We start from the raw sequence: 143,724 nt of genomic DNA on the forward strand, positions 1-143,724 counted from the left end.
TAACTTTATGGCCCCTGGTAGGGTGTAAAGTCCTCATGTCAGAGCCAGGGACCTGAGATATAGGAAGCACAACGAACAGATAGAGACACTAGCTAACATCCACCCCACACATCTCTACCTTCAGTCCTCTGTGCATACATTGGAAGATTTTAAAAGGTTGTTTTTGGGGTTGTTTTTAGGTCATACCCTGTCTGTAGTGTAGTGTCGTTTTTTTGAGTCATTACATTTTTCGGGAATTTTTTAACCTATTTGGCCCTGTAGTTCTGTATTTTCTGTGTATTTTGGGAATCCATTCCGTCTCGTGTGTTGTGAAAGGTTTCGACCATGTCGACCGCTGTGGAGGCAACCGGATTCTTCATGTGTATCGCCAGCTGGCTGATCACTGGTACGGCTCTCGCCAACGACTACTGGAAGGTGTCCTCCGTCTCTGGCAGCGTCATCATCTCCACCCGACAGTATGAGAACCTGTGGCACTCCTGTGCCGAAGACAGCTCTGGAATCGCTGAGTGCCGCGACTTTGAGTCCCTGCTCGGCCTGCCCGGTAAGAACCAGTAGTCTAACCGTTCTAACCGTCACCACCAACTCAGACACTTCAACCAGGGAGAAAATGCTTTGAAACGGAGTGTAATGGGGAGGTACAACCTGAACTGGTCAAATGACACTAATTCTCGTTGTCAATTGCAAAATGTTTTTAAATGTTTTTCTTTTGGTGTGCTTTACTGAACAAGACCCAGCATTGCCGTGGTCTTCCCTGTGGCTCAGTTGGTAGAGCATGGTAATTGCAATGCCAGCATGGTGTGTGCAACGCCAGGGTTGTGGGTAATACATAATAATAATAATAATTTAAAAAATGCATGAAATGAAATGTATGCATTCACTACTGTAAGTCGCTCTGGATAAGAGCGTCTGCTAAATGACTAAAAATGTAAAAATGTAAAAATTGCCAGTCTTAGAGTGACTGGCATCTTTGGTGGGGAGAGGTCAGGGCACACCTGTGCCTATATCTGATATGGTTAAATGAAGATAATGTAACTATTAACAATAATTATGTCCAATTACTTTCTACCATGGCAAGAAGATAAATGTATCTTTACATTGTTTGCTGTGAGCTTTCATGAAAAAGGCTAATATGAACATGCTTTCCCACTGCTTTCCCGGCCTAAATGTAACTTCAAATGTAGGCGCTTTTAATATTACAACTTTAAAATAATGTTAACTCTTTATGAAAGTTTCAGATAAGGTGCAGTTTACAGGGTCAGCCATAGTAGTACAGCACCCCTGGTCCAAATTAGGGTTAACTGCCTTGCTCAAAGGCACATCGACAGATGTTGTCGTGTCGGGTGTTCGAACCAGCGACTTTTCCGTTACTGGCCCAAAGCTTTAACCGCTAGGTCACATTTGAACTCTCTTCTAGAGTTGAATCTCTATTTTTCTTCTTCTATCTTTCTCTCCTTCCTAAGGCCAGTGATGTGTGTCATAATGGTGGACATTTTGTGCTCCTATGACAAGGAAATGGAGGGAAGCTACTGCACCTTGGCCAGTGTCAAAGTAGCAGTTCTAAACATAGGCATAAATTAATCTTGGTTATTAGGTCTTTGGCTTTGATAGCAGTTATCTGCAATCTAAAGGGTGATTTGTAGATTGATACAGTATGGTACAGTATATTGTTGAATCGCAAAAATATCAACTAGCTAATAACAACCTTATGAGTAACTGCTGAAAATTGGTCAGATTAAATTCAGTTTAGAAATGTGATGGGCTGGGATTTAAAATACATGTTATTACAATACCACTATGGACATATCCTGGGATGTTTTGTTAAGTTTCACCTTTAGCATAAGTATGCTATTTTTTCATGTTCAGAATACAGTTCCTTGCCATTTATAAAGGACATGTTCTCTGCATTGCGTCTATTTCTTGGGACATTTTATAGTACTCCTTTGAAAATGTCTACCATTGTCTTAGTCTAGTCCACCAACAAACCAGTAATTATGTATGTATATGTATACAGTTTCCAAATTAAGCTGACAAATTACTCTCCAAATGAATGTTGTGTAGCTGATGTGTAGCTGTGTTTTAACATGCAACTCTTCCTCTCGTCTCTCTCTTCCCTTCCTTCCCCTCCCCTCAGGCCATGTACAGGCGAGCCGTGCCCTGATGATCATCAGTCTGCTCTTAGGGCTGGTGTCTATGATCGTGTCTCTGCTGGGGCTAAAGTGCATTAAGATTGGCAGTGCCACGGAGCAGACAAAGGCCAAGATTGCCGTCACTGGTGGAGGCATCTTTATCCTCGCTGGTGAGTTCAGATTTACTACCTATTGTTGTAAAGTTGCAGAAACTTTCCTATGGTTCCTGTTTTTCTGAAAAACGTATTACGTTTGGAAAAGTTAACAGAATTTCATATCCCTAACTGTTCTGATATACGTTACCCAGCATCAGAGTAAGAGGTGTCCTGTCAGATATATTTTTCTTGTTTTGTCATTGAGTCCCTTTTTCACGTCTTTATTTTGTGCACCGTGGTTCACTTCTCTCTCATGTTGCTATCATCCCATTTTTTTCCTTCCCCTTTACCGCTTGTTTCTTCATTCTGTTTCGTATCAGCTTTCCCTGTTCTCTCTTCCATTTTCCTTTTTCTGTCGACCTTCCTCTTTCTTTCTTTCCTTCCCTAACGTCACATGTCTCTTCTGCTCTTCATCTCTCTCATAGAAAGTGTCTTTCTCTTCTACAGGTCTCTGCGAGCTGATCTGCTGTTCTTGGTACGCCACCCGAGTTGTACAGGACTTTAACAACCCATTCTTTGGTGGGGTGAAGTAAGTGGAAAGACCAAGCAAACATTTTTTTTTTCAGCAACCACAAAAGTAAATTAAATTCATACACATAGAAGATGTGAAACACCCGATGATGCGCATAATAATACATAACTACATACTGTATAAATATTATTTTGTTCCTTACTGATTTTTGTTGTGTGCAGGTTTGAGTTGGGCACTGGTCTCTTCCTGGGCTGGGGCGCAGCCTGTCTGTCCATGCTGGGAGGATCTCTTCTCTGCTGTGCCTGCAAGAGGGCAAAAAGTGAAACGCCTAAAGCGTAGGTCTTTCATTCGACTTCCTTCGCCTCTCATCAGTACCTTCACATACCCTGTAGTTCAGTGTTTTTAAACTCCACTTCTTGATTACCCCCCCCATGTTACAAATGTTTTGTTCTAGACCCACTCAAGCATACCTCATTCAACACAAATGTGGGGTACATGAGGACTGGAGTTGAGAAACACTACTGTAACCTACCTCACTGTCACATGTTCTTTTTTGTCTTCTACTTCTGTGTCTCACTTGTTTCATGTGTTTTGTCTGCCTCCCTTGTTTTTCCTTAAGCTTCACTTTGAATTTTGTTTATTCCACTTGTTTTGTCTCATTTACATTTTGTGCCTGCCACCTTTTGCTTTTTCACCTGTTGTTTAGTTTGTCTGCCCCTCTCTGACCTTCTGTTCTGTCTTTGATGTAATCCAGAGGGTACTATGCATCAAGTCAGCCTAAAACAATCTACGCACCTGCTGCCAGGTCTGAGCCGGACTCCACCAAAGCCTACGTTTAAGACGTCCCTCCCCTACCACCTCACCTCCCCTCTCCCACTTTTCAACCACCCCAACACCATTGTTGACGCTCACATTTAAGAGCACATATTTTACTGTTGTTACCCATGTTTTTGTTTTTCTCTTTCACCATGAATTTTGCTAATTGTTTTGAAGGATTTTGAGGTTGATGCAAAAAACCTGCAATAATTTGGAGTTGAACTATTGGTAATGGGATCTGTTTGTGTGGAATTGCTATCCTCTGAATAAACATTCATTTGATATACGTTTTGGTGTTTGTCATCATTTCATGCAACTGAACTGCCTTACTAAAATGTGTTAATGCCTAAAGCCCACTTCAGATACATAAGATGAGACACACTGCAGCGGTCTTAAAGGGAAACTTCCCCACCAGACATCCATTTGGGGTGTTTTTCCAGTCTCACCACGTAGTAGTAGTGATCTTAATAACAGTAGTGATGTTAATAATAATCACCCCATTTCAAGGCTTCCTTGTCTAGCTAAGATTCTTGAATCCTTGGTAAATGTACAACTTTGCTCTTTTTTTATCTGAGAAATGTATTTTGAATGTAAACCAATCAGGGTTTAGGCCTGGGCATAGTACTATTACAGCAACCACATTAGTTGTTAATGATCTTGTCAATGCTTTAGATACTCAAATGACATGTCCTGCTTTGTTTGTGGACCTGTCGAAAGCTTTTGATACTGTTGATCATGCTATTTCATTGAATAAGGCCTGAGCTCTGATGCCTGTTCATGGTTTCATTTACATTTTAGTCATTTAGCAGATGCTCTTATCCAGAGCAACTTACAGTAATGAATGCATACATTTCATAGATGTTTTATTTTTTTTCCGTACTGGCCCCCCGTGGGAATCGAACCCACAACCCTGGCGTTGCAAAAACCATGCTCTACCAACTGAGCCACACGGGACCACGATTATCTTAGTGACAGAACTCAGGCCAGAACTCAGGCCATCGTGATTGATGGGGTTAAGAAGCTAAAATTAAAAGTTGGCTTTTTCTACAGAAACAGATCGTGTCTTTCTCTAAGCAGATTATTCAATCAACCTTTTTATCTGTTCTTGACTATGGTGATATTATTTCTCAAAGTGCAGCTGCTACTACTCTTAAACCTTTGGATGCCATCTACCATAGTGCCCTTAATTTTGTTATAGGTGACAGTTTTGATACTGCGTCCTGTATCAAAAGGTTGGCTGGACATTGCTAGTGGCTAAGATATGGTTGTCCTTATTCAATAGAGCCATTGGACATTTCAATGATGTTCCTATCTGCCAGGCCATTGCATGTTATCTAGGTTGACTCATTTTCCCTGGCTTTGTAAAGACTACATCCTGACCGGAGACCTACTTCCTTGTTTCACCCTAGAAGGCAGGCTTTTCAAAATGGGGTGGTACTAGTTTACAGGTTAATGGGAGCTTTGTTACCGTGCACTGTTTATCTGAGATTGCTAAATAATCACAATGGCTGCTTCTGAGGATTCCTCTTTCCATTTTAGTTTATGCCTGCAATGTAAGAGACAGAAGAATGCGCGATGGAGAGGGGAGCAGTTGCTTCACGAGGTATCTCTACCTGAAAATACATGATCTAAATGACTGATAGTTAGTATTTAGCAGTCATAAAAGTATGCCTTATTTACTTTGAAGAACTACTAAAATAGGGATTTTGTCAGTCATAGCCAGCAACTCTATAGAAAGGAGGCGATTATCTGTAATTATATAAAGTAATCAAAGAAAACAAATGTAATATACACAATAACTGAAATGTTTTATTAAAGTAAATTATTGTGAATAGATGATGGTTAATAAGTGATCAGCAGTCATGGGCAGTCACTACCATCATGGGACTTTTATTAATTGTTTTATTCTGTGTTGTTACAGCATTCAACACACATAATGCGTAGAGCATTTAATGTAAAAGATAATAATAATTGAAACCTAAATTGAAAACCTTGATATATTTTTTGAATAACCGTAACGAAACCGAACCGACCTCAAAAAGCACTAACTGCTCAGCACTACTAGCAATATAAGCTCTTTTTACACGAGGCAGTGTTGTTCAGTACAGTACAATTTCATGATCGATTTGGCCGTAACGGGGCTTGCTAGTACCACTTCAAGCTAGCTAGTCATGTTTGCTATACCTAAAATGTACTGTAGTCTAACGGAATAGCTAGCCTCAGTACATCTCATTAGGAGCAAAACTGGAGAAATGTTTTAATGACGATGACAAAGAATAAAGGAATAACTTTGGCTTTATGACTATCCCTGTGTGTTATAGCTAGTGTCCCAGTTTTGGGACTGGTGCTGCAGATAATAGTTCCTGTAGCACAGGATAAATGATGAAACAGGAGAACGTTGCTTCTCTTTCAAAGGTTCTCTCAATTATGAGAACACACAGGTGCACGATCGCATATAGTCCCAGTGCGAAGCTAACACGTCTCACTGCCCCCTACTGGCCAACAGTAGTATAAATGCATCGCAATGGCGAGACCTTGGAGGACTGACATTTCAGTAAAAGCATTCTTCCCCAATACAAAGAACAATACATAAACACAAATGTGACCATACATTATGTGTACGTCACACTAGCTAGCTATGTCTGTGAGATGTCTCATATTCTACATCATGCTGATACAGTAGGAATACAGACAGTACACAGTGATTGCCCATGAATGTCTAATAGTTTTTTTGTCTTTCTCTCACAGACAATACAACTTGGATACAAAGAAGTTGATGACTCAAGAGATGTGAAAGGTCCCATAACCGCAATAAAAATGACTCCGCACACCTCACTGCACCACCCAAAACCACCAAATATCAGTATTCCCTTTGCAGAACTGTAGTATTTATTATAGTCGTTAGTAGTATATTTTTCCGCTACTGTATATATGTCATACATTGCCGTAACTGTTCCTGCATACTGCTGTGTAAACTCACCTGTCTCCAGAGCAAATAATTTGTCTTGAATACAAGCCATGTCTACTTCTTTGCTATATCAACAGACTAATCAACTGTTTTATTGAAACAAGTTTACTTGCCAGCAAATGAAAGTTTAAGTGATACCATGCAACATTTGTTTTATCAGTAAGATTGTAGCTAGTTTATCCAAATACATTTAGTGAATATCCCAATAAATTGATCCAGATGTTGAAGTCAACTCTTCATTGGTTTCTGATGCAGCTGGAATCATTTAGTCACTTGTCAGTACACATAAAAAATAGATTATATAAAACACCATTATACATATGTACAAGAGTTTGCAATATCTATACCACAATGCAGTTGTGAGCATACTAGGCATTCTATATTGTACTACAACATACAGTAAGTCTAGTTGTGTTAGTTGTTTGTTCAAAGCAGGTTTCAGAATGGTTCAGCTGGTGAACCTTGTCTTATGTTGGTTAAGGGCAGCTGGTTAAGAAGACTTTGGCGCAATGGTGATGTTGGCAAGGATTTTAGGTTTCGGGAGCTGTGACTCTGGCTCCTTGTAGGCAACCATCTGGTCCTTTCTGCACTCCACAGCTAGGTGGACAAGCCTCTTGCTGAAGTGGTGGGTTCTGGGCTCGTACACTTTTTCACCACCAACTGCTTCGAGCTCTTGAAGAAGATTTGTTTGTACCGCAAGTCTCCTCGAAAGACATTAAGACTGATCATTAGGATGTGTAACCATACAAAAAACATGTCAATCTGTAAACAGAAAATGGTACAGTAGACTGGTATTTGTTTCGTTGCACTCAGAGTCAATAATGGGGCATTGAGATGAGCTGTTAGCAAAGGTGTGTAAAGTTTGAGGGGGGCTTGACTTGTTGACAGTCTAGTTGTGTATTGTTGTGTATGAGCACCTACAGTTGTGCTGTTGAGTAGAAAAGCACTGCCAACAGTAGAGTAAATAGGCTAGAAGACTATACTAATTGCCACTCTCTCCCATGCCAAAGAACTGACTGCAAGGGACTGAAAGTTTGAGGAGCACTTGGCTTGTAGACAGTTTAGTGTATTGGTGATTTTGTTATCTAAATAGGATATTGTGCTTTCATAAATACCTTTGGCTGTCCTGGATTGTTTCCGAGTCAGAAGATGTTGAGCTTGAGCTTATTCTTGGCTGAAGGCTTTCATCCAATGGGTCTACAGGCTCTGTACTACTGAAGCTGGTGTTAAGGTCATCATAGGCAGCAGGGTTAGTCTGTAGGAAACACAGTTGTCAGTAATTAGCTAACATTTTACTACCTTGTCCTCATCAACACACAATCAAACAAGGTACTATATCCACCCATCCCCCTCATGTCAATAAATCATGCCTACTAACCTTCACACACAATACCCACCCCCAACAGACATCAATCCATCACCCACACCATTCCCTTCTTACTAATACCTAATTTTCTCAAATTTAGACGTTTGTCTTGCATGAACAATCAACTAAGCCACCACAATACAGAGAAAACTACAGTAGACAATGTAGCCTACTTGTAAACACACCAACTATGACAACAAGACAGACTATTTTATTGCCTAGCTCCAGTATATGTATTTGCTCGTCGTGGAAAGATTTAGCAAGGTGAATTAAACTAGTTCCTGGTGCTGAGCTTGATGTTGATGCCGCTGCAGATGTTGATGGGATCGGACTCTAAATAGAACACAGTCACGTTAGCTTCTGCGGTAGTTAGTTAGTCAGAGAACAATGCGCTGACATTCTGTTTTAGCCAAGCAGCTAGCTAGCTATTTTTCTGCACGTAGCGAGCCTAGCTTGAAGATATTTCTCTGACAAGTCACAGTGTGCCCTGTTTCTGGTGCATGTATTTTATGATACTCATTTGCTATAAGACCTTGCTACAAATGACAACTTTGTTTCAAAGTATCATCATGTCATTGTAAAGAGGCACCGTTACCATGGAAATAGTCTCAATGGCACGTCTCCTCTTGATCTGAATTCCCCGTCTTTAATCAGTTGTTATATAACACAACATTATAAAACTAGCTCGTTTTTTCTCCTCTCATCTCATGTTGTATCTGAACTGGGTTTTAGACCGAAGTAACTAAAATACTAACATCTAAACCAGACAGCAGTTGCTACATCCAATTTTTGACTTATAAATGAATGATATGTACCCATTGATTTTGTAAGGTTCTGTATTTATTTTCTTAGTCAACCTTGTGTTCTGTGTCGTTGTGTTCTTGAATGTAGCCTTGTTTCTATGTGTTCTTGAACGTAGCCCTGTCTTTCATTTTTGTTCATTGGTTTCACCTGTGTTAGTTACTCACCTGGTCTCATCGGCTCCTTATTTAGTTCAGTTCATTCTGTTTGTGCCTTTGTGAGGTATTGTTCGTTTTGACTCTACTAAGCCTTTTTCCTAGCTCATTTGTGAGAACCTGTTATAGCCTTCAGTCCTAGTTTTGATTCAACTGCCTGTTTGCCCACCTGTGACCACGATTCCTGCCTTCTGCAAAGGCAAAATTAACACCTGCCGCGCTCTGCGCGTAAATCTACACCTTTTTCTCCCTGAGTATTCATTAGATTGTTGAAGAACATCATTTATAAATGGCTCATGAGCTTAGTTCAACTGTCGTAGACCCCATCATAACCCTAAATATAAACTTGTTTTAATCCAATCTTTGTCAACAAACTAAATGCAAACAAAAACTATAGAGTTTTAACTGTGTTTTGAGGCTATCATTTTGATATCATGGATGGTCAGTCTTTGCATCCATAGCTCTGTCAATGAGTTTGAGTGGTTACATTTCTCCAGCCCCGCTTTGTTATCAGATTTAGAGAGACCGTTTAAGTGTGAGCTGATCCTCTCTGGGACTGTATGCATTAGTATGCATTATGTGCAAAAGATCTTGCTTCTTTAGAGGCATTAAGGTGGAGTAGTGTGTTTCTGTGTGTGTGTCATTTGTATGTGTGCTTCTGATTATGCAAGTGAAAGTGTGACAAGGGGGGCCATCTTGGCATGTGTGTCTAGGTGTAGCTGTGTGAATGTAATCCCCAGTGTAATAACAATGATTATTTTCCCCTGCAGGCACTAATCCCCTTTGCCTCCCCGTAGAACTTAGCCCTCACTCTACAGACAGAGAGAACACAGGATTACAGCTTTCTTTCTGTGTGTCTGTCTGTCTGATTCTGTGTCATCTCAGACCTGATGAAGGGTTGAAATGTTGTCAGTGAAGCACACAGGAATATGTTGCCGTGTACAAAGCCTCTTTTTACATTCTCACAATTTAGCTTTCACATTGATTGAGTCAAAATATCCTTGTTTGAATCGACAAGGCCCATTAAACAACCCAGAGGTTAATGCCGCTGACCTGGTGTACCTAAGCCAGAGTTGTCAGGGGTTTGAATCCAACCCACTGCCCTTTTACTCAAACTTCTCCTACCTTTCCTCTTGTCTCCACCATTCAATAAAAAAGAGGACTGCCCCATTTTTTACAGGAATAGCTCAGGATTTTGGAAATGAGGCCCTTTATCTACTTCCCAAGAGTCAGATTTACTCGTGGATACCATTTATATGTATCTGCATCCTTTAAAAAGCAACAACAACCCTCACCCACATATGCAAGACATTTTGCTGAGTAACAACACAACTGTTTCTACTAACCAAAGCCTTGATTGAAGACTACGATGAGATGATTAGTAGAATCAGTCATGCTGGGTTGTACATCATTGGGATAAGGGGAGGGTGTGAGGCTTTTTATCTGCAGAACGTGAGGAAGAGGGGTAGCGCGTGACTCCTGGCTAATACTGGAGAGTGTGTGTCCTCGTGTCAGAGGGACCTCTCACACTATCTGTGTGTGTGTGTGTGTGTGTGTGTGTGTGTGTGTGTGTGTGTGTGTGTGTGTGTGTCTCTCTCTCTCTCTCTCTCTCTCTCTCTCTCTCTCTCTCTCTCTCTCTCTCTCTCTAATCCCACCCTGTGCTGAGCAAAGGGGAACCAATCCCAATCCGCTCAACTAGGTACAGTGGGCCCAGAAAGTCTGTGTATGTGTGCGTGCACATACGTGTGTGCGTGAACATATCTGTGTGTGTGTCTGTATGTCTAAGTGTCATTGTGAGGCAGAGAGACTCACCTGATTGGTCAGGGAATACATTGACGGATACAGGGTACAAATACAAGTCCCTCCACCACTGTTCTCCTCCGATTGTCTCCTGCTCTAGCAACACAGGTCTGTTTGTGTGTGTGTGTGTGTGTGTGTGTGTGTGTGTGTGTGTGTGTGTGTGTGTGTGTGTGTTCGTGCATTTTAAGTGTGTATGCAGTCACACTGGGCTACTGTAAATGAAACAGTTTGTTACAATGATGGATAGCAGTTAGGCAGGGAGGGGAACGATGGGAAACAATCGTATTGGATGCTTGGCATTGCTGAGATGTCATATGTCAATTTAATGTTGATTTGGGGTTTGTGTCAGGAGGAGTTTGTATGTCATTGTCAGATACCATGTTCAAAATGCACGCAGTGTTGTATTTATTAGGATATTCTTTACTTAACTGTAAATACTGGGTGGTTGTTCAAATTAATAATGGCATTAGTAAAGAAAGCATTGGGGATTTGTCTAATCAATTATTTATCTCCCTCCCTTCTCTCTCTCCCTCTCTCTCTGTAAACCCATAGATCTCATACTCATAGATTTTCCAGTTTGCCACCATGAGTCCCAAGAACGTAATCTTCAAGAAGATGGCCAAGGACAAGTCGGTGAGTGAGTGTGTGTGTGTGTGTGTGTGTGTTCGTATGTGCGTGTGTTTGCAGGTATGCGTGCGCATGTGTGTTTGTGTGTGTGTGCTAAGCATTATTGTTAGAGTGGCATAATGCAATAATAACAAAATATGACTATTCTTGATATTTCACACATGGACTTGTAGTCGACAAGGAAACCTAACAATAGTTCTGCTCACTTAGCACTTACATATCCCTCAGTAGTCTCTTTCCATAGTTGCTTGTGTCAAGAGGCTGTGGAAAGAGACTATTCACTTAGATATTTCATGACTGTGTTGTCGTTGGCAAAGTGATGGCGTTAACAGGTGACACGGATGAAGCCATGCGTATGACAGATTACATTGAGATTAGATTAATGTATTACTCCTCTGAGGTGTGTGTGTGTGTGTGTGTGTGTGTGTGTGTTAAAGGATACGCAACACATTTTCCACAATGATAAACTGCTTGCAAGTGGGTTTGGAATGCTGTGAAAGTGTTTACATGTGTTTGAATGTTTATGTGTTGTGTGCATGCATGCGCTAATGTGTTGACATAATTCCTAGTGAAGGCCTCAGGTATGATTTTATGTTTTGTACTTGATCAGGTTGGAGTATACATGGCGAAGAGGGACTTTGTGGATCGTGTGGACTCTGTCGACCCAGTGGGTAAGCTCAGCTCATACTCCCTTTGTCAATTAAAACAACCCGGCCGTGAACCAATCAGCAACTCAACAAGTCAAAACCAATCATTACACAGCAAACACGTAACACACTAAGGGCGTTGCACATCAAACAATCTAACACACAATTGATAAAAATTCTGCCAGATCTAGCTGAATCTACATAACAGATGACCTAGGATGTCGAATTTTCTCAAAGGCCACTTTTGAGGTCAGAAAACATCTGACAAACTTAGATATTGTAATGTCCCTTTAATTGAAACCCCTCATTCAAATGGCTTACTGGATTCACAGTATTGCTTTAGATAAGAGCCTTAGCAATAAACATTTACATCAATGTAATTAATTCTTCAGAGCCTTTGGACAGGAATCAATCAAACGCAGATAAACTACCTGCAGATAAACAACCAATGTGATCTCCACAAACCTCTGAGTAATGGCCTTTAGAAGTCCATTGCTGTGCACCCGTTGCTAATCTGCATTGGTTTGAATCCTGGCCGCCATCTTGTCTAATTCTGTCAATTCTAACCTATGCTGTTCTTCACTCACAATAGATGGTGTCATACTGGTTGACCCTGAGGTCCTCAAAGGAAAAAAAGGTCTGCATCTCACCAAATGTGTGCGTGTGTGTGCATGTGCACATGGGCAAGTGTATGTGCTTGTGTGTGTGGAACAGCGTTGGGCTACATTTTAATTGAAGGCAGTCAATTCAGCAAGTGATTTGAGTTAAAAAATAATATAAAATGGAACAACTTTTGAAATAAATAGCTTTTACTTGAACTCGTATTGAGAAGCCATTGAAAATAGCAGTACTTAATGTAATCATATATCTTTGACGCCCCCTAGCGTTCGTCCAGCTGTCCTGCACGTTCCGGTACGGTCGTGACGATATGGACGTGATGGGAATTGCCTTCCGTAGGGAGATCTACATGGCCATCCGTCAGGTGTATCCACCCATGCAGGACAGGGAGCAGTCCACACACACCAAGATGCAGGGAAAACTGCTGCGCAAACTGGGAGACAATGCCTTCCCTTTCTTTTTCGAGGTGAGGGTCAAGGACCTCAAGAGATACCAACATTTTATTGTACATGCACATTGCAAATTAAAAACACATATACATGTCAAGGAAAACACAAAACTCACATAGGCCTACTCGCCTCATTATGCACACACACACACACACACACACACACACACACACACACACACACACACACACACACACACACACCTCTCGTTCATCTTAATGACATTTTTCTGTGTGTGTGTGTTTCAGTTCCCTGATAACCTGCCTTGTTCAGTGGGTTTGCAGCCTGGCCCTAAAGATTCTGGGAAGGTAAACATCGTGAACCTTGACCTGGTTGTTTCTTACATTGCTTCATTTTATTATGTGATATTTGTTCATTATATTTTAAATGCATATACTGTATTTTGTATTCTGAGAATTTTTACATTGTGACGATTGATGTATACAGTTCATATAATCTAAAATGTAAGAAAAATGTATCTCTGATTGTGAGCATGCTCTGTGGTTGTCTTGGTAGCAATGTGTCGTGGAGTTTGAGGTCAAAGCCTTCAGTGCGGAGAGCCAGGAGGCCAAAGTCCGCAAACGGTCAGTGGAGTTTTCTCTGTCCCAAATAACCCCCATTCCTAACCCCAAATCTCCACCATCGGCCCTGGAGAGCTGCTTTGACAGAAATAGCTGGTTGTGGCTCTATATCACAACAAACTTTGATGGATGGTGTCACGAAACCAATAACTAGCCTACCAATGTTGTTGCACGTGCTTTGTTTAGGGGTCCTAGGCCTAGTTACATTAAAATGCAAATCAATTTATAACATTTTTGACATGCGTTTTTCTGGATTTTTTTGTTGTTATTCTGTCTCTCACTGTTCAAATAAACCTACCATTAAGATTATAGACTGATCATTTCTTTGTCGGTGGGCAAACGTACAAAATCAGCAGGGGATGAAATACTTTTTTCCCTCACTGTACATGGTCTGTAACTTTAATGAATGTGTGCATTTTTTGTGAGAAATGTGCCCAGGGAGACAGCCATCTTCCTTTAGGCAAAGGGCCAGCTCCTTCTTGATCTCTTGGTCGGTCAGTCCAAACTGATTATTATTTGTTCTGTTGGTGACAAAACATAAATATGTAGAAAAGGAAAAATACAAAAGGCATGCCAAACTAAAGACTCAAAAACAAACAAAAGGCCTCATGGACACCAAACTAAACCAGCAGTCTCACAGCTTTTCCAGCTGGGTCAGTGACAATCACATAATTGGCAGCACCTGTCTCATTATCAACCAGGCTCAGCACCTGGACACGGTTCCCTTGGGGAATGGAGTGTGGAATTGGTAGTGAGCTGTAGTGTGCTGTCTAAACTAGCTCACATATTCCATAACAATGGTTCTTTCTCATCCATTCCCTCCCTTCCTCTCCCCCTCTCCCTTCCCCCTTCTCTCCTTCCTCTATAGGAGTACAGTGCATCTGATGATCCGGAAGCTGCAGTATGCCCCGGAGAATAGCGGGACGGCCCCCTCTGTGAAAACCACCCGTGAGTTTGTCATGTCCGACAAGCCCCTGCACCTGGAGGCGAGTCTTGACAAGGAGGTGGGTAGGATACCATTAGAGTTAACAACACATCACTGGCCTTAGATTTTATGCATTTGCTCATAAATAATTAGTGAAGCATCTACAGTGCATTCGGAAAGTATTCAGACCCCTTCCCTTTTTACACATTTTCTTACATTACAGCCTTGTTCTAAAATGGATTAAATTGTTTTTCCGCACACACCTGTCTATATAAGGTCCCACAGTTAACAGTGCATGTCAGAACAAAAACCAAGCCATGAGGTCGAAGGAATTGTCCGTAGAGCTCTGAGACAGGATTGTGTCGAGGGACAGATCTGGGGAAGGGTACCAAAACATTTATGCAGCTTTGAAGGTCCCCAAGAACACAGTGGCATCCATCATTCTTAAATGGAAGAAGTTTGGTACCACCAAGACTCTTCTAAGAGCTGGCCGCCCGGCCAAACTGAGCAATCGGGGAGAAGGGCGTTGGTCAGGGAGGTGACCAAGAACCCGATGGTCACTCTGACAGCGCTCCAGATTTCTTCTGTGGAGATGGGAGACCCTTCCAGAAGGACAATCAGGCCTTTATGGTAGAGTGACCGGAAGTAAGCCACTCCTCAGTGAAAGGCACATGACAGCCCGCTTGGAGTTTACCAAAAGGCACCAAAGGACTCTCAGACAACGAGAAACAAGATTCTCTGGTCTGATAAAACCAAGATTGAATTATTTTGCCTGAATGCCAAGCATCACATCTGGAAGACACCTGGCACCATCCCTACGGTGAAGCATGGTGGTGGCAGCATCATGCTGTGGGGATGTTTTTCAGCAGCAGGGACTGGGAGACTAGTCAGGATTGAGGGAATGATGAGTGGCGCAAAGTACAGAGAGATCCTTGTTGAAAACTGACTCCAGAGCGCTCAGAATCTCAGACTGGGGCAGAGGTTTACCTTCCAACAGGACAATGACCCTAAGCACACAGCCAAGACAATGCAGGAGAATGTCCTTGAGTGACCCAGCTAGAGCCTGGACTTGAACCCGATAGAACATCTCTGGAGAGACCTGAAAATAGCTGTGCAGCGATGCTCCCCATCCAACCTGACAGAGCTTGAGAGGATCTGCAGAGAAGAATGAGAGAAACTCCCCAAATACAGGAGTTACAAGCTTGTAGCTTCAAACCCAAGAACACTCAAGGCTGTAATCGCTGCCAAAGGTGCTTCAACAAAGTACTGAGTAAAGGGTCTGAACACTTATGTAAATGTGATATTGCATGTTTTTATTTGTAAAAGATTTACACAAATTTCTAAAAAACTGTTTTTGCTTTGTCATTATGGGCTATTGTGTGTGGACTGATAATGGAAAATAACGATTTAATACATTTTAGAATAAGGCTGTAACGTAACAAAATGTGGAAAAAGTCAAGGGGTCTGAATACTTTTCGAATGCACTATATATAGTGTTTGTTGAAAGTGGGACCAGTGGTCATATGTATTAAGAGTAGGATTTATTATATAGGATCAGGTCCCCCCTGTCATGTTATCTTATTCACTGTGATTTAAAATGAAAAACTGATCCTAGATCAGCACTCCTACTCTGAGACGCTTGATACACACGACCCCAGCTTTTACATGTGCTGGGGCTTGTTCAATGGAGTCCAACATGTCAAGCATTGCTTGTATAAATGTTATTTATAGACCTTGGACAAAGCCTGGGATTTTTTCAGAGAGTTCCATATGGTCATATGGCCACAACAAAACATTGGCTGCCACAAGGAGCCCTCCTCTCTGACATTATTTCCTTCCCTTGCAGATCTACTACCATGGAGAGCCCATTAATGTGTGTGTCGACGTCACAAACAGCTCCAACAAGAATGTGAAGAACATCATTGTCTCTGGTAAGGAAAGACCAACACGTGTGGCAAACTTTCAACACTGACACATATGCGAATGCACAAGATCTATATTATATCAAAACTGTAACAAGCAGTACCCCGCAATTTGCAAAGCACCAGATGTAAGAACATATCATATTACCCTTATTATATTGCTAAATGATTTGTGAAGTATCTATGTAGGCATTATAAAGACTTTATCGGTCCTGTGCAGCTCAGTTGGTAGAGCATGGCACTTGCAGCGCTAGGGTTATGTGTTTGATTCCCCACGCGGTACCAGTACGAAAAAACTTGAAAATGTAAGCACTCAGTACTGTAAGTCTGGATAAGAATGTCTGATAAAATGTAAACGTAAAAATGTTATGAAGCCTGACTCGTGCCCTATAAGTTAGTCTTCAACGTGACTGGAGATGTCCTACTCATTCTATCTCTATATTTTATTTCCCAGTGGACCAGGTGGCCACTGTGGTCTTGTATTCCAATGACAGCTACGTGAGGGCGGTGGCCTTAGAGGAATCTGGGTAAGCATCCAGCCTTTGAGTGAATACATGTTTAAACTGCACTAAACCTCAATGGAAATTATATTTGAATAATTGGAATCAGCTATGCAGTGTGACTGCAATACATACAACCTGGAAAGCACTCCAAAATGTCTAACTCGGACTTTCCCATTGGTCTAGGGATGCTGTTGCTGCTGGTACAAGCCTGAAGAAAGTGTACACCCTCACTCCGCTATTGATCTGCAACCGGGAGAGGCGGGGCATAGCTGTTGATGGCAAGTTGAAGCATGAAGACACTAATCTGGCATCGTCTAGCATGTGAGTATCCCGTCAGTCATCGCCAGCTAGTAAAATAAGTGGTGATGCTGGAGGACAATCTGTGTCGTGTTCATTAGGACACTCCGTAGCAAAACATTTGGAAAACGAGAAACGCTTCTACCTCCCCTTTACCTTTTCGCAACATTTTCATTATTTTGTGCCGACTGAACACGACTATGGAACATTCAGATATATTGTGTAGAACAGACATCCCAGCAAACCAAAATTAGTTCTGTGAAAGTTCCCAGAACACTCGTTAGGTCGTGTCAAATGTTCTCAAAACACAAAAAATGCTGATGATTATACACTGAACAAAAATATAAACGCAACATGTAAAGTGTTGGTCCCATGTTTCATGAGCTTAAATAAAAGATCCCAGAATTGTACCATATGCACAAAAAGCTTATTTCTCTCAAATTTTAGAAATATTTGTTTACATCCCTTTTAGTGAGTATTTCTCCTTTGCCAAGATAAACCATCCACTTGACAGGTGTGGCAAATCAAGAAGCTGATTAAACAGCATGATCATCACACAAGTGCAGCTTGTGGACAATATAAGGCTACTCTAAAATGTGCAGTTTTTGCACACAACACAATGCCACAGAATTCTCATGTTTTGAGGGAGGGTGCAATCGAATAAGCCCCCACTTTCTGATTGAATTAACCCCCACTTCCCTCTATTCTGCTAGCAAACGTGCAATCTTTGGACAATAAAATCTACGAGTTACTGGGAAGATGAAACTACCAATGGGACATTAAAAACTGTAACATCTTATGCTTCACGGAGTCGTGGCTGAACGACGACAAAATCAACATACAGCTGGCTGGTTATACGCTGTACTGGCAGGATAGAACAGCGGTGTCTGGTAAGACAAGGGGTGGCAGGTCTATGTATTTTTGTAAACAGCTGGTGCACGATATCTAAGGAAGTCTCGAGCTATTCCTTGCCTGAGGTAGAGTATCTCATGATAAGCTGTAGACCACATTACCTACCGAGAGAGTTTTCATCTGTATTCTTTGTAGCTGTTTACATACCACCACAGTCAGAGGCTGGCACTAAGACAGCATTGAATGAGCTGTATTCCGCCATAAGCAAACAAGAAAACGCTCACCCAGTGGTGGCGCTCCTAGTAGCCGAGAACTTTAATGCAGGGAAACTTAAATCTCTTTTATCAAATTTCTATCAGCATGTTAAATGTGCAACCAGAGGAAAAATAACTCTGGACCACCTATACTCCACACACAGAGACGCATACAAAGCTCTCCCTCGCCCTCCATTTGGAAAATCTGACCATAAATCTATCCTCCTGATTCCTGCTTACAAGCAAAAATTAAAGCAGGAAGCACCAGTGACTAGATCAATAAAAAAGTGGTCAGATGAAGCAGATGCTAAGTTACAGGACTGTTTTGCTAGCACAGAGTGGAATATGTTCCAGGATTCCTCCGATGGCATTGAGGAGTACACCACATCAGTCATTGGCTTCATCAATAAGTGCATTGATGACGTCGTCCCCACAGTGACTGTACGTACATACCCCAACCAGAAGCCATGGATTACAGGCAGCATCCGCACTGAGCTAAAGGCTAGAGCTGCCGCTTTGAAGGAGAGGGATTCTATAAGCTTATAAGAAATCCCGCTATGCCCTCCGACGAACCATCAAACAGGAAAAGCGTCAATACAGGGCTAAGATCGAATCGTACCACACCGGCTCTGACTCTCGTCGGATGTGGAGGGGCTTGCAAACCATTACAGACTACGAAGGGAAACACAGCCGAGAGCTGCCCAGTGACACGAGCCTTCCAGACGAGCTAAACTACTTCTTTGCTTGCTTCGAGGCAAATAACACTGAAACATGCACGAGAGCACCAGCTGTTCCGTGTGTGATCACGCTCTCCGCAACCTTTAAACAGGTCAACATTTACAAGGCCGCAGGGCCAGATGGATTACCAGGATGTGTACTGTGAGCATGCGCTGACCAACTGGAAAGTGTCTTCACTGACATTTTCAACCTCTCCCTGTCTGAGTCTGTAATAACAACATCTTTTAATCAGACCACCATAGTCCCTGTGCCCAAGAACACTAAGGTAACCTGCTTAAATGACTACCGACCCGTAGCACTCACATCTGTAGCCATGAAGTGACTTGAAAGGCTGGTCATGGCTCACATCTACACCATCATCCCAGAAACCCTAGACCCACTCCAATTTGCATACCACCCCAACAGATCCACAGATGATGCAATCTCCTTTGCACTCCACAGTGCCCTTTCCCACCTGGACAAAAGGAACACCTATGTGAGAATACTATTCATTGACTACAGCTCAGCGTTCAACACCACAGTGCCCTCAAAGCTCATCAATAAGCTAAGGTCCCTGGGACTAAACACCTCCCTCTGCAACTGGATCCTGGATTCCTGACGGGCCGCCCCCAGATGGTAAGGGTAGGTATCAACATATCCGCCACGCTGATCCTCAACACAGGGGCCCCTCAGGGGTGCATGCTCAGTCCTCTCCTGTACTCCCTGTTCACTCATGACTGCACGACCAGGCACGACTCCAACACCATCATTACATTTGCCGATGACACAACAGTGGTAGGCCTGATCACCGACAACAACGAGAAAGCCTATAGGGAGGAGGTCAGAGACCTGGCCGTGTGGTGCCAGGATAACAACCTCTCCCTCAACGTGATCAAGACAAAGGAGATGATTGTGGACTACAGGAAAAAGATGACCGAGCACGTTCCCATTCTCATCGACGGGGCTGCAGTGGAGCAGGTTGAGAGCTTCAAGTTCCTTGATGTCCACATCACCAACAAACTAACATGGTCCAAGCACACCAAGACAGTCGTGAAAAGGGCATGACAAAACCTATTCCCCCTCAGGAGACAGAAAAGATTTGGCATGGGTCCTCAGATCCTCAAAAGGTTCTACAGCTGCAACATTGAGAGAATGCTGACTGGTTGCATCACTGCCTGGTACGGCGATTGCTCGGCCTCTGACCGCAAGACACTACAGAGAGTAGTGTGAACGGCCCAGTACATTACTGGGGCCAAGCTTCCTGGATTTCTATACCAGGCGGTGTCAAAAGAAGGTCCTAAAAATTGTCAAAGACTCCAGCCACCCTAGTCATAGACTGTTCTCTATGCTACCGCACAGCAAGCGGTACCGGAGCGCCAAGTCTACGTCCAAGAGGCTTCTAAACAGCTTCTACCCCCAAGCCATAAGACTCCTGAACATCTAGTCAAATGGCTACCCAGACTATTTGTAGTGCCTCCCCCCCTCAGCCCCTCTCACCCCCTCTTTACACCACTGCTACTCTCTGTTGTCATCTATGCATAGTCACTTTAATAACTACCTACATGTACATTCTACCTCAAAAAAACATTGCCCCCGCACATTGACTCTGAAATTGGTACCCCCCTGTATACAGTGGCTTGCGAAAGTATTCACCCCCCTTCGCATTTTTCCTATTTTGTTGCCTTACAACCTGGAATTAAAATAGATTTTTGGGGGTTTGCATCATTTGATTTACACAACATTCCTACCACTTTGAAGATGCTAAATATTTTTGATTTTGAAACAAACAAGAAATAAGACAAAAAAACAGAAAACTTGAGCGTGCATAACTTTTCACCCCACCAAAGTCAATACTTTGTAGAGCCACCTTTTGCAGCAATTACAGCTGCAAGTCTCGGTGTATGTCTCTATAAGCTTGGCACATCTAGCCACTGGGATTTTTGCCCATTCTTCAAGGGAAAACTGCTCCAGCTCCTTCAAGTTGGATGGGTTCTGCTGGTGTACAGCAATCTTTTTCGTCATACCATAGATTCTCAATTGGATTGAGGTCTGGGCTTTGACTAGGCCATTCCAAGACATTTAAATGTTTCCCCTTAAACCACTCAAGTGTTGCTTTAGCAGTATGCTTAGGGTCATTGTCCTGCTGGAAGGTAAACCTCCGTCCCAGTCTCAAATCTCTGGAAGACAGAAACAGGTTTCCCTCAAGAATGACCCTGTATTTAGCGCCACCCATCATTCCTTCAATACTGACCAGCTTCTGATATATATATATATATATATATATATATGTTTCATTCAGGTTTCATTCAGGTGAGTTTTTGTGTTTTGGGAACATATAAACAGTATATTTTGTGATGTCCCCATAATGTTCTCACCAGACTGTTCCCACAACCTAATGAAACATTCTGGGAACCTTTTAAAGAACAGAAAAAATGTGTTCTGGGAACATTCATGCAACATCAGGCAAATGTTTTATAAAAACATTCTACACTGAAAAAATAAATATATAAAAGCAGCATGAAACAATTTCAAAGATTTTAGTGAGTTTTTTTAAAATGGAAAACATTCTTTGAATGTTTATGGGACGTTATCATCCTAATGTTAGATAAAACCCTAACGAGAACTGAATGGGAATCTTATGGAATGTTCCCGGTTTGCTGGGATTTATCTCTAAACCAATAATCATGTAAGCTCTACTCTTGTCATTTCTATCTGCAACATTCATGGCGTTGCTTCCTGAACACAAATGTTATCCCTTATTGAAACATATTAAAGTGTGTCATTATTAGGATACTACAAAGGCAACACTATAGGGCGATACAAGTAGCCTTTTATACTGGTGATACTTTCTTCATTTCCATTCCTGTCACCTCGATCTCTCTCTCTCTCTCTCTCTCTCTCTCTCTCTCTCTCTCTCTCTCTCTCTCTCTCTCTCCTCTCTCTCTCTCTCTCTCTCTCTCTCTCTCTCCTCTCTCTCTCCTCTCCCCTCTCTCTCCTCTCTCTCTCTCTCTCTCTCTATCCTGCCCTACAGTGTTAAAGAAGGTGTGCTGAAGGAGGTTCTAGGAATCCTGGTGTCATACAGAGTCATGGTTAAGCTCATCATCGGCGGGTCAGTCCACTGTGTGTGTGCGTGTGCGGCGCGTGTGCGTTTGTGTTTGTTATTGGTTATGTTCTTTATTTTGTGTGTTTAATACGTTTTTTTTTCTCTTTTATGCTTTCGTAGAATAATGGGATCTAGGTATGATGGCTTTATCTTATTCAGCATTGCATTTCTAAGGGTGTGTGTGTGCAGTTGCGCGTGTTTGTGTGAGTGTTTGTTATGGTTGCTTATATTATATGTGCGGTTAATCTGTATCCTATTTGTTTTACTTCAGTGAGGTGGGAGTAGAGCTGCCACTCACACTGATGCACCCAAAACCTGACCTAGGTACAAATATTTTTATTTCAAGATGTGGGCATAAGTGCATGTGTTTGTTGCATTTTTCTGAAACTTTCAAGGCTTCACTCCATAGTCCAAAAGTAACTAACCCATGAAATCTAATCACTCGTGTTGTTATCTTTTGCCTTCTGAAGTGAGGGAAAGGTAAAATTGGATTATCTTTCCTCCATGTCTTGCTTAGAAGTCATATGTGATTACATGATTGATCAACTGCGATTATGATTGCAAGTACAGTTAATCCGTGGAGGGTGTCATATTCTGAACATGCACCTGGACACATTTTATCTCTCTATCTGTCTTTCTCTTGTTTCTCTCTGACCATGCCTCTGTGTCTTCCTCCTCTTATCTTTCTGTCTTTCATTTCTTTCTGTCTGTATTTCTGCTTATTTCCAATCACTGTTTGTCTGTCTTTCTGGCTGCCTACCTGACTCTGTGTGTGTGTGTGTGTGTGTGTGTCTGTGTCTGTGTCTGTGTGTCTGTGTCTGTGTCTGTCTGTCTAAACACCTGTCTGTCTGTCTGTCTGTCTGTCTGTCTGTCTGTCTGTCTGTCTGTCTGTCTGTCTGTCTGTCTGTCTGTCTGTCTGTCTGTCTGTCTGTCTGTCTGTCTGTCTGTCTGTCTGTCTGTCTGTCTGTCTGTCTGTCTGTCTGTCTGTCTGTCTGTCTTGCCACCTCTCTGGCTTTACATCTGTCCTGTTGTCCATCCACACATTTCTTGGGAGCAGCGAGCTGGAAGAGGAGATGGTGTTTGAGGAGTTCAAGCGCTCCCACCTGAAGGGGATGGCCGACGATGAAGAGGAGGGCAACGTGTCTACAGGAGACGCCGCTTCCTGAGCAGGGCCCCTCGTCACTGGCCAGGCAGCCTCGGTCACAGCACCCCTTGTGGTTGCCTCCAGTACTCCATGCAATGAGGATGGAAAACGGGGATAGTATTGAGTAAAAAGTATAACGATAGCAGTCAAAACAATTGTGGTTAGGTGTTTGAGTCACCCTTAGAGGTTTAGAACATTGCTGGTGGATGATTTATAGTTTATTCACAAAGCTTAGGGGGTCTGTATTTCAGCCTCACCATCAGTAGACTCTTTCAGCTTTGTAATCTGCAGGATTTCACTCACTGTCTTATGGTCACTGTGAGCACAGGGTAATGTAACATCCATCCCTGTCTTATAAAGAGTTTGGCAGCCATGTTGTGAGGTGAATGGCGGCCATTTTGAGTCATGTAAAAGATGTTCTGTTACATTGACTATTATTAGCGTTATCTAGTAGATAAATGTGTAGTGCACTAGATAACTGGGCATATATTTGTGCTTGCAGTGAAGACCAACTGTCTTGTACTTGTGTTATGGTATTAAAAGCTAGAGATGTTCTCACAAAAGTTATAGTATTACATTTTCATAGCATCCTTTCATACATGGAAGATACTTTGTCAACGCAGGCTTTACTCAAGCCTATAACAGTAACAGTGGGGGTTGGATTAAAATCTACCTGGGAGGCACACTCTTAGAAAAAAGGTGCTATCTAGAAACATATAGGGTTCTTCAGCTGTCCCCATAGGAGAACCCTTTGAATAAACCTTTTGGGTTCCATGTAGAACTCTTTCTACAGATGGTTTTACATGGAACCCAAAAGGGTTATACCTAGAACCCCAAAAAGATTTGACCTGGAACCAAAAAGGGTTCTCCTATGGGGACAGCTAAATAACCCTTTTGGAACACTTTTTTGTAAGAGTGTAGGGCTGCCTCACAGGTGTTGTTAAGGGCAGATTTGTCCCTTGTGCTTCAACAAGTCACACACAAATAAGTATGAACGACACAAAGACGGATGCATGGTCAAACCAATCAAAAACAGACAAAGACCAAGAGTTTACATTTTATTTAGGCGAGGATGAGCAATTTACAGAACAAAACACAAGCAACAACCGTAAAATCTATGTACTACAAAACAACATACTGTATCTACCTGTATCACAATGCATCATCAATCACTTTAGATACTATTAAGGAGTATACATCTGTTCCAAAAACCACCTGTACCAAATTCCATAATAGCCCAATGTCTCCTAAATTGCAAGGAGCCTTTTTCACAAAACTAATTATTTTGCCATTCAGGGACATGCAGTTCATTCTGAGGTTCATATACCATCAATACCCTTCTGCTTTCACTGAGTCGCAATTCACCCAAATATAATGTAAGTCAAATATAGTATAAGGTTACTTCACAATTCAGTCACTCAATATCCGAACTTAAACAACTAAGATGGATGATCATTTTGACTGCATGAATACATTTTTCTTAATTCGTCCACAAGATTTAATTAATGAACAGAGACGGTATGGGTGTAGAGGAGGAGCTGCAACAGGATACTTGTGCTAGCTGTTTTCAAAGTAAAAGCTGTGTGACTATCTGACGTTACCTGACCATCACTCCAGCTAGCTAGCTGTCGCCAGGTTAGTTATAAATAAGGGCCACCAACAAGTAATGTTAGTTAGCTAGCTAGCTGACTTCCTTCAATACTTGGTGGCTTTACTGACAGACAACAGGGAGATTATATTTAAAGCCACAAATCAAATCAAATTTATTTATATAGCCCTTCGTACATCAGCTGATATCTCAAAGTGCTGTACAGAAACCCAGCCTAAAACCCCAAACAGCAAGCAATGCATGTGAAAGAAGCACGGTGGCTAGGAAAAACTCCCTAGGAAAAACTCCCTAGAAAGGCCAAAAACCTAGGAAGAAACCTAGAGAGGAACCAGGCTATGAGGGGTGGCCAGTCCTCTTCTGGCTGTGCCGGGTGGATATTATAACAGAACATGGTCAAGATGTTAAAATGTTCATAAATGACCAGCATGGTCAAATAATAATAATCATAGTAGTTGTCGAGGGTGCAACAAGCACGTCCGGTGAACAGGTCAGGGTTCCATAGCCGTAGGCAGAACAGTTGAAACTGGAGCAGCAGCACGGCCAGGTGGACTGGGGACAGCAAGGAGTCATCATGCCAGGTAGTCCTGAGGCATGGTCCTAGGGCTCAGGTCCTCCGAGAGAAAGAAAGAAAGAGAGAATTAGAGAGAGCATATTTAAATTCACACAGGACACCGGATAAGACAAGAGAAATACTCCAGATGTAACAGACTGACCCTAGCCCCCCGACACATAAACTACTGCAGCACAAATACTGGAGGCTGAGACAGGAGGGATCAGAAGACACTGTGGCCCCATCCGATGATACCCCCGGACAGGGCCAAACAGGCAGGATATAACCCCACCCACTTTGCCAAAGCACAGCCCCCACACCACTAGAGGGATGTCTCCAACCACCAACTTACCGTCCTAAGACAAGGCCGAGTATAGCCCACAAAGATCTCCGCCACGGCACAACCCAAGGGGGGGGGGGGGCGCCAACCCAGACAGGAAGACCACGTCAGTGACTCAACCCACTCAAGTGACGCACCCCTCCCATGGACGGCATGGAAGAACACCAGTAAGCCAGTGACTCAGCCCCTGTAATAGGGTTAGAGGCAGAGAATCCCAGTGGAGAGAGGGGAACCGGCAAGGCAGAGACAGCAAGGGCGGTTCGTTGCTCCAGCCTTTCCGTTCACCTTCACACTCCTGGGCCAGACAATACTTAATCATAGGACCTACTGAAGAGATAAGTCTTCAGTAAAGACTTAAAGGTTGAGACTGAGTCTGCGTCTCTCACATGGGTAGGCAGACCATTCCATAAAAATGGAGCTCTATAGAAGAAAGCCCTACCTCCAGCCGTTTGCTTAGAAATTCTAGGGACAATTAGGAGGCCTGCGTCTTGTGACCGTAGCGTACGTGTAGGTATGTACGGCAGGACCAAATCGGAAAGATAGGTAGGAGCAAGCCCATGTAATGCTTTGTAGGTTAGCAGTAAAACCTTGAAATCAGCCCTTGCCTTAACAGGAAGCCAGTGTAGGGAGGCTAGCACTGGAGTAATATGATCAAATTTTTTGGTTCTAGTCAGGATTCTAGCAGCCGTATTTAGCACTAACTGAAGTTTATTTAGTGCTTTATCCGGGTAGCTGGAAAGTAGAGCATTGCAGTAGTCCAGCCTAGAAGTAACAAAAGCATGGATTAATTTTTCTGCATCATTTTTGGACAGAAAGTTTCTGATTTTTGCAATGTTACGTAGATGGAAAAAAGCTGTCCTTGAAACAGTCTTGATATGTTCTTCAAAAGAGAGATCAGGGTCCAGAGTAACGCCGAGGACCTTCACAGTTTTATTTGAGACGACTGTACAACCATCCAGATTAATTGTCAGATTCAACAGAAGATCTCTTTGTTTCTTGGGACCTAGAACAAGCATCTCTGTTTTGTCTGAGTTTAAAAGTAGAACGTTTGCAGCCATCCACTTCTTTATGTCTGAAACACAGGCTTCTAGCGAGGGCAATTTTGGGGCTTCACCATGTTTCATTGAAATGTACAGCTGTGTGTCGTCCGCAAAGCATCGAGCTAAAGGCTAAAGCTAGCTAGCTATCATACCAAACAGATGTGTGTGTGCTTGCGTGTGTCCGTCTGTACACTGTACAAGGATTGTTAAAGACTATCCAGCCCCAGCATACACAGATTGGCACACCATGTTTTGACCATTACACTGCAATCAGGTGAGTATTAATTAATTATCAACAATTGTCTATATGCTGTAGGTAGCTAGCTATAGGTAGTCCTTTCCCCCACTTAATAATGCCAGAGATGAAAGGAATTAAGATGGATCGTTCAATTGTTCAACCATTCAATTATTCTCAATGGTAATTACTGAGTATAGATGAGTATATCTTTAGATAAATAGGTGGGAATACTGAGTATGCCTGCGTATAGCCACCACTACACCTGCACAACTGGGTGAGATTGAAGCTGGCAGTGTTAACAGTGACACTACACATATAAGCAGGCACAGCACTTCTGCCATTGTCACGTCCTGATCAGTAAAGGGGTATTTTGTTATTGTAGTTTGCTCAGGACGTGGCAGGGGGTGTTTAATTAGAGTGTCTCGGGGTTTGTTGGTCTATGTGCTTATGTAAGAGGGGTGTTTGTTCAGAGTGTTCCGGGGTTTTTGGTCTATGTTCTATGTTAGTGTATTTCTATGTTCAGTCTAGTCTTTCTATTTCTATGTTTAGGGTTTGTTGATTGACCTTCAATTGGAGGCAGCTGTTCCTCGTTGCCTCTGATTGAAGGTCCTATGTATAGGGGTGTTTGTGCTATGGGGGTTGGTGGGTAGTTTTTTCCGATTTTGTGTCTGTGCACCTGACAGGACTGTTTAGTGTTGTTCGTTGTTTTGTATACGTGATTTTTTTCCCCCTTCTTTTGATTTAATAAAGAAGATGAGTATACACGTTCCCGCTGCACATTTGTCTAATCCTTACGACGCCCGTTACAGAACTACCCACCCCCAACGGACCAAGCAGCGGCGTAAGAAGCTGGAGAGGAGCTATCGGGAGTCGTGGACCTGGGAGGAGATCCTAGCCGGAGAGGGACCATGGAGGAAGGCTGGAGAGGACCGGGAGTGTTTTGTTGGAACACGGTTGGCATGAAAGTAGCACACGGGTAGTTTGGCTGGGCCAGGGTTGAGCCCTAAGCCAACTCCCCATGCTTACCATAGGCAGAGCGGTACTGGTCAGGCCCCATGCTATGGGGTGATGCGCACGGCGTCGAGGCCAAGCATCCACAGGCCGCTATGCTCGGTGCCAGCGTCCCGCATTTGCCGGGGGGAAGCGGGCACCCAGCCAGTAAGGGTGGTGCCAGTCCTGCGCTCGAGACCGCCAGTGTGCCTTCACGGCCCAGTGTATCATGTTCCCGCTCCCCGCACTAGCCCTGAGGTGCGTGTCTCCAGTCTGGCGTCTCCAAACCCAGCACCATGCACCAGGCCTCCAGTGCGTCAGCCCAGTCCAGGATGTCCTGTTCCCGCTCCTCGCACTAGCCTTGGGGTGCGTGTCTCCAGTCTGGTACCTCCACTACCAGCCCAACGCACCAGGCCTCCAGTGTGTCAGCCCAGTCCAGCTCGTCCTGCTCCTCGCACTAGCCCTGTGGTGCGTGTCCCTAGTCTGGCACTTCCTAAGCCAGCTCCACGCATCAGGTCTTCAGTGCGCAATCCCCGTCCAGAGCTTCCGGCAACAGTGCCTCGTTCCAGAGTGTCCGGCGACAGTGCCTCGTTCCAGAGTGTCCGGCGACAGTGCCTCGTTCCAGAGTGTCCGGCGACAGTGCCTCGTTCCAGAGTGTCCGGCGACAGTGCCTCGTTCCAGAGTGTCCGGCGACAGTGCCTCGTTCCAGAGTGTCCGGCGACAGTGCCTCGTTCCAGAGTGTCCGGCGACAGTGCCTCATTCCAGAGTGTCCGGCGACAGTGCCTCATTCCAGAGTGTCCGGCGACAGTGCCCCGTAGAGAGACGGCCCACAGTTTGGAGCCGAGAGAGACGGCCCACAGTCCGGAATCGGCGCAGCCAGAGTTGCCCTACAGTCCGGAATCGGCGCAGCCAGAGTTGCCCTACAGTCCGGAATCGGCGCAGCCAGAGTTGCCCTACAGTCCGGAATCGGCGCAGCCAGAGTTGCCGTACAGTCCGGAATCGGCGCAGCCAGAGTTGCCCTACAGTCCGGAATCGGCGCAGCCAGAGTCACCCTTCAGCCCGAGGTCTCCAGCGACGCGCATCAGCCCGAGGTCTCCAGCGACGCGCATCAGCCCGAGGTCTCCAGCGATGCGCCATAGCCCAGAGACTTCGGGAGGGGTAAAGTTTAATGAGTATTTAGCGGGGGTAGACAGGGTAGGTTGGGGAGTAAGGCCGGAGCCTGAGCCACCTCCGTAGTAGGGGGTTGGGGGAGGGGGGTGTAGCACAAGAACCGTCGGTGACGGTGGCCACCCTCCCTCCCTTCCCTCCCTTTAGTTTGGGATTATTTAAAAAAAAATGTTTTGTGTGTTTTGTTTAAGGTGCATCCGGGGTCTGCACCTTTGGGGGGGGGGGGGGGGGGGGGGTACTGTCACGTCCTGATCAGTAAAGGGGTATTTTATTATTGTAGTTTGGAACCCTGACCTGTTTAATAAAGAAGATGAGTATACACGTTCCCGCTGCGCCTTGGTCTAATCCTTACGACGCCCGTTACAGCCATTCCCTGCCTTGCATGGTATGACTTTGTATATACTAGAGATCTCAAACTACACTCTGGACCTTGAAGCCAGTTCCACTGCCTTTTTTAATTTTGCCCTCTAATGAGTAACTGATTTATAACTGGGAATCCAGGAGGGTACAATTAATTATCAGGTAGAACAGAAAAGCAACAAGCCCCGGACCTCGTATGGTAAGAGTTGAATACCCCTGTACTAGAGTATAATTACATATTTCCCTCTATTTTTCTAGAGAAGGACCCGGACAGTATGCAATGTATTTGACTTTGTGTGTAGAATATTATTTCTCCATAGAGAAGCTGGATGCAGAATTACAGTACCTTACAATCCCTCACATCCTACACATGTTCAGTAGAGAAGAACATCAACAGACATGGAGCTGTTGCAGCAGCTAGACCTCATCCTACAGGTAACACACACACACAGGAATCGATGAGCACACAAGCAAACACATGGTCATAATTTCCAGATAGAAAGGCTTAAAGTCTGCACCGAGAATCTTATGAGATTTATTTGTGTGTGGTGTGAGGTAAGGAGGTGTGTGTACGTAAGGGGGCAGAGTTTTTCCCAATGTGCTTGGTTAGAGGGTATGTATCTGAAGGCTCTGACCTGTGTGTATGTAGTAAGTGAAAAGGCAGACTGTGTTGTACCCTGTGTCCTCTCTGAAGGGGTTAATGTGAAGGCGCTAGCCTGCTGCTTCTGATGCTGCTCCCTCTGAGGAAGAGCATCCCGAAAAACATGACCTTGATCTCCTTTTACCAGGACACTCACATCTCAACCTCCACATACCTGTCAAAAGTTTGGACACACCTACTCATTCAAGGGTTTTTCTTTATTTCAACAATTTTCTACATTGTAGTATAATAGTGAAGACATAACTATGAAATAACACATATGGAATCATGTAGTAATCAAAGTGCTAAACAAATCAAAATATATGTTATATTTGAGATTCTTCCAAGTAGACACCATTTGCCTTGATGACAGGTTTGCACACTCTCAGCATTCTCTCAACCAGCTTCATTAGGTAGTCACCTGGAATGCATTTCAATTAACAGGTGTGCCTTGGTTAAAAGCTAATTTGACTAATTTCTTTCCTTCTTAATGTGTTTGAGACAATCAGTTGTGTTGTTACAAGGTAGGGTTCGTATAGAGAAGATAGCTCTATTTGGTAAAATACCAAGTCCATATTATGGCAAGAACAGCTCAAATAAGCAAAGAGAAACGACAGTCCATTACTTTAAGACATGAAGGTAAGTCAATCTGGAACATTTACAAAACGATGAAAGTTTGTTCAAGTCCAGTCGCAAAAACCATCAAGCCCTATGACGAAACTGGCTCTCATGAGGACCGTCACAGGAAAGGAAGACCGAGTTACCTCTGCTGCAGAGGATAAGTTCATTAGAGTTACCAGCCTCCGAAATTGCAGCCCAAATAAATACTTCACAGAGTTCAAGTAACAGACACATCTCAACATCAACTGTTCAGAGGAGACTGTGTGAATCAGGAATTGCTGCAAAGAAACCACTACTAAAGGACACCAATAAGAAGAAGTGACTTGCTTGGGCCAAGAAACACAAGCAATGGACATGAGAACGGTGGAAATCTGTCACACCCTGATCTGTTTCACCTGTCTTTGTGATTGTCTCCACCCCCCTCCAGCTGTTGCCCATCTTCCCCATTATCCCCTGTGCATTACCGCCTGTATATTTAGACCTCTGTTTGTCTGTTGCCAGTTTGTCTTGTTTGTTCAAGCCTACCAGCGTTTTGTGTCTCAGCTCCTGCCTTTTCCAGTTTGTCTTTTCTCGCCCTCCTGGTTTTGACCCTTGCCTGTCCTGACTCCGAGCCCGCCTGCCTGACCGCCGACCTGTACCTTTGCCCCCCTCTGGATTACCTCTGCCTGACCCTGCCTGCCGTCCGGTACTGTTACTGACCCTGTTGGGATATTAAACTATTGTTAATTTGACGTGTTCTGCATCTGGGTCTAACCTTCATAACTGATAGAAATCTATCCTTTGGTCTGATGAGCCCAAATTGTAGATTTTTGGTTCCAACTGCCGTGTCTTTGTGAGATGCAGAGTAGGTGAACGGATGATCTCCACATGTGTGGTTCCTACTGTGAAGAATGGAGGTGTGAGGGTGCTTTGCTGGTGACACTGTCTGTGATTTATTTATAATTCAAGGCACACTTAACCAGCATAGCTACCACAGCATTCTGCAGAGATACACCATCCCATCTGGTTTGGCCTTAGTGGGACTATCATTTGTTTTTCAACAGGACAATAACCCAGCACACCTCCAGGCTCTGTAAGGTCTATTTGACCAAGAAGGAGAGTGATGGAGTGCTGCATCAGATGACCTGGCCTCCACAATCACCTGACCTCAACCCAATTGAGATGGTTTGGGATGAGTTGGACCGCAGAGTGAAGAAAAAGCAGCCAACAAGAGCTCAGCATATGTGGGAACTCTTTCAAGACTGTTGGAAAAGCATTCCAGGTGAAGCTGGTTGAGAGATTGCCAAGAGTGTGCAAAGCTGTCAAGGCAAAGGGTGGCTAGAGAAGTGGTGGGTGTGAGAAGTGTTTTCACTGTTCTATGAAGTTGATGTGCATTCTCAGTTGTTTGATTTGATCTCGTTCCCAGACACTTCTGCCCACATGCAAAGAGTCTGGTAGGCTAACGCCTCAAACTGTGGTCAGAGGGAGCTGGGGTGCAGATGGCAGACAGCAGGTGTTTGGGGTGGAGAGGACGGTGGACTCAGTGGACGACATCTCAGCCATTTACCTTATGGGTAAATTGACATCACTTATACAATCAATCAAGCAAATTTCAATGGCTTTTTTTCCCCCACCAGCAGATGTCAGTGCTTTTATAGTAACCCGGCCTACACCAGGGGAACACGGGACATACAGAGCACCACTGTTCCTGCCTCTTTCTCCCTGTGTGATGACATATCCTGTTTAGGCACCTGGCCAGCTGAGTGCAGGTAGGCTCTCCCGTCAACATGGGGATCCTGCTGCTCCCGCCCCAAAAACACATGGGTACACACGCACTATTAGGAATGCTAGCCTATTTAAATGTTTGTGTTGTGTGTCAGAGTTAAGACATAATAACATGGTGTTTGAGAAGAGGTGTCTGGTGTGGGAGGAAGACATGGAGATGCACTCCAAGTTTCTGGACAAAGGTGACATATTAGTCTTTCCTTACACCCTACCATTACCCCCCACTCTCCCCTTCCACTTAACACCTATGTTTCCAACATCACGTGATGTGTGTGTTACAGGAAGAGTTGAAGGCGGCGCATGCCTTGTACCTGCAGCAGCACCTGGAGCTCCTTGCCATGATGGCCAACTTCTTGCAGTTCCTTTCCCCACAAACTGAGCAATGTTTTGCCCTTCGACTTCTCCCCCTTCGCCTCCCACTGACCTCCAGGTGGCACATTCAACATCTCTCCTTGTCAACACACTGGCTGCGTCTCAGTAGTCTGTTAGCTTCCTCTCACAGGCACTTTAGTGAGGACAATACTCTTGTCATTATTATGTACAGAGGCCCCCATCAAATATTAATGCTTTAATGGAAGTTTTATATTTTAATTGTGTGATAGTTTTTTACAGTTATTGTTTGACTGAGCTTCACTGAAAACAATTCCAATGAACTCTGTTGATATCGCAAGAGTTGGTTAAGTCTTGTATATTTTCCATGGTTGACTTGTTAAGAACTTTATTCTCAAGTGTGGTAATTTTAGTAACTGCTACTTTGCTTTGAAAGACTAAAGTTACTAATGCTATTGTTTGGATAACTTTACTGCCCTTATTTCCTAGGGAAATTATCATGTATACTCCCAACACTAATTCATTACAAAACGGACAGCTGGCGAAGATGTACAATGATTCATAAATGTACAGAACCTGCTGCATTTACTAACAAGTCAATGTTTTTATTGTAACATATTTAACAAACAAGTTCACGTCAAACAAGTTCACGTCAAGAAAAAATATAATGAGTTCCAACATTTGACACCCTTGAAAAAGGTGAAAAGCTTCAAGTTCCTCTGTGTACATATGAAATGGTACGCCCACACAGTGTAGTGAAGGTGCAACAGCGCCTCTTCAACCTATAGAGGCTGAAGAAATTCGGCTTGGCTGCTAAGACCCTCACAAACTTTTACAGATGCGCCATTGAGAGCATCCTGTCGGGATATGTATCACTGCGTGGTACAGCAACTGCACCATCTGCAACCGCAGGGCTTGCCAGAGGGTGGTGCTGTCTGCCCAATGCATCACTGGGGGCACACTGCCTGCCCTCCAGGACATTTAAAGCACCTGCTGTCACAGGAAAGCCAAGAAGTTCATCAAGGACCTCAGCCACCTGAGCCATGGCCTGTTAACCCCGCTACTATCCAGAAGGGGAGATCAGTACAGGTGCATCAAAGCTGGGACCGAGAGACTGAAAAACAGCTTCTATCTCAAGGCCATCACAGTTAAATAGTCACCACTAGCTGGCCTCTGCCCAGAACAGTACCCTGCCCTGAACTTTAGTCGCTGTAACTAGCTGGCTACCACCCAGTTACTCAACCCTGCACCTTAGAGGTTGCTGCCCCTAAGTACATAGTCAAAGAACACTGGTCACTTTAGTATTGTTTACATACTGTTTGACCCACATGTATATACTGTATTCTAGTTATGTCCTATCCTATTTAACTATTGCTGTACATATACCATTCTATCCTACATATTCTACAGATATACTACATATTGTATCCATAAACTGTCCATAATATCTATACATCCCATCACATACAGTGCCTTCGGAAAGTATTCAGACCCCTTGACTTTTTCCACAATTTATGTTACAGCCTTATTCTAAAATGTATTAAATAAAACAAATTATTCAGCAATCAACACACAAAACCCCATAATGACAAAACAAATACTATATTTACATACAAGTATTCAGCCCCTTTGCTATTAGACTTGAAATCCAGCTCAGGTGCATCCTGTTTCCATTGATTATCGTTTCTCCAACTTGATTGGAGTCCACCTGTGGTAAATTCAATTGATTGGACATGATTTGGAAAGGCACACACCTTTCCAAATATAAGGTCCCATAGTTGACAGTGAATGTCAGAGCAAAAACCAACCCATGAGGTTGAAGGAATTGTCTGTAGAGCGCCAAGACAGGATTATGTTGAGGCACGATCTGGGGAAGGGTACCAAAACCTTTCTGCAACATTGAAGGTCCACAAGAACACAGTAGCCTCCATCATTCTTAATTAAATGGAAGAAGTTTGGAATCACCAACTCTTCCTAGAGCAATAAAGGGAGAATGAGCAAACGGGGGAGAAGGGAATTGGTCAGGGAGATGACTTAGTACCCGATGGTCACTCTGACAGAGCTCTAGAGTTCCTCCTGTCTCAGCCTCCAGTATTTATGCTGCAGTAGTTTATGTGTCGGGGGCTAGGGTCAGTCTGTTATATCTGGAGTATTTCTCCTGTCTTATCTGGTATCCTGTGTGAATTTAAGTATGCTCTCTCTAATTCTCTAATTCTCTCTTTCTTTCTTTCTCTTTCTCGGAGGACCTGAGCCCTAGGACCATGCCTCGGGACTACCTGGCATGATGACTCCTTGTTGTCCCCAGTCCACCTGGCCGTGCTGCTGCTCCAGTTTCAACTGTTCTGCCTGTGGCTATGGAACCCTGACCTGTTCACTGTGATTACTATTATTTGACTATGCTGGTCATTTATGAACATTTGAACATCTTGGCCATGTTCTGTTATCTTCACCCAGCACAGCCAGAAGAGGACTGGCCACCCCTCATAGCCTGGTTCCTTCTAGGTTTCTTCCTAGGTTTTGGCCTTTCTAGGGAGTTTTTCCTAGCCACTGTGCTTCCACACCTGCATTGCTTGCTGTTTGGGGTTTTAGACTGGGTTTCTGTACAGCACTTTGATATATCAGCTGATGTAAGAAGGGCTATATACATAGATTTGATTTGATTTTATGGGAGAACCTTCCAGAAGGACAACCATCTCTGCAGCATTCCACAAATCAGGTCTTTATGGTATCGTGGCCAGAAGGAAGTCACTCCTCAGTAAAAGGCACATAACAGCCCGCTTGGAGTGTGCCAAAAGTCACCTAAAGGCCTTCAGACAATGAGAAACAAGACTCTCTGGTCTGATGAAACCAAGATTTAACTCTTTGGCCTGAATGCGAAACGTCATGTCTGAAGGAAACCTGGCATCATCCCTACGGTGAAGGATGGTGGCAGCATCATGCTGTGGGGATGTTTTTCAGCGGCAGGGACTGGGAGACCAGTCAGGATCGTGGGAAAGATGAACGGAGCAAAGTGCAGAGAGATTCTTGACGAAAACCTGCTCCAGAGCGCTGAGGACCTCAGACTGGGGCGAAGGTTCACCTTCCAACAGCACAACGACCCTAAGCACACAGCCAAGACAGCACCAGAGCGGCTTCGGGACAAGTCTTAATGTCCTTGAGAGACCTGACTATAGCTGTACAGCAATGCCCCCCATCCAACCTGACAGAGCTTGAGAGGATCAGAGAAGAATAAGAGAAACTCCCCAAATACAGGTGTGCCAAGCTTGTACCGTCATACCCAAGAAGACTCAAGGCTGTAATCGCTGTCAAAAGTGCTTCTGCAAAGTACTGAGTAAAGGGTCTGAATACTTATGTAAATGTGATATTTCATTTTTTATTTTAAATTCGTTTTTAAGAATTTTTGTTTTAATTTCTAAAAACCTGTTTTTGCTTTGCCATTATGTGATATTGTGTGCAGATTGATGAGGAAAAAAACAATTTAATACATTTTTGAATAAGGCTGTAAGTTAACAAAATCTGGAAAAAGTCAAGGGGTCTGAATACTTTCCGAATGCACTGTACAAAGCCATACCATATAAGGCAAGAAATAGCATAAGTGTTGTGCCAGCCTATATGTGTAGTGTCACTGTCAACACTGCCAGCTTCAATCTCACCCAGTGGTGCAGGTGTATTGGTGGCCATACGCTGGCATACTCAGTATTCCCACCTATTTTTCCTCTACAGATATACTCACCTATACTCAGTAATTACCATTGAGAATAATTGAATGGTTGAACAATTGAACGATCCATCTTAATTCCTTTCATCTCTGCCATTATTAGGTGGAGGGAAAGGACTACCTATAGCTAGCTACCTACAGCATATAGACAATTGTTGATAATTAATTAATTAATACTCACCTCATGACAGAGAGAGGGTGATGCTCAAAACTTGGTATGTCAAGCCTTGTTAGCTGGGGCTGGATTGTCTTGAACGAGTCGTGTACAGTCTACAGACACACACACACAATTGTTTGGTATGATAGCTCACTAGCTTTAGCCTTTAGCTCGATGCTTTGTGGCTTTAAATATAATCTCCCTGTTGTCTGTCAGTAAAGCCACCAAGCATTGAAGGAAGTCAGCTAGCTAGCTAACATTACTTGTTGGTGGCCCTTATTTATAACTAACCTGGCGACAGCTAGCTAGCTGGAGTGATGGTCAGGTAACGTCAGATAGTCACACAGCTTTTACTTTGAAAACAGCTAGCACAAGTATCCTGTTGCAGCTCCTCCTCTACACCCATACCGTCTCTGTTCATTAATTAAATCTTGTGGACGACATAAAATGTATTCATACAGTCTGATTTTTTTTTTTACAATAGCTCTAATGTTGAATCCCAAAAATATAGCTCTTATTATCAGACCGCTAATATTGTAAACATGTGAGTAGCGACATGAAGTTGGATTTTTGTATCAAAAAGCAGATAAGTTATAACTAGCTAACTGAGATTTTGTACTCGTATATGGAGCTTATGTGTGAATGTGGTCACAAAGGTCACAAACCTCCAGGAATAAAATGTCCTAAATCTGCACTATGCAAGAATAAGTGATTTTGCTAAACAATACAATCATGAGCACACTCTCACTCATTAAGATAAACAAATCAGTCAAACAAATAGGTTGTTTTGTAGGAAAATTTATTCATTAATGTTATAGAAAACTACCCAGAGCTAACAGGCCATTGGAAATGGCTTTTGATTTAGAGAAGGTGCTCTGTTGGTGTTAACTTCGAGAACTTTGTTAATGTATGTGTGCGTGGATTGTGTGTCTTCAAATGATGTGTGTAACCTGTGTGTGTAACCTGTGTCTGTGTAAGTGACTCTCACTGACTAAGGCGATGGGGTGTTGGATGGCCCCTCTATCTACCCCCAACTATAGTTCCCCTCATCACCACCTGGTGCGCCTGCTGGAGGAAAGTCTCGGAACAAGGGCAAGTCGCAGGAGTCGGGGTAGAGCAGGAAGCCAGAAAAGGTGCTTTTGCTCTCGTAGTCAGCATACATGCCATTGGTGATGTTATCCTTCACCTGCAGCCACACCCGGTCGCCCATGACCAGGTGGAGCACCACCTGGTTGCTAGCGGTGCCCAGTTGGGCTGGCTCCGTGGTCTTCACGATAGGGTTGAAATTATGGAACAGACCCACCTTCAGCACCTTGCTGAACACCATCAGGTGGTAGCTGAAGACATAGGTGCCGTTCACTGGTGCCCTGTAGATGCCCATGATGGGGTCGAAATGAAACTGCTGGTTTGTGATGACTTGGGTGAACGGCACTGGCTTATCCGGTGGCGGGTACATTGTGCCGAGCGCGGCGGTGAATGAGGACTGGATGGCTGGAGAGCATGGCCCGGGAATGCCCATCATACCAAGGTCACCTTGGTCTCCCTTTTTACCGTTGAGACCCATGGCACCCTTTGGGCCCAACTCACCCCGCTCTCCCTTGGGCCCAGGGATCCCTTGTTGACCGTCTGCCCCGTCTGCTCCATCTGTGCAGTTGCACTCGCCCTTCGCCCCCAGTTCACCTTTCTCACCATTCGTCCCGGGGACCCCAGGGGAACCCATGTCCCCTGTTTCGCCCTTGCTCCCTGTAGTCCCTGGAGGGCCTGCTACTCCAGGGAGACCCCTGGCTCCAGCCGGTCCGGGTATCCCTGGTTGTCCTGCACGGCCCTGAACACTTTCACAGGACGCAGGACAGGTCCCTACCTCTCCCTGGGGCCCCATCTCTCCCTGTGCACCCTCCAGACCCTGGTCCCCTTTGTCCCCTGAAACACACAAAAATGCACACCACACACACACACACACACACACATAGATGAGATCTAAAGTTCCAAAGTTGGATGATGGAGAGATGAGTTTATGTTCTGCATCTGTTGTTTGACTGACCTTTGAAGCCGCGGGCCCCCTTGGTGCCGGTGAAACCCACTAGCCCACGTTCGCCCTTCTCATTTTCATCACCCTTCTGACCTGTAACAAAGAGGTAGAAAGTAAGAGAAAGAGAGAACAAAGTTTCAAATCATTTTCTGCAAGCTTGTATTATCGTCATTGCTCAGACATGGAACAGTCCACAGCTTTTTTGCTTTTTTTGAGTCTTAAAAGAATTGACAAGTATCACTTACCCTTCAGTCCTTGGCGGCCCACGAACCCAGGCCGACCTCTGAACCCTGTGAGTCCTCTTCTCCCAGGACTTCCTGGAATACCTTTGTGGGTTAAGAACAATGACGTAAACAATATGTAGCTAGCTAATATACTGTATTTAATATATTATATCTATGCTTGAGAGTGGCAGAGAGAGAACAAAGAATGAGGCAAAGACTGTGGATGCAGCTAGTTATATAATTTGTTTAGTAAGTTTAGATGGTGTGTAGACCTAAAATACTGTCAGAGCAAAAGAGAAGGTCCACACTTCTAATTAGGGTGAAAAAACAACATGTTTTTGATCCATTTCAGATAAACCATTTTAAGAGTGTTCATCTCTTTTTCTACTTCTAATGGAACTACCTGGTAAAATAAAGGTGAAATAAAAATTTAAACTATTCTATGCCTTTCTACATACCTGGCAGGCCCCTGTCTCCTCTGTCTCCTTTGGGTCCCACGCTGGCCTTGCAGCGGGAGCAGACACAGAACCAGGGCACCTGGTCCATGGGGGGCGGTACTGGCACCTCCAGTAGTGTCTGGCAGTACGACATGTACGGCTCCGACCCGGCCTCAACTACCAGCAGTTCCCCAGTTTGCCAGTTCCCAGTCATGTTCATGTGAGTGCTTGGTGGCATGGGGAAGCCAGGATTGGGGTAGTCGGAGGGGGGCATTGGACCGTTGCGGGCATTCATGTTCTGGTTGTTGGTGGGCATAGGGTAGTCAGATCGTATTGGGTACATGTGGAGGTCCGTAGGGGGGATGGGGCTGTCGTCGGAGCCTGTCGGAGCCTGAGGGGGCATCTCGTTGTATCCCCCTGTGGGTGAAGTATGCATCGCAGAGGAGATGGTGGTGCATAGGAGCAGTCCCAGCAGACTGCTAGTCTTCTAGACAGAGAGAGAGAGAGAGAGAGAGACAGAAAAAGAGACAGACATACACAAACAGATCCAGAGAGACAAAAAGAGAGAGACAGATAGAGAACAAGATAGAGTGAGAGATATGTTCAGTTGTTTTCATGATTTCTGCATAATATGATAATCATTCAAGAGAACTACTTAATCAATTTAATTTCTTCAGACAATGACCCAAAATGTATTTTTGCTGCAAAATGGGAAGAAAAATACAGTGGTATCCCATCGGGCACAAACTGGTTAAATCAACATTGTTTCAACGTAATTTGTGACATGGCATCTACGTCGAAAATACATTGGATTTGAAAAAAGTCCTTAACGTAAACAGTTTTTTTGAGGGTGAAACTTCAACTACCAATGTTCAACATAGACAAACCTTGTATAAAATATGTTGAACTTGTACCTTTGAAACAATGTCAGATCTTCAACGTTATATCCGTTATCAGAAAAAAAACAATAGGCTGGGCAGCACCTCCTACTGGAAAGCTGATCTATCTTGAGCTATCCATTTGGTCTCCCATCCAGGATTTTAACCAATCCCAGCTTTGATATTTGTCACTGACTACTACAAATGTTGCATCATGAGAATGAATACTGAGAGATCTCAAAATAGTTAAAGAATAGGACTAAATCAAATTAAACTTTATTTTAAAGTGCATTTAAAGTTTGATTTGATTTTGTCCTGTATTCTTGAACTTCTTTAAGATCTTCTTGAAGATTCTTGAAGATTTTTGATTGAGCTGGAGACATCGTCATGACTCTCGCTCCTGGGTGAGGATCAAAGATACCCCCCCTCCCACCAGAGAGAAAGGGGGGGAAGTTGGGCCGGTTTTATGACTTAACGCCTGTCGTTAACTTTCTCTATTTGGCTTTTCAGTATTGAGAATGGAATGTCTGAGTGTTACAGAAGAGAGACTCTGCTAAAAACCTTATCAATTGATTGGACATTGGAACATTAGTTTTGGAATTCAAATGTTTGGAATGGTCGGTGGGGATCCAAACAATAATCATGTCATATCATTAAGTATTTTGTGATATCATTTAGGGTGAGAATTGTTTTTCGGGCAAAACTTGTGCCAGTCAGTAGCCACGCCCACATATCAATTATTAATTTGTAGACAAACTGGATATTGAATTGTGTTTGGTTGTCAATGCAGCCAAATATCAACATTTGAAGGAGATGTATCTTCTACTTGGAAATGTCCATCTGTGCCACAGACTTAGTCTGGCTTTAATTCCAGTTTGTCTACAAATTCATAATTTATATGTTGGATTCATGTCTCTTTCTCAGCGAAAAATCTAATTCAGTACTCTTCTTTCATTTAGATTTTTGGTTGAGATGGAGACATGTATCCAACATATTAATTATTAATTTGTAGACAAACTGGAATTAAAACCAGACTACGTCAGGGGCACAAAAGATACATCGCCTTCAAATGTTGATATTAGGTTGTGTTGACAACAATTCAAAATCACTTTTGCAATATAGTAAATAGCGTTAAGACTATCTTACAAACTAATGTGCCAGTATTTATTCAACCTTAAAATGAGTAACACACCCATGGCCACATTTTAAGATTACTATAAATGTCTTCTTATGTAATCATAGAATGCGTGCATGTTCAGCATAGCATGCATTGGTCGCAGGTCTGTGGAAATCTTCACAATTGCTATAATAATCTATGCAGAATCTTGAACAGCATTGATGTAATCTCAACTGCAATCCAGGTCATTTGGTTGTGCTATTAAATGAAGCATGGTGATAACACATTAAGTTGTTGTAAATCTATCTGACATTGTATTCCCATTTTAACTTTGTTGTTTTAAATGGTTGAAACCGCAATGACAACACATTTCGATGACAAATCAGACATGGTTTTTCCATAGAAATTTGGTTGTGCTTTATGATGGTTGAAAGCATAGTGGTAAAACAGAATTCAACAAACTTCTGGCTGTCTTTTGTGTGAATAAAGCTTGAAATCTCATCGATCAACATCTCAACCAAATATTACCCAAATTTCCATGCTGAGATTATGTGGTGTGCCCAGTGGGATGTTTTCAGTTAACCTATACCATACTTAATTTTGTTTATCGCAAAGTTATAATAGTGATTAGTGACTAATGTACTTATTTCCTGAGAATTATCCACCAATCCCTTACCAATCACTGCACACTCACGTCTAACCAATTTATTAAAGTTCACCATGAAGACTATCATCTTCTACAGATAATGCAATAAAACAAATTTGCTTCTTACTATAGGACCATGCAATCCCTACCAACCAATAACACATCAATCACCAAAACACTTATCAACACAGCAATTGTACTACTCATCCATAAAACGGATCACTCATTCACGACTCACCATTGGTCAATACTCATACAAGAACAGCCCAAACGATCAACGGTCCTAACCAACAGCCTTGACTCACTGGTAATAGTCTTTTGAAGTTTTCCATTTTTCAAAAGCCTGTTACCAGTGAGTGCTCCGTGCGGGTTTTCAACCACCACAGATATCCTATTCACACTACCTTGCCGTTTCAAACCAAACTGTGCTGACTCTTTCATTTTTACATGGTCCTTTTCAGCAAAGTTCCAGCAACTATGGTGGATGTATACAACTAGGCCAACTCAGTACAGCTTGGTTTGGCTCAGCTCAGTTCTGCTCAGTAGTGTGAAAAGCCCCAAAGAACCCACTCACAATTTAAAGAGTTGCACTCACCATTCCTTTGGAGTCTTGTGTCATCATGTGCAGGATGAGAGATGTTGGTGGAATGATGAGCAGGACAGAAGCATTGATCAATATATAGGCCTTGCCCAAAACAACACTTCTTTCAATCCACCTCGCACCCTCTAGACCTGCAGACAAAGGTTAGGAGGGAGGAATGGAGGGCGGGAGTAGGAAGAGATACTTCATTGTGCTGTGGACAGAGTAACTAGGGCTTCTACCTGTAAGACGAACTCATTAGCGATCAACAGCATGGTCCACAGAATTCTAATCAAAATAATAGATGGGTAAAAAAGTGAGAGGCGTCACCCGTGTTGCTACAGTATATTCCACCCTATTCCTTGTCCCATGACTCCCTCCACCTTGCTATCTCTACCCTTTTCCTCTCACCTCTCACTTCTTTCCCTTAATGTCACTTTTCAGTCTTCCTCTCTCTCTTCTCTCTCTCCTTTTCTATCACCTCTACTTTCTTCCCCCTTTTCACTCTCTCCATCTCCCTTTCAATCTCATTCTCTGCCTCTCTCTCTCCCCTCTACGAGGTTTCAAAGAAGGTGTTGATGGAGAGATAAGGAGCTCAGACAGAAAGCAGATCTATTTCAGACAGCTGGGTTTGTTGTAACCAGCACTCCAGAGACACAAGGGGCTCCACTGGCCTACTTCAGCTCATGTCTGTTTCTGGACTGGACTGCTGTAGGCCCCTAACAGGAAATGTCAGGACCCCCCAATATAGACCTGGGCCCATATTCATAAAGCATCTCAGAGTAGAATAACTAATCTAGGATCTGTTTAGCCTTTTAGATCATAATGAATCAGATTGGATGGACAGGGGGTGACCCTATCCGAGATCAGCACTCATACTTTGAGATGCTTTATGAATACAGGCTCTGATAAATCACATTGGAGCGATTGCAGTGTGTGGAGTCTCTTGTATAATATTTATTTAATATCCAGGACTTGCTCAAAGACATTGGTATGTCTGTAATATTTTCAAATATCCCCCAATATAATAAAATATTGTATTGACACACTTTGCGTTTTATTGAGGAAATATATGTTGAAGTCTTGTTTAAAGTAAGGGAAGGGTGACATGGTCTTGTCTTTGGGTTTTTCAGAGAAAAGGAAACTTTTGTAGAAATATGACCCAAAGGCAAATTAATTAAGGGCAATAGTTCAGAGAATTTGTGTGACAATTATTTATAAAATGTCTATATGGATTAATAATGTTATGTTCATCAGTAATGTTAATTCCATCATATAAGCATAATAAAAGATGCACTATGCAGAAATTGCTCCACTCTTTTCCTGGTTGCTAAAATCCTAATAGTTCACCTCATTTCAGTTTATGTGACAAAACAAGCAAGTACTGTATAGTGTAGAGAACCATTTTACCATCTAAACCGCAGTGAAATATATTTTCAATAACTAAAAATATTGTATTTTCAGCTGTTTGAAGCTTGTGTACAAAACCGAAAGTAAAAGATGCAAAAACGAACACGCATAGAACAGATCTACCGCTTGAACAGATCTACCGACTTGCTTTCAATGAGAATAACAGATCTATAACCCACATTTCTATGTGAATTTTGTTGGGTCGCCCAAAAAGGTACATAATTGTAGCTTTAATATACTGCTCAAAAAAATAAAGGGAACACTTAAACAACACAATGTAACTCCAAGTCAATCACACTTCTGTGAAATCAAACTGTCCACTTAGGAAGCAACACTGATTGACAATAAATTTCACATGCTGTTGTGCAAATGGAATAGACAACAGGTGGAAATTATAGGCAATTAGCAAGACACCCCCAATAAAGGAGTGGTTCTGCAGGTGGTAACCACAGACCACTTCTCAGTTCCTATGCTTCCTGGCTGATGTTTTGGTCACTTTTGAATGCTGGCGGTGCTTTCACTCTAGTGGTAGCATGAGACGGAGTCTACAACCCACACAAGTGGCTCAGGTAGTGCAGCTCATCCAGGATGGCATATCAATGCGAGCTGTGGCAAGAAGGTTTGCTGTGTCTGTCAGCGTAGTGTCCAGAGCATGGAGGCGCTACCAGGAGACAGGCCAGTACATCAGGAGACGTGGAGGAGGCCGTAGGAGGGCAACAACCCAGCAGCAGGACCGCTACCTCCGCCTTTGTGCAAGGAGGAGCACTGCCAGAGCCCTGCAAAATGACCTCCAGCAGGCCACAAATGTGCATGTGTCTGCTCAAACGGTCAGAAACAGACTCCATGAGGGTGGTATGAGGGCCCAACGTCCACAGGTGGGGGTTGTGCTTACAGCCCAACACCGTGCAGGACGTTTGGCATTTGCCAGAGAACACCAAGATTGGCAAATTCGCCACTGGCGCCCTGTGCTCTTCACAGATGAAAGCAGGTTCACACTGAGCACATGTGACAGACGTGACAGTCTGGAGACGCCGTGGAGAACGTTCTGCTGCCTGCAACATCCTCCAGCATGACCGTTTTGGAGGTGGGTCAGTCATGGTGTGGGGTGGCATTTTTTGGGGGGGCCGCACAGCCCTCCATGTGCTCTCCAGAGGTAGCCTGACTGCCATTAGGTACCGAGATGAGATCCTCAGACCCCTTGTGAGACCATATGCTGGTGCGGTTGGCCCTGGGTTCCTCCTAATGCAAAACAATGCTAGACCTCATGTGGCTGGAGTGTGTCAGCAGTTCCTGCAAGAGGAAGGCAGTTCCTGCAAGAGATGCTATGGACTGGCCCGCCCGTTCCCCAGACCTGAATCCAATTGAGCACATCTGGGACATCATGTCTCGCTCCATCCACCAACGCCACGTTGCACCACAGACTGTCCAGGAGTTGGCGGATGCTTTAGTCCAGGTCTGGGAGGAGATCCCTCAGGAGACCATCCACCACCTCATCAGGAGCATGCCCAGGCGTTGTAGGGAGGTCATACAGGCACGTGGAGGCCACACACACTACTGAGCCTCATTTTGACTTGTTTTAAGGACATTACATCAAAGTTGGATCAGCCTGTAGTGTGGTTTTCCACTTTCATTTTGAGTGTGACTCCAAATCCAGACCTCCATGGGTTGATAAATTGGATTTCCATTGATTATTTTTGTGTGATTTTGTTGTCAGCACATTCAACTATGTAAAGATAGAAGTATTTAATAAGATTATTTCATTCATTCTGATCTAGGATGTGTTATTTTAGTGTTCCCTTTATTTTTTTGAGCAGTGTATATTAAGTCAAAGTAAATCACGTATTTCACGAGTTGAGGATTTATGTCTTTACGATCAAATCTGCGCATACACATTTTTTGGGTACAAATGAAGCCACACCAATGATGACTGTGCTTCTCATGTGTTTCTGGGAAAGAGGATTAGGGTGGACCGGTAAACTGGTCTGGGACACAAAACAGGCCCCTAGCGACCAAAACAAACTCCTGACCCTGTTACGCGTGGGGGACCGCCTAGCGGGACGGCCAGTTCTATAGCCATAGTGTCCTGGGGAATAACCACAACCTTTGCTCCAAACACCTTTGTTCACCCCGCAGAACTCTATTATCCAGGCCGGTTCTGTAATAAATCAACAGCGGGGATACAACAGAAACCTGAGCCATAGAAACAAGGCTCAAGCACAATAAGGATAATGGAGGATGAATGGCTAAGCCCAATAACTGGCCTCATTTCCACGCTCTCAGACACAAATACAGGCCAACCGAAGGTGGTGTGTTGTTGTCAATGTGCCTCTGTTTTCTAATACCCTCTGCTCTTTCTCATCTTTGTGCCATTTAAACAGTATATCAAAGGTGTAGTATGTCTGTGTGTGTGTGTGTGTGTACTCGTATGTATGTGTGTGTATGCGCGTGTGCGCACACATTTATTCATGCTTTTCTCTGTGCTCTATTGTTCCTCTATATGTAGTCCTACGTGTTTCAGTTTCAAGTACTTTGAGCTTTAAATTGAGGCTTCCTAAGCTATTGTGTTGAGGACAGTAGTATTTTAAGAAGGCTATTTGATGCCTTCCCTCTTTCTGAGTTGTGAATTTGCACGGGAGTGTGTGTTACGTAATTGAAAAATTAGAAGTATCATTCATATCTTCATGCCTTTCATGGACAGGGATGATTTGAGTTTGTCCGTGCAGCATTGTTATCCACTATTGACCCAACTTAACAGAATTTTTTGAAAGTATTGGTAACCCTTCATATGAATTCCTTCTCCATTATGCATTATAAGCACATTCACAATGCCTTATGAGCTATGCATAATGCACTATCAACAACAGAGTTTCTAATAGCTGCTCATAAACATCTATAACTACATACATAAAGTATTATGAGCAGGGAGCATATTTTGCATGTCATGTATCTCTTACATGTTTCTTACTTAATAACTATTAATGATTTAACCTAATTTAGTACATTACATAACAAGATGTATGTACATATGAATGATAACAGTTGATTGTATGTATATGACCTTAATTAATGTGTGTGCGCTTGCGTGTGCTTTTGCTCATTTGTGCGTGCTCAGGTTAGAATGGGAGGTGAGTATTGTGTTAGGGAACACTGACTGAGAGAGACAGTAGAAACACAGACTGTGGACTCACAGTAAACATCTGTAGTTAGTCATTAACACAGTTTAAACAGCACATCCCGTCAGTCCTGTCCCGGCCTTGTTTCTGAAGATGTAAGTAAAAAAATATATTTTATCAATGCTTTGGTTTGGCATTTCTCTGGTTTGATCAATGGTATGTTTTTATTAGTTGATGGCAAGGTCATGAGTCAATGCTAATTCACTCTATGGGTCCCTCCTCCTATCATTTGGACAGGGCCATGTTTGTAGAGATTCCACAGTTTCTAGGCGTATCTTTATAAACGTTGCATGAGGAAAGATGCAAGCGAAGTAACCCAAAGCATAGGGAATTAACACACCAGTTTGTGTTTCTCTATGTATCACTAATATTTGAATCTCTGTTTCTCAGAGAAGAACATTGAAGTGGAGATAATTGAGTTTGTTGGTCTTTACTATCTGGTATGGGACCTCTATTTTTATTTAGCAATAATTAATGTGGTTTAATGAAGATATAGATCTTATACCAATAGAACTTGTTAATCCTGAGTGTACAGCTACTGTGTGAACATCAGATTAACGTAAACATAAATCTCTATGCTACCATTCACAAATGCGTTCCCTGTTGACAGTTTCCATTGGCTGCAGGGTCTGTAGATATCATGGGAGAGCTTTTCCTCTGTGTGAGTGCGGTTCTCACTTTGTGGTCGGCTTCTGCTCTCAGCACATCAGGTAAAAAATGTATCATCTGAAGACCCAGTAGCACGTTTTCAATGGCATTAAACATATTGTCCACCACCAATATGATGCAATCGCCTGCAAGGTCACAGCTGTACGGACAAACACTGCTAAATGTTTATGTATTTTTGTAATGTTTCTATATAGTATATAATAGTACTGCATGCGCAATAGGAGAGACCAGTGATTGGGTTGTGTGTAGATAGAAAAAGTGTTGTAATTCCAAATATCACAGGACTACAATAATGCACAGTTCTGGTGCTTAAAGAGTTACATTTCCTAAAAGCTTGTGTGCCATGTTGCACAAGCACATTGAATAACATTCTAACCTTACAAGACAGTTCATTGAGGTATAATATAAGTTGCCTTTTGCAATGCAAAGCAAAAATAAAAGTTTCATATTGGACAAGTACATGGCAGTGGTGGAAAAAGTACTGTAGTAAAAGTAAAGAAACCTTCATAGAAAATGGCTCAAGTAAAAGTGAAAGTCACTCATTGAATTACTACTTGAGTAAAAGTCTAAAAGTATTTGGTTTTAAATATACTTAAGTATTAAAAGTAAATGGAATGGCTAAAATATACTTAAGTATCAAAGGTAAAAGTATTAATAATTTCAAATTCCAAATTCCTTATGCAAACCAGAAGGCACATTTTCTTGTGTTTTATTTTTTTTTTACTGATAGCCAGGGGCATACTCAAAAACTCAGACATTCATTTAAAAATGAAGCATTTGTGTTTAGTGAGTCCACCAGATCAGAGGCAGTAGGGATGTTCTCTTGATAAGTGGGTAAATTGGACCATTTTCCTGTTAAAATGTAACAAGTACTTTTGGGTGTAAGGGAAAATGTACGGAGTAAAAAGTACATTATTTTCTTTAGGAAAGTAGTGAAGTAAAAGTAGTAAATCTAAATAGTAAAGTATAGTACAGATACCCCCAAAAATCTACTTAAGTAGTACTTTAAAGTATTTTTACTTAAGTACTTTACACCACTGGTCCATGGTAGTCCCTCCCTGTTATAGCCTGTTTTCCTCCTCTTAATGCCAAATGAACATACCTGGTTTTGTTGGTTAGTGTTTTCCAGCGGTCCTGAGGCCCACATGCTTCTGCGCTCCAAAAGGGCCAACACCTTCCTGGAGGAACTGAAGCCTCCATCAATGGAGCGGGAATGCGTGGAGGAGAGATGTGAGTTTGAGGAGGCAAGGGAGATTTTCATAGCCAGGGAAGCCACGGTAAGCTGTTTTTAATTCAATTAAATGTTACGTTTTTGTGTATACCATTTAGCAATTCTGTATGGCTAAGGAATAATAGACATTGACAGTGTTCTACTACTTTTCAGTTGGAATTCTGGACGGTTTATACAGGTCAGTGAAGTCTTTTGTTCCGAATAGACTCATATATCCTTCTAACTGCCTTGCATTTTATACTATTTATATTGTACACTTTGTAAGCACATTGGCAAACATGCATATTCGGGAATCAGTTGAATGAGCAAATAGATATCTACACAATGTTTAAACTACAAGCAAATGTTTTCTACCAAAACAGCTTCACTGTCGGTCTCCCTGTGTCAATGTACTGTACCTCTCAGACACAGCGTACAAAGCTTCTGTCCTGTGATGGAGAGAAAATGTTTCCATGTTGTTTGGCCTGCTTATTGGAGTTCCGGGTTACATCTGTCTTTGATGTGTATCTTAGATGGAAATCAGTGCATTTCAAACCCATGTGTGAATGGGACCTGTGTGGACCTCTACCAGTCCTATGCCTGCCGCTGCATTCCAGGATTTGAGGGAAAACACTGCGACCAACGTGAGCTCTGACACCGCTGCGTTTGATACGTTTGCACCTGCGATGTTCTTGACGTTTGAGTGTTTGTTGTGTATCTTTTTCTGTGATACATTTTTTGCTTTCTAATATATGAGAAACGAACATTAACATGTGTTTGTTATGTCTGGGATGTGATGTGAAACGTCTTTTCTGATGTGTGTTTTGTCTGGGAGAGTACTTTTTACGTCTCTGGTTCTGGTTCTGTTCCTTGTGTCAGTGCTTCTTTGTGTTTTGGCTTTGATACTGTCTGTTGTGTTTAGCTAGCACAGCCACTAATTGTGCAATAGCCAACGGTGGTTGTGACCATGAGTGCCAAAACAATAAGGATGGCCTGAGACGTACCTGCAGCTGTGTCCAGGGATACCGTCTCCACCAAAACTCTAGACACTGTGTCCCCGAAGGTAAGAATTACTCTGGGGCCCTGGCTAGGGTTGTTTCTGAACCCTGCCTGGCTCTTTTCTGTGGTACAGGGAATTCTCCTCAAACGGGATAACATTTATGTAGGGGATTGTCTAATTTGTAAGTATGTGTTGTAAAAATGTGTACAAGAGTACACAGTGTTTTGGAAATGTTCATCCATGTGTGTCTTAAACGAAAAACTCGAGCAGGTGGAGAAAGCAGAATGAGGCAGGTGGAAAGGATGGGATAGCGATGTTGTGTTTCCATCTTTGCTGACAGCGATGTTGTGTTTCCATAAGTGGATAAATTGGTCTAATTTAGCATGTATGGCAAAGCCTCAACCCTTAGATACCTCTTCAATTTGAGCTAAAGTTAATCATGACAAAATGTTTTGTGTTTTGTGTGACTACGGTGCCCAAATAAATAAAAATAGAGATACGTTCTAATTGAGCGAGGCGTCAAAGCGAACAACCCAGCCACCATGTTTCAGTTGGGTCATTATAATTAAGCAATAAGGAACGAGGGGGTGTGGTATATGGCCAATATACCACGGCTAAGGGCTGTCCTCTAACACGACGCAATGCGGAGTGCCTTTTCACAAATCCCAGAGGAGCCTTATTGCTATTGTAAACTGTTTACCAACGTAATTCGAGCAGTAAAAATAACTGTTTTGTCATACCTGTGGTATATGGTCTGATATACCACGGCTGTCAGCCAATCAGCATTCAGGGCTCGACCCACCCAGTTTATAATTCAAAACAATGCATTCTAAAATAAATCACACACACCAGTGGCGGTCAGTGCCATTAAAGGGTGGACAAAATAAATTCATGAGCATGGCCTTATTTCTATTACAGCATATTGGATGACTCTCATTCATACTCTATTCACCCAGTTCAATGTAACAGCGATAGGTTTAGGCTACTACCTGATACTACAATTTTCCCTGTACCCATCATGAGGTTGCTACAACCTAGCCTATGAATGAAAGTTTACAACGTATGTGCCCACAGGTCGAGAGACAAATTTGAGGTAACAGACAGTTATACATGGCACACAGTGACATTCAATACTGCCTTGCACACTCTTGCCTGCATCTAGCTGATATAGGGTGTAATCATTAGTCCAACAGTTGCAAACGAGAGTTTCTGTTGGACAAATTCAGGTATGTTTATCCCTGTTTTGTTCCATTTGCTTGCGTTTAAGAAACATTTTCAACAGAATCGGCGGAATGAATACACCTCTGATCACGTGTAAACACAGTTCACTTTCATAGCAGGCACGTTGTATTCCTTTTCGCATCTATGCGCTCTCCTCCTCTCACCTCTTCACTTTGCTTGTGGACCTCAATGCAAAAGACATCAGCTGTATGTGACCAGGCCCAAAGAACTTTCCAAGCCAAACCGCTACACACAGCCTACATCGTTGTCACCATATTAGCTAAAGCAACGTCAAGGTCAGCATGGCTAATATAACTAACGCGTTAGTAAAGCCGCTACAATCATGCAGTAACGTTACAGTGTACAGTCAGAAAGCAGTTACACCGGTGGGCCCTTTGGCAATAAATTAGTAATACCAAAAGCTTACCTTGAATTGGAAGAGTTCAGGTGTTGTGTTGAAAAGTCATAGCCAGGGCCTCCCAAGTGGCGCTGTGGTCTAAGGCACTGCATCGCAGTGATAGCTGTGCCACTAGAGATTTTGGGTTTGAGTCCAGGCTCTGTCGCAGCCGGCCGCGACCGGGAGGCCCATGGGGCGGTGCACAATTTGCCCAGTGTCATCCGGGTTAGGGAGGGTTTGGCCGGCAGGTATATCCTTGTCTCATCGCGCACTAGAGACTCCTGTGGCGGGCCGGGCGCAGTGCATGCTCACGCGGTCGCCAGGTGTATGATGTTTCCTCCAACACATTGGTGCGGCTGGCTTCCGGGTTGGATGGGCATTGTGTCAAGAAGCAGTGCGGCTTGGTTGGGTTGTGTTTCGGAGGACGCATGGATCTTGACCTTCGCCTCTCCCGAGTATGGGAGTTGCAGCGGCGAGACAAGACTGTAACTACTACCAATTGGATACCATGAAATTGGGGTGAAAAATACTAAAAATAATAAGTTATAGCCAGCTAGCTAACATAGTTTCAGTAGGCTAAACTAGCTAGCTGCATTTTCTAGCTAAGAAAGTGAAACTGAAAGTTATATATTTAAAAAATTGTTATATTTAGTATAGTTTTATCTAAAAATGATAACGTTTTTAATGTTTTTTAACTTTTTAAATCTTTATGAAATTCACTGAGGAGGATGGCCCTCCCCTTCCTCCTCTGAGGAGCCTCCACTGACACATTCATGTGTGACTGCTTGTGTTTTACTGTACAGTACAGTCTCTCTCCATTCCTTTCTTACCTTTAGGTGCCCACTCCTGTGGACAGATACGGGTGGCCAAGACCTCCTACAGTAAACCCATTCAAGGACTACTGCCCTGGCTGGTAGGGGGAGAAATGGGCAAGAAGGGGGAGAGCCCCTGGCAGGTACCATCCATACCTTGATCCATACACTACCCATACATCGATTCTGTTTCAGTACCCATGCACTACAACTGACATCAAAAGTAGTCTAGTGTCAAGATGATTCCTCTTCCCAGCCCATAAGGGGAAAAGATAGACATTTCCAGATTTGCAGGGCAGTATTATCTTTTTCATTCATTTGGGGTCGAAACATCTAACTGGATCTATACAACCAATGACGTGGGATGTGGAATCATGTTGACGTTAGACTACGGCGGAAATCTGAAAACATCTGACGAACATACATTTAGGAGTGTAATACAGCTTTAAAAATTCATAAAGTTGTTTGTGTGTGTGTTTGTGTGTGTGTGTCTTAGGCTCTTGTGTTGAATGCAAAGGGGAAGTTTCACTGCGGAGGGGTCTTAATTGATGAGAACTGGGTCCTCACCGCAGCCCATTGCCTGACCAGTAGCCTTCGCTTCAGCGTCAGACTGGGTAAGTCACATTATACCTTCATCACTACCCCGATACAAGGTGAGTTGATTATTATGATTATTCTTATTATACACTCCAGCAGACCAATCCTTCTCACCTTCTTCTCCCTACACATGGCCAGATTAGGGTAGTGTTCAATAGGGCATGCAAAGGAAAAGTTTAAAACCTATTGCAATGGAAAATGAGTGTTTCTTATCAGTGACTGTAAAACACTTTATCCTATGTTGCTGCAACCAGCTCTTTATCACTGATTATCCATATTTAACTTTCACTCATCTACTATTTCAACACAGGTGACTACGAGCGCTATAAGTTGGAGGGCACCGAAGTCACCGTGCCTGTGATCAAGACCTTCTCTCACCCGAACTATGACAAAGTCACGGTGGACAACGACATCGCCCTGCTGCGCCTGGCCTCTCCAGTCTCCTTCTCCGAGTACATCCTCCCGGCATGCCTCCCTAGCCGCGCTCTGGCCGAGGGTGTGCTCCACCTCAATGGCACACGCACAGTGGTGACGGGTTGGGGCAAGGAGGAGCAGAACTCCCAGCGCTTCACCTCAGCACTCAACTTCATCGAGGTGCCACTGGTGGAGCATGACCTGTGTGCCCGTCAGATGGTCAACAACGTGACAGGCAATGTTCTGTGCGCCGGTGTGCTAGGCCGGCGGGAGGACGCGTGCGAGGGCGACAGCGGCGGCCCAATGGTCACCTTGTACCGTGATACCTGGTTCCTCATCGGCCTGGTGTCCTGGGGCGAGGGCTGTGGTGACGAGGACAAACTGGGCATCTACACCAAGGTGTCCAACTACAATGAGTGGATTGAGAGTGTGCGGAAGGGGTGAGACAAGGCTCCTGAGCCCTAAGACAAGTCCCTCTACGCTTCCAATTCCTTCCCTCCATCCTCCCTACTGAGTCTATCCACCCGGCTACAGTTTAGATATGTAACATGCTTTGTGAAATAAATCAACACATTCTCAAGTTTCACAGTTTTTCTTTAATGTTAGTTGGCAGATTCATTATTTTGTCATCTTTACAAACAAAGGTACAGTAGAATACTGGCCTTTGGTATTATTCACATTCTTTTTTTATTTAACTAGGCAATTCAGTTAAGAACAAATTCGTATTTACAAAGACGGCCTACTCTAACAATGCTGGGCCAATTGTGCACTGCCCTATGGGACTCCCTATCACAGCCAGTTGTGATACAGCCTGGAATCAAACCAGGATCTGCAGTGATACCTCTAGCACTGAGATAGACCGCTGCACCACTCGGGAGCCCAAAGCTATTCATCCCCTGACCGGGAACCCGGGCCGCAATGGTGAAAGCGCCAACTCCTAACCACTAGACCACCAGGGAGAGATTCTAGTCACACTTTATTTGGATAGTCCCATAAAGATGATCTACAGATGGTCATACTATAAACAAACTATCTGTTGATAAGCAACTGCTTGCTAAGGTTAGGGTTACAAGTTTAGAGTAAAGGGTAAGGATTAAGGTTAGGGTTAGGTTAAGGGTTAAGTTTAGGGTTAGGATAAAGGTTTTCTTATGATATTTACAGTGATATACTTTCTTAAAGGGATTGTAGTTGCCTAATATTCAGCCCTAGTTCATACAGAAGTATTTTTTCTATTGGCTATTTCTACCTTGTTGTAGCACATACAGTATCACAGTTAAAGGCCAGCACTTGTACAAACAGTTGTACAACATTTTTTTTTTGAAATTCACAGATATACAGTCTCAATTATCATATGGTTGATTTCTTCTCTCTAGTCTAGATTTTTTGTGTCTCTTGTCTTGATTTTTTTTATGGCTTAAACATGTCAGACACATAGCTTCAGTAAAGTCTCAGATATTTTAGGCTACACAAGCAGCACCTGACACATAATGCATGAAAACATAATGCATGTAACACCAAAGACAGGTAATAGATTAACCTATAGCAATGAACAACAACAACACTGACAAAGGGAACAGAGTGTTAAAAATGTCTGAAAGCGCCCAAGATGTCCCCCATGTATACCTTCAGCAGACAGTCTTATCCAGAAGCAATTAGTGCAAGGTGCCTTCCTTAAGGGTACGTCGACATAGTTGGCTTGGGGATTTGAACCAGTGACCTTTCAGTTACTGGCTCTATGCTCTAAACTGCTATGCTACCACTTGTCCCATATCCATGGAAGGGTAACATCTGATAATGGTTGCAAACAGGTTTACATAAAATGGGTGCTGGGATGCACTCCTAATAACAAATCAGGGCACCCTGGCGCCAGGGCACCCTGAGTTCAAAATATAAAAGTGGGCACCCATATACTCGCCATATAAGAACCCCAACAGGCAAATCAAATAAAATGTTATTGGTCACATACACATATTTTGCCGATTTTATCGCAGGTGCAGCAAAATGCTTATGTTTCTAGCTCCAACAGTGCAGTACACCGAACAATACAAAACCATACACACAAATGAAACAAATGTAATGAAAGAAATTAATAAATATCAGAACAAGCAATGTCAGAGTCCAGAATATATATATATATATATATATATATATATATATACAGTGCCTTCTGAAAGTATTCAGAACCCTTTACTTTTTACACATCTTGTTACGTTACAGACTTATTCTAAAATGGATTACATTTTTTTTAAATCAGCAGCAATCTACACACAGTACCCCATAATGACAAAGCAAAAACAGGTTTTTAGAAATGTTTTAGAGCTCCGAGACAGGATTGTGTCGAGGCACAGATCTCTGGAAGGGTACCAAAAAATGTGCAGCATTGAAAGTCCCCAAGAACACAGTGGCCTCCATCATTCTTAAATGGAAGAAGTTTGTAACCACCAAGACTCTTCCTAGAGCTGGCTGCCCGGCCAAACTGAGCAATCGGGGGAGAAGGGCCTTGGTCAGGGAGGTGACCAATGACTATGTACATAGGGCAGCAGTCTCTAAGGTACAGGGTAGAGTACCTGGTGGTAGCCGGCTAGTAACAGTGACTAAGTTCAATTCAGGTTACTGGGCAGAGGCCGGCTAGTGATAACTATTTAACTGTCTGATGGCCTGGAGATAAAAGCTGTCTTTCAACTTCTCGATCCCAGTTTTGATGCACCTGTACTGTCTCCTCCTTCTAGATGGTAGCAGGGTCAGACTGCTGCTCCACTTGGGAGCCCCCAGTAGGTGTGTCCAAACTTTTGACTGGTACTGTATCTGTATATGTATATATCATAATTTACATTACTCTGTGTTTATATAGTAAAACAACATTCAATGCATCTTCAAAGTTACAAATGATCCTAGCCGCGTCCTCAGAGCAATCTGTCACCCCACTTGCTTCAACATGTCCACCATTGTTCCTGTATCCAAGAAAGCAAAGGTAACTGAACTAAATGACTATCGCCACGTAGCACTCACTTCTATCGCATGAAGTGCTTTGAGAGGCTAGTTAAGGATCATATCCCCTCCAACTTACCCAACATCGAAGACCCACTACAATTTGCATACCGCCTCAACAGATCCACGAATGGTGCAATCACCATCGCACTGCACACCATCTGGACAAGAGGAATACCTATGTAAGAATGCTGTATATTGACTATGGCTCAGCCTTCAGCACCATAGTGTCCTCCAAGCTCATCACTAAGGTTAGAGCCCTGGGTCTGAACCCCGCCCTATGTAACTGGGTCCTGAAGTTCCTGATGGGCCGACCCCAGGTAGGGGGTGAAGGTAGGCAACAACACCTCTTCTACGCTGATCCTCAAGACGGGGGCTCCACATAGGTGCATGCTCAGCCTCCTCCTGTACTCCCTGTTCACCCATGACTGCGTGGTCATGCACGTCTCCAACTCAAACATCTAGTTTGCAGACGACACAACAGTGGTAGGCCTGATTACCAACAATGACTAGACAGCTTAGAGGGAGGAGATGAGGGCCTTGGTGGAGTTCTGCCAGGAGAATGAACCTCTCCCTCAATGTCAACAAAGAGAAGGAGCTGATCGTGGACTTCAGGAGACAGCAGAGTGAGCACGCCCCCATCCATATCCATCGACCAGAGAAGGTGAAAAGCTTCAAGTTCCTTGGCGTGCACATCACTGACAACCTGAAATGGTCCATCCACATAGACAGTGTGGTGAAGAAGGCGCAACAGCACCTCTTCAACCTCAAGAGGCTGAAGAAATTCGGCTTGGCCCCTAAGACCCACACGAATTTCTACAGATGCACCATTGAGAGCATCCTGTCCAGATGTATTATCGCCTGGTACAGTACGGCAACTGCACCGTCCGCAACCACAGGGCTCTCCAGAGGGTGGTGCGGTCAGCCAGACACATCACTGGGGACACACTGCCTGCCATCTAGGACATCTGCAGCACCCTGTGTCACAGGAAGGCCAAAATGTTCATCAAGGACCTCAGCCACCCAAACAACGGCATGTTCACCCCACTACCATCTAGAAGGCAGAGACAGTACAGGTGCATCATACTGAAAAACTGCTTTTATCTCCAGGCCATCAGACTGTTAAATAGTCACTACTAGCTGGCCTCCACCCAGTGCCCTGGCTTGAATTTTTGTCACTGCTATTAGCCAGCTGCCATCCAGTAGTCAAGCAGCTGGCTAAAAGCAGCCCACCTTAAAGAACACTGCCCTATGTACAATTGAACACTGGTCACTTTAATAATGTTTACATACTGTTTTACCCACTTCATATGTATATACTGTATTCCAGGCAAGGCTCATCCTATATAACTACTGCTGTACACACATTTTCTGTTCATATACAGTCCATAATGTCTATACACACCATCATATACATATATATATATATATATATATTTATATTCCGGACTCTGACATTGCTTGTTCTAATATTTCTATATTCCTTTCTTTTTATTTTGGGGATTTGCGTGTATTGTTAGGTATTGTTAGGTATTACTGCACTGTTGGAGATAGGAACACAAGCATTTTGCTACACCCATGATAACATCTGCAAAATATGTGTACGTGACCAATAACATTTGATTTGATTTGATGCTTTATCTAGTCAATATCAGCCCTCTATTGTAACTTGTTGTATTACCTGAGCACAGGTCATTGCACCTGCTCTACATTAGCTGCTATAACTAACGTTTAATGGCTAAGACTCTTTAAATCCCTGCAGAGTTAAGATTCAGTATTGCTCAGATAAATATTCCATGTGCAGAGGAGAAAAGTTTCTGAGCTGTAGAGATTTCAACGCAAAAAGTCTGTGGTAGTACATCTCCAAAAAGCAGCCCATCTGCTTTGTCATGTTTTTTACTCTATTTCATTGTAATACTTCCCTCTAGAGGTTAAAGGTGGCACTGCAACAGCCTCTTCAGTGTTTGTTCAGGGGTACATAAGTGTTGTCAATGAGTATAGAGCCAGAGTAACACTCTCTATGCAACCCCATGGAAATATACATTATTGTGACATATCATTTAAAAGATTGGGTTGATTTATGAACCAACTGTACATAATGCATTATGATGGCACTTACATTGTCTATTATCACCCACTTGTGCATTAGAATACCTTGTTTCCATTATATGACTTGCTATAAGCATTCATAGCAGTGCATTACTCCTTTCAGCAGGCTTTTTAAATGCCTAAAGGCTACACATGTATTCATAATACATATACATAGACATATTTTTTCTAAAAGGACTCCATATGGCTTCTTATAAGAAATTCTATAAATGCATACATGTAATGTATTTAGAATGCATTACAAAGCATGTGGCTTTGTAATGCATTGGCTTTGTAATGAACAAATGGAGGGTCATTTTGGGGGTAAAAAGTAGCACTTCTCTTTGGTTCTCTAAGGGGTAGAGAGGGCCAGTGTCCCACAGGATGGAGCTCAATGTAGATGTAGCCCCTAGCCTACCACAGATCTAGGATCAGATTACCAAACCCAAAATCATAACCTTAACCATTAGGAGGACGGAAAATATCGGACCCTGGCCCAGCGATTATAGGGGCAACTTCTACCAACTCCAGAGGTGGGGGCTCCTCTAGACCGGAGGCTGGTCCACCTCTTTAGATACAATGCTAGTTTCGCAGACACAGATGTCCTTTAAAAATGCTATGTAAAACGCATGTATCATTAAACCTAGTCCTGGATTTAAAATGGAGATGCTCTATTGACCATGGTTTTTAATCTAGGATTAGGCTTAATCTGTATCCGGGAAACTGGCCCAAAGAGTTTCAGGACTGTCGGTTTACGGTGGAGAGCTGCAGGGTCCTAGAGGGCGAGGAATTTGGCACAACGTTAGGTTGGGGCGTTGTCCACCTCCCCCCGCCTCTTTTTCAGCTCTTGCTCATATCTTTCCAGCTGGGCCCAGAATCCCGAGTTGGGGTCCACCACTGAGCGTGAAGTCCTCACTTTCTGGAGAAGAAGATGAAGAAAAAGACTGTATAATGGTAATCAGTTACCTGATCAGCCCTGCTACATACATACTGTACCTGAATCACACAACACATTGGGTGCATCTCAATACTCTAATATGACTTCCTCTCCTCTCCTCCTGATGCATTGACAAAGAACTGGGCAGGTATTTCAAGCAAGCAAAGTCTTGGTAAGCATCCTTGATATAGCTTTTACTCAGCCGTGGTTAATTTCAGATCATTGAAGATGAAAGAGAGGAGACGAGGATAGGAGACTAAAGGCTTCTGCTTACTTCCCAGCTGAAACAGTTCAGAAGAGTTTGTGCATACAGTACCAGTCAAAAGTTTGGACACACCTTCTCATTCAAGGGTTTTTCTTTATTTTTACTATTTTCTACAATGTGAAATAATAATGAAGACATCAATGAAAAATAGTGAAGACATGAAAAAAGCCTAGCCAGCTCTGTTAGATGAGTAGAATGGAGAGTGAAGACGTATTCTCTTGTTTGTGTCTGGAAGTAGCGTTAGCTAGCAAGCTAGCCAACTTTAGCCAGTTAGCTTGGGTGTGAGGCAAGAAAAGTATTATATTTTATGAGAGTTGTATTAAGATCAACCTTGCTCATTAGCAGATTTTGGGGTTGAATAATCCTTGTGAGAATCAAGGACAGTGGATAAGAGATAACTTATTAAAGTGGCCTCCCTGTGAACAGAAATTATGTTTGTTTTGACTATAATTGAAAGGCTAATTTAATAGCGAGGCGATTTTGATGTAATATGTTGTGTGGCCTAAATGGTCTGCTGGAAAAACCTCGTGAGAATGGAGTCGTATTTGAATCAGTGAATCATGAACTGAATGTATGCTTGTAAACAATTGCAAGTGTTTGTTTTCTTACTTGTAGCCTACTCAGGAGAGACAGTTGCCTAAATCTAATGATTTCTAATAATAGCGGATAGGCAATTGCAATAGAGCTGTGACCATGATCATGATAAAACAAGGCTACAACAGCAATGGATCGAAGTTTTGGGTGGTAAGAGGCTGTGGTATTGTGCCCACCAAAATTTGTTTTTGCCTTATGAATTGGCTGATGTATTTTATACATTTGGAGCATTGTCTTCTAGTAAGGAGAGAATAATCATGGTTTGGTTTCTTTTATTTTCTAAACCTTACGATGGGTGACAGTGACGAAGACATTAATAAAGAGGGTTGATGTACACTTAATGAGTGTTGACAATATGTGAATGGTAATATGTTATTTGTGATTTTTTTGAAAGCACTCTAATGATGCGATATTTTAGTAAAACAAGGTACAAGGTTAAATAATGAGTAGAGTGGTAATGGAGACTACTGCGCCCACTGCATTTGGGGGGATGCTGCAATGCAAGCCTTAGCATCTTTTCAAAAGAGCAGCAACAAATCCTCTTGAAAGCAGCAGGATAGGAAAATGGTACATAGCGGTCGGTGTATGGCCTCAATTAGATCAATAGTGGTTCATAAAGATTACGGTCTTTATGCTAAGGGAGACGTAGGAGACCACGTCTCAAACAACTTCTTAATAGATGCCTGGGATCAAATATCACTGATTCCTTATGCTAAATAAATTGACACTTTTTTCCAGGAGAATGGGGGCAGTGATTTTTTTTCTCTCTCTTTGAAACGTTTCCCAAGGCAATAGTTTTTGGGAGAGAGCAGTGAGTTAAATTCTGCAGTGTAGTTAGTATAAAGGTATCTGGATTAGGCTGTAAACTACCAAATTAAATAAGGCCTGGCCATTATTTTTTGCCATATGATTTACCACACACACACCAGCAGGCACACAACTTACTGGTTATGAATATGGGTTAGTGCCAAGGTATCTTAAAAGGGCACACACATGGAATTTCCTGGAGTTTTTCTTTCCTGAGTTTTAATTGACCACGTGAATTCTTTTGATAAGAAATGCACTGTAAACTTACTGTAAACCTGGGATACAACATGTATGAAATGTTTTATTGTTTTTCATGAATTTGTCTAATATAGTAAGAAACACTTATTTAAAGGGTTTGAATGACCTCTGACCTCTGTCCTGACTTTCTAGTGTGGTTTGATCATCCACACTGGAAAGCCAAAAGACGTTGGATGATGAATTTAAGGTAATTTGTACTGATGATAATTACGGAGGAGGTTATAATTTGTTCTATATTTAATTCGGACCAATAGAAGGATAGTCCTGTCTCTAGACTATTTTTCTATTCCTTGAATCAAGTTATGGGTACAAGTTTTTCTTTATGTGTCACGTCTGCTCCTGCTCCTCCCCTCCGGCGTACGACGTCGCCAGAGTAATAAACACCAATCCTGGGATTCATCATTACGCACACCTACTACTCATCATTACGCGTACCTGTTATTCATTATGATTCACACCTGGACTCCATTTCCTTCATCATCTCCTCCTCTTTATATGTCACTCTGCCATGTTCACTCACCAGTTGGTGCTGTTCTTGTGAATCAGCGTTCTGCCTTATGTTAGTGTCGTGTTCTTGATTTTGTTGTTTTATTAAAACGTTTCACCTGCACAGGACACCATGTAAGGGGTGCGTAACTGGTGGCAGGGAAGTCAGACGCAGGACAGCAGAACTTGGTAAATAGCCGGAGCAGTTTAATAGTAAAAACCAACGGCATAAGAAAATACGAAATATGGGTACAATAACCTGACGCGCACCAGTCAAACATATGTGCACATGCACTTACAATAAACAATACCACATAAAGACATGGGGGGAACAGAGGGTTAAATACACAACACATAATGAGGGAAATGAGAACCAGGTGTGTGGGAAAACAAGACAAAACAAATGGAAAATGAATAATGGATCAGCGATGGCTAGAAGACCGGCGACGTCGACCGCCGAACACCGCCCGAACAAGGAGAGGCATCGACTTCGGTAGAAGTCGTGACACACCATCCAAATGCCCTGGCTTCCTCCTTCAGTGCTCCCTCTATTTTGCACATCAGATGGGAGTCCCCACCACCGAGAGGTCTAAGGTTGCCACGGTTATTTCTCTGCTGACTGGGCGGGCATCGGAATGGTCTATGGCTGTCTGGGAGAGAGGAGGAGCCTGGGTCTTATGAGGTTCATGGCTCTCTTTAAATGTATTTTCGATCATCCCGCGGAGGGCAGAGCGGGATGTGAGCGTCTGCTTCAGCTCCAGCAAGGGAATCAGACAGCTGCTGAGTATGCGCTTACCTTCCGGATGGTAGCAGCTTCCAGTGGCTAGAATGAGCTAGCGCTCAGCATGTTATTTATAAGAGGTCTGCGCGAGGAGGTCCAGACGGAACTGGCCTGCCGAGATGACAACCTCACCCTGGACGCACTCATTGCGATGGCCATCCATCTGGATAAGCTCCTCCGGGAGCATTGGCATCTTCATCGCTTCTCTCCCTCCTTCGACAAGTGTTCGGGATCAGAACCTGAACCCATGGAGGTAGGGGTCACACACCTTCCTGCAGTGGAACAACGCAGACGGATACAGCTGGGGCTCTGTCTGTACTGTGGCCAGGGAGGGCACAAGCGCCAGTGGTGTCCGTTACTTCAGAATCCGGGATCCACTAGAGCAGAGGGACGGTCACGGGATGTTACATTCCCTGGACCAGGAGTAAGTATTCCATCTACTACTCTTCCTGTTACTCTTTGTATTACCCATCACTCTGGCTGACTGTCCCTCATGCCCTGTGTCTACAGCTTTAGTGGATTCCGACGCCGCGGGGAACTTTATGGATCAGACCCTTGCCTCCTCTCTCAATATTACTACCTACCCGCTCTCCTCTCCTTTTCCGGTTCAAGGTCTCGACTGTCGGCCTCAAGGATCTGGAACCATCACACACATCACCCAACCATTCACCCTCACCATGGAGCCCAATCACCAGGAAAACATCCCCTTCATCACCAGTGCACCAGTTCACAATATCATCCTCGGCCTCCCTTGGCTTCAGCGCCATAACCCTACCATCTCATGGTTGAGGATGAGAATCACTGACTGGTCACCTGAATGCCGGAGGACCTGCTTCCCTGTCCCCTGTGGTTCCACGTCGGTTGAGAGTCCTGTGGTTGCCCTCCAGCCCAACATCCCGGAGGAAGATCAGGATCTAAGGGAGGTATTCTCCAAGATCCGCTCTACCTGTCTCCCTCCTCATCGCCTCTGGGACTGTGCCATTGATCTGTTTTCTGGTGCTAGACCTTCACGCAGACGCATCTACCCTCTGCAGGTGGCTGAGACCCAGGCCATGGAGGACTACATTCAAGAGACCCTCAAAAGGGTTTCATCCGCAGGTCCATGTCCTCTGCGTCGGCTAGTTTCTTCTTCATGGCCAAGAAGGAGGGAGGATTACGCCCTTGTATCGATTACCATGGACTCAATGGCATCACCACAAAGTATCGGTACCCTCTCCCGCTGGTACCGTCAGCCATCAAGCAGCTCTGCGGGGCACGGTTCCTCACCAAACTGGACCTGCGGAGTGCCTACAGTCTCATTCGTGTTCGGGAGGGGAATGAGTGGAACGAGTACTTGGTTATGCCCTTTGACTTAGCCAATGCTCCGTCTGTGTTCCAGGCATTTGTCAACGAGGTGTTCAGGGACATGCTCGGACGTCAGGTGATTGTGTACATCGATGACACCCTGATCTTCTCGACCAACCTGGAAGATCACATCACTCACATTCGAGCAGTCCTGGAATGCTTCTTGGCTAACCACCTGTTTGTCAAGGCGGAGAAGTGCCAATTCAACCAGAGGGCTGTCTCCTTCTTGGGCTACCAAATCAGCCCACAGGGAGTGAGGATGGAGGACAAGAAGGAAGATGCCGTAAGGTCATGGCCAGTCCCAACCACCATCAAGGGGTTACAATGGTTTTTGTGGTTTGACAACTTTTTCATCAGGAACCATTTCATCAGGAACTTCAGCGCCGTCGCCGGCACTCTCACATTTGGTCTCCAGCAGCCGACGAGGCCTTTTGTCTCCTCGGGGTGTTTCACCTCCTCCCCCTTGCTAAAACACCCAGATCCCACGCTACCTTTTGTGGTTGAGGTAGACGCCTCAGAGGTGGGTGTGGGGGCAGTTTTGTCACAAAGACGGGGGACCCATTAAAACTGTATCCTTGTGCTTTCTTCTCCAAGAAACTGTCCCCCGCAGAGAGGAATTCCGACGTCGGCGATTGGGAGCTCTTGGCAGTGAAGTTGGCATTAGAGAAGTGGAGACACTGGCTGGAGGGCACCAAGTAACCATTCGTCATACTCACCGAACATCGGAACCTTGAGTACATATGGACAGCAAGGAGACTGAATCCGCACGAAGCCAGGTGGGCCGTCTTCTTCACCAGGTTTGACTTCACGCTGACTTGTCGCCCAGGTTCTAAGAACATCAAGGCCGATGCCCTGTATCTGCGATTCGGCAGAGAGCACCCATAATCCCATCCTCCAGAGTCGTGGGTCTAGTGGTTTGGGATGTGGACATTCACCAGGCTCTAGATAGGGAGCCCGCACCCCGGAATTGTCCTCCTGTGCGCATCTACGTTCCCACAGGGATAAGGGATCGCCTGCTGACCTGGGCACACACAGCTGTCATCACTGGACATCAAGTATTTCTCAGACCATTCATTCCCTCACTGAGAAATACTGGTGGCCCACCTTGGTGCAGGATGTTACGCGGTATGTCAACTCCTGTTCCGTGTGTGATCAAACCAAGTCCCGCCCGGAATGCTCCAGCAGGGAAGCTCCTGCTGCTTCCGTGACTCAGCGACCTTGGTCCCATCTATCCATATGCTCCTGCTCCTCCCCTCCTGACGTACAACGTCACCAGAGTACTAACCACCGGTCCTGGGATTCATCATTACGCACACCTGGCACTCATCATTACGCACACCAGTTAATCATTATGATTCACACCTGGACTCCATTACCTTCATCTCCTCCCCTTTATGTCACTCTCCCATGTTCACTCACCAGTTGGTATTGTTATTGTGTAGCAGCGTTCTGCCTTATGTTAGTGTCGTGTTCTTGGTTTTGTTGTTTCATTAAAACGTTGCACCTGCTTCTGACTCACCACCCCATTACATTATGGAGTTATTATGGGTAGTGACTCTAATTCGATTTTGTTATTTAAAATTGTTTTGTTTTATTTCTTAACCAGTAGTGTTGTTTTTACCGTCACTATGGTGAGTCATGTGTCAAAAATGGGGAATTACATGTCTTGAGGTTTTTTTGGATTGAAGTTTACACACCTTGAGTGATATGTATTGAGTGATAAATGAAGGGGTGTATTGTTTCTCTTGTTGTGATGTGTGTTTTGTCCTATATTGTTTTTATAAAAAAAAATTAATTCCAAGATTGTTATATTTATTCACCAAATGGTTGTTTTATTTAATACAGTAAGGTTCTTAGGACTTTCTCTGAGTTAACTGAGTGGAGTTTTTATGGAGCTTGGGCTGGCAACTGATTAAGTGATGTCTTGGTGATAAAAAACCTACAGCTGGCATTCCATAGATCAGATGTGGTAGGTGTCACTGAGATGGAGAGAGCCTGGAGGAACAGAACAAAGGCCTCAGTATTCCAATTTATCCTGGCATCTGGGAGACAACACCAGAGGCAGATGACCAGAGGATGAACCCAAAGTGGCTTATGGTGCCCCCAATCTAGACTTGAGTCGACGGTTTCATTATTACATCACCTCCAGGCTGTGTTAGGGCTATCTGACCAAGAAGGGGAGTGATGGAGTGCTGCATCAGATGACCTGGCCTCCACAATCACCCGACCTCAACCCAACTGAGACGGTTTGGGATGAGTTGAACTGCAGAGTGAAGGAAAAGCAGCCAACAAGTGCTCAGCATATGTGGGAACTCCTTCAAGACTGTTGGAAAAGCATTCCAGGTGAAGCTGGTTGAGAGAATGTCAAGAGTGTGCAAAGCTGTCATCAAGGGAAAGGGTGTCTACTTTGAAGAATATAAAATATAAAATGTATTTTGATTTGCTTAACACTTTTTTGGTTACTACATGATTCCATATGGGTTATTTCAAGGTGTTGATGTCTTCACTATTATTCTACAATGTAGAAAATAGTAAAAATAAAGAAAAACCCTTGAATGAGTAGGTGTGTCCAAACTTTTTACTGGTACTGTAAATATATACTTTTTCTATATATATTTGTACTATTTTCTACATAAGTCCAAAAATGGATGTAGCAACTACAGATTGCCCCTTTAAGTCTATCAAAAGTGTGTGAGTTTGAGCATGTGTCCATTAGGCCTATGGATTGTTTTTATCAGCAGGAATTAGATTGAGCAATAAAAGCCCCACTTTTATTCCATAGGCTGGGATCTGCACTATGCAGCTGTTGCAGCAGCGCATTTTTCACTGGCGGTCCACTGATTTTAAAAAGCAATGATTGATAGGCAGCTTAAACTTCTTGAATTCAACCATTATTGGGTTCAAATACACATTTAGATTTATGAACAGCCATCCACAACAACCACAATCCATAATGCGCAAATAGCTAAATGAGAAGGCAGCAGTGTGATTCACATCAATACGCTATGTAAATTTCAATAATTTGTGATATCCGTATCGCCGTAGACTACACTTGTCATCCTTACCTCCAAGCGTATATTTAAATTGGATAATCTTTGGATGCCATCAGTAGTCACATCATTGGAAGAATAGCTTGGACTGTAGCCTACAAAAGCCTATTCCTACTCTTTTCCCGCGATCCATCAAACCCATTTGGTGTGTCATCATAGTGGTCTCTGACTTGTGGTCAGACTCACTCAAGTGGAACAAACTTAAACTTGCGCCTTTTTTAAATGCTAATTTGAATGTCATTGAGAAAACAGAGAACTGTCAAAGATTTTTTTTCGCAAACATCCTTTCTGAATTGAAAAGTAATACTTGAAGTTAATCATCTAGTTTTTCAAAAGTATCTGTAATCTGATTACAATGTTTTAGATGTAATCTGGTACTCCCCAACCATGTCTGTAATCAAATCAAATCAAATGTTATTGGTCACATACACGTGTATAGCAGATGTTATTGCGGGTGTAGTGAAATGCTTGTGCTTCTAGCTTCGACAGTGCAGTAATATCTAACAAGTAATATCTAATAATTACACAACATATACCCAATACACACAAATCTAGTAAAGGAATGGAATTAAGAATATAAAAATATATGGACGAGCAATGTCATAGAATAAGATACAGTAGAATAGTATAGGATACAGTATATACATATGAGATGGGTAATGCAAGATATGTAGACATTATTAAAGTGACTGGTGTTCTGTATACCACCCCTACCTTGTCATAACACAACTGATGTGTTCAAATGCATTAAGAAGGAAAGATATTCCACAAATTAACAAGGCACACCAGTTAATTGAAATGCATTCCAGGTGACTACCTCATGAAGCTGGTTGAGAGAATGCCAAGAGTGTCATCAACTACTACATGATTCAATATGTGTTATTTTATAGCTTTGATGTCTTCACTATTATTTTACAATTTATAAAATAGTAAAAATAAAGAAAACCCTGGAATGAGTAGGTGTGTCCAAACTTTTGACCGGTACTGTATATTGTTCGTTTTGGACTTCGGTCAAGGGTTTTTTCAGCTGTTTGGGCACACAACATTTTTTCTCTAGGCAAGCCAAAGTCTGTAGCCGAAGTCTATGCCCCTTCGTCTGTGATTTGTCAACAGTAAGGATTCTTCAATAAAGTCTTTGTTGTCATTCAATGAGAGACGACTCATTTTCATGCACATTTTTCATTGACAAATACTGTACCAAACATTTAAAATTGCGCAACTAAGATCTCCTCAGCAAAAACTTCAAAAATGTATGTCAGGTTTCTTGAGTTATCTTATAAATGAATTCTGACTATTTTGAGGAAGCGTATACTGGCTACGGCATCTCAAAATGGACAAACAGTACCATTGCTGCTTTTTTTTCTCGTTGTTCAAGTGAAGGTCTTTTAGGGGAGCATGCGATCACACTTCGGTTTGGTTCGCCGAGCAGAGTTCGGCTAGGTGCCAGGCGAACTGAAAAATGCTGAGGCCTTTGAGATGCACTCATACGTTTTACAACCAGAAAAACAAAGACAGACAGATAATCAGTTGATTTTTCTACTTTGCATTAGAGGCTGAGTTTGGGTGAATTCAATTTAAATTCAGTCTATTCAGGAGGTCAATGGAAAAGTCCCAGTTATTGTCAATGAGGATTTTGAGGATTCACTTTGTGAATTGACAAGAGCTATTAACCATCTAGCCCCGGAAAGAAGCACAATTACATTAAAATGACAATTAGACCAAAAGCCATCTTCAACCCATCACTCCCATTCACTCCTCCCTCCCTCTTCTTGTCACCTACCGTAAACGCCTCAGCCAATGAGAGCTTGCGGTACTTCATGAGGTACGCCACGCAGATGGTGGCTGAGCGGCTGCGGCCGTTCTTGCAATAGACGACGGTGTGGCCTCCCTTGGATGCCTCGTCCCGGATAGCGTCTGCACAGCTATCGAAGTAGCGGTACAGGTCCTCAGTGGGGTCGTCGTAGACGGGCACACGCAGCGCAGCGATGCGTGACGACTCGGGGAAGGGCTGCTGCTTGGACACGTTGATGCACAGCGTCACTGCCTCCTGCTGGATGAGGTCGTCAGTGCAGGCAGAGCGTGCGTTGCTGATGAACAGCGCGTTGGTGACCTTGCACAGCTGGAGCTGCGGCTGGAGCATCTTCGCGGATGACCTTTGACCCTGGTGACACGTCGACCTTTGCTAACTAACCCTGCGCTGCACTCACACACTCACTCGCACCAATGTCAACTTTCCTTTCTCCTATTTCACGTACATACATGCACTTGCGTACAACACTTTCGACTTGTATCTTTCCCACAAACATTTCACAGTGACATTCTCACACTACACACACAAATAAATAACAGTAGCCTACACACTGCACACAAGTAGATTCATACTTTTCACGTGCACCCCCTAATGACAATATAAACACATCCAATCACACTTCCAGTGACATTCATCCATTCCACAAACATACAAACCCTCACTTAAACCGTCTACGCACTTGCTCTCTCACTGCAACACACACTCTTCATAGGGAAACTGTCTCTCCTTCAGGCTATGGCATGTGGGGGTTGTCATGTCGGTCAGCTCTGGCCATCTGACTTTGTCCTAATAGCAAGCTATATTTATTGTAGGGGGTAGGCAGGTCCACGGTCAGGCACTCCCTGGGTCCTAACACCAGTTTAGTTCATGTTCGAAGGATCCACGGTGATTCATATTCTATGTGATGAGCTGGGGGTAGATTTAATAGAGTCAGTGTGCACCCACACACACATCTGAAGAGTAGATCAGAGAGGAGATTGAATTATATAAATTAAAAGTGTAGAAATTCACACAGTGGGGGATATGAAGTATACAAAAAAGCACACATTTGAAGCTGGTTATGTGTGATGGAAAACACATGAGTAATACATTTCATTATGACCATAAACACACCAGTATTCCACAATCATAAATCCACTGATATCCAATGAACTAATCAGAATCACAATGATTCAGAGACATGGACACACACAGACTTGGTGCCAGTCTGTGCAGCTGTCCTGTTTGCTGTGTCACCACCACCCTATCCTCCTGCTTCATCATCACTGGACTTTGGAGGTGAAACTCTGACTGACTCAGCAATTGCCTGATGCCTACTCCAGCCCATCCATAGCTTACAGTATTTATCTATGTCTTTCGTTCTGTCTGTCTATGTGTATGAAGTGAGAAGGCGGACTGTGTTGTACCCTCTGTTCTCTCTGAAGGGGTTAGTGTGTGAGGGCTCTAGCCTGCTGCTCCCTCTGAGGAAGAACATCCCGAAAAACAAAACCTTCCTCTCCTTTCACCAGGACACGCACATCTCAACCTCCATATATGTGTGTCTATACGTGTGTCAGTTTTTTTAGTCTGCCCTACACATAAAACAGTTTTCTGTGAGAGATAAGTGTTTTCACTGTTCTATGAAGTTGATGCGTGTTCTCAGTTGCGTTTGATTTCATTTAGTTCCCAGACACTTCTGCCCAAATGCGCGAAGAGTCTGGTGGGCCAACACATGCAGCGAGAGAGAGAGGAAAAGAGAAGCACTGATCTCAGTTGTCTGTAGGTATATTTAGCTGAGAGCGAGGGAGCGAGGGAGCGAGAGAGAGAGAGAAAGAGATGAATGAAGAGGCTAGTAACCAAGCGCTGTAAAATTCTATCTTCAAAGAGTACAGCTAGGTTGTTGTATAGGTTTATGCAAAAAAATGGTTTCGGGTTTAAAAACATGGCCACAAAATAACCTTTATACATTGGGACATTTCTACTTTACAGTGGGTGGATTGGATTATGCTGAGCCGTGGGGCACTGGTCTATGGCTTGTGACATGAACAGCAAAAGCGGTGAGGGGGGAGTGCCCTTCCCAAATCAACAGTGATCTCTCTGCACCTCTCAGTCATGTTGTCAACAAGGCAGCATGGTACATTGTCCAGAAACATGCAAACACATAAAATATGTTTGAATTTTTAAACTAGTTTTCATTGGGAAGGCAGATTAAGCGTTTATATCAAAAGCAAACCGTTTTGCATGTGAAAACACAAAATCCTACTCATTACTCCACATGCTTACGTCATTTTTGTTTTGAGCCGACTTCTCCATGGGCTTAGAACAGGGAACCTGGTTCTAAAACGAATGGAATCAACTTTTCCGCCTCACAAAAAAGATTGCAGTCAGCGTGCAGTATAACTGCAGTAAACTGCAGTATAACTTCAGTTAGAGTGCATTATAACTGCAGTATGCTGCAAATACTTAATACAAAATAACACTGGTTTTTTACTGCAGTAATTTTGCAGTATAACTGCAGTTAGAGTGCAGTATAACTGCAGTTCATTTTTGTTGCCTACTATTCTGCAATTACTGCGTCCAAAATACCACAGTTGATTTGGCGTACACATCACTGACATACTGAAATGGTCCACCCACACAGACAGTGTGGTGAAGAAGGCGCATCAGCGCCTCTTCAACCTCAGGAGGCTGAAGAAATGTGGCTTTCCAAAGCCTCATCGGGGACAAACTACCTGCCCTCCAGGACACCTACAGCACCCGATGTCACAGGAAGGCCAAAAAGATCATCAAGGACGTCAACCACCCAAGCCACTGCCTGTTCACCCCGCTACCATCCAGAAGGCGTGGTCAGTACAGGTGCATCAAAGCTGGGACTGACAGACTGGAAAACAGCTTCTATCGCAAGGCCATCAGACTGTTAAACAGCCATCACTAGCACAGAGAGACTGCTGCCTACATACAGACTTGAAATCATTGGCCACTTTAATAAATGGAACACCAGTCACTTTAATAATGCATACATAAAACTCAGCAAAAAAATAAACATCCCTTTTTCAGGACCCTGACTTTCAAAGATAATTCGTAAAAATCCAAATAACTTCACAGATCTTCATTGTAAAGGGTTTAAACACGGTTTCCCACGCTTGTTCATTGAACCATAAACAATTAATGAACATGCACCTGTGGATCGGTCGTTAAGACACTAACAGTTTACAGACGGTAGGCAATTAAGGTCACAGTTATGATAACAGGACACTAAAGAGGCCTTTCTACTGACAATGAAAAACACCAAAAGAAAGATGCCTAGGGTCCCTGCTCATCTGCGTGAACGTGCCTTAGGCATGCTGCAAAGAGGCATGAGGACTGCAGATGTGGCCAGGGCAATAAATTGCAATGTCCGTATTGTGAGACGCGTAAGACAGCGCTACAGGGAGACAGGACGGACAGCTGATCGTCCTCGTAGTGGCAGACCACGTGTAACAACTCCTGCACAGGATCGGTACATCCGAACATCACACCTGCGGAACAGGTACAGGATGGCAACAACAACTGCCCGAGCTACACCAAGAACGCACAATCCCTCCATCAGTGCTCAGACTGTCCGCAATAGGCTGAGAGAGGCTGGATTGAGGGCTTGTAGGCCTGTTGTAAGGCAGGTCCTCACCAGACATCACCGGCAACAACGTCGCCTATGGGCACAAACCCACCAGGGGTGGACCAGACAGGACTGGTAAAAAATGCTCTTCACTGACGAGTCGTGGTTTTGTCTCACCAGGGGTGATGGTCGGATTCGCGTTTATCGTCGAAGGAATGAGCGTTACACCGAGGCCTGTACTTTGGAGCGGGATCGATTTGGAGGTGGCGGGTCCGTCATGGTCTGGGGCGGTGTGTCACAGCATCATCGGACTGAGCTTGTTGTCATTGCAGGCAATCTCAACGCTGTGCATTACAGGGAAGACATCCTCCTCTCTCACGTGGTACCCTTCCTTCAGGCTCATCCTGACATGACCCTCCAGCATGATAATGCCACCAGCCATACTGCTCGTTCTGTGCGTGATTTCCTGCAAGACAGGAATGTCAGTGTTCTGCCATGGCCAGTGAAGAGCCAGGATATCAATCCCATTGAGCACATCTGGTACCTGTTGGATCGGAGGGTGAGGGCTAGGGCCATTCCCCCCAGAAATGTCCGGGAACTTGCAGGTGCCTTGGTGGAAGAGTGGGGTAACATCTCAAAGCAAGAATTGGCAAATCTGCTGCTGTCCATGAGGAGGAGATGCACTGCAGTACTTAATGCAGCTGGTGGCCACACCAGATACTGACTGTTACTTTTGATTTTGACCCCCCTTTGTTCAGGGACACATTATTCAATTTCTGTTAGTCACATGTCTGTGGAACTTGTTCAGTTTCCTCAGTTGTTGAATCTTGTTATGTTCATACAAATATTTACACGTTAAGTTTGCTGAAAATAAACGCACTTGACAGTGCAAGGACGTTTCTTTTTTTGCTGAGTTTATCTTGCATTACTCATCTCATATGTATATACTGTATTCCATACTATCTATTGCATCTTAGCCTATGCCGCTCTGTCATTGTTCATCCATATATTTATATTCATATGTTCTTATTCCTTTCCTTTACTTAGATTTGTGTGTATTAGATATTAGTTGTGGAATTGTTAGATTACTTGTTAGATATTGCTGCACTGTCAGAACTAGAAGCACAAGCTTTTCGCTACACTCACAATAAAATCTGCTAACCTTGTGTATGTGACCAATAACATTTGATTTGATTTTACCGTAGTTTCAAAACTACAATATTTTTTGTAAGGACGCCGGTGCAACAGACGCACCGAGGTCCAGATTAATTGAATGCCCTTATTATTATTTGTAATAGTAGCTAGTAGTAGTAACAGTACCCTAATTATGTGATGACATTAGGAATCTCTAACTGCAGGCTTAATGTAGTCAGTCATGTTGAAAAAAAATGTAATCAACTTTCCACCCTTGAGGAAAACGATTTCAATAATATTGCATTATAACTGCAGTATGCTGCGTCCAAAATAACATCTTTTTTTTTTACTTCAGTAATTTTGCAGTATAACTACGGTTCAACTGCAACTACACTGCAATTAATGTGTCCAAAATATCAAAGTTGACTGCAGATTTTAAAACTGCAATCTTTTTTTGTAAGGGCGCCGGTGCAATAGACGCCTACCCGGGCGCCCGGTCCAGATTATCGAGTCCCCTTAGTGTTATTATTATTAGTTGTAGTAGTACCAGCACCCTAATTACGTGATGACGTTTGAAACTCCCACCGCAGGCGTAATGTAGTCAGTCGTGTTGAAAAAAAATAGAAGCTGAACGAGGAGAAAGCGCCGAAATGGAGGCCGGCGTAGGTGGCTAAACACGAGAAGTGACAAACCGATACATTTTCAATAAACTTTGAGGCGCTTATGATTCTCAAAAAGAGTATATCTGAGAAGAATCTAGTTATCCATAGCTAGATAACTCTGCATTGGATATTGTTGGTGAGTTTCTAAGCATCGCGTTGTTGTTGTAAAGACGACTTCCACCGGGCGCCATTTAATTACGTTGTCAAGTCAGGAACAAAACATCAATTTGAAGAGGAACGGATTGTGATGTCTAATTTCGTGTTAGACACAAACCTTGAAAAAGCTTACTATCCATCCATACACCGTAAACTAATCCCTTAACAGTTTGGCAGCTAACTAACGTTTTTCTTTGTTATTCATATTGACCTACGTTAGCGTGTTAGCTAAGAATTAGCTAGCAAGCGTTAACGTTAGCTGGCTAGCCACCACCTCGTCCATTTCAAAGACTAGTAATGGCTTGTTGACATCAACTTAACTAGTTAGCAAACTTTAGGCTTAGTTTCCCCAAATGAAATACTATTGGGGTCTTAACTATTGCAGTTGGTCAGCAACTTGGATAACAACCAAACCAGCCTGTAACTTCACGTTAACTTAGCTAATCAGCCGATCACTGGTTGCCAGGATCTACTGTGCGCTAGCTAGTATTAGCTCTCTAGCTAACTAGCATAGAAACCTCGTGTACTGCTAGCTAGAAAACGTTACCGCGGCAAGAAATTCCGACTCATAGAACTGAAACAGTAGCCAGCTAGCTTATACATTTAGCTAGCTGTCTTAGTAACCAATAGCTAACCAACCTTAGTTAACTACTGGTAGTTAGCTACCTCTCTGACTCTGGACATAACTTTTCGGGTAACTTTAATTAGCCAATCAATTAGCCTAGAAGTTGATTCCAGTAAACGTTAGCTAGCTACCTCCCAACCATGCTGGCTTTGGACACTCATCGCAGTAAGCTATATTTTGGACCCGGGCTAGGGGTACAAATAAAGTTGTTTGAATAGTTGCATATGTTGCCCTCACAAGTTAGCTAGTTAGGTACGTTTGTCAATTAAACTTCTTTATCGCTTACTTTTGGACATACGTGGAAGTTGTCAATTATACAAATCCAACAAGGAACAATTGCACACCGAATCACTGCATATTTCCTCACTAGTGTCCTGGTTATAATGGACTGTCCTTATGCACAAAATAAAGTGGATTATATTATGGACACATGTTGGGAAAATGTTGATGTATTGAAAATAATGATTTTGTCAACTTTAGCCTATTTGATATGAGTCATTTTGTGAAGTTTCTGAGCTTAACGTTTGACAAAGGGTATTACTGCCAGTGGGTTCTGTTTTTTACCACATTATGTAAAATGTCTGCTCATTTAGTTATTTACATGTGAAAGTGTAATGAAATGCACTTTGATTAGCCTTTGTTTGTTCTTTAGGCAACTGTGTTCATTCATTGTCATGCCAAACACGTTTCATGCTAAACAGGTATGACATAACATGTATGACATTGATAAAGGAGTTGGCTACAGTGTGGAACCAGAGCATGTTGGAATATTGCTTCATTGCCCAATTATTATAAGTGGTCCCACTCTTTGATGATAAACATATTAGTATCACTTCTAGTTGTAGGATATGTTTGTGTTTTGATGTGTTTGGTCTTTTTCCTTTATGTAAACCCAGCCTTATGCCTATGCTGTGTGTAAAATATGTTTTCTGCAAATGTGTGTACAGTGCTGAATGTTGTTGCTCTAGTAGGCCTATACATAGGCTAATTAGCCTAAACTGAGTTTGTGTGGAAAGTGGGGTGCTCAAAGCTCACTCAGGTACTGCTTACATGCGACATACATGAATGTCAAGGGTGCAATGGCGTATACTGACTGTTGCGTTCTTAGTTTGAATTGTGTTCATGGCAGGCTTGCTGTACACCTAGGTTCACCATAGATTCAATGTACAGAGTAATAAGCTTGTGCACGATAGTATGACAGAACAAAGTTTAAATGTAACCTATAATTGATGCTTGCTAGATGGTATGACTGAAGCCATGTTTTTTTGTTTTTTTTTGTTTCCTATGTCTCTTGTTATGAGAGACGGGCAAAGAAAGTCTGGAAACCTGTTGCAACAACACCCCTTTTGCCACTCATTAATTTAGACTTGCCCATATTCGCATGCTCACCAAACTAGAACTCATCTGAACTGATTTACATCAGTCACTGCTAGTCCAGGGTCAGATGTCTTCATTGACCTAAATAGTAGGTCTGTGAAAGTACCAGTATCGCAATATTTTTTCTTTATTTTTCATGACAAAAGTGAAAACACGAAGCACACCAAACTCTTTGATTCTTTAAGAACCTGCTGTATGTGAAATATTGTGCTATAGCTTGGAAAATTAAATAAATATGACAACATAATGTTTGTTTCCAACATTAGGGCTGATTTCCTAAATAAGTTCATATCTGCTTTGTTTGTTTTCTTGCCACGATACTAATGAGTATCATAATATTGGTATCACCCGGCCCTACTAAATAGGCCTACTTTAAGGTTGTTAGAATTTGGGGTTGGATAGGCTGATCCTAGATTTGTCTAAAATTGTGATCACTTCCCACCTGTGATGTATGTTTGCAGTTTTAGTTGTGCCTTTCCAGTCAGGGAAGGTGTCATGTATTGTTTTTTGAAAAGACAGAACTCTGCAATTAGACAGCATTTACTTATAAGTTGACTGTTCTGAGAATTGTATATTGTTGGTGGTGATAAAGCTTCTTGGTAGAGGAATGTTGCAAATTCCATGCCTAATCAGTTACATGGGCCGAAGTTGAATTTGTCATCTGTAGTTGCAGTATAATTAATCTCCTAAAAAATGGCTGAACAAACCTGTTAGGCCCGATGAGATGGCTTTGATGCCCTTTCAAAATAGTTTTAGTACGTTATATTTTGAAGAAGCACTGCCCAAGTGTTTTTTGAGAATATTGCGTTGTTTATCATTTTCTCTGTACTCATGACACATTACTTTTCAACCAACCGATCAATTGCCTCTCACCTCCGCCCCATCTTCCATCTCTCCCCAGGTTTAAAGGAGCAGCAGATTGACCATGGCGACGGACACCAGCTCCCCGCCACGGTTCTTCCACATGCCGCGGTTCCAGCACCAGGCACCACGGCAGCTCTTTTACAAGCGCCCCGACTTCGCCCAGCAGCAGGCCATGCAGCAGCTCACCTTCGACGGCAAGCGCATGCGTAAGGCTGTCAACCGCAAGACCATCGACTACAACCCCTCGGTCATTAGACACCTGGAGGTAATGGACGTGACATGAAGCATCAGTTATTTTGTGACCAAACTTTTGAGTTCTCTTGTGACCCACTCAATGAACAACCTTTTTCCTGCTACCAAAGCACAGGCGTGTTTCTCGAGAAACTGGACTTTGTGCTGCATTAACACTTGTCCTATTTTCCAAGACAAGTAAAATAAAATCAGACAAGAAATAAAATAAATACACAAATCACTATCAAACTATTTATTCTGATCAAAGGCCAACATTGGAATAATATTTAAATCTGTTGTTCATGTAGGCCTTTACATACATAAAAAAAAAACCCTGCATGTCAAAGAGGTAATATGCAGGTGATACTGGCTTACAGTGTCATGTCCAAACCGATGCTGACATGAGGGAGGTGACAGAAAATGTAGCCTAACTTTAATAAGACTTTTAATTACATAAATATAGGCTAAACGCTGGTAATGTTTGACAAATATTATGAAAGATCGAATCCTACTACAACTTCTCTGACGCTCTTTGGCTCGTTGGATGTGGCAGGGCTTGCAAACTATCACGAATTACAAAGGGAAACCCAGCCACAAGCTGCCCAGTGACGCGACCCTACCAGACGAGCTGAATGCCTTCTATGCTCGCTTCGAGGCAAACATGGAACCATGCATGAGAGCACCACCTGTTCCAGGGGACTAAGTGATCACGCTATCCATAGCCGATGTAAGACCTTTAAACAGGTCGACATTCACAAGGCCGCAGGGGCAGACGGATTACCAGGACGCGTACTCGGAGCATGCGCTGACCACTGTCTTCATTGACGTTTCTCTTCCTCAATAGTGTGCAGCAAATTTTACTATATGAAAAGCCAAAATGAGTATGACATCCTGGCATTTAAAGGATACTACATTTTCTAAATGTTATAAAAGCTTACATTTTGCCCATACCCTACATTACTGCTATTTAGAATGCAAGTACGGCTGTTCAGACACGGCCAGTTTCTAATATCCACACGCAGACATGACAATGAACGTGGAGAGCTGTACTTGAGCCCTCACTCCCACGTATGTACAGTGCATTTGGAATGTATTCAGATCCCTTGACTTTTTCCACATTTTGTTATGTTACAGCCTTATTCTAAAATCGATTTTAAAAAATCCCCCTAACCAGTCTACACACAATACCCCATAATGACAAAGCAAAAACTGTTTTTGTAAAAATAAAATCTAATTTTGGTTGTGTGCTTAGGGTCGTTGTCCTGTTGGAAGGTGAACCTTCGCCCCAGTCTGTCCTGAGTGCTCTGGAGCAAGTTTTCATCAAGGATCTCTCTGTACTTTGCTTTGTTCTTCTTTCCCTCAAACCTGACTAGTCTCCCAGTCCCTGCCGTTGAAAAACATCCCCACAGCATGATGCTGCCACCACCATGCTTCACCGTAGGGATGGTGCCAGGTTTCCTCCAGACGTGTCGCTTGGCATTCAGGCCAAAGAGTTCAATCTTGGTTTTATCAGACCAGAGAATCTTATTTCTCATGGTCTGAGAGTCCTATAGGTGCCTTTTGGAAAACTCCAAGCAGGTTGTCATATGCCTTCTACTGAGGGGCTTCCGTCTGGCCACTTTCCCATAAAGACCTGATTTTTGGAGTGCTGCAGAGATGGTTGTCCTTCTGGAAGGTTCTCCCATCTCCACAGAGAAACTCTGGAGCTCTGTCAGTGACCATTCGGTTCTTGGTCATCTCCCTGACGAACGCCCTTCTTCCCCGATTGCTCAGTTTGGCCGGGCGGCCAGCTCTAGGAAGAGTCTTGGTGGTTACAAACTTCTTCTTTTTAAGAATGGTAGATGCCCCTGTGTTCTTGGGGACCTTCAATGCTGCCTAGACACAATCATGTCTCAGATCTACCTTCGACATCATGGCTTGGTTTTAAATGTAACCTTTATTTAACTAGGCAAGTCAGATGGGAACAAATTCTTATTTACAATGACGACCTACCCTGGCCAAACCCGGACGATGCTGGGCCAATTGTGCGCCGCTCTATGGGACTCCCAATCACGGCCAGATGCGATACAGCCTGGATTCAAACCAGGGACTGTAGTGATACCTCTTGCACTGAGATGCAGTGCCTTAGACTGCTGCGCCTCTCTGGAGCCGCTTGCACCACTCAAATCATGTCCAATCAATAGAATTTTCCAAGTTGTACGATCAATGGAAACAGGATGCACCTGAGCTCAATTTCGAGTCTTATAGCATAGGGTCTGAATACTTATGGAAAGGTTTTTCTGTTATTTTTAATGCATTTGCAAAAATGTCTAAACCTGTTTTCGCTTTGTCATTATGGTGTGTTGTGTGTAGATTGAGGAAAATGTTTTATTTAATCCATTGTAGACTAAGGCTGGAACATAACAAAATGTGAAAACGTAAAGGGGACTGAATACCTTCCGATTGAACTGTATGTATTTGGCTGAAATGTGTTTAAATGCAAAGACCTTTGTCCATTTTTTTCATGGTTCCTTAAATGCTCTCTTTTTCTTGACTGCAGAATCGTTTGTGGCAGAGAGACCACAGAGATTTCCGTGCCATCCAACCAGATGCAGGATGCTACAATGATGTAAGTATGGACGGATACTAGGCTTATATGATTTACAGTTAACTGTGATTTTGACCTTCTGGTGTCTGTAATCTAAGAAGAAAATATGCTATCAATGAATCTGTGTCAGGGTGTTAGCAAGTCCTTGTTCCTGGCTAGATCTGATAAATGTTGTTCCCATTTGTAGACAATATGCTGAAATGTGTGTATTTTTCTCTGTCATCTCCCTTTATTCCTCTGGCTCTTGTAGCTGGTTCCTCCTGTGGGCATCTTGAGTAACCCCATGAATGCAGTTACCACAAAGTTTGTCCGAACTTCCACGAACAAAGTAAAGTGCCCTGTCTTTGTCATAAGGGTAAGATTATTTTCTCTCACACTTTCCGCACTTGTTCAGGGCAGACTACTCGTATTTTTCTGAGACCATGTGAAGCCCATAGTGCAGGGGTGTCACTCAATTCCTGGTGGGCTGTGTGTCATCTGGTTTTTATTGCAGTTCATTTTTGTCCAATTAAGACCGAGACAACCAGGTGAAGGGAGTTCCTAACTAATCATTAGGCAGGTTTCCATAGACAAAAGTAATGTCGCAAAAAACATTGCAGGCAGCGATAGGAGAAATGTTCTAAAGATGGACAAAGTTCTTCTGTTCAGCGGATGGATTTTATTTTGTCTAACTTAAAAAATGTTTAAGTTAAAAAAGTCCCTGACAATGAAAAACATCCCCACAGCGTGATGCTGCCACCACCATGCTTCACCATAGGAATGGTGTCAGGTTTTCTCCAGACGTGACGCTTGGCATTCAGGTCAAAGAGTACAATCTTGGTTTCATCAGACCAGAGAATCTTGTTTTTTATAGACAGAGTCCTTCTGTTGCCTTTTGGCAAACTCCAAGCGGGCTGTCATGTGCCTTTCACTGAGGAGTGGCTTCTGTCTGGCCAATCTCCCATAAAGGCCTGATTGGTGGTGCTGCAGAGATGGTGGTCCTTCTGGAAGGTTCTCCCATCTCCACAGAGAAACATCATTTAAGAATGATGGAGGCCATTGTGTTCTTGGTGACCTTCAATGCTGCAGACATTTTTTGATACCCTTCCCCAGATCTGTGCCTCGACACAATCCTGTCTCGGAGCTCTACGGACAATTCCTTCGACCTCCTGGCTTGGTTTTTGCTCTGACATGCACTGTCAACAGTGGGACCTTATATAGACAGGTGTGTGCCTTTCCAAATCATGTTCAATCAATTGAATTTAGGTATATTTTCTTTCATTTTTTAAATATTTTTTTGCTTTGTCATTATGGGGTATTGTGTGTAGATAAATGAGAGACAAGTATTTAAATTTGAGAATAAGGCTGTAACGTAACAAAATGTTCTGAATGCACTGTAGTGCTCGATTTAAAGAAATCAGCTTTGTTGCTCAATTAAACATCAATACACTGCATTTCAAACAGTCTGGAATTATCCATTGAAGACTTGTAAAATTATACCTAAGCTAAATATAAGCCTTCAACCATTAGACCCACTAATCATTTAATTATTTGATCAAAATAGTTTACCTGCTTTTTTGCAATAATCACTGATCAGGCTTTCAAGTCTGTCTACGAAAATGCCATTTTTACAAATGTAAATAGAACCATGCACATTGCACATCCACCAGTAATGACCAACTTCTGGTAGCAGGCATTGTAGAAAATGTATACAGGTCTCATAAACAATCCCTCAAGCACAAGCCCACTGCTAGTGAGTAGCCAGCTAATCCTTTATATTTAAAGTGTAGCCAACTTGGATCTATTTGCATGCTAACAAGGTAGAACAGTTTAACTGTTATGAATATACCTTCCTGTCCGTCTCCAACTGTTTGAACAACACAGCCCATTCACTTTGTTTAGTCGTTGAACTCAAGTGTCCTAGCTACATGGATAAGAAGATGCTTATTTCTCAGAATTTTAGTGAGTTTCTAATTCCTTATACAAATGCATTTTTTAATGCTCAATGCATGTTTATATAAAACAGACTAGACAGCTTGCACATAAGTCTGTGGCTAAAGTGGTGCTGCCAATACGTGGTACCGCAATGCCGCATGCAACAAACTGACCATTTATTTTCCACAATCATGTTGATTCTTGATACTCCTGTCTTAATAGGGACTGCTCTGTTGTACATTTTGGGAGTTGAAACATAACCTTTGTAACGATACCCTTTTTAAGTTCTTCTCTATTACATGTTGGGACATACCTTAAATGCAAATAGCGAGTTGAAACTGCTTGTTGTCAGAGAGGAAGAAGTGATCTTTAGTCTCTTTGGTAGGGGGAGGGGCTTGGTGTCTGTGCGAGGGGGAAGGTGCACAGAAGGAGCGACGGAAACGAGACCAAGAAAAGACACACTAAGAAAAATACCTTGATTCTTGCGATACAAGCATTTGGAACATCGTGCTAAAACATGCACTACCGTTCAAAAGTTGGGGGTCACTTAGAAATGTCCCTGTTTTTGAAAGAAAAGCACACAAAAAAATCTATTTAAAATAACATCAAGTTGATCAGAAATACAGTGTGGACATTAATGTTGTAAATGACTATTGTAGCTGGAAACGGCTGATTTTTAATGGAATATCTGCATAGGCATACAGAGGCCCATTATCAGCAACCATCACTCCTGTGTTCCAATGGCACGTTGTTAGCTAATCCAAGTTTATCATTTTAAAAGGCTAATTGATCATTAGAAAACCCTTTTGCAAATATGTTAGCACAGCTGAAAACTGTTGTGCTGATTAAAGAAGCAATAAAACTGGCCTTATTTAGACTAGTTGAGTATCTGGAGCATCAGAATTTGTGGGTTTGATTACAGGTTCAAAATGGCCAGAAACAAATACCTTTCTTCTGAAACTCGTCAGTCTATTCTTGTTCTGCGAAATGAAGGCTATTCCATGCGAGAAATTGCCAAGAAACTGAAGATCTGGTACAACGCTGTGTACTACTCCCTTCACAGAACAGCGCAAACTGGCCCTAACCAGAATAGAAAGTGGAGTGGGAGGCCCCGGTGCACAACTGAGCAAGAGGACAAGTACATTAGTGTCTAGTTTTAGAAACAGACGCCTCATAAATCATCAACTGGCAGCTTCATTAAATAGTACCCGCAAAACACCAGTCTCAACGTCAACAGTGATACGTTGGCACATGAGAATTATTAGAATATGGCAAATATTAGTCAATTCTTGCATTGTATCCATGCTGGCTTTTGTGGGCTACCTGAGACATGAAGCAGTTAGGTGGGAGGGCAGTCGCTAATGCACAATTTTCCTTAATGGAAACACTTCAACCACTTCATTTTTATTCAACACTCAAGATTTTAGCTGACTTTTTTTTGTGTGTGGGGGGGGGGGTGTTTTGTCATTATGTCCAGCTGTTTTTATCGACACAACAGTTCAATGGAAATGCAACGTGGCAGCCATTTGTTGCATCTAGTTTCTATGCAAACTTTTTAAATGTCGACAAAAAAATCATTGGATAAGTTTATGGAAACATAGCTCATGCCCTTAATTGATCAATCGAGTACAAGGGATGAGCCAAAACCCACACACTTGGCCCACCAGGAAATGAGTTTTCTGCCGAATATAAATGGGCACTTCAGAATGTGATTACTAAGTTCAATCTCACTCTCTTCCTTTTCTTACCTATTTTTGTTCCCTTCTTCATTACCCCTTTAATTGATCAAACTATTCCTCCCCACCTCCCTTTCTCTCCGTATCTCATCGTCTCCTCCATCCCTCTCCCTCGTTCATAGTGGACTCCTGAGGGGAGGCGACTTGTCACAGGAGCCTCCAGTGGGGAGTTCACCTTGTGGAACGGACTCACCTTCAACTTTGAGACCATCTTACAGGTGAACATTGAATCCACCCTCCTACAACACTTTACAATGAACTTAACCCTTGGCTCCGCCGGCTGAATACACTTTCTTAAAAAAAATTGTTTAAGGTTGGCATGGGGTTAGCGAACCACCGCATGGAACCACAATAAATGTTGGCTGTATATCCACTGTCTTGTAGAAAGGTGTTTCCAGCCCTGTGTTTTTGGTCCTAGTGCTCTCTCTGACTATGTCTGTCTCTCCTCTACTCCCCTCAGGCCCATGACAGCCCCGTGCGGGCCATGACCTGGTCTCACAATGACATGTGGATGCTGACGGCTGACCACGGCGGCTACGTCAAGTACTGGCAGTCCAACATGAACAACGTCAAGATGTTCCAGGCTCACAAGGAGGCGATTAGAGAGGCCAGGTCTATACACAATCTACCATTTTCTGTAGTTAACCCCAGCCTATTACTGTTGTTATTGCTGTTTCCCCTGAAAATGATTGATAAATGTACGTCTGTGCTGTCGCAACACTGCACTGATCTCTGCTTATTGCCATCATCATTGCCTGTGGCTCATGATGAGTTGTGTATCTTGATTTTTTCTATACATAACTACTATGTACAGAAAAGGTTGATTTTCACGGTGTTGTTAAATAAAGTGTTGATCTATATTCAAAAGGTATTGGCGCACGTTAAAAGACTACTGGTTTACATAGATGAGCCCAGAGGGACAGAGTAATACCGAATAAAGTGGAGAGGTTGCACTTTACGTTGCTGCATAGGGAGTTTTGAATGTGGCGCACTTCCACAAGGGGACAGTATTATCCCTCTTATGGACACACATAGGGTCTCTCCATACACACACTTTACCACAGTCCCATGGTTGGTTTGAAGTTTTTTGAGATGTAGGCAAATGCATATCTACAATTCCCACCTTTTTGAATCTACCAATATTGCCACCCCCATGTTGTCTCCCGTTTAATTTATCCCAGTAACAAAACCCACATCCACAAGTGACCCCCCATAGCTTCTTGAATAAAGACTTTCTGTTGAACACGCAACCAAATTTCCTCTGGGGTTAGAGCAGTTGGCTATCACCCTTCACTTTCAATTCCTATGCAACCCACAAGGTCGCTTTGACCACCCACCTTCCCACCACCCCAATAACCCTTGGAAAATTCAAAGTTAAAGATGCACTATGAAGAAATCGGTCCGCCATTGCTTCGTTGCTAAAATTCTAATAGTTCGCCTAATTGTCAGTTTGTGACAAAACAAGCAAGTATAGTGTAGAGAATCATTGTGTAGAGAATCATTGTACTATCTAAACCGCTGTGAAATATTGCATTTTCAGCTGTTTGAAGCTTGTGTACAAAACCGAAAGTAAAAGATGCAAAAATGAAACTTAAGCACAGGAAGTATAGAAATAGTCCACATAGAACAAATCTACCGCTTCTTAGACTTGCTTTCAATGAGTGACAGATCTGACACACTTTTTTAAGTGCATTTCGTTGGGTCAGTCAAAAAGTTCAATATTGCAGCTTTAATATCTACATTGAATGGGGCGGTGGAGTTAAAGTGATTTATTGAATAAAAGGTTGCCATTGTGTATATTTCTACCTTTGGTGGTGGTTGCCTTCATGGAGCTTTACGAAAATATTCAATAAAGATCATGAATAGGGTTTTATGCTGGGTTTATCTCTGACCTAAAACAACTTAAAGCTTCACTTTTGAATACATAATTTCTCAATGCCACAACTTATTTTCATTGACTGTTAATGTTTGTGAGACACTTTTACTGTCTTGTTGTTAATGTTTAACGTGCATTGAATCTCCAGGACCAATTGAAAATAAAGCGTCTTAGGGCTGTGGTCATAGCCCTGAGAAAATATTGACAGGAGGAAAAGGGCACTGACATCATACAAGCATTGATGGCTATGCTCCAAAACTGAAGATTGAAAATAGGGAACTAGTCAAGAAGTTCCTCAGGTGTCTTATGTCAGGTGTAGGCTGTCTTTGCTCTTGGTATGAATCAAGTTTGGGCCTATAGGCTGGGTGGTCAGGGGGGCTCTAGTATGTTAGTTCATCACCATGTTACAACTGTTGCTCCAACTACAGATAGAGCCATATGATCTGATTGACTAACAGGAATGCATTACCTCATGACGCTGTAAAAATAAATCAGTTTGTCTGTTTTCAGACCTAGGCCTAAGCAAATCTGGAAATAATATGGTGCCACTGCTTATCATTTCCATTATTTTGTAAAGTGTATATTGCTTGATCCACAAAACAGATCACCTGGGACATATCTCAACAGAAGTCCAGTTGGTCAAATACTACTGCTCTGTAATCTCACACTAGACATCCCAGTTACATTTTCCCCTAGCTTCGACTTGTTTGTGTGCACAAATCTGATTAGTTCATGCATTATGGCCGTTTCACAAGGTGTAGTGGAGGGCAAGGCGGAGCCATATTGGCTTCACCTCTCTGATCATCTCCGTCTGTAAACACTGAAGGGAATAGGAATAGAGGTGGGTAGGACCGCAATGGGACTGACTGAGTTGTTGAAGATCATGAATCGCTTGCAGATATTGTGCATGTTGATAAGAAGGGCAGGTTTAGATTTAATTTTGAATTTCAACAGAACTTCGATTTTTAGCTGGCTTGCTTACTGTTGCTGTAGTGTAAGGCCAAGACAAATGCACTTATTGTAGGTATTGGTAATTTGTGGTGGAGTATAGATGGTAATGCTTGTGTAAACTGAGAAAGATTAATTTAACTTGGGTTTACGTCTAGTGTGAAGCTTACTTTTGGGTTATAGTTTAGACCTGATTGTGTGTTTTTAATTTTTATTGTTATACATATGTATGTGGACACCTGCTCATCGAACATCTCATTCCAAAATCAGGCATTAATATGGAGTTGGTCCACCCCTTTGCTGCTAGAACAGCCTCCACTCTTCTGGGAAGGCTTTCCACTAGATGTTGGAACTTTGCTGCGGGTACTTGCTTCCATTCAGCCACAAGAGCATTAGTGAGGTTAGTGAGGGCAATGATATTGGGCGATTAGGCCTGGCTCTGTCGGCATTCCAATTCATCTCAAAGGTGTTCAATGGGGTTGAGGTCAGGGCTCTGTGCAGGCCAGTCACGTTCTTCCACTCCGATCTCAACAAACCATTTCTGTATAGACCTTGCTTTGTGCACGAGGGCATTGTCATGCTGAAGAGGGAAAGGGCCTTCCCCCAAACTGTTGCCACAAAGTTGGAAGCACAGAATTGTCTAGAATGTCATTGCATGCTGTAGCTTTAAGATTTCCCTTCAGTAGAACTAAGGGGCCTAGCCCGAACCATGAAAAACAGCCCCAGACCATTATTCTTCCTCCACCAAACTTTACAGTTGGCACTATGCTTTGGGGAAGGTTGCGTTCTCCTGGCATCTGCCAAATCCAGATTCGTCCGTCGGACTGCTAGATGGTGAAGCGTGATTCATCACTCCAGAGAAGGCGTTTCCACCGCTCCAGAGTCCATTGGCGGCAAGCTTGACACCTCTCCAGCCGACGCTTGGCATTGCACATGGTGTTCTTAGGCTTGTGTGCAGCTGCTCTGCCATGGAAACCCATTTCATGAAGTTCCCGTCGAGCAGTTCTCGTGCAGACGTTGGTTCCAGAGGCAGTTTGGAAGTCGGTACTGAGTGTTGCAACCGAGGACAGACGATCTTTACGTGCTTCAGCACTTGGCTTTCATGTTCTATGAGCTTGTGTGGTCTACCACTTCGCGGCTGATCCGTTGTTGCTCCTAGACGTTTCCACTTCACAATAACAGCACTTAAAGTTGACCGGGACAGCTCTAGCAGGGCAGACATATGATGAACTGACTTGTTGGAAAGGTGGTATCTTATGACGGTGCCACGTTAAGTCACTGAGCTCTTCATTAAGGCCATTCTACTGCCAATGTTTGTCTATGGAAATTGCATGGCTGTGCTCAATTTTATATACTGGTCAGCCACGGGTGTGGCTGAAATAGCCGAATCCACTAATTTGAAGGGGTGTCCACATACTTTTGTATATATAGTGTAGGTGTTTCATTTTGGGTAGATACGTTCTAGTGTATTGACTCAACGTGTTGTGGGGAAAGACTGTTGAATGAAATAGTATTTGTCTTGAGTTTCCATTACTGGTCCGGTCAAGTTTTGTGAATTTTGTTAAATGCCACTACACAGCTTGATGGGAGAGGTTGCTGTTGTGCCCAGGAGATGCCCCCTTAAGTGGTTGTACTGTACTAAGTTGTACTTGGATTTGACCCTGTTGTAAACCCTGGGAGCCCAACTGTGTCTTCCTGCATTGTTGATTCTCTTCCTGCCTCACTCTGTCTTCAGTTTCTCACCTACGGATAATAAATTTGCCACTTGCTCTGATGACGGAACCGTACGCATCTGGGACTTTCTACGCTGTCACGAGGAGAGAATTCTCAGAGGTATGTTTTCTGTTTGAATACACATACAGCTGTACCTAATTGATACACATCACTGAACACTGACTCACCCCCCCCTCCCCCCGAAAAAGACACTCCTGCAGACACTTTTAGGTGACTGCGCTGCAACATGTACCTTTACTGTAACCATAAGTCTGAACCATCCATGAACACAAACCTTGGTGATTGTATAGGTAGGCCTAGCCCAACACCAACTAGGCACGTTGCATGAGCATTGACTTTTAATTGCGTTAATTGTATTTTATATAATACAGCTATAAAGGCTAAAGCTAGTTCAGTTTCCAAACATATATGTCGTACATAATGTATTTTTACGTGGTGAAGTTAGTTAGTAACAGTTATTCCAATCGTTTTTGAGTTGGTGAAAGACTTTGGGCTCTGCAGTACAGAAGCATTGACGTTTAGCATACTATCATTAGCATATTTATTTCATGTTTATTATTTTTGGTACACCATACTTATGGCGTTAGATAAACCATAGTAGCTAGGTTTTTGAAGCTGCAGTTACAGTTCACACCACTATCTGCAGTAATGAACAGCTGCTTCTTTTCATCTAGCTAGCTAGAACTGTTTAGTGTTACACGGATGCCTATGAGTTTGCCATTAATCAGTTTTAAGCAGCGTACTACTGACTTAATATTACGTAAAAAGTTTTTTTTATTTTGTTGTACAGTAGTGGTCATCTAGGGACAAGCATAACTGATCATCTTTGGTCTCAATACTGCTTATGTTGGGCGGTCATCTCCTTTTAATATCAGAATTACAAAATCATTCACTGTTTTAAAATGGAAGTTAATATTTTGCACCTTAATGTTAGATGGTTTCTTAATGTTTTCCTTAATATTCCTTTATGTTTAATGGTTCTTCCCCTGAGGTAGTCTATGGGCCAGGAGAAACTGTAATCCATGGCCACAGCCAGCTAAAAATCAATGGGAGTAATGGGGCAAGTCGCACCCGTTAAAAATGGAATGGCCGAATAGCTTAATAATTTGGTTTGATGTTACTTAAAGGTGATTAGAATTTTTTTCCCCTCCAGCAACCGCATGTAACCACTCCCATTTAAATTTTTAGATAACGATGGCTAAAGTTAGCTGAAGTTTGTAGTTGCTGTTTAAAGAAACCGTGGATTACATTTTGTACTGGCCCATCAACTACTTTCATGAGCAACTATCTTACATTAAGTTGTACAATACTGAACGTCCCCTTTATTGTTCATCTTTCAATACCATTACATGCACTAATACAGTGCATACAGAAAGTATTCAGACCCCTTGACTTTTTCCACATTTTGTTATGCTGCAGCCTTATTCTAAAATGTATTCAATATTTTTTTCCATCAATCCCCACATAATACCCCATAATGACAAAGCGAAAAATAGGTTTTTAGAAGTGTTTGCAAATTTATAAAAATAAAAAAAGACCTCATTTACATAAGTATTCAGACCCTTTGCTTTAAGACTTGAAATTGAGCTCAGGTGCATTTTGTTTCCATTGATCATCCTTGGGATGTTTCTACAACTTGATTGGAGTCCACCTGTGGTAAATTAAATTGATTGGACATGATTTAGAAAGGCACACACCTGTCTATATAAGGTCCCACAGTTGACAGTGCATGTCAGATCAAAAACCAAGCCATGAGGTTAAAGGAATTGTCCATAGAGCTCCGAGACAGGATTGTGTCGAGGCATAGGTCTGGGGAAGGATGCCAAAAAATGTCTGCAGCATTGAAGGTCCCCAAGAACACAGTGGCCTTCATCATTCTTAAATGGAAGAAATTTGGAACCACCAAGACTCTTCTAAGAGCTGGCTGCCCGGCCAAATTGAGCAATCGGGGGAGAGTGCCCTTGGTCAGGGAGGTGACCAAGAACCCGATGGTCACGCTGACTGAGCTCTAGAGTTCCTCTGTGGAGATTGGGAGAACCTTCTAGAAGGACAACCATCTCTGCAGCACTCCAACAATCAAGCCTTTATGGTAGAGTGGCCAGACAGAAGCCACTACTCAGTAAAAGGCACATGACAGCCCGCTTGAAGTTTGCTAAACAAGATTCTCTGGTTTGATGAAACCAAGATGGAACTCTTTGGCTTCAATGCCAATCGTCACTTCTGGAGGAAACCTGGCATTATCCCTACGGTGAAGCATGGTGGCGGCAGTATCATGTTGTGGGGATGTTTTTCAGCGGCAGGGACTGGGAGACTAGTCAGGATCGAGGGAAAGAGGAACGGAGCAAAGTACAGAGATCCTTGATGAAAACCTGCTCCAGAGCACTCAGGACCTCAGACTGGGGCAAAGGTTCACCTTCCAACTATACAATGACCGTAAGCACACAGCCAAGACAACGCAGAAGTGGCTTCCGGGACAAGTCTTAATGTCCTTGAGTGGCCCGGACTTGAACCCAATCAAACTTCTCTGGAGAGATCTAAATATAGCTGTGCAGCGACGCTCCCTATCCAACCTGATCTGCAGAGAAGAATGGGAGAAGCTTGTAGCGTCATCCCCCAGAAGATTCAAGGCTGTAATCGCTGCCAAAGGTGCTTCAACAAAGTACTGAGTCTGACCTGTTCACCGGACGTGCTTGTTGCACCCTCGACAACTACTATGATTATTATTATTTGACCATGCTGGTCATTTATGAACATTTTAACATTTTGACCATGTTCTGTTATAATATCCACCCTGCACAGCCAGAAGAGGACTGGCCACCCCTCATAGCCTGGTTCCTCTCTAGGTTTCTTCCTAGGTTTTTGGCCTTTCTAGGGAGTTTTTCCTAGGGAGTTTTTCCTAGCCACCGTGCTTCTTTCACATGCTTTGCTTGCTGTTTGGGGTTTTAGGCTGGGTTTCTGTACAGCACTTTGAGAATATCAGCTGATGTACGAAGGGCTATATAAAAATAAATTTGATTTGATTTGAGTAAAAGGTCTGAATACTATGTAAATGTGATATTTCCGTTTTTTTATTTTGTATAAATTTGCAAACATTTCTCAACACCTGTGTTTGCATTGTCATTATTATGTGTAGATTGATGAGCGGGAAAAAAAAACATTTAATGCATTTTAGAACAAGGCTGTATTGTAACAAAATGTGGAAAATACTTTCCGAATGCACTGTAGGCTGAGCAGGATTTATTAGTGATGGTATATACTATATTCACAGGAACTGGTTTCAGTGTCCCATCCCCTTGTATATTAGTACATCATAAGACTACACGGTTTGGTGTGTTTTCTGTAGTGTGTCCTATGTCAGGATCAGGATGGTTCAGCATGATTCACAGTCACATCAAGTCTTTGTTGCATAAACACCCTAGTCAGGAAAAAACGTTCCTCCTTGATAACATGCTTTGCTTTCTCTTAATAATTGCTGGGAAGGGATAGCCTTGTTGCCGGTCTCTGCTCAGCTATTACATTCCACTCCTTGTACTCCGTGTAATTTGTCTTTGGCACATGACACAGAGTACAAGGAGTGAGTGGATTGTTAGACAGGTACTCAGACTAGCGAAGGGATTGGGAGTAATTCATTGTAGTGCATGTTTGCATCCTTGTGCGAATTGAATAAAATGCTTTCAGCCAAGTATGAATAAAGCAAACATCTTGTTTTAGTATTATGCTAATATGTTCACAGTTGCAGTTTGACAATTTGTGTACGTTAACTATTCACAGGCCATGCAGAAAGTTTAGGTCTAATCTGCAATTGGCTTATTCACAGATTCTGTACCATGTGTGCAAGTTTACTTGTCGTCCGACTTCGGTTAAGGCCCTTCTGCATGCTTTATTTATTTTGAAACAAAATCATTTTTACTGTGCTCATTGAAGAATAATGCATAAATGATCACTTAGCCTACTTGAAACCAGTTTGTCTTGCTTTTTTTTTTTTTTTTTAGCCTTTCAATAAACTAAACTTTTCTGTGCTCATTGAAGAATAAATGCAGAATTTTACTTTTACTTGAAACAAGTTTGCCGTTTCTTTTCCCTCTACTAGACACCCTGATATTTTGAAAATAACCTAATGCGTTACCATTGGTTGACAATGGTTGTTTTGATTTGTGGGTATTGAGAAGCCTTGTGTACAAAAACTAGAGATATACTCAAAGATTTGTGCAAATCTTGAGTGAATTGACTTTTAATTTATATACACTCAGCAAAAAAAGAAACGTCCTCTCACTGTCAACTGCGTTTATTTTCAGCAAACTTAACGTGTAAATATTTGTATGAACATAAGATTCAACAACTGAGACATAAACTGAACAAGTTCCACAGACATGTGACTAACAGAAATTGAATAATGTGTCCCTGAACAAAGGGGTGGTCAAAATCAAAAGTAACAGTCAGTATCTGGTGTGGCCACCAGCTGCATTAAGTACTGCAGTGCATCTCCTCCTCATGGACAGCAGCAGATTTGCCTGTTCTTGCTGTGAGATGTTACCCCAGTCTTCCACCAAGGTACCTGCAAGTTCCTGGACACTTCTGGGGGGAATGACCTTAGCCCTCACCCTCCAATCCAACAGGTCCCAGACATGCTCAATGGGATTGAGATCCGGGCTCTTCGCTGGCCATGGCAGAACACTGACATACCTGTCTTGCAGGAAATCACGCACAGAACGAGCAGTATGGCTGGTGGCATTGTCATGCTGGAGGGTCATGTCAGGATGAACCTGCAGGAAGGGTACCACATGAGGGAGGAGGATGTCTTCCCTGTAACACACAGCATTGAGATTGCCTGCAATGACAACAAGCTCAGTCCGATGATGCTGTGACACACCGCCCCAGACCATGACGGACCCTCCACCTCCAAATCGATCCAACTCCAGAGTACAGGCCTCGGTGTAACGCTCATTCCTTCGACGATAAACGTGAATCCGACCATCGCCCCTAGTGAGACAAAACCACAACTCGTCAGTGAAGAGCACTTTTTACCGGTCCTGTCTGGTCCACCCCTGGTGGGTTTGTGTCCATAGGCGACGTTGTTGCCGGTGATGTCTGGTGAGGACCTGCCTTACAACAGGCCTACAAGCCCTCAATCCAGTCTCTCTCAGCCTATTTTGGACAGTCTGAGCACTGATGGAGGGATTGTGCGTTCCTGGTGTAACTAGGGCAGTTGTTGTTGCCATCCTGTACCTGTTCTGCAGGTGTGATGTTCGAATGTACCGATCCTGTGCAGGTGTTGTTACACGTGGTCTGCCACTGTGAAGATGATCAGCTGTCCGTCCTGTCTCCCTGTAGCGCTGTCTTAGGCGTCTCACAGTACTGACATTGCAATTTATTGCCCTGGCCACATCTGCAGTCCTCATGCCTCCTTGCAGCATGCCTAAGGCACATTCACGCAGATGAGCAGGGACCCTGGGCATCTTTCTTTTGGTGTTTTTCAGAGTCAGTGGAAAGGCCTCTTTAGTGTCCTAAGTTTTCATAACTGTGACCTTAATTGCCTACCGTCTGTAAGCTGTTAGTGTCTTAACGACCGTTCCACAGGTGCATTTTCATTAATTGTTTACGGTTCATTGAACAAGCATGGGAAACAGTGTTTAAAACCCTTTACAATGAAGATCTGTGAAGTTATTTGGATTTTTACGAATTATCTTTGAAAGACAGTGTCCTGAAAAAGGGACGTTTCTTTTTTTGCTGAGTTTTTCACTACTCCCTTCGTTTTGTTTCCACTTTAATAAATTGTTTGATGTAGCTATCAATTTACCCATTTGTCTTATGTTCTTATTCAAATAATGTGCTTTTACAGCAGAAATGCCTTGCTGCACTTCTAGGTAAAAATGGATTTAGTACTATTTTACTATATAGTCAAAAGGCAAAATTAGCAGCTTTTAACTAAAGTTAATGTAGCAAGTACCCCCCCCCCCCCCCCTCCTCTCCCCCTGATCTTGTCTGGTGTAGTAAGGGAACCACAAAGCATTTGTGTTATGTGAGATGGAGTTGTTTCAAACATTAACACAGGTATGAAGGACCCAGCAGACTGAGGACATTATTTTCAATGTAACCTGTATTTGTATCATTTTGAATTAAGTTGAACATGTTGTTTTTAAAAGCTATCAAACTAAGCTAGTTGGAATGTGGAATGTGCCAAGCCATGATTATCTAAGATGTGTCTTAGACTGTGAGGATGCTGAATCGCAGGGTATCCAATCTCTAGTGTGCAGATGATTTACACACACACAGTCAATCTGCACCCATTTAAAGCCAGACAAAGTGAATTGTCTTCTCACTCCTTCACCATGTTTTGTTTTTACACGGAAGTACATTATCACAAGCATATATCTACCTGTGCACATATTCTTGAAATGGAACCCCTGTGTGTGCTTTCATGTAAATATTTAGGCTGAAGGGGTTACACGCAAGAATGCGCTGCTCACAATCACTTGATGTAAACTGTCATAAATCCCAGCATATTTGTTTGTAGAATGTTAAACTGCACATAGCAATATCAGGTAAAACAAAGGCAACGTTTATTTGATGTCATGTAGTGTTTATGTAGACCTGAAGAAGGACTTACTTACTACTTGTAGAATCAAAAGGTAAAATTGTTGAGTGCCTAACACCCAGAGGAATTGGCTTAGTTAATTTGTTCCAAATTTTTACAAGGTCTACCAGTCATGTTATCACCAATGGTTTGTACACTCATGTATCTCCTATCACACAAATGTACACATTGTTAAACCTTGTTGGTGTCTCAATTAAGTTTGTTCACCTCTTTTGCTCTCTCTTGGCATACACACACACTTTGCAATCTTCCGGTATGAGTAATTACTTTGGATTTGGTCTGCTACCACATCTACTATTTTAATAATGTATGTGCATTGGTACAAGTATATTGCCCAAGTTTTATGTGTAGTCACCCCACAGTGAGTGAGGGTGGAATTGAGTGACTCCCCTAAACACACACACACACACACACAGTCTTTGTCACACACACCCGTAGACCGCACCACCTCTTACATTCACATACAAGTGAACGATTTGTATATTTGTCCTGTCCACACCTACAGATACTAAAGTTGTTCTTCCTCCACAGGTCACGGAGCTGACGTGAAGTGCGTGGACTGGCATCCCACTAAAGGCCTGGTGGTTTCTGGGAGCAAAGATAGCCAGCAGCCAATAAAATTCTGGGATCCAAAGACAGGACAGAGTTTGGCCACACTGTGAGTTTTACCCAAAGGCAGCGGAAAGTGGCATAAAGCACCTCATCCCCAAAACCCAGAGCCGCCTGAGAAATTATCTAATAAAATGTGGTATTTCTCCGTAACAATTTGTGCTTTCTTGTTAAAATTGTTGTTACTATGTCGTTTCTCAGTAGATGACTGATGTTAAAGGGAGCTGTAAAATAGTTCAATCCTTTTTAAAATGCTTGAGGCAACTTGGAGGACAGAAAGAAACTTATACCCTTTTTACACTACTGTGCCAAGCTGATCCGTACTGTGCTGGCTCTGATATTCGTCCTTTCTACACGGTTCAGGCAGCAAACGGATGCACAACCAGGCCTGCACAGTACAGCTCGGCTCTGCTTAGTAGTGTGTAGAAGGTATCAGTACCTTACTCTCTTCCCATCTTTCACCCTACCTCTCCGTCAGTCACGCCCATAAGAACACGGTGATGGAGGTGAAGTGGAACCTGAACGGTAACTGGCTGCTGACAGCGTCCCGCGACCACCTGTGTAAGCTCTTTGACATCCGCAACCTCAAGGAGGAGCTGCAAGTGTTCCGGGGCCACAAGAAAGAGGCCACAGGTATGCTTTGGCTTGACTAACTTGACTTGGCCTATTCCATTTAGCACCTAGTTCAGCAAGTGGCCTCTGCTCTAGTTAGAGGAATGTTATGATGCCAAATGTTGCTTAGTTTATTTACCGTGTATTCATGTGTGTGTATGTGGTTGAATATCATGTGTTTCTATGGATTATTTCTGCTGTGCTCTGTCAAGGATGTGAATACGTCCTCTATCGTTTTTACTGGTGCAGGAGAAACTCCTTGAGTTGACAGACCACTTTATTTTTGAGATATTAAACTTATGTTAGTGAAATATGTGTGTTAACCCTTTGTCTCCTGTCTCCAGCTGTAGCGTGGCACCCTGTCCACGAGGGCCTGTTCGCCAGCGGAGGCTCGGACGGATCCCTCCTCTTCTGGAACGTAGGGTAAGAGTGACAGCTCAAGCCTCAAATCAACACACAGGTTCTCATGTCCTCTACCAATCACTTGCCAGAGGCTTGATTCCTTTGCCGGACTGTCATTTCAATGAACAAAGTAAAAAATGTATGATTGCAAGCATTAATCGTGTGTAAGAGGCAATGCTCATAAATGTAGTCTGGATGCCTCTGAAAGTGAGTAATTCCTACACAAACCCTGTAGTCATGACATTAGACTTGTTACAAAGGACTGGGTTCATTACCAATTATGACCATTTCATGTGACATCCCGCTCTGATCATGTATTCCTCCTGTGCTTTCTGTCAGTGTGGAGAAGGAGGTGGGTGGAATGGAGATGGCCCATGAGGGCATGATCTGGAGCCTGGCGTGGCACCCGCTCGGACACATCCTCTGCTCGGGATCCAACGACCACACCAGGTAAGCTTACAAGTTGCATACAGTGCATTCGGAAAGTAATCAGTCCCCTTGACGTTTTCCACGTTTTGTTACATTAGAGCCTTAATACAACATTTTCCTCAATCTACACACAATAGCCCATAATGACAAAGCGAAAACGGGTTTTTATACATTTCTGCAAATGTATTAAACATAGTAAATGGATACCTTATTTACATAAGTATTCAGACCCTTTGCTATGACACTTGAAATTTGAGCTCAGGTGCATCCTGTTTCCACTGATCATCCTTGAGATGTTTGATTGGGCATGATTTGCAAAGGCACACACCTGTCTATATAAGGTCCCACAGTTGACAGTGTATGTCAGGGCAAAAACCAAGCCATGTGGTCGAAGGAATTGTCTGTAGAGCTCCGAGACAGGATTGTGTCGGCACAGATCTGGGGAAGGGTACAAAAAAATGTCTGCAGCATTGAAGGTCCCCAAGAACACAATGGCCTCCATCATTCTTCAATGGAAGAAGTTTGGAACCACCAAGACTCTACCTAGAGCAGGCCGCCCAGGCCAAACTGAGCAGTTGGGGGAGAAGGGCCTTGGACAGGGAGATAACCAAGAACCCGATGGTTACTGTGACAAAGCTCCAGAGTGGAGATGGGAGAATCTTCCAGAAGGACAACCATATCTGCAGCACTCCAACAATCATGCCTTTATGGTAGAGTGGCCAGACAGAAGCCACTCCTCAGTAAACATTTGCCAAAAGGCACCTAAAGGACTCTCAGACAATGAGAAACAAGATTCTCTGTTCAGATGAAACCAAGATGGAACTCTTGGGCCTGAATGCCAAGCGTCACGTCTGGAGGAAACCTGGCACCATCCCTACGTGAATCATGGTGGTGGCAGCATCATGCTGTGGGGATGTTTTTCAGCGGCAGGGACTGGGAGACTAGTCAGGATCGAGGGAATGAGGAACCGAACAAAGTACAGAGAGATCCTTGATGAAAACCTGCTCAAGAGCGCTCAGGACTTCAGACTGGGGCGAAGGTTCACCTTCCAACTGGACAACGACCCTCAGCACATAGCCAAGACAACGCAGGAGTGGCTTAGGGACAAGTCTCTGAATGTCCTTGAGAAGCCCAGCCAGACCCCGGACTTGAACCCGATCGAACATCTCTGGAGAGACCTGAAAATATCTGTGCAGCGACGCTCCCCATCAAACTTGACAAAGTTTGAGAGGATCTGCAGAGAACAATGGGAGAAACTCCCCAAATACAGGTGTGCCAAGCTTGCAGTGTCATACCCAAGAAGATTCAAGCATGTAATCGTTGCCAAAGGTGCTTCAACAAATTACAGCGTAAGGCTCTGAATACTTACGTTAGTGATACTTCAGCTTTTTATTTTAATACATTTGATAACATTTCTAAACCTATTTTGACTTTGTCATTTTGGAGTATTGTGTTTAGATTGTGGGGCAAAAAGCCAATGAAATACATGTTTGAATAAGGCTGTAACATAATAAAGTATGGAAAACTCAAGGCGTCTGAATACTTTCCGAATGTACTGTATAGAGAATCACAACAATGGACGTACACTAACTCTCCACCATACCAGAGTGTATACTGAACAAAAATATAAACACAACAAATGGTGTGACCACCATTTGCCTAAGGAGGTGCGACACATCGCCTTGGCATACAGTTGTTCAGGCTGTTGACTTTGGAATGTTGTCCCACTCCTTTTCAATGGCTGTGCGAAGTTGCTGGATATTGGCGAGAACTGGAACACACTGTCGTACATGTCGATCCAGAGTATTCAAAACATTCTCAATGGGTGACATGTCTGAGTCTGGAAGCCATGGAATAACCAGGAATTGTGTACAGATCTTTGCATCATGGGGCCGTACATTATCATGCTGAAAAATTAGGTGATGCCGGCAAATGAATGGCATTACAATGGGCCTCAGGATCTCGCCACGTTATTTTTGTGCATTCAAATTGCCATTGATAAAATGCAATTGTGTTCGTTGTCTGTAGCTTATGTCTGCCCATACCGTAACTCCACCGCCACCATAACGTTGACATCAGAAAACCGCTCGCCTACATGACGCCATACACTTGGTCTGTGGTTGTGAGGCTGGTCGGACATACTGCGAAATTCTCAAAACGACGTTGGAGGAGGCTTATAGTCGAGAAATGAACATTAAATTATCTGGCAACAGCTCCGGTGGACATTCCGACAGTCAGCAGGCCAATTGCAGACATCTGTGGCATTGTGTTGTGTGACAAAACTGCACATTTTAGAGTGGCCTTTTATTTTCCCCAGCACAAGGTGCACCTGTCTAATGATCATGCTGTTTAATCAGCTTCTTGATATGCCACACCTGTCAGGTGGATAGATTATCCTTGTTAAGGAGAAATGCTCACTAACAGGGATGTAAACATTTGTGCACAACATTTTAGAGAAATAAGCTTTTTGTGAATATGGAACATTTCCCTGGATTTTTTTATTTCAGCTCATGAAACATGGGACTAACACTTATGTTGCGTTTATATTTTTGTTCAGTGTAGACAGGGAAGCAAGACTAAATGGAATTGTTCATAAGGTTGAAAGATGAGGGTGTAACAATTCACTGATATAGATCGGAATCTGGTTCAGATGTTTAAGATACGAGCACGTTGGTCCGTGGGACTCTTAACTGATCCAAATGTGGCATGTATCGGTCAGAAAACCAATTAACTTTACGAGCCACCGGTTCACTAATGTTTTTTACTCGCATGACTTTCTTTTTCCCTTCCAAAAATGATTTGTTTTTTCTGACTGAACTGGGGCGCCCTCTCCTATGTGTAACTGTGTATGACAGTAATGGATCTACAAGTCATCATGCATGTCGAGCCACCCCAATAGCTGTCATTATCCTTTAACATTTCTACGCACGGTGCACAGCTTAGGCCTTAATTTAGAATGGGAAACTCATGTCTAAATGCAACAAATGTTAGTGCAGCGAATCTCAACGAATCATTTTGAACTAAAACGTATCGTTCCTGTATCATATCGGAGCCGACATGGTTCTTGAATTGTCTTGTCTTGCACACCCCTATTGATAGACCTTTCTCACATATTTCTATTGTCCCATGGTTTGCTAATGGCTCTGTTGGTAGGTTTTGGGTTTGATTTCCATATTGGCCGCATACTGAATGTGTCGCGAGGGTGGCAGATAGCCTAGGGTTAGAGCGTGGGGCCATTAACCTAAAGGTCTCTAGTTTGAAATCACGAGCCGACCAGGTGAAAAATTGTCTGTGCCCTTGAGCAAGGCACTTAATCCTAATTGCTCCAGGGTTGTCGTTGATAATGGCAGACCCTGGCTGGACCCCACTCTCCAAGGGTGTCTCAGGGTAGTTGGGATATGCAAAAAACACATTTCCAATTCACACATGAGTATAATAACACACCTGTGAAATAGGACAAATTATTGTTATTTAGGATGTCTGTTCTGGTGTGCTTTGACGTGTTTCCTGCGTGATTTATATCCCTTTCAGTAAATTCTGGACGAGGAATCGGCCAGGGGACAAGATGAGGGACAGATACAATCTGAATTTGTTACCTGGGATGTCAGAGGATGGAGTGGAATACGGTATGATGTGTAGGAATATTTTGTGTGAGGTGTAAGTATGTATGCTGTGTTTGAATTTGTCTGTGTATAGAGCCCCACAGTGGAAGTGTCATAATACCCCAAAAACCTAGCGGTCAAACAGGGAAATGATTCCAATCTTTTTTCCACAATTCATTTTTCCCGTAGGGAATTTTAGAATCTCTTAAAATAAGGAACATGTTTAGTGTAGGCTTACCCTGGCATAATGTTTTGATAACCATGTAAATCTCTATAGGAAAAGGTGACTTATCAATATGTTCGGCTCTATTTACTCTGATTCCAAAATGCTAATTAGCATCAAAGTAGACAACAAGCAAGACTACAAATCCCTGCAAGCTCCTGCACGTCATCTCTGGCAGACACCTTTGGTAACAGTTATTGTGTCAATTTAAAACTTGCACAAGACAGTTCACAGAATTGTCAATTGAATAAAATTTCACCAGTTTATTTATTACAATTTCGCTAACATTAGATAGTTAATCCAGACATTTTTACCTTTGCCTCGATTCGGCAGTCAAATGCCAGATCATCATGGCATTTGTAGTTCTTTGATGGCCACATTAGCAGCTAATTAGCGTTTGTTTTTGGGGGGTAAATACAGGCTAATATATTGATAAGTCACCTTGTCCGAGAGAGATTTACACGGTTATCAAAACGTCACGCCAAGGTAAGCCTACACGTAACACAGCCCTTATTTTAAGTGTTTCTAAAATCCCCTATGGGAAAAATGTATGGTGGAAAAATTATTGGAACAAATTTCCTTGTTTGACCGCTAGGTTTTATGGGTATTATGACTCATACTGTGATACTCGATTACTGGGCTGCACAACTGTCTTTACTAAGCAATGGACAGCAGATTATCCTTGTGCATGGATAATTTTTTTAAAATCTAAGCCATAAATGTTATACCTTTATGATCTAAAATAGATTCACTACTTCGGGTCCAAGGCGTGGACGAAACGGACAATCCATCGATTCTCAATTAATTTGTGTTTGGGAGAATTCATATAAATTCATGAGGTGAAAAGAACCAATATCGCCAGGCACCCCTATTTGGAATAACCCCACCTTACCTCTAGTGTTTAATGACAACACCTTTAAGTCCTGGCACCAAAGTGGCATCGTGACTTTTGAACATGTACTATGATGGATCTCTACTGTGTTGGATTATCCAAGGCCAATATCTTTAAGTACAATCGCTTCAACAGAATCTGGATGAACCGAAGGCATCTAGCATAGAAAAAATCCTGAAAGAAGCTGCTACGCCAAAGAAGTTGATTGCCAAGTTATATCAAGGGTTGATTGAAACTCAACCTGATGGTTCAGAACCTAGAAGGAAAAATGGGAAACTGAGGAGAACCATTGGTCACAGATATGTGAAAATGCTCATACCTGCTCATAAGACATAAACTACTGCAATTTAAGATCATTCATAGGACATTTGATGCACTCCTGCCAGAATGCATTAATGCACCCAGAAATCTCTGTTGGAGATGCAAAAAGGAACTCTATTGAATGGTCATTTTGGAATCATGTATAGTATGTGATATCATTTCATTGTGTCTAGGAATGAATTGATATCCATCCATCTCCATGATTGTCTGTTGGGAAATGTAAATATTGGTGAACAATATCCGAGAGAATTTTGTAATCTAGGTCTGATTGCTGCAAAGAAATGTATAGCTATCAATTGGAAAGCATTGTATTCACCCTCAATAACAAACTGAAGAACTGAACTATCTAGTTAAAAACAGAAATATTTGGCAGAATTTGGAAAAAAAACATGTTGGTCACCTTAAAGAATGTTTTCTATAGTGGGTGTTTGAAGTCAAGTAGAAAAAAAGGTGTTTAACTGCAGCCAGACACATGTGTCCGGTCAAGGTTACATGGTGTCACCATTTGACTTGTGGTTCTGGGTCTGTTTTGTTTTCCAGATGACATGGAGCCAAACAGCTTAGCTGCCATTCCTGGCATGGGGATCCCCGATCAGCTCAAAGCTGCCATGGAACAAGAGGCAAGCGGTGAGGACACACATTCACACTTCTCAAACAAATCTTTGTCTCATCTAAGTCTAAGAGATGGTTTGGGGGGGGGGGGGTTCAGGTTTAGTTTTGTAGTTGTGTTAGCTCTAATAAAGTTGCAGCAATGGGCTGTGACTTCCACAGACTATACAGTTCTAGCAAGGTTGGAGTGGTAGATTGGTGGACTATGGGTAACGTTTGATTTTCTCAAGATAAAGAGACTGCAGCCGAGGAGGAGATGAGCATCCCAGGTCTGGATTGGGGGATTGAGGAGATTTTACAGAAAGACCAGAAGAAAGTGCCACAGAAGAAGGTCCCCTATGCCAAACCCATCCCTGCCCAATTCCAGCAGGTAACTTAGTCTTGATTCAGTTTTGTATACAAGAAGCAAGAAAAAAAAAGCAAGACGTGTCTGTTGTGAGTAAATTTAGTATTTGCTCTGTGACATTTCTCACTCTTTCTCCCTTCCTTTGTCTCCTCCCCCTTTCCTTCCTTCAGGCCTGGGCGGATAATAAGGTGCCTCTCGTGCCACCGGGAGGAGAGAAGAAAGAAAGGATGGATGAGAAGAAAATGGATGGGAAGACCAACACCAACCCGATGATGCTAGAGGTGAGAGGTCCTCTTTGAAACAAAAAAATGTGTCAGTGACAGAAATGTGTAACATGAAAGAGCGATTGCAAGAGAGATTCATTTTAGGTCATTGATCAACAAACCTAGCCCTGCAGTGCAGCTACAGGCATTTGTTTCAGATTAAAAGGATAGTTCATGCAAAATCTATATTTGGGCCTTAACTTGAGTTGTGTCTGAAGGCCCATGGTGACAAAATCCACAATAATCCATTATTTACTTCTGGCTAGCATTGTCAGATTTCATGAACGGAAACGGCCGGACCGATGTTAGCAAAGCTACACTACAAGCCGAAACTCCCTAAAAAACACTTCAAACTAAGTTTGGTAGTTGGCGGTAGAAGGGATTTTTTTAAACGTGCATAATGCTGAAATAATTGCTGGAATTTGGTTACTCAGAACTGGAACGATGTCCTCACGTAGCCACAGCACAGAGCATCCGTATGCATCTTCCAGTGATGATGTCATCCCCCTGTGGCAGGCTCTTAGACCTGTATTGCTTTCCAGATGTGAACAAAACTGACCCGTGAACATAGGAAATATCAGAGCATTAAAAGATTTGAATTTTATTGCAAAAATAACATTCTCGTGGGAAAGAAAACATGGACAGGTTCTTGCTAGTGTTTTTGAGGACGTTCCAGCTCGGCTGTTTCCATTCATGAAATCTGACGAAAATAATAGAATATTAGAAATAAATAATAGAATAGATTATTATGGATTATTTCAACATGGGCCTTCTGATTGACACAACTGAAGGGAAGTGTAATTTTACTCAAATATAGATTTAACGTGAACTATCCCTTTAAATTATATGCTGAATCAGGTATGATAGGCTGAATCATTTTCCCCAGCAAATGAAGATGGACCGTATGAATCAGATGGACGGGAACATGCCTCCCCCAGGAGGCCCACAAGGACCCATGCCACCTTTCCCTGGCCAGGGTGGAACCATGCCCCCACCTCCTCAGGGCTTCCCCCAGTCCATGCCCCCTCAGCAGATGCCCCACAACATGGGGCCCCCCATGGGCCCTGGCGTCATGCAGACTCCGTTCATGCGTCCGGGCCAGATGGGCCCCCCTCCAGGGTCCCAGCACCACCAGGGGCCTCCTCAGGGCATGATGGGTCCACCTGACCTCCATGGGCCCCAAGGCATGCAGAGGCACCCCGGCCCCCACAGAAACATGGGCCCCCAGGGGCCTCACGGCATGCCTCCCGGACCCAGAGGGATGCAGGGGCCCCCTGGAAACATGCAGGGCCCCCCACCGGGAGGAATGATGGGGCCCCCTCCTCGAGGCCAGGGGCCTCCACCTCAGGGGGGCATGATGCCCCCTCAGGGGAATATGATGGGCCCACAGGGACCCATGCAGGGTGGGGTAGGGATGGGGCCTCCCATGCAGAACCCTCCCAGGACACACGGCAACATGCCAGGCATGGGGGGCATGCATGGGATGGGCAACATGCAGGGGCCACCCCCAGGTGGGATGCACGGGCCCCCACCGGGTAACATGCAAGGACCCCCCGGGAACATGCAGGGGCCCCCTGGAAACATGCAAGGACCCCCAGGCAATATGCAGGGGCCTCCATCCTACATGCAGCACCAGGTGAGATTGTCAAACTAGCTGTAAAACAAAATAAATGTCAGAAATATGGAGGTAGGCTCATTTCATAAGAATGTGGCAAGAGCTTTTGTTGAATCTAAAGAGGTAAATGTTAATCTGGGCTGGGTAGTTCAGTGGTGGAAATTGTAGAAACATTGTCTTGTTGGTTAGCCAACTTGCTAGCTACATTGAGTTAAAATTCAATATTTAAGCAGTAGGGCTGTTTGTGTGCAACATGAAATGATTCTTTGTGTTGTTTACAAAAAGTCTCAAATCCTAAAAACAACATTTCACACAGGTGGGACAAAACACTGGCCCCATGATGCATGGGATGGGACAGCAAGGACCCAATGGCAAAGGTAGGTGAACACAAATTCTCATGAGTCTAAGATAAAATCTACGTTTTTTTGGTCACTTACACAGATTTGCAGATGTTATCGCAGTTGCAGCGAAATGCTTGTGTTTGTATCTCCAACAGTGCAGTAATACCTAGCAGTAAAAAATAAACTATATACACATAATCCAGAAAAAAAATCTGAAATGAAGAAATATCAGAACGAGCAATGTCAGAGTATAAATACACTACATGGCCAAAAGTATTTGGACAACCCTTAAAATTAATGGATTCGGCTATTTCAGCCACACCCGTTGCTGACAGGTTTATAAAATCGAGTGCACAGCCATGCAATCTCCATAGATAAACATTGGCAGTAGAATGGCCCGTACTGAAGAGCTCAGTGACATTCAACGTGGCAGCGTCATAGGATGGCACCAGTCAGTTTGTAAAATTTCTGCCCTGCTTGAGCTGCCCGGGTCAACTGTAAGTGCTGTTATTGTGAAGTGGAAACGTTTAGGAGCAACAACGGTTCAGCCGTGAAGTTGTCTAGTCACACAAGCTGACAGAACGGGAACACCGCGTGCTGAAGCGCGTAGCACGTAAAAATTGTCTCTCCTTAGTTGCAACACTCACTTCCAAGTTCCAAATTGCCTCTGGAAGCAACATCAGCACATTAACTGTTCTTTGTGAGCTTCATGAAATGGGTTTCCATGGCCGAGCAGCTGCACACAAGCCTAACATCACGATGCATAATGCCAAGCGTCGGCTCTGGAGCAGTGGAAATGCGTTTTCTGGAGTGATGAATCACGCTTCACCATCTGGCAGTCCCACGGACAGATCTGGGTTTGGCAGATATCAGGAAAAAGCTACCTGCCCCAATACATAGTGCCAACTGTAAAGTTTGTTGATGGAGGAATAATGGTCTGGGGGTGTTTTTTCATGGTTCCAGCTAGGCCCCTTAGTTCCAGTGAAGGGAAATTAGCATGCAATGACAGTTTGGGGAAGGCCCTTTCCTGTTTCAGCATGACAATGCCCCCTTGAAAAAAGTGAGGTCCATACAGAAATGGTTTGTTGAGATCTGTGTGGAAGAACTTGAATGGCCTTCACAGAGCCCTGACCTCATCTCCATCAAACACCTTTGGGATGAATTGGAATGCTGACTGCGAGCCAGGCTTAATTGCCCAACATCAGTGCCCAACCTCACTAATGGTCTTGTGGCTGAATGGAAACACGTCCCCGCAGCAAACAGGTACAGGATGGCAACAACAACTGCCCGAGTTACACCAGGAACGCACAATCCCTCCGTCAGTGCTCAGACTGTCCGCAATAGGCTGAGAAAGTCTGGACTGAGGGCTTGTAGGCCTGTTGTAAGGCAGGTCCTCACCAGACATCACAGGCAACATTGTCTCCTATGGGCACAAACCCACCGTCGCCTACGGGCACAAACCCACCATCGCTGGACCAGACAGGACTTGCAAAGTGCTCTTCACTGACGAGTCGCGGTTTTGTCTAGCCAGGGGTGATGGTCAGATTTGCGTTTATCGTCAAAGGAATGAGCGTTACACCAAGGCTTGTACTCTGGAGCGGGATCGATTTGGAGGTGGAGCTCGTGTTACAGCATCATCGGACTGAGCTTGTTGTCATTGTAGGCAATCTCAACGCTGTGCGTTACTGGGAAGACATCCTCCTCCCTCACGTGGTACCCTTCCTGCAGGCTCATCCTGGCATGACCCTCCATTATGACAATGCCACCAGCCATACTGCTCGTTCTGTGCGTGATTTCCTGCAAGACGGGAATGTCAGTGTTCTGCCATGGCCAGCGAAGAGCCCGGATCTCAATCCCATTGAGCACGTCTGGAACCTGTTGGATCAGAGGGTGAGGGCTAGGGCCATTCCCCCAGAAATGTCTGGGACCTTGCAGGTGCCTTGGTGGAAGAGTGGGGTAACATCTCACAGCAAGAACTGGCAAATCTGGTGTAGTTCATGAGGAGGAGATGCACTGCAGTACTTAATGTAGCTGGTGGCCACACCAGATACTGACTGTTACTTTTGATTTTGACTCCCCCTTTGTTCAGGGACACATTATTAAATTTCTGTTAGTCACATGTCTGGAACTACACTGCTCAAAAAAATAAAGGGAACACTAAAATAACACATCCTAGATCTAAATGAATGAAATAATCTTATTAAATACTTTTTTCTTTACATAGTTGAATGTGCTGACAACAAAATCACACAAAAATAATCAATGGAAATCCAATTTATCAACCCATGGAGGTCTGAAAACCACACTACAGGCTGATCCAACTTTGATGTAATGTCCTTAAAACAAGTCAAAATGAGGCTCAGTAGTGTGTGTGGCCTCCATGTGCCTGTATGACCTCCCTACAACGCCTGGGCATGCTCCTGATGAGGTGGCGGATGGTCTCCTGAGGGATCTCCTCCCAGACCTGGACTAAAGCATCCGCCAACTCCTGGACAGTCTGTGGTGCAATGTGGCGTTGGTGGATGGAGCGAAACATGATGTCCCAGATGTGCTCAATTGGATTCAGGTCTGGGGAACGGGCGGGCCAGTCCATAGCATCAATGCCTTCCTCTTGCAGGAACTGCTGACACACTCCAGCCACATCAGGTCTAGCATTGTCTTGCATTAGGAGGAACCCAGGGCCAACCGCACCAACATATGGTCTCACAAGGGGTCTGAGGATCTCATCTCGGTACCTAATGGCAGTCAGGCTACCTCTGGCGAGCACATGGAGGGCTGTGCGGCCCCCCAAAGAAATGCCACCCCACACCATGACTGACCCACCGCCAAACCGGTCATGCTGGAGGATGTTGCAGGCAGCAGAACTTTCTCCACGGCATCTCCAGTCTGTCACATGTGCTCAGTGTGAACCTGCTTTCATCTGTGAAGAGCACAGGGCGCCAGTGGCGAATTTGCCAATCTTGGTGTTCTCTGGCAAATGCCAAACGTCCTGCACGGTGTTGGGCTGTAAGCACAACCCCCACCTGTGGACGTCAGGCCCTCATACCACCCTCATGGAGTCTGTTTCTGACCGTTTGAGCAGACACATGCACATTTGTGGCCTGCTGGAGGTCATTTTGCAGGGCTCTGGCAGTGCTCCTCCTTGCACAAAGGCGGAGGTAGCGGTCCTGCTGCTGGGTTGTTGCCCTCCTACGGCCTCCTCCACGTCTCCTGATGTACTGGCCTGTCTCCTGGTAGCGCCTCCATGCTCTGGACACTACGCTGACAGACACAGCAAACCTTCTTGCCACAGCTCGCATTGATGTGCCATCCTGGATGAGCTGCACTACCTGAGCCACTTGTGTGGGTTGTAGACTCCGTCTCATGCTACCACTAGAGTGAAAGCACCGCCAGCATTCAAAAGTGACCAAAACATCAGCCAGGAAGCATAGGAACTGAGAAGTGGTCTGTGGTCACCACCTGCAGAACCACTCCTTTATTGGGGGTGTCTTGCTAATTGCCTATAATTTCCACCTGTTGTCTATTCCATTTGCCCAACAGCATGTGAAATTTATTGTCAATCAGTGTTGCTTCCTAAGTGGACAGTTTGATTTCACAGAAGTGTGATTGACTTGGAGTTACATTGTGTTTAAGTGTTCCCTTTATTTTTTTGACCAGTATATTTCAATTGAATCTTGTTATGTTCATACAAATATTTACACATGTTAAGTTTGAAAATAACAGTGAGAGGACGTTTCAGTGAGAGGGCGTTTCTTTTTTTGCCGAGTTTACATATAATGGTGCGTAAAAACAGTATATGAATAGTAAAGGTGTGTACAGCAGTAGTTATAGAGGATGAGGCATGACTAGAATACAGTATATACATGTAAAGTGGGTAAAACAGCATGTAAACATTACTGAAGTGACCAAGGAAGATGACTTTTCAAACACATACTGTAGTAAAAAATACAGTTGATACTTACTGACATAAACACTTGTTTCCCAGACACAGATTAAGCCTAGTCCTGGACTAAAAAGCATTCTCAATGGCATTTCTCCATTGAAAGAGCTTTATGTTTTGTCTGACTTATATTTCAGTATGTGCCCTCTGTTTTGATGTCTTCGATTCTCCCAAGGAGATACCCGAGGGCCTCCCAACCACCACATGGGTCTTCCACCTGGGGGCCAGGGGCAGGGTGGCCCTGGGGGCCCTGACCAGGGCTCTGGTTCTTACTGGGGAGACTCTCAGCAGGGGCGCCGATCCAACGACTTCAATGAAGGTGGCCAGGACTTCCACGGACGGGGAGAAGAGAGCTGGAGGAGAGGGTCCAGCCAGGAATACCAGGGAGGCCACAGAGGAGGGCAAGGGGGAGGAGGGGGGAATGGGGGAAACTGGGGCTCTTCTGAGGAAAGATTCCCCCGTGATGGGGGAGAGTTCCGAGGCCGCAGGGACGACAGGTGAGCTTACCTTGCTTTTCGGTTGTGACCTTTAACCTCGCGTCTGTCTTTACTTACGTCCGTGCTGCCACCTCTACCGGCTTTCTAACATACATCTTTATACTTACTTGAAATCTCACCTAAGCTCTCATAGTGTTTACCTGTACCTCTACACCTTAAATCTCACCTCTCACCTACTTTTTCATCATTCTCATCTTAACCCCAACCTTCGTCTTTCAAACCTACCATTGCTCTGACCCTTAACTTACTATATTAGTGGATCTATGGGTTGCTTCTGCCTCGGGTTGCTCAAACTATGGGCTTATGTGCGTGTGTGCATGTCAGGTTTGGTGGTTATGGGAGTCCAGGAGAGGAGTTTGACCAGAGGCAGAGAGACAGACTGCCTCCACCAAGGCATGGCCAGGACTCAGACGACACGTGGGTCTAACTTTCCTACTAACTCGCCTACTAACTCACTTACTAACTCACTGACTAACTTACCTACCAACTCGCCACCTAGCTTTCCTACTAACTCACATACCAGCTTTTCTACTAATTCACAAACTGTCCTAACTGGCAACCTAGCCTTCCTACAAACTCGCCTACTAACTACGTACTGTCAAAATACACTGTAAAAACGAGAACACAGACATTATGCATACCAAGGCCAGGATTCAATCCAAGTCACATTATAGAGCAGCGCATTATAACAGACTTTTAAAGGTAATTTGCTCTTGAGCCGACATGTGCATAGTTCACCCTGAATGCAATCTCTGCAAACGTCTGGGAAAATGAATGTAAAAGGCGCATTGTCTGCTGTCTAGTGCACTGGTTTTTAACGCACATTGGATTGCCCAAGTTATCTTCTTAGTGGATGTTTCCTCTAAAAACAGCAGCTGAGGTTCTGTTTTGAATCATGTATTTTGACTAGCAGTTGCAGTATCACATATCACACTGCTGAGAGTAAGCACAATCATATGTGATTTGTTTTATAGCCTTTACTTAGTGTCCTGAAGTGTGAACCTCTCCTTTTTCGAAAGAAAGGGTAAAGCATGAACAGTGGGGCATGGATGTTTCAACGGGCCTTCTGTATCCACTCAAGCGGCGTTTCTTTTCTGTGCAGGTACAGAGGGGTTGGACAGGGTCGCCCTGGTGGGAGGGGGTTCCCTGATGAGTTTGGTGGGCAGGAAGAGAACTTTGACACCTCAAATGAGATGGCCGGAGGTTGGGACAACGGAGGGAGGGGGAGACCACCCCGAGGAGGGGGCCCACCCAGAGGAGGAGGTGAGACCAGCTGAGTTTGTGTTGTCTGTCCCTCTTATGATCTATCTGCCTCTGTCCTTATCTAGTTCTCTCTTTACCTCTTTCTCGTCTGTCTGTATCTGTCCATCAATCTATGGGTCCTATCTTTCATTCATCCCTCGGTTGTTACCTCAGGAGGTGGTGGAGGTGGACGCCAGGGCTTGCTCCCCACCCCTGATGAGTTCCCCCCACACTATGAGGGAGGCAGAAGTCAGGAGGCCTGGGAGGGCGGGCAAGATCAAGGTAAAGGGGCTGTCTTATCGAACCAGGGTTGCGTGGCAGGCCAACAGCTCCCAACGCTAGCCATAAGGAAATAATAGCATAGTAGGCTAACCCTTACAGAAGTCATGGCTAGCAGCCAGTCTCATTCCACGTAATGTACACGTTCAAGGTAGTGAAAGGACTAATCAATGTATATGGCAGCCCCAGAGGATTTTTAGTGCGACACTACTAAGGAATACATTTTTTGGGGGTTCATTTTGACAGCTCAGCGCCAGGTTATGAAATAAATAGTGCCACAAGTAGTGTGAGTAATAGTGTCCGTTTTATCCACAACTCCCCATTTTGACCCTGTTGGGAAATTACTGTGTTCATGTAATTGTGTGTGTGTGCGTGTGCCTGTGTGCTCCCAGGTCACGAGGCTTACAGAGAAGGCCAGCGCTCCGAGCACGGCCCGCTGCACGACAGCCCGTCCCCTGCCAGCCGTGAGCGCTCCTCCTCCCTGCAGGGCATGGACATGGCCTCGCTGCCCCCACGCAAACGCCCGTGGCACGACGGCCCGGGCACCGGAGACCAAGACTCCCCGGGAGCAGGGGTAGAGGACAGGACAACAGGTATATAGGGGAGAGGGGTTGGGGGGGTATTTGTGTGACAATGACTGATGCTAAGGCTGTGAGTCATGTATCCATTACTTGTCATGGAGACTTTGACTGCTTTGCTTTATCTTGGCCAGGTCATAGTTGAAAATGAGAACTTGTTCTCAACTGGCCTACCTGGTTAAATAAAGATGAAATAAAAAAACTAAAATGTTATTCTAAAATGGATTAAATAAAAAAATTAAATCTACACACAATACCCCATAATGAAAGCTTTTTAGAAATGTATAAAAAATAAATATCTTATTTACATAAGTATTCAGACCCTTTGCTATGAGACTTGAAATTGAGCTCAGGTGCATCCTGTTTCCATTGATCATCCTTGGGATGTTTCTACAACTGGATTGGAGTCCACCTGTGGTAAATTAAATTGATTGGACATGATTTGTTAAGGCACACACCTGTCTATATAATGTCCCACAATTGAGAGTGCATGTCAGAGCAAAAACCAAGCCATGAGGTTGAAGGAATTGTCCGTAGAGCTCCGAGACAGGATTGTGTCGAGTCACAAGTCTGGGGAAGGGTACCATCAAATGTCTGCAGCATTGAAGGTCCCCAAGAACAGTGGCCTCCATCATTCTTAAATGGAAGAAATCTGGGAACACCAAGACTCTTCCTAGAGTTGGCTACCTGGCCAAACTGAGCAATTGGACAGGAGGTGACCAAGAACCCGATGGTAACTGAGAGAGCTCGATTTCTTCTGTGGAGATGGGAGAACTTTCCAGAAGGACAACCATCTCTGCAGCACTCCACCAATCAGGCATTTATGGTAGTGGCCAGACGGAAGCCACTCCTCAGTAAAAGGCACATGACAGCCCACTTGGAGTTCTCCAAAAGTAACCTAAAGGACTCTGACCATGAGAAACAACATTCTCTGGTCTGATGAAACCAAGATTGAACTCTTTTGCCTGAATGCCAAGCGTCACGTCTGGACGAAACCTGGCACCATCCCTACGGTGAAGCATGGTGGTGGCAGCATGTTTTTCAGTGGCAGGGACTGGGAGACTAGTCAGGAGCAAGGAAAAGATTAACGGAGCAAAGTACAGAGAGTTCTTTGATGACAAACTGCTCCAGAGCGCTCAGGACCTCAGACTAGGGTGAAGGTTCACCTTCCAACAGGACGACCCTAAGCACACAGCCAAGACAACGCAGGAGTGGCTTCGGGACAAGTCTCTGAATGTCCTTGAGTGGTCCAGCCAGAGCCAGGACTTGAACCCAATCTAACACCTTTGGAGAGACCTGAAAATAGCTCTGTAGTGACGCTCCTCATCCAACCTGACAGAGCTTGAGAGGATCTGCAGAAAACAATAAGAGAAACTCCCCAAATACAGGTGTGCCAAGCTTGCAACGTCATACCCAAGAATACTCCAGGCTGTAATCACTGCCAAAGGTGCTTCAACAAAGTACTGAGTAAAGGGTCTGAATACTTATGTAAATGTATATTTCAGTTTTGTTTTTATATAGTTTTGCAAAAATGTATAACCTGTTTTTGCTTTACCATTATGGTGTATTGTGTGTAGATTGAGGGGGATTCAATTATTATTTTTTTTAATTAGAATACGACTAACGTAACACAATGTGGAAAAAGTCAAGGGGTCTGAATACTTTCCAAATGCACTGTATTGAGACTTCTATAATCTGTCTTTGCATGTCATTCTTTGTTGGTATTAGGGTTAAGTGGTTTTATGTCCTAATTTGAAATGGAACGGAGTCCAACCCCAGTCTTTTTTCCCTCTGCTCTCTCCAGGCCGACCGCCCCAGAGAGAGGAAGGCGGCTACGGCCCCTCGACCCGTGGTGGCAGAGGGGGCTGGAGGGGGGCGCCCCGCGGGGCCCCCAGGGGAGGAGGGCGTGGCCGGTAGGACTGAAGGAACAACTCACTACCAATCGACCAACCTGCTCCCCACCAAACCTCCACTCTCTTACCTCCCCATCCCCTTTTCCCTCCTATTCACCCCCCCCCCCCCCCCCCCCCCGCAAAGAGGACAGGGACCAAAAAGAGATACACAACCACTACCGCCACCTCCTGTCCCCCAGATCAGTGGATCATCTCTGGGCTCAGACTACACCTCTTCAGGCCTGCTTGTAAGGCTAGAGGATGGATTGTTTACTGTGTGTATAGGGGCCTCATGGAGTGGGAAAGGGCCTTTATTGCTGTATGTGTCGAAAGCCTCAGGTCTTTCACTACGGGATGGACGAGTTGCTATCTTTACATTTGGATCCTTTAGACGACAGATTCCGCCCTATGGCTCTTTGCCATACTCATCCTGATTGGTCGCTGCAGGTATTGTCTAGTGGCCTGATTGGACATGACAAGCTGAAGCAATCACTGATTGGTCAAGGTTTCTATTCCAAGTTCAGACATGGGTCACATAACAGAATGTTTTTTGTCAGTGTGGTTTGAACAAAGCATTGTAACAGGCAAGAAACCTGGGGTTTATTCAGGAGGGTGCAATGTTTAGAACATTGTAGACTGGCGTTGGTAGGATTCCTCATTCTGCATTAGAAAGAATTGTCTGTTCTCAACATATTTCTGTCTGAATGTTTTGTAATGCTGCACCCTCCTGAATAAACCCCTGGACACACTTCATGTGATAATGTGAACGGCCCATAGTTTCTCTTTTCTACATGTACTGTACCAATCACACATAATAGAAAGAGTCCAGGATCTTACGCAGTTGGACACATTGAACTTTGCAGATAGGAATACAATGTACAGATCAGACAACTTTTGTTTGTTTTGGGAAGAATAGAGAACCATGTCCACTCTGTACATTACATTTATATCTGAAAATGTTCAGAGGCTGTGGCGCCACACTGAAAATGCCCACCGTTTCAAGATTCATTATTCCAGGAGAGGATTTGGTCCTCGGCTATAAGGGTGCATCCCAAATGGCACCCTAATCCCTATATAGAACACTACTTTTGAACATGGCCCATAGGGGTATGGTCAAAAGTAGTGCACTATATAGGGAATAGGGTGCCATTTGGGATGCTCAGAAGTCCTGTTTGTCACTGGTAGTTAACAAACAGAACAGGGCGTTGAATGTGTTATTCCCCCCAAGTCCTCGGCTCCATTTATTTAAGTTCATTTTTAAATGTCCAATAATGGAGAGAAGAAGAATCACTGTCTCATCGCCGGGCTCCCCTGAATATTGAGGCGGCCTTCCTCTCTTTCTAAATGTACAGTTTGTCATGAGATTGTCATATTGCTTTTGTCCATTTGTTTTTGTATGAGACTAATAGAAATGTGTGCAAAATGTCACCCTTGTTTCTGGTCTTTCATTCTTTGTGCAATGACAGTGGGGGAGAGAAGAGTTAGCCTGGTCCTAGACCTGTCTTGCAGTGACAATGACCATAGAAGTCAAGACATTAAACACATCTGGGACCAGGCTAGTAGTATACACAGACTTCAGCAGGTCACGTAGTGCCCACGTCATCACATTAACCGTTAATTGAGACACCATCGCAATGACTCGTAAACATATTGCCAATCTAAAGGAAAGGCTATATTAAATCAGAACCTAAGACCATACATAGCCTTTTTGGATACTCTCAATAAGTGATTACCTAAAGGAGGAAGTTAGGATGCATTATCTGACATGTTTGGATAAGTAAAACCTCAAGGAAACATGCATTTGAAACTAGCCAGACCTGAATAGACTTTCAAATAGCCTACGGTTTTAGAAATACGCTTGATTTAGCTTGCCTGGCATACAGAATTGGTACTCTAGGTGCTATTCCCTTGGTCCTGCACCAAGTATTTCATCCACTCTAGGCCAATATTCTATCCCTTGGTTCAGGATAGAAAAGACATTCCATGATAAGATTGTACATTTTATTAGTTGAAAAAAAAAACATGAGGCTTCATAGTTCTCTGCTGGTATGTTCCATTTGAGTCTTATTCTGATATATTACTGGGCATTTTGGTCCATCAGAAGTAAATTACAAGAGAAGAAAACAAGGAATTAACACCATTGTCATGGGCCACATTATGACTTTGTTTTGTTAGTGCACTCTAAGCTAGTCATTCAGTCCTATTCACAACAGAGGGCAAAAGTCCGTTCGGATTAATTGAAGTGGTGGTTAAATTGGCATCGTTTTACCCGTGACAGTCCTTTTGATAGCAGACACTGCCATCCCTCCCATGAATCGAATTCCTGCGCTACCGCCCGGCAGCAAAGAGACGATGTACCCAACGATTACGGCAACCTGGACAATGGCTCCGACGGCGGTGAGTATGGTACTGTGAAGGCTGAGCGCTGCATAAAGTGTACCTCCAATAGAGCACAGATACACCAACGCGCTGGGAGTCGGCCTCGCTATGAGCTTGCTGGGTCCCCGCAGTATCGCTGCTCCCAGAATTGCGAAAAGAGAACCGAGAGACCAGAGAAGGGCAAATTTGCGCGCATACAACAGCAACAAGGGTGCGTACAGGGCGGACAGTCCAAAGCACAACGCTGAGAACGCAATACACACTCCAAAAGCGACCAGTCGTTGCGAGCGACTCATTCCCGGAAGACATGGGTCTGGCTCCGCAGACCACGGCCAGGAATAGCCGCTGCCCAACCCTTGGCCTGTCGAACCTCCGCCGCGACTGCTGGAACCAGAGAACGGGCTCGACCAGCTACCGAACCAGCTCCCAGCTACTGAAGTGGATTCGATATCTATGGTCGTACTTGAGCTGGACTGAGAAATCGTCTTGGCACCACCTTTAGACTGGGCCAGATATTCTTGAAGACTTCGATTTAATTCCGCCATAACTTCTCGTCGACATGTATGTTGACAAATTCCCTTTATGTGCGACTGAGTATTCTGCCTGCAGCACAAATGATGACGTCACGTTAGTATGATGAGACCTTACGTTTACATTGTGGATAACCCATTCAAAATATAACATTTTAATCAATGTCAATTTATATTGTGCTCATATTCAAATACAAGAAGGAATTTACGAAAACAATTAGAATTATGCTTCAGAAACCACTCACCACTATATATTCTTTTCACTATAGTTGTAGTCCTAAATCCCGGAAATGAGTTAGCTCTGGTTCGTTCAGCCATCCCTATTAAGAATAGGGGTTTTGCAATACACACTGAAAATAAGGTTTGAGGTTAACACAGGCTTAGGATATCCTATGCGTTTTTTCTGACATAAAAGTCAGTTAACATGACCTTAATGAATTATGAAGCCTTTGTGATTCGTTTTATTTTATTATTACATACAATCGTCAAAATTCACAATAAGTGACGTTAGCTGATGAATATGATGTCTTAGAACAAAACGTCTAAGATATCCTAAGCCTGTTATTACCACAGAACTTATTTTCGGTGTTTATCCAAAACGCATACAAAAACGCCATTCATTTCCCTCATAGAGTTAAGCCGTGTGCACACATTTTGCGTTTTCACGTTGCCGAATGGTACATATTAAGCATTTGACGCAATTGTCGCAATTCATTCCACACTCAGGGTTGTCATTTCTGCAGTTTTCCTGAAATTGGGCAACTTTGAAAACGATGTCGGTGGTGAAAATGTATTCGTTGCGAGTTTTTGTGCTACTTCTAAATTGCACCGCCATGGCAATATCTTAAACATAAACAGTACCAGTCAAACGTTTAGACACACATTCTCATTCCAGGGTTTTTCTTTATTTTCACAATTTTATCCATTGTTGAATAATAGTGAAGACATCAAAACTATGAAATAACACATATGGAATCATGCAGTAACCAATATAGTGTTAAACAAATCAAAATATATTTTTGTATTTGAGATTCTTGAAAGTAGCCACCCTTTGCCTTGATGACCGCTTTGAAACTCTTGGCATTCTCTCAAATCAAATCAAATTTTATTGGTCACATTTAAATCAAATTGTATTAGTCACATGCACCGAATACAACAGGTCTAGACCTTATAGTGAAATGCTTACTTACGAGCCCCTAACCAACAATGCAGTTAAAAAAAAATATGGATAAGAATAAGAAATAATAGTGACAACTAATTGAAGAGCAGCAGTAAAATAACAATAGCGAGACTATATATAGGGGGGTACCGGTACAGGATCAATGTGCGGGGGCACCGGTTAGTTGAGGTAATATGTAGGTAGAGTTAATAAAGTGACTATGCATAGATGGGGGGGGGGGGTCTTTGACAATTTTTAGGGCCTTCCTCTGACACCGCCTGGTATAGAGGTCCTGGATGGTAGGACGTACTGGGCCATACGCAGAGAGTAGCAGCAGGCGGTGTCAGAGGAAGGCCCTAAAAATTGTCAAAGACCCAGCCACCCTAGTCATAGACTAGGTCCAAAAGGCTTCTTAACAGGTTCTACCCCCAAGCCATAAGACTCCTGAACAGCTAATCAAATGGCTACTCAGACCCCTCTTTTACGCTGCTGCTACTCGCTGTTTATAATCTATGCATAGTCACTTTAACTCTACCTACATGTACATATTACCTTAATTACCTCGACTAACCGGTACCCCCACATATTGACTCTGTACTGGTACCCCCTGAATATAGCCTCACTTGTTATTTTACTGCTACTGTTTAATTATTTGTTACTTTTATTTTCTATTTCCTATTTTTTACTTAAAAGGATCCACCCTTTTTTTTCAATTTTCGCCTAAAATGAAATACCCAAATCTAACTGCCAGTAGCTCAGGCATTGAAGCAAGGATATGCATATTCTTGATAACATTTGAAAGGAAACACTTTGAAGTTTGTGGAAATGTGAAATGAATGTAGGAGAATATAACACCTTAGATCTGGTTTTTAAAAAAAATACAAAGAAAAAACAACCGTTTAAAAATTAAAAAATTGTTCCATCATCTTTGAAATGCAAGCGAAAGGCAATAATGTATTATTCCAGCACAGTTGCAATTTAGATTTTGGCCACTAGATGGCAGCAGTGTATGTGCAAGGAACCATTGCATTTCTGTTAGAAATTGTTTCAAGACTGCCCAAATGTGCCTAATACTAATAACTTTTCAAGTTCATAACTGTGCACTCTCCTCAAACAATAGCATGGTATTATTTCACTGTAATAACTACTGTAAATTGGACAGTGCAGTTAGATTAACAAGAATTTAAGCTTACTGCCCATTACAGATATGTCTATGTCCTGGGAAATGTTCTTGTTCATGCTAATCGCATTAGCCTACGTTAGCTCAACCGTCCCTTGGGGGACCCACCGATCCTGAAGAAGTTTTAACACTTATTTAAATTTTCTTTCTTAAAACTTCTTAAAGCATTGTTGGTTAAGGGCTTGTAAGTAAGCATTTCACTGTAAGGTCAGATTCGGCGCTTGTGACATACAATTTGATTTGATTTGATTTGTAGTGCTAAGGCAAAAACAAAAATGTGCACCCCTTTGAGTCCCCAGGACCAGGACTGAGAACCATCACTCTTCATTGGGACCTCTTCATGTGCAGACAGGCTTTCACAGCTCTCTGTATCTGAGGACAGAAAACATTATACTTAAATTAGACAGCATTGGATATGGATTGGATATGATATGATGATGATATGATGTTACTATTATCTCTGGCCTCACTTCTAGGGACTGATATTACACAAAAGTACCTGCCCTATCCAGAATAGGCTACTCTGTCCCTTTGACAGTTGGGGCTCCTATCCTTTCACCCTCCTCCATGGCTGTTAGATAGCTACCTACAAATGCATTTGGAGTTTGTTTTTTACAATGATAAATACATCAAGATAGTTAGCTAATATGAAGTTAGGTAGCTGGTGATATTTAATTCACTTAGCTAGCTAGCTATACATTATGTAAAGTTGGCTAGATAGCTAGCAAGCTACGTTAGCCACTCATTTGAGTTAGCCTCCTGAGATGTGTGCAAACCTGGTGGCCAACTACAAGAAACGTCTGACCTCTGATTGCCAACAAGGGTTTTGCCACCAAGTACTAAGTTATGTTTTGCAGAGGGGTCAAATACTTATTTCCCTCATTAAAATGCAAATCAATTTATAACATTTTTGACATGTGTTTTTCAGGATTTTTTTCTTGTTATTTTGTCTCTCACTGTTCAAATAAACCTACCATTAAAATTATAGACTGATAATTTCTTTGAAATAGAGAATGGATTCAACTATTTACCCATTTAACCAGACCTTCATACAAACTTGCTGTGCCAAATTCTTCACGCAAAATCGAACGTACTGCTATAAGCTGCCAACACACCCACAAGCGAGCCACTATGGGCGGCAGGAGCGACATGCTGCAATTTACCACGTACTTATGAGGAGTGATTCATGCCAGAATTCAACCTAGTGAAGCTACTGATACCTCTCACTAAGTCACCTAACATCTTCCTAGCGACGTAAAGTACCATCATGAATTAACATGGACTGTCAATGAAGAAGTTTTGTTCTAAGGCATCAAACTGCCGCCGCGTTCACGCCACGTTCATGTCATGTTGACATAGTGTTCACGTCGTGTAACGTGGCACTGACACGTCAGTTTGTGTAAGTTTATTATGAAAGATATCACCATGAACGCCTTAACGTCTACATGACATCTACATCATGCTTTCATGTTGTGTAAATCCGACCCTTACATGTCATGTGTTAGTTTAAGTGTCTGTTTAATCCATGGAATCCATACAACAAAGTTCTGTGAGGAGGTAGCAGGGCTGAGGGGGAGTGTGGAGTTTAGCCAGAGTGAAATTCTCATGCTCAAAGAAGAGAACAAGGCACTCGCAGCCAAGGTAAAAATCCACGATTCTAAAATGGATTGTCTACTCAGGGAAAACAGGTTGATGAAGGAGATGCTGATAGACATACAAAGTCGTAGCATGCGTGAAAATGTAATATTTTCTGGGATTCCTGAGGACGCATCCAATAATCCAGAGGGCACGATCAGAGAGTTCATGCAATCCGCCTTGAAACTTCCTCTAGGGACTGTAAACAAGGTTGCATTCCACCATGTACACAGACTTGGAGCTCGGAGCGACAAGACCAAGTGTCCCAGACCGATCATCGCAAAATGAGACAGCTCCATAACACCATGGCTGTACTAAATTCTATAGGGACATCAGGTTACGAAAAAAATAAATAATAACATATTGTACGGGATACATTTATACTGTAGTGAAGCTGTATCTATAGTAATGAAAGGTCTCTTTCATGATCATGTGAAATGTCAATTGCTGTGGAAATGCTGGGATGTGTTTTTCAATTATGTTAAAGGTAATTATCATGCAACTATGATGGTGATACGATATGGATTACAATTATCATCATGAATATTAAGACTATACGCACTACATGTTACACACATAGACACTCAACCATGCAAATTGGCAGAGTTATTATTTATTTGTACATCAGACATTATAGTTTTACTCTTATACAGATATCGTACACACTCACACTAAATCACATCCAATATCATACACATCAACTTACTCAGGTTTACTACACACATAATATCTTGTCTCAATTTTCTAACATCTGTGGCATTGGCTCACCGGCAAACAGGCAAGGGAATAAAACATATATTGCTAGAACCTATTTCTTGAATCCAAAATATCGGACATTTTGAAAGCTCTAGTTTTGACCGTCATAATACCTCTGATGGCAGTAACTTTACAAGCACTAATTATGGAAAATTTAGACTGAGAATAGTATCTAGTTATGGTAAGGGGTGAAATAAGTATAGCCAGTTATATTTGTAACGATTTAGCAAATTATAAAAAAATATCAGTCTTTACATGGCTAAAAGAAAAGGAATATAACATATACTGTTTACAGGAAACTCACTCTACATCCTTAGATGAAGTTGTATGGAAAAAATGTTGATCTGAATGTGCAAATAGCTAGGAATGATTCGCAAGGAAGGTGGATATTTCTGAATATGAAAGTGGATGAAAAAGAGATTTGGCTCATTAATCTATATGGTCAAAATCAGGATGATCCATACTTCTTCAAATATTTATACCAAATTTATTGAACCTACAGGCAACAAATGATCAACTATTACACAGTGTTAAGTACTTCAGTGGACCGTAAATGAAATCACTCTACAAACTATCATCACCGTGCCCTTAGGGAAGTCACAAATATTATGGACACATTAGAAATAGTGGATATTTGGAGACTAACAAATCCCGACCTAGTGAGATATACATGGAGACTTAATCAAGCTAGTCGTCTTGACTACTTTCTTGTCTCTTTCTCTCTTGCATCAAAGGTTTAAAAAGTTTAAGTACGAGACAGAATGCGATCGGATCATCATCTAATTGGCCTTCACATAACTCTTATAGAATTTCCTCGTGGACAGGGATATTGGAAATTTTATCAAAGTTTACTGGAGGACAACTTATTTTTAACTAAGACAAAATAATATATAACTGCCTTTTCCCAGTATAATATAGGAATTGCAAATCCACTTATTGTTTGGGATACCTTTAAATATACCTTCAGAGGTCATTCAATTCAATATTCATCAATAATAACAAAAAAATGTTTCTGGCTAAAGAGAAATACATGAACAAATAGTACAGGTACATAGCAAATAAACAATACTCCAGAGATACAAAATAACAAAAATAACTTGAGGAACTTATTCAAGAACAATCTAATGTAATCTATTACAAAAATAAAGTAAACTGGATTGAATATGGAGAAAAATGCACAAAATCCTTGCTGAATCTCCAACACAGGAACGCTTACAAAAAGAAATTGCAGAAACTCTTTACTGAAGACGGGGTCATCTATGATTCTCCAAATTATATTTTCAAAGAGGAAGCTAAATATTTTAAACAGATGTTCTCTTTTCCGTCTCATCCTCTCCCACTGAATGAAGATTACGGTAAGGAATTCTTTCCAAATAATACAACAATTGGAAAATTAACAAATGTACAGAAAGATCAGTGCGAAGGCTAAATTATAGAGGAATAACTTTTTGAGGCTATTAAATATTTTCAGTCAGGGCTTAATGGCATACCGGTAGAGTTATATCAAGCCTTTTTTGATATACTAAAAGCTCCATTATTAGATTGTTTTAACTACTCCTATAGAAATGGTAGTCTGTCAGGTAATCAGCAGGAAGGACTGATTTCACTATTATTAAAACAAGACCCAGATGGCAAATATAAAGATCCAGTCGATCTAAAAAACTGGAGGCCCCTTACACTTCAATGCAAAAATACTAGTGAAGTTCATTGCACTCAGAATTAAAAGGGTTTTTACCAGGTATTGTTCTTCCTGATCAGACTGTTTTTTTACATGGATGATACATTGGAGATAATATACTATAACTACTAGAAATAATCGAACATCACGAAACATCTAAGAAGCCAGGCCTGGTATTTATAGCGGATTTTGAAAAGGAATTTGATAAAGTAAGACTGTATTTTATTTATAAATACCTGGATTTTTTCAATTTCAGTGATTCTCTTATAAAATGGGTAAAAGTAATGCATATCAGGTGTAAAATAGTAAATAACGGCTACTTCTCAGAGTTTTGAATTGTCAAGAGGAGTTAAACAAGGGTGTCTGCTGTCACCATATCTATTCGTTATGGCCACTGAAATGCTAGCTATTAAAATCAGATCCAATAACAACATTAGAGGATTAGAAATCCAAGGCTTAAAAACAAAGGTGTCCATGTATGCCGATGACTCAAGTTTATATTAAGTCCACAAGCTAGATCCCTGTAATGTCTCATTGAAGATCTAGATAACTTTTCTGGACTCATTACGTATTGGAACTTTAAAAAAATAAAACTTTTACATTACCCTGCTGTTTACCTATAAAATGGGCTGATGGTGAAGTACTCATACTTGGTATTCATATCACAAAATATATAAATAAGCTCTCCACAATGAATTTCAATAGAAAACTTGTAAAAAAATAGACAAGATCCTGCAACCATGGAGAGGTAAATACCTGTCTATTTATGGACAAATTGCCCTAATTAACTCCTAAATCATATCTCAGTTTACTCACTTACTTTTTTCTTTTTTTTCTTTTTTTTAACCTTTATTTAACTAGGCAAGTCAGTTAAGAACAAATTCTTATTTTCAATGACGGCCTAGGAACAGTGGGTTAACTGCCTTGTTCAGGGGCAGAATGACAGAGTTGTACCTTGTCAGCTCCTGATGATTCATTTTTCAAATCATATGAGCAAAAAATATTTCCCTTCATCTGGGATGCTAAACCAGACAAAATAAAGCATGCCTATCTATATAATGAATATCAATTGGGTGGGTTGAGATTATTAAATATATAAGCACTAAACCTCTCTCTAAAATCTTCACTTATTCAAAAGTTTTACTTGAACCCTAAATGGTTCTCAAGTAGATTACTAAGAAAAGCTCATCCATTGTTTAAAAATGGCATTTTTTCCTTTGTGCAGATTAATTGAAAATTATACTTTTTTCAAAGTATCTCTCTTTTTCATACAAGCATTACAGAGCTGGCTACAATTTCAATGTCATCCCCCTGAAAAGATAGAATGAATATTACAACAAATATTATGGCAGAACTCAAATGTGCTGGTTGATAAAATACCTGTATTTATGGGAAAGATGTTTTAACAGGGTATTTTGTTCTTAAATGATATTGTAAATTGGAATGGTAGAGTTATGTCTTTCATGGAGCTTTCAGAATTGTATGGGAAGGTCTGCTCAATCCAAGAGTACAACTAATTGATTACAGCATTACCCCAAAAATGGAGGAGGCAGGTGGCAGCGGGAGGAGGAAGGGAAATGGTCTGTCTGCCCAATATAAAGGATAAAAACTGGTGGAGGAATAAAAATAGCATAAATAGGAAAGTATACCAGTTTCATTTGAGGACCAGTATGTTGACAACTGTGCCATAAAGATTGCAAAATAGTTGAGAAGAGATTTTTGATGTACTGATTCCATGGTACAGGGTGTATTAGTTGATACAGTTGAATTCGGAAGTTTACATACACCTTAGCCAAATACATTGAAACTAATTTTTTCACAATTCCTGACATTTAATCACCACTTTATTTTAAGAATGTGAAATGTAAGAATAATAGTAGAGAGAATGATTTATTTCAGATTTAATTTATTTCTTCACATTCCCAATGGGTCAGAAGTTTACATACACTCAATTAGTATTTGGTAGCAATTCCTTTAAATTGTTTAACTTGGGTCAAACGTTTCGGGTGGCCTTCCACAAGCTTCCCACAATAAGTTGGGTGAATTTTGGCCCATTCCTCCTGACAGAGCTGGTGTAACTGAGTCAGGGTTGTAGGCCTCCTTGCTTGCACACACTTTTTCAGTTCTGCCCACATATCTTCTATAGGATTGAGGTCAGGGCTTTGTGATGGCCACTCCAATACCTTGACTTCATTGTCCTTAAGCCATTTTGCCACAACTTTGTATGTATGCTTGGGGTCATTGTCCATTTGGAAGACCCATTTGCGACCAAGCTTTAACTTCCTGACTGATATCTTCAAATGTTATTTCAATATATCCACTTTATTTTCCTCCCTCATTATGCCATCTATTTTGTGAAGTGCACCAGCCCCTCCTGCAGCAAAGCACATCCACAACATGATGCTGCCACCCCCATGCTTCACGGTTGGGATGATGATCTTCGGCTAGCAAGCCTCCCCCTTTTTCCTCCAAACATAATGATGGTCATTATGGCCAAACAGTTCTATTTTTGTTTCATCAGACTAGAGGACATTTTTCCAAAAAGTACAAACTGTAGTCTGGCTTTTTTATGACGGTTTTGGAGCAGTGGCTTCTTCCTTGCTGAGTGGCCTTTCAGGTTATGTCGATATAGGACCTGTTTTACTGTGGATATAGATACTTTTGTACCTGTTTCCTCCAGCATCTTCACAAGGTCCTTTGCTGTTGTTCTGGGATTAATTTGCACTTTTCGCACCAAACTACGTTCATCTCTAGGAGACAGAACGTGTCTCCTTTCTGAGCGGTATGAGAGCTGCGTGGTCCCATGGTGTTTATACTTGCGTACTATTGTTTGTACAGATGAACGTGGTACCTTCAGGCGTTTGGAAATTGCTCCAAAGGATGAACCAGACTTGTGGAGGTCTACAATTTTTTTCTGAGGTCTTGGGTGATTTCTTTTCATTTTCCCATGATGTCAAGGAAAGAGGCACTGAGTTTGAAGGTAGGCCATGAAATTCATCCACAGGTACTCCTCCAATTGACTCAAATGATGTCAATTAGCCTATCAGAAGCTTCTAAAGTCATGACATCATTTTCTAGAATTTTCCAAGCTGTTTATAGGCACAGTCAACTTAGTCTATGTAAACTTCTGACCCACTGGAATTGTGATACAGTGAATTATAAGTGAAATAATCTGTCTGTAAACAATTGTTAGAAAAATTACCTGTGTCATGCACAAAGTGGATGTCCTAACCGACTTGCCAAAACTATAGTTTGTTAACAAGAAATCTGTGTGGTTGAAAAACAAGTTTTAATGACTACAACCTAAGTGTATGTAAACTTCCGACTTCAACTGTATATAAAATGACGCAAGATTCAAGACTTCAGTGCTTTTCAGCTAAAATTATTATACCAACAAAATGTTGAATATTTGGGGCATAAAATCATCGAAGCTCTGCAGATTTTGTTGTGAGGATACAGAATCAATAGACCATTTATTTTGGTATTTCCCTCAGGCAGCCTGTTTCTGGTCTCAGGTTCAGGAATAGCTGAAAATGTATAACATTAATCTAAAATTGACCCTAGAAATAGCACTGTTAGGAGATCTGGAGAGACCGGGTTAGTCAATTACTAATACTCTTAGTAAAAGTATTTATCTTCAACTCGCAATCTATGGATTCAATTTGATTAGATAGATTGAAATTGTACATTAAACATCACAGCATAGTTGAAAGATATACACTACCGTTCAACAGTTTGGGGTCACTTAGAAATGTCCTTGTTTTTGAAAGAAAAGCAAATTCTGTCCGTTAAAATAACATAAAATTGATCAGAAATACAGTGTAGACATTGTTAATGTTGTAAATTACTATTGTAGCTGGAAACTGCAGATTTTTAATGGAATATCTACATAGGCGAACAGAGGCCCATTATCAGCAACCATCACTCCTCTGTTCCAATGGCACGTTGTGTTAGCTAATCCAAGTTTATCATTTTAAAAGGCTAACTGATCATTAGAAAACCCTTTTGCAAACATGTTAGCACAGCTGAAAACTGTTGTCCTGATTAAAGAAGCAATACAACTGGCTTTCTTTAGACTAGTTGAGTATCTGAGCATCAGCATTTGTGGGTTCGATTACAGGCTCAACATGGCCAGATACAAAGCACTTTCTTCAGAAACTCATCAGTCCATTCTTGTTCTGAGAAATGAAGGCTATTCCATGCGAGAAATTGCCAAGAAATATTGTGTACTACTCCCTTCACAGAACAGCGCAAACTGGCTCTAACCAGATTAGAAAGTGGAGTGGTGGGAGGCCCCCGGTGCACAACTGAGCAAGAGGACAAGTACATTGGAGTGTCTAATTTGAGAAACAGACGCCTCACAAGTCCTCAACTGGCAGCTTCATTAAATAGTACCCGCAAAACACCAATCTCAACATCAACAGTGAAGACGCGATTCCGGGATGCTGGCCTTCTAGGCAGAGTTCCTTTGTCCAGTGTCTGTGTTCTTTTGCCACTCTTAATCTTTTATTTGTATTGGCCATTCTGGGATATTACTTTTTCTTTGCAACTCTGCATAGAAGGCCAGCATCCCGGAGTCGCCTCTTCACTGCCTGACTAGGATCCTTTTGACTTTTCCCCACGCTATACAGTACTAGTATAAAGTTTAGACACACCTACTCATTCAAGGGTTTTTCTTTATTTTTATTATTTTCTACATTGTAGAATAGTAGTGAAGACATTAAAACTATGAAAAAACACACATGGAATCATGTAGTAACCAATTTTTTTAAAACAAATCAAAATATATTTTATATTTCAGATTCTTCAAAGTAGCCACCCTTTGCCTTGATGACAGCTTTGCACACACTGGACATTCTCTCAACCAGATTCATGGGAATGATTTTCAATTAACAGGTGTGCCTTCTTAAAAGTTAATTTGTAGAATTTCTTTCCTTAATGCGTTTGAGCCAATCAGTTGTGTTGTGACAAGGTAGGGGTGGTATAGAGAAGATATCCCTATTTGGTAAAAGACCAAGTCCATATTATGTCAAGAACAGCTCAAATAAGCAAAGAGAAATGACAGTCCATCATTACTTTAAGACACGAAGGTCAGTCAATGCAGAACTTTGAAAGTTTATTTAAGTGCAGTCGCAAAAACCATCAAGCGCTATGGTGAAACTTGCTCTCATGAGGACCTCCACAGGAATGGATAATGCAGAGTTACCTCTGCTGCAGAGGACAAGTTCATTAGAGTTAACTACACCTCAGATTGCAGCCCAAATAAATGCTTCACAGAGTTCAAGTAACAGACACCTCACAACATCAGCTGTTCAGAGGAGACTGCGTGAATCAGATCTTCATGGTCGAATTGCTGCAAAGAAACCACTACTAAAGGACACCAATAAGATGAAGAGACTTGCTTGAGCCAAGAAACACGAGCAATGGACATTAGACCGGTGGAAATCTGTCCTTTGGTCTTTTGGTTCCAACTGCCGTGTCTTTGTAAGATGCAGAGTAGGTGAATGGTGCGGTTCCCACCGTGAAGCATGGAGGAGGAGGTGTGATGGTGCTTTGCTGGTGACACTGTTTGTGATTTATTTATAATTCAAGGCACACTTAACCAGCATGGCTAGCACAGTATTGTGCAGCGATACACCATCCTGTCTGGTTTGGGCTTAGTGGGACTATAATTTATTTTTTAACAGGACACACCTCCAGGCTGTGTAAGGGCTATTTGACCAAGAAGGAGAGTGATGGAGTGCTGGCCTTCACAATCACCCGACCTCAACCCAATTGAGATGGTTTGGGATGAGTTGGACCGCAGAGTGAAGGAAAAGCAGCCAAAAAAGTGCTCAGCATATGTGGGAACTCTTTCAAGACTGTTGGAAAAGCATTCCAGGTGAAGCTGTTTGAGAGAATGCCAATTATGCAAAGCTGTCATCAAGGCAAAGGGTGGCTACATTGAAGAATCTCAAACGTAAAATATATTTTGATTTGTTTAACACTTCGTTTAATACATGGTTTCATATGTGTTATTTAATAGATTTGATGTCTTCACTATTATTCTACAGTGAAGAAAATAGTAAAAATAAAGAAAAACCCTGACATGAGTAGGTGTGTCCTAACTTTTGACTGTATGTGTTCCCAATTTGGATAAATGTAGTCCTGTTAATAAGCTTTGAATGTTTTTCTGCTTTTTATGAATAAACAGGCATTGGGGTAAAACAAAAACAAATGTGTTTCGAGAGGAGGTGGGTGCTGTGTTGGTGGGAGGATCTGCCTGTCACTTGTTCTCAACAGGCAGTCAGTCTCGGAAGGGGGACTCGAAGAGGGAGACTGCGAAGTCCAGGCACTGCTGCTCACTTTGTTCTGATTGTTTGCAGTGCTAGTGTTTTTAGTTAATCTGTGTACAGTGCATTGGGAAAGTATTCAGACACCTGGACTTTTTCCACATTTTGTTACATTACAGCCTTATTCTAAAATTGATTAACAAAAAAAAATCTCATTCAATCTACACACAATACCCGTATAATGACAAAGTGAAAACCGGTTAGAAATGTTAGCAAAAAAATTATACTAATACCTTATTTACATAAGTATTCAGACCCTTTGCTATGAGACTTGAAATCGAGCTCAGGTGCATCCTGTTTCCATTGAACATCGTTGAGATGTTTCTACAACTTGATTGGAGTCCACCTGTGGTAAATTCAACTGATTGATCTAGAGGCGAAAGAAACGCACACCTATTTAGGTGAGGTGCTTACTAGCAGAGTGGAACACTTAAAAAAAGAAAGAAAGAAGCGCTGCACACTCTAGGAGCTCAGATGCAAAAATATTTATGTCCAATGTTTCGATAGACAAGCTGTCTTCATCAGGGTATAATGACAAACACTGCGGGATGACTCATTTATATAGTGTCAAAAGACACACACAGGTGTCTGTAATCATGGCCGGGTGTGGCCTGATATTATTGGTTAAGTCTCATATATTAAAATAGCATACAAAAAACATAAATGGATAGCGTACGATCATAGATACAATTTGGCTACATAAGCCTACAAACAAATTTAAAATAGCAAAATCACAATAATCACAAGAATGGCTTCAAATCAAAGTCTACGTTGGGTCTTTAAAGGGTCTTTAAATTAAAGATCCAGACAACCTCTCGTTTTAACAATAAATTGTCGAGGTCACCGCCTCTCCTAGGGAGGGTGACATGTTCAATACCAATATAACGCAGAGACGAAATCGAGTGGTTTGCTTCCAAAAAGTGGGCCGCAACTGGGTAAGTCGAGTTTTTGCACCTAATGGTGCTACGATGCTCCGAGATATGTACTTTTAATTTGCACTTTGTTTTACCCACATAAGTTATAAGATAACTGCCTTAGTGGAGCACGTGATAACGCCTTTGATTGGGATCTGTGTCCCTGTTTGGGGGTGCTTGAAGGATCTACATTTAAAAGTGCCATTGCATTGAGCACAGCCATTACATTTGTAGTTTCCATCCAGTAGGGGCGCAAATACACATTGTGCAGGTATATCTTGGGGTGGTAAATCAGAGTTTACCAATTGATCTCTGAGGTTTCTGCCCCGCGAGAATATGACCAAGGGACGGTCCGAAAACACATTACCGATACTATCATCGGATCTTAGAATGTGCCAATGTTTGTAAACAATTCCCTTAATTTGTTCAGAGCACATTGAATAGCAGGTAGTTAGAATGCGAGAATGCTTATTTTTGCGAGACTAACCTTGAAAAAGGTCATGTCTCGTTTTGTTTTCAATTTTCTCAATGGCAATATTAATCTGACCACTTTTATACCCCTCTCTCCTTGAATTTTCTTTGGGTCTCAGCCATATTTCTGTCGAAATCTGATTGTTTTTTTACAAATTCTTTTCATTTGACAGAATTGGCTGTAGGGCAAACTGTTTTTCAAGGGAAGTGGGTGACAACTGTCAGCCCTCAACAAACTGTTACGATCAGTAGGTTTCCTGTAAAGATCAGTGTATAGAACATTATCTTCACACAAGATCAGAAGATCAAGAAAACTGATTTGACGTGTATCAGATTGCATAGTAAATCTCAAATGTTCAGAACAGGAGTTAAGAAAAGCATGGAACACCCCTCCATAGAACAAAAATATCATCAATATACCATTTCCAAATAATGATGTTAGGCAAGAGAACATTTTTGAGAGGATTGAAAATAGACTGTTTCTCCAAGTAACCCTCATACAAATTAGCATAGTTAGGAGCCATGAGGGATCCCATAGCAGTACACTTCGTCTAAATAAAGAAATAATTTAGAAACATGAAGTAGTTGTGTGTGAGTACTATTTCAGCCAATGTTAAAATGCATGCACTGGAAGGTAGTTCATTAGGGTCACGTTGCAGAAGAAAATGTTCCATAGCTTCAATACAGCCCTCGTGTGGAATATTTGTGTATAACGATTCAACATCAAAAGTAACTAACAAGGTATTCTCAGGAAGAGGATCAAGAGATTCAATGATAGAGATCATACTGCTGGTGTCCTTTACAAAGGAGGGGAGCTGTTCTGAGATCATACTGCTGGTGTCCTTTACAAAGGAGGGGAGCTGTTCTGAGATCATACTGCTGGTGTCCTTTACAAAGGAGGGGAGCTGTTCTGAGATCATACTGCTGGTGTCCTTTACAAAGGAGGGGAGCTGTTCTGAGATCATACTGCTGGTGTCCTTTACAAAGGAGGGGAGCTGTTCTGAGATCATACTGCTGGTGTCCTTTACAAAGGAGGGGAGCTGTTCTGAGATCATACTGCTGGTGTCCTTTACAAAGGAGGGGAGCTGTTCTGAGATCATACTGCTGGTGTCCTTTACAAAGGAGGGGAGCTGTTCTGAGATCATACTGCTAGTGTCCTTTACAAAGGAGGGGAGCTGTTCTGAGATCATACTGCTGGTGTCCTTTACAAAGGAGGGGAGCTGTTCTGAGATCCTACTGCTGGTGTCCTTTACAAAGGAGGGGAGCTGTTCTGCGAGTGGTCTAATAAAAAAGTTAACAAAAGTCGATAGAGGGGCCGTTACTGCATCAATGCCCGCTACAAATTCAACTGATTGGACATGATTTGGAAAGGCACACACCTGTCTATATAATGTATATAATACCATTTATTAAACAGCATGTAAAATCCCAATAAACCCCCCTGCAACTGACATTTTGATACAAGCACAACATTCAGTCAAAGGTGTTAATGTCGACAATTAAAAGTCCTCACACATAAGCCTTCTCCCTTTGGACGATGATAACACCTGAGTGGGCGGGTGCAGTGTCCAGGTGTGCGTATCCAAGCGCTCTGATTGATCGGGAATGGCAGTACTATGATGTGTGAGGGATAACTAAGACTAATGGGATTTAAGGGAAACTGAAGGGACTGTGAGGGGAAGTTAGATAGAGAGGAGAGGAGCAGCACAGCATTTTTTACAACCATGATTGCTTACACCTATCCATTTGATTGATCAGGGTTAAATTATAGCTAGATACCTCAATATGACAGACATATAACTAAATGTATATCTTCTTGTTGAGATCAGTGGTGCCTTCATAGTACTTCGCCTGGTTGGAAAGATAAAATCTCATCGAGGGATGCCATTGAAGTGCGAGCTACATTCAAACAGAAAGCTACCATAACAGTTAGCTAGCTAGCTAAGGTTAGTTGAATAAAACTGTCTGGCTAGCTAGCTGACTAGACAGGCTGATGTAAGTAAATAAGTAACGTTACGGTAGCTTAAATGATGAAGTTCTTCTTCTTCCTGAGAAGGAAAAGCATCTTCGGACAGTATTCTTCACAATGTTTCAGCAGTGAAGTCCTGGAAACCCAAAACCTTTCTGAATCTGTCTGTTTCCCTGTCTTTTGTTTTAACTAGCAAAGTGCAAAGAAAAGTTCATTCAGGTTGGGAGTGAGTTTTTGCTTGAATTTGGTTAAAAGGACAGTGAATTTGTTCATACTTTGAGAACTTGCAACCATTATTCTGAACTGAAAACACGTGTTACCATGTTGTTTTAGCCTATTGGTGATAGTCATATACTCTGTGTAATTCTGTAATGTATCATGTTGTTTATGTACACTGTAATTGTTTGTGTCAATTCGTTCATGACTAATTCATCCTATTAGTTGAATAGAGTAACTGCATTCCTCGTTTTACAAAGTAATTATTTGATGCCTGTTAAATTTATTCACCTAATAATAGACTCAGATTGACAAATGTAATTTCTGATTATATTGAACCATTTTGATTGAGCATTTCAATCAAACTACATAATAGTGACCCCTCATCCTCAGTCGCTGGGGATTTAATGTACACTAATGTTTTATACCTAACCACATTTTTAAGGTTAGGCCTATTCCGTGTAAAGATTAGGCTATGTGTATTGAGTATAATTAAGAACATGTCTAGACAAGGAGGAATGGTTGTGTGGTGAAGATGCACGAAAGGCATGTTTCTGTCTTCCGACAAATCGTGCCCATTTATTGTGTCATTGTGTGAATTGTTTAGAATACCCTTTGCTAATGTTAATCAATTACTCATTATATCACCACTAGCAAATGTTAACCATTAATTCCATTTTTTATAATCTACAATGTCGATTTACTCTAACTTCTGTTAATGCGATTCAAACTGCTAAACTTGATCAAGTTTTGTTATGTTTCATAACATTTACGACTTTTGTCAATTTCTTTATTATCTTTTGTTTGCATGTGAGCATGCCTTTTTTTGTCGGTCCTGTCAATGTTAAGTGATCACACATGACTCGCATGGATAGAAGGTTACTTTGCCTGCTTGCAAATTTGTGTTAAAAGTGGGAATGTTTCATAGTATTTCTGATTATCTTAACTCCCTACCACCAGTGAACCAATTTTTATTTACAGAAAACCACAGAACCACCACTGCAATATAGGCCTACACTCAGAAAAGAAGGAGCTATCTATAACCTAAAAGGATTCTTCCGCTGTCCCCATAGGAGAAGCCTTTTTGGTTTCAGGTAAAACCGCTTCTTTGCCTAGGTAGAACCATTTTAAGTTCCATTCCACAGAGGGTTCTACATGGAACCCAAAAAGGTTCCCCTTTTTCGAAGAGTATACTCAACAAGTTCAACCTGTTCAGTGTACACCATTTCATTCTGTACTCAAACATCTGCCTGGTATTCAAGTTAACACGCAGGCATCCAGCCGACGCGTTGGATGAATCATGTTGCATTGAGATGGGCACAGGGGTATGTATGTACAGTCCTTTTCAGTGTGGCGGCAAATGAATTGAACAGGAGTAGAGGATGTGGTTGCTTGTGGAGGGAGAGCAGTGGGGGTGGTGGGTTAAACAGCTGCAGTGATGCTGATTGGTTGCTCTGGCTCGTCACATTTTCTTGACTAAAAGAAAGATAGATTTAGAAATGAGTTTGACATTGCCATAGTTCAACAGCTGAAAAGCCTTCATTAACATACTCCCAGAGATAGCAAGACATTCAATGAAATAAATTATACTATAGCCCATTCAATGATGTTATTATTGTAGACTATAGGCTACTCCTGTTTCTACCTTGTACAATGCCATAATCATTGAATTAAGTAGCTTACCCATCCACATTTACAATTTCATTTATCAATTAGATAAATAACACTAGCACATACAGTTAGTTACATTATTGTAGAATAGGCTACTCCTGTATCCACACTATATTAGGATACCATTATGATGTCATTGGTCTTGTCAGGCATGATTTTAGGTCTTCAGTCAAAGTTGTATGTTGTACCTCGTTTCTCTTCTTCAGTGAAAAGTAGTTATGCATCCCCTATTCAATTCAGTTCGAGTGTGAATGTGTAGGACTAGTGACAGTGGAAAAATGAACCAATAGCTCCAGCACACAATGGCATGTAGGGGTAATGTATTACAATGTAAAATTGATATATGTCCTATAACACCACATGTGTATATTTTCATTTATAATTTAATTCATCCATGAAATAAATCATTCTAGCGCATCAAATTACGTTATTATTGTACACTAGCCTACTCCCCTATCAACACAGTAAATAATATTGCCTACGTGCCTTCGACAATACGTTATCAACTCAGCAAAAAGTCATTATTTTCAAATAAACCAAATTTGCCTTATTAACACAGTAGGTGTCACGACTTCCGCCGAAGTCGGTCCCTCTCCTAGTTCGGGCGGCGTTCGGCGGTCGACGTCACCGGCCTTCTAGCCATCGCCGATCCACCTTTAATTTTCCATTGGTTTTGTCTTGTCTTCCCTCACACCTGGTTTCAATTCCATCAATTACATGTTGTGTATTTAACCCTCTGTCCCCTGTCGTGGACGAATCAGAATTAGTTGGGTAACATAGATAATTAAGATGTTTTATTAGTATAATATGCTTATTTGAGGTACTTGTCATTAGAAAGTGTCCATTGGACTCTGGTGTCTTTTCAGTTGCACGTCTCCCTTAGCTGGGGCTCAGACACTTGGGGCCCAGAGAGGGGAGAGGTCAGACTTGTCGTCATGGGAATGTGTCTTTACCTATTTCTTAAACCATGTGAAGGGATGGCGTGATTAATGGGGAACCAATGACTTGTCTCCACAATGTCTGTGAGCAAGTCACTCCCTCCTTTTCTTTATTGTGGGGAGGATTATGGCAGTGTCTGGACCCTTGTATGTCCTCTGTTAGATCTCGCACTTATCCTGGGATATTATATGGCCTAGAGGCTCACTCCCCCCAGTGAGCCTGTCCAGGAGTAGGGTCAAGAGGGGGTTTGCTTGAGATGGGAGTATCTAGAGTTGACAATTGATATATGCCATTGGATGAAATAGTTCTGTTCAATACCGTACCAGGGAGGGACAGTTCTAGGGGGACCAGATACTGGTCTATATAATGAACCCTGTTGACATAGCAGTTACTGTCTGATGTGTTTTATTGATATCTGTCATACAAAACTTAACCTTTGTGAACTGTTACTAAGTATCTGTGGTTTGTCAATGTACGTTGAAGGGGCTGTATCGTTGCTATAAAAGATCCCTGTAGCCATTCTGTAATCACCTTCCTGGTTCATTCGAGAGAGTGCATTATTGAAGGTCAAGAACTTTTGCAAAAGTATCTTAAGTATTAAAGATGTAGTTTAACTCGGACTGGTGTGTTTGTAACTCTTCATTTGGTAATGCAGAAATTAGCCACCACACCCCCCATGTCCTTGTCCAGAATTGTTTCTTGTAGTGCTTGTGCACGTTATGCTGGTGGATACCGGGTTTTGTTTGAACCATTCATTGATTGTTCTGTTTACGGTGGTTTTGATGTTTATTAAACGACACCGTTGTAAATCAGTTTTCGCTCTCCTGCGCCTGACTTCTCTGCCGCCAGTACGCACCACGTTACAGTATGACTAAATATTTCCTAACGATATCACAACTTAAATATATTCTACTTACTCCTCAATCGGATCAAGGAAATCTTGGTAATTATTTTCATAGTCTCTAAGAAAACTATCTGGGACAGACACTCGAAAATCACATCTGCCGCTTGTAAGAAAACAAATGAATGTCTATGTCGCTGCCAAGCTCTCAAATATTGTGCCCGTCTCTCACCTTATGAACGGCCACTGCTAACCGGATTCCTTGGGACATCCCTACCCTGAACCCTAAACCATAACCCTTACCTAACACTAAGCTTAACCCTCATCTTAACCATGTTACGTTTCTACTTAATTGAGATAGGGACATCCCAAGGATTCTGAATAGCATGGAGCCTCTGGGAAAGCCTATGAACTTGTGTATTCAACTGAAAGAAATGGACACAACTCTTATTGGTTGTCTGATGTAGGCTACTGGGAACTGGTAACAACACAGTCTGTGATTGGCTAACAATGTTTAGATCTGTATACAGCGAGACAAGATAACATACCATCCCATGAGCTGTTGCAGGAAAGACAGACTATCTATAAATTGGACATCATCTTTTCTAGGCCATGAGTGATAACAGGAAATACACAAGCTGTAGGCTACACTATAGCTCAAGGTGGTCACATGGGAATGTTGGCTTGCATGGGGAAAACGGTAAGTTTCTAACATTTATGGTTTAGATTTAATTAATATAAATATAAACTATGCACCTTATGACTTTAATTAACATGCAGGCGTCACGCAGACGTTAGTAAGGCGTTGGTATGACGACATGTTAGTTACATGTTTAATGGTAGGTGACAGCATAATTTTATTAACACGCAGGCGTCACTCAGATGTTAGGAAGGCGTTGGTATCATGTTATGTCAGTCAGATGTTCAATGGTAGGCGACAGCCACACGGTGGTACTGTTGCCTAGGCTGAATTTAGGCCTCTATCACCCCGTATGTACTAATGTACACGTGAGTGAGAAGAGATAGAGCAGCACACAAGCATGTAGTAACAACTTTTTACCAGTTGTGGGTAGGTTATTAAGATTGTCATTATGGAGACACCTATTTCCAACCCTTTTTCCATAAAACATATTAACGCTCTAGAACTCAAGAAATAATGGTGACAATGCACAGGAAAACGAATTTAGGCTAAATTCGCTTGGAGGTGGTTTAATTTACATTCTAATGTCGACTTTGCTTATGGAAAACCATATCAAGCAAAGGGCTTTACGCATGAAATGGACATTTGAAATGGAAGATATGGAACTCCCTCAAGTGCTTCTGTTATGGGGAAAAGTCCTCAATGAAACTGATTTTAAATGTGGAGAATGATACATTTGCATCTGCTGGCCATCAATTAGCCTATAACTTCAGTGTATTGTTGTTTTAGCCTTGTGTTATTATGCAATTGTAACTGGCCATGTTTAGTTAATGAAATGGGAAGTTATCAATTGTGATCATGGTCACAGTTCTATTGCAATTGCCGATCAGCTGTTGTTCGAATGCATTAGATTGAAGGTAACAGTCAATCCGATTAGGCTACAGGTAAAATAAAATTTAAAAAAATGGTTGTTGTTGACAAGCATAGGCCTATTCAGTTCATATCCACATTTTAATATTTGATCCAGTGATTGAAATTACAACCCCATCCTTATTAGCCTATTCCAGCAGGCTATTGGGCAACGGAAGCATTTCTTACCTTGAAATCACCTCGCTGTTCATGTTGAATAAATTAGTCAGTCAATTTGAACTAAGCAAGCTGCAAAATTGGTCATTTTACCAAGGCTACTGTAGGCTATCTGAAATTACAGTGCCTTCGGAAAGTATTCAGACCAATTGACTTTTTCCACATTTTGTTACGTTACAGCCTTATTCTAAAATGGATTTAAAAAAAAAAGATTCTTAGCAATTTACACACAATACCCCATAATGACAAAGTGAAAACAGATATTTAGAATTTTTTGCCAAAAAATAAACAGAATAAATGATGGTATTTACCTTATTTACATAAGTATTCAGACCCTTTGCTATGAGACTGTAAATTGAGCTCAGGTGCATCCTGTTTTCATTGATCATCCTTGAAATGTTTCTACAACTTGAATGGAGTCCACCTATGGTAAATTAAATTGATTGGACATGATTTGGAAAGGCAAACACCTGTCTATATAACGTCCCACAGTTGACAGTGCATGTCAGCGCAAAAACCAAGCCGTGAGGTCGAAGGAATTGTCCGTACTCCTGTATTCCCTGTTCACCCATGACTGCGTGGCCATGCACGCCTCCAACTCAATCATCAAGTTTGCAGACGACACTACAGCGGTAGGCTTGATTACCAACAACGACGAGACAGCCTACAGGGAGGAGGTGAGGGCCCTCGGAGTGTGGTGTCAGGAAAATGACCTCACACTCAACGTCAACAAAACAAAGGAGATGATCGTGGACTTCAGGAAACAGCAGAGGGACAGTAGTGGAGAAGGTGGAAAGTTCGGCGTACACATCACGGACAAACTGAAATGGTCCACCCACACAGACAGCGTGGTGAAGAAGGCGCAGCAGTGCCTCTTCAACATCAGGAGGCTGAAGAAATTTGGCTTGTCACCAAAATCACTCACAAACTTTTACAGATTCACAATCGAGAGCATCCTGTCTGATACGGCAACTGCTCCGCCCACAACCATAAGGCTCTCCAGAGGGTAGTGAGGTCTGCACAACGCATCACCGGGGGCAAACTACCTGCTCTCCAGGACACCTACACCACCCGATGTCACAGGGAGGCCAAAAAGATCATCAAGGACAACAACCACCCGAGCCACTGCCTGTTCACCCCGCTATCATCCAGAAGGTGAGGTCAGTACAGGTGCATCAAAGCTGGGACCGAGAAACTGAAAAACAGCTTCTATCTCAAGGCCATCAGACTGTTAAACAGCCATCACTAACATTGAGTGGCTGCTGCCAACATACTGACTCAATCTTTAGCCACTTTAATAATAATAATAATAATAATAATAATAATAATAATAATAATAATAAAAAATTGGATGTAATAAATGTATCACTAGTCACTTTAAACTATGCCACTTTATATAATGCTTACATACCCTACACTACTCATCTCATATGTATATACTGTACTCTATACCATCTATTGCATCTTGCCTATGCTGTTCGGCCATCGCTCATCCATATATATTTTTATGTACATGTTCTGATTCATTCCTTTACACTTGTGTGTATAAGGTAGTTGTTGTGAAATTGTTAGATTACTTGTTAGATATTTCTGCATGGTCGGAATTAGAAGCACAAGCATTTCGCTACACTCGCATTAACATCTGCTAACCATGTGTATGTGACAAATACAATTTGATTTGATTTAGAGCTCCGAGACAGGATTGTGTCGAGGCACAGATCTGGGGAAGGGTACCAAAACATTTCTGCAGCATTGAATGTCCCCAAGAACACAGTGGCCTCCATAATTCTTAAATGGAAGAAGTTTGGAACCACCAAGACTCTTCCTAGAGCTGGCCCCCCGGCCAAACTGAGCAATCGGGGGAGAAGGGCCTTGGTCAGGGAGGTGACCAAGAACCTGATGGTCTCTCTGACAGAGCTCTAGAGTTCCTCTGTGGAGATGGGAGAACCTTCCATAAGGACAACCATCTCTGCAGTACTCCACCAATCAGGCATTTATGGTAGAGTGGCCAGACGGAAGCCACTCCTCAGTAAAAGGCACATGACAGCCCACTTGGAGTTTGATAAAAGGCACCTAAAGACTCTCAGACCATGAGAAACAGCATTCTCTGGTCTGATGAAACCAAGATTTAACTCTTTGGCCTGAATGCCAAGCATCACATCTGGAAGAAACCTGGTACCATCCCTACGGTGAAGCATGGGGGTGGCAGCATGATGCTTTGGGGATGTTTTTCAGCGGCAGGGACTGGGAGACTAGTCAGGATCGAGGGAACAATGAACGGAGCAAAGTACAGAGAGATCCTTGATGAAAACCTGCTCCAGAGCACTCAGGACCTCAGACTGGTGCGAAGGTTCACCTTCCAACAGGACAACGACCATAAACACACAGCCAAGACAACGCAGGAGTGGCTTCGGGTCAAGTCTCTGAATGTCCTTGAGTGGCCCAGCCAGGGCCCAGACTTGAAACCAATCAAACATCTGTGGAGGGACCTACAATTTTCTGTGCAGCAACACTCCCCATCCAACCTGACAGAGTTTGAGAGGATCTGCAGAGAAGAATGGGAGAAACTCCCCAAATACAGGTGTGCCAAGCTTGTGGCGTCAAACCCAAGAAGACTCAAGTGTGTGTAGATTGATGAGAAAAACCATTGTTTTAAATCAATTTTATCATATGGCTGTAACCTAACAAAATGTGTAAAAAGTCAAGGGGTCTGAATACTTTCCGAAGGCTACCTGCATCTAGTTAACCAAACCATGGCAAAGTTTAATTACAATCACATTTTAGGCTGTTGGCCTAGCCTATGCTTATTGAAATGACAATTCAATCTCGCAAATAGGCCTTTCATAACGGTTTGTCTGACACATAATAATGGCACAATTGCCAGAAAATAGCCTAACATTACTTACATTTACATTTTACATTTAAGTCATTTAGCAGACGCTCTTATCCAGAGCGACTTACAAATTGGTGCATTCACCTTATAATATCCAGTGGAACAACCACTTTACAATAGTGCATCTAAATCTTTTAAGGGGGGGTTAGAAGGATTACTTTATCCTATCCCAGGTATTCCTTGAAGAGGTGGGGTTTCAGGTGTCTCCGGAAGGTGGTGATTGACTCCGCTGTCCTGGCGTCGTGAGGGAGCTTGTTCCACCATTGGGGTGCCAGAGCAGCGAACAGTTTTGACTGGGCTGAGCGGGAACTGTGCTTCCTCAGAGGTAGGGAGGCGAGCAGGCCAGAGGTGGATGAACGGAGTGCCCTTGTTTGGGTGTAGGGCCTGATCAGAGCCTGAAGGTACGGAGGTGCCGTTCCCCTCACAGCTCCGTAGGCAAGCACCATGGTCTTGTAGCGGATGCGAGCTTCGACTGGAAGCCAGTGGAGAGAGCGGAGGAGCGGGGTGACGTGAGAGAACTTGGGAAGGTTGAACACCAGACGGGCTGCGGCGTTCTGGATGAGTTGTAGGGGTTTAATGGCACAGGCAGGGAGCCCAGCCAACAGCGAGTTGCAATAATCCAGACGGGAGATGACAAGTGCCTGGATTAGGACCTGCGCCGCTTCCTGTGTGAGGCAGGGTCGTACTCTGCGAATGTTGTAGAGCATGAACCTACAGGATCGGGTCACCGCCTTGATGTTGGTGGAGAACGACAGGGTGTTGTCCAGGGTCACGCCAAGGCTCTTAGCACTCTGGGAGGAGGACACAAGGGAGTTGTCAACCGTGATGGCGAGATCATGGAACGGGCAGTCCTTCCCCGGGAGGAAGAGCAGCTCCGTCTTGCCGAGGTTCAGCTTGAGGTGGTGATCCGTCATCCACACTGATATGTCTGCCAGACATGCAGAGATGCGATTCGCCACCTGGTTGTCAGAAGGGGGAAAGGAGAAGATTAATTGTGTGTCGTCTGCATAGCAATGATATGAGAGACCATGTGAGGATATGACAGAGCCAAGTGACTTGGTGTATAGCGAGAATAGGAGTGGGCCAAGAACAGAGCCCTGGGGGACACCAGTGGTGAGAGCACGTGGTGCGGAGACAGATTCTCGCCACGCCACCTGGTAGGAGCGACCTGTCAGGTAGGACGCAATCCAAGCGTGGGCGGTGCCGGAGATGCCCAGATCGGAGAGGGTGGAGAGGAGGATCTGATGGTTCACGGTATCAAAGGCAGCAGATAGGTCTAGAAGGATGAGAGCAGAGGAGAGAGAGTTAGCTTTAGCAGTGCGGAGAGCCTCCGTGACACAGAGAAGAGCAGTCTCAGTTGAATGCCCAGTCTTGAAACCTGACTGATTAGGATCAAGAAGGTCATTCTGAGAGAGATAGCAAGAGAGCTGGCCAAGGACGGCGCGTTCAAGAGTTTTGGAGAGAAAGGAAAGAAGGGATACTGGTCTGTAGTTGTTGACATCGGAGGGATCGAGTGTAGGTTTTTTCAGATGGGGTGCAACTCTCGCTCTCTTGAAGACGGAAGGGACGTAGCCAGCGGTCAAGGATGAGTTGATGAGCGAGGTGAGGTAGGGGAGAAGGTCTCCGGAAATGGTCTGGAGAAGAGAGGAGGGGATAGGGTCAAGTGGGCAGGTTGTTGGGCGGCCGGCCGTCACAAGACGCGAGATTTCATCTGGAGAGAGAGGGGAGAAAGAGGTCAAAGCACAGGGTAGGGCAGTGTGAGCAGGACCAGCAGTGTCGTTTGACTTAGCAAACGAGGATCGGATGTCGTCAACCTTCTTTTAAAAATGGTTGACGAAGTCATCCACAGAGAGGGAGGAGGGGGGGGAGGGGGAGGAGAATTCAGGAGGGAGGAGAAGGTAGCAAAGAGCTTCCTAGGGTTAGAGGCAGATGCTTGGAGTTTAGAGTGGTAGAAAGTGGCTTTAGCAGCAGAGACAGAAGAGGAAAATGTAGAGAGGAGGGAGTGAAAGGATGCCAGGTCCGCAGCGAGGCGAGTTTTCCTCCATTTCCGCTCGGCTGCCCGGAGCCCTGTTCTGTGAGCTCGCAGTGAGTCGTCGAGCCACGGAGCAGGAGGGGAGGACCGAGCCGGCCTGGAGGATAGGGGACAGAGGAAATCAAAGGATGCAGAGAGGGAGGAGAGGAGGGTTGAGGAGGCAGAATCAGGAGATAGGTTGGAGAAGGTTTGAGCAGAGGGAAGAGATGATAGAATGGAAGAGGAGAGAGTAGCGGGAGAGAGAGAGCGAAGGTTGGGACGGCGCAATACCATCCGAGTAGGGGCAGAGTGAGAAGTGTTGGATGAGAGCGAGAGGGAAAAGGATACAAGGTAGTGGTCGGAGACTTGGAGGGGAGTTGCAATGAGATTAGTGGAAGAACAGCATCTAGTAAAGATGAGGTCAAGCGTATTGCCTGCCTTGTGAGTAGGGGGGGAAGGTGAGAGGGTGAGGTCGAAAGAGGAGAGGAGTGGAAAGAAGGAGGCTGGGAGGAATGAGTCGAAGGTAGACGTGGGGAGGTTAAAGTCACCCAGAACTGTGAGAGGTGAGCCATCCTCAGGAAAGGAACTTATCAAGGCGTCAAGCTCATTGATGAACTCTCCAAGGGAACCTGGAGGGCGATAAATGATAAGGATGTTAAGCTTGAAAGGGCTGGT

The 143,724-nt window shown here is 42.9% G+C and overlaps 7 protein-coding genes and 1 long non-coding RNA gene across 16 annotated transcripts; 5 read left to right on the forward strand and 3 right to left on the reverse strand.

Moving 5' to 3' along the window:
* The first annotated feature begins 63 nt into the window (after positions 1-63).
* cldn15la (claudin 15-like a) lies at positions 64-3,855 on the forward strand. Its single transcript, XM_014139145.2, has 5 exons — positions 64-541; positions 2,132-2,296; positions 2,729-2,810; positions 2,975-3,088; positions 3,508-3,855. Exons 1-5 carry the CDS (start codon positions 325-327, stop codon positions 3,590-3,592), a joined length of 663 nt encoding a protein of 220 aa, XP_013994620.1. The 5' UTR covers positions 64-324; the 3' UTR covers positions 3,593-3,855.
* A 6,823-nt stretch (positions 3,856-10,678) lies between these two features.
* On the forward strand, positions 10,679-23,865 carry saga (S-antigen; retina and pineal gland (arrestin) a). 2 transcript variants are annotated; one of them, XM_014139146.3, is made up of 16 exons: positions 10,679-10,767; positions 11,212-11,292; positions 11,897-11,957; positions 12,526-12,570; positions 12,818-13,017; positions 13,249-13,308; positions 13,517-13,584; positions 14,450-14,585; positions 16,353-16,437; positions 16,883-16,955; positions 17,115-17,252; positions 22,083-22,160; positions 22,275-22,289; positions 22,426-22,478; positions 22,625-22,634; positions 23,212-23,851. In XM_014139146.3, the coding sequence occupies exons 2-16, from the start codon at positions 11,245-11,247 to the stop codon at positions 23,318-23,320; spliced, it is 1,179 nt and encodes a 392-aa protein (XP_013994621.1). In that variant the 5' UTR covers positions 10,679-10,767; positions 11,212-11,244; the 3' UTR covers positions 23,321-23,851. The 2 variants fall into 2 exon arrangements, with proteins under 2 accessions (XP_013994621.1, XP_045549760.1); XM_045693804.2 differs by lacking the exon at positions 22,625-22,634 and having other exon boundaries at positions 23,212-23,865.
* Positions 23,866-29,748: 5,883 nt separating this feature from the next.
* LOC106568793 (uncharacterized) lies at positions 29,749-37,640 on the forward strand. Of its 2 annotated transcripts, XR_014380292.1 has the most exons (5): positions 29,749-29,791; positions 29,895-30,027; positions 30,287-32,601; positions 32,713-32,799; positions 32,899-37,640. It is a non-coding gene; the product is annotated as an uncharacterized LOC106568793 (long non-coding RNA). The 2 variants fall into 2 exon arrangements; XR_014380293.1 differs by lacking the exon at positions 32,713-32,799.
* LOC106568794 (uncharacterized) lies at positions 37,605-42,899 on the reverse strand. 2 transcript variants are annotated; one of them, XM_014139458.3, is made up of 5 exons: positions 42,749-42,899; positions 39,534-39,996; positions 39,097-39,177; positions 38,864-38,944; positions 37,605-38,742 (listed from the first exon to the last, which is right to left on the reverse strand). In XM_014139458.3, exons 1-5 carry the CDS (start codon positions 42,773-42,775, stop codon positions 37,847-37,849), a joined length of 1,548 nt encoding a protein of 515 aa, XP_013994933.1. In that variant the 5' UTR covers positions 42,776-42,899; the 3' UTR covers positions 37,605-37,846. The 2 variants fall into 2 exon arrangements, with proteins under 2 accessions (XP_013994933.1, XP_013994932.1); XM_014139457.3 differs by having other exon boundaries at positions 39,534-39,999; positions 42,749-42,897.
* A 4,367-nt stretch (positions 42,900-47,266) lies between these two features.
* Positions 47,267-54,216, forward strand: proca (protein C (inactivator of coagulation factors Va and VIIIa), a). The gene is made up of 10 exons (XM_014139147.3): positions 47,267-47,411; positions 47,707-47,756; positions 47,927-48,026; positions 49,105-49,262; positions 49,370-49,394; positions 49,729-49,839; positions 50,118-50,258; positions 52,650-52,768; positions 53,122-53,239; positions 53,533-54,216. Exons 3-10 carry the CDS (start codon positions 47,957-47,959, stop codon positions 54,078-54,080), a joined length of 1,290 nt encoding a protein of 429 aa, XP_013994622.1. The 5' UTR covers positions 47,267-47,411; positions 47,707-47,756; positions 47,927-47,956; the 3' UTR covers positions 54,081-54,216.
* Positions 54,217-54,236: 20 nt separating this feature from the next.
* On the reverse strand, positions 54,237-69,825 carry dusp28 (dual specificity phosphatase 28). Its single transcript, XM_014139148.3, has 2 exons — positions 69,015-69,825; positions 54,237-59,631 (listed from the first exon to the last, which is right to left on the reverse strand). Exons 1-2 carry the CDS (start codon positions 69,372-69,374, stop codon positions 59,515-59,517), a joined length of 477 nt encoding a protein of 158 aa, XP_013994623.2. The 5' UTR covers positions 69,375-69,825; the 3' UTR covers positions 54,237-59,514.
* Positions 69,826-74,337: 4,512 nt separating this feature from the next.
* wdr33 (WD repeat domain 33) lies at positions 74,338-115,177 on the forward strand. 6 transcript variants are annotated; one of them, XM_014139149.3, is made up of 23 exons: positions 74,338-74,550; positions 77,474-77,701; positions 80,207-80,275; positions 80,505-80,609; positions 84,027-84,122; positions 84,365-84,516; positions 88,464-88,561; positions 95,589-95,715; positions 96,145-96,299; positions 96,623-96,701; positions 97,020-97,130; positions 100,641-100,735; positions 102,688-102,774; positions 102,987-103,126; positions 103,273-103,383; positions 104,252-105,001; positions 105,297-105,357; positions 109,437-109,758; positions 110,083-110,175; positions 110,861-111,021; positions 111,175-111,282; positions 111,672-111,872; positions 113,662-115,177. In XM_014139149.3, the coding sequence occupies exons 2-23, from the start codon at positions 77,498-77,500 to the stop codon at positions 113,772-113,774; spliced, it is 3,438 nt and encodes a 1,145-aa protein (XP_013994624.3). In that variant the 5' UTR covers positions 74,338-74,550; positions 77,474-77,497; the 3' UTR covers positions 113,775-115,177. The 6 variants fall into 6 exon arrangements, with proteins under 6 accessions (XP_013994624.3, XP_082816821.1, XP_082816822.1 ...); XM_082960695.1 differs by having other exon boundaries at positions 109,440-109,758; XM_082960696.1 differs by having other exon boundaries at positions 102,993-103,126.
* Positions 115,178-115,736: 559 nt separating this feature from the next.
* Positions 115,737-116,921, reverse strand: sft2d3 (SFT2 domain containing 3). The gene is made up of 2 exons (XM_014139156.3): positions 116,904-116,921; positions 115,737-116,731 (listed from the first exon to the last, which is right to left on the reverse strand). Exon 2 carries the CDS (start codon positions 116,671-116,673, stop codon positions 115,999-116,001), a length of 675 nt encoding a protein of 224 aa, XP_013994631.1. The 5' UTR covers positions 116,674-116,731; positions 116,904-116,921; the 3' UTR covers positions 115,737-115,998.
* Positions 116,922-143,724: the final 26,803 nt, after the last annotated feature.

This window comes from Salmo salar, chromosome 14, assembly GCF_965601325.2.
Source record: "Salmo salar chromosome 14, fSalSal1, whole genome shotgun sequence".
NCBI lineage: Eukaryota > Metazoa > Chordata > Actinopteri > Salmoniformes > Salmonidae > Salmo > Salmo salar.

Bases quoted from the DNA above. Each gene is read 5' to 3' on its own strand.
- proca (XM_014139147.3), top strand. From the start codon at position 47,957: ATGGGAGAGCTTTTCCTCTGTGTGAGTGCGGTTCTCACTTTGTGGTCG. The intron at 48,027-49,104 runs GTAAAAAATGTA...TTTGTTGGTTAG, and splicing joins TTCTGCTCTCAGCACATCAG to TGTTTTCCAGCGGTCCTGAG. The intron at 50,259-52,649 runs GTAAGAATTACT...TCTTACCTTTAG, and splicing joins TAGACACTGTGTCCCCGAAG to GTGCCCACTCCTGTGGACAG.
- dusp28 (XM_014139148.3), bottom strand. From the start codon at position 69,374: ATGCTCCAGCCGCAGCTCCAGCTGTGCAAGGTCACCAACGCGCTGTTC. The intron at 59,632-69,014 runs GTAGGTGACAAG...CTTCTTCTCCAG, and splicing joins CATTGGCTGAGGCGTTTACG to AAAGTGAGGACTTCACGCTC.
- wdr33 (XM_014139149.3), top strand. From the start codon at position 77,498: ATGGCGACGGACACCAGCTCCCCGCCACGGTTCTTCCACATGCCGCGG. The intron at 80,610-84,026 runs GTAAGATTATTT...CCTCGTTCATAG, and splicing joins GCCCTGTCTTTGTCATAAGG to TGGACTCCTGAGGGGAGGCG. The intron at 105,002-105,296 runs GTGAGATTGTCA...CATTTCACACAG, and splicing joins CATCCTACATGCAGCACCAG to GTGGGACAAAACACTGGCCC.
- sft2d3 (XM_014139156.3), bottom strand. From the start codon at position 116,673: ATGGCGGAATTAAATCGAAGTCTTCAAGAATATCTGGCCCAGTCTAAA.
- saga (XM_014139146.3), top strand. From the start codon at position 11,245: ATGAGTCCCAAGAACGTAATCTTCAAGAAGATGGCCAAGGACAAGTCG. The intron at 13,585-14,449 runs GTCAGTGGAGTT...CTTCCTCTATAG, and splicing joins GAGGCCAAAGTCCGCAAACG to GAGTACAGTGCATCTGATGA. The intron at 16,438-16,882 runs GTAAGGAAAGAC...TTTATTTCCCAG, and splicing joins GAAGAACATCATTGTCTCTG to TGGACCAGGTGGCCACTGTG.
- LOC106568794 (XM_014139457.3), bottom strand. From the start codon at position 42,775: ATGATGACACAAGACTCCAAAGGAATG. The intron at 40,000-42,748 runs GTGAGTGCAACT...CTCTCTGTCTAG, and splicing joins CACAAGACTCCAAAGGAATG to AAGACTAGCAGTCTGCTGGG. The intron at 38,743-38,863 runs GTCAGTCAAACA...TGTGTGTTTCAG, and splicing joins GGGGGCCCGCGGCTTCAAAG to GGGACAAAGGGGACCAGGGT.
- cldn15la (XM_014139145.2), top strand. From the start codon at position 325: ATGTCGACCGCTGTGGAGGCAACCGGATTCTTCATGTGTATCGCCAGC. The intron at 2,811-2,974 runs GTAAGTGGAAAG...TGTTGTGTGCAG, and splicing joins CCATTCTTTGGTGGGGTGAA to GTTTGAGTTGGGCACTGGTC. The intron at 3,089-3,507 runs GTAGGTCTTTCA...GATGTAATCCAG, and splicing joins AAAAGTGAAACGCCTAAAGC to AGGGTACTATGCATCAAGTC.